At 38.7% G+C, this 127067-nt stretch overlaps 3 protein-coding genes across 3 annotated transcripts; 1 reads left to right on the top strand and 2 right to left on the bottom strand.

Moving 5' to 3' along the window:
• Positions 1 to 20459: 20459 nt before the first annotated feature.
• EXOC8 (exocyst complex component 8) lies at positions 20460 to 25316 on the bottom strand. The gene has a single exon (XM_004432371.3). The coding sequence runs from the start codon at positions 25166 to 25168 to the stop codon at positions 22991 to 22993; it is 2178 nt and encodes a 725-aa protein (XP_004432428.1). The 5' UTR covers positions 25169 to 25316; the 3' UTR covers positions 20460 to 22990.
• Positions 25317 to 25380: 64 nt separating this feature from the next.
• On the top strand, positions 25381 to 36661 carry SPRTN (SprT-like N-terminal domain). The gene is made up of 5 exons (XM_004432501.3): positions 25381 to 25992; positions 27051 to 27150; positions 30931 to 31059; positions 34303 to 34570; positions 35603 to 36661. The coding sequence occupies exons 1-5, from the start codon at positions 25772 to 25774 to the stop codon at positions 36349 to 36351; spliced, it is 1467 nt and encodes a 488-aa protein (XP_004432558.2). The 5' UTR covers positions 25381 to 25771; the 3' UTR covers positions 36352 to 36661.
• A 317-nt stretch (positions 36662 to 36978) lies between these two features.
• On the bottom strand, positions 36979 to 100968 carry EGLN1 (egl-9 family hypoxia inducible factor 1). The gene is made up of 5 exons (XM_004432502.3): positions 99679 to 100968; positions 54439 to 54558; positions 51234 to 51370; positions 48388 to 48455; positions 36979 to 47273 (listed from the first exon to the last, which is right to left on the bottom strand). Exons 1-5 carry the CDS (start codon positions 100591 to 100593, stop codon positions 47209 to 47211), a joined length of 1305 nt encoding a protein of 434 aa, XP_004432559.2. The 5' UTR covers positions 100594 to 100968; the 3' UTR covers positions 36979 to 47208.
• Positions 100969 to 127067: the final 26099 nt, after the last annotated feature.

The raw sequence follows: 127067 nt of genomic DNA, 5'->3' as shown, positions 1-127067 counted from the left end.
AGCCAGAGAGCATTCACGTGTGTTGAGACTGACTAAAATTTGAGGAGTCTCAATTGAACAGTGTTCTTGGCTGAGGATTTTATGGCATGCTAGCTAAACAAGGACACTGAGCTGCTGCCCTCCAGGGAAAGACAGGGTGTGAATCCAGAGCAATTGGGAGACTGGGACCCTGGCCAATTCTTGCTGAGTAGATGTGCCTTAGAAAGAATCCCCATATACCCAATTTGGTTATTTGTTTTTCTTTTCCATGGCACTCATGCTGTGCATATGAATGTTGAAGACTGAGTAAGGTGACTTTTATTTACTTTTAGACCTGTTTGTTATACATTTCAGGTTTGGGGACAAAGACTGGAGTTTTGGGTGCAAGTAGCTGTAGACTTGTCTCCTGGCCAGCTCTGACATTAGAGTCAGCCAAGTAAACAGATAGTGGAGGGGCAGGAAAGTGGAGTGCAGCCAAAATCAAAGGCGGCTTTGCAGCGGAGCCAGCTGTAAGAGATGGCATAGGGAGGGCTTTATCTCCTCTCAGTCTCTTCAAATGCTCCCAAGTCACCCACGTAAACTGAAGTCTTAGTCAAGGAATAGCATGCTTCCTACATTAATATAGTGTCAAAGCATGTACCTTGTACCCTGGCCCACACATGCTACTGCACACACCCATAGTTTTAAACCACACTGCTGTCCCTAAGCCCTTCCACTCTCTCCTATCTATCAATTCTGGAGCTGCCACTGCTTTGAAGTAAATAAAAAGAAAGGCCCATAGTATCTGGTTTTCCAAGACAGTCTCCTACCCAAACACAATATAATGTGGCAGCTAAAACTGCAGGGTCTGGAGACCGGCTGGGTTTGAAACTCTACCATATACTAGCCCTGTGTTCTTGTGTGATTTACTTAAACTCTCAAAGCCTCAGCTTCCTTATCCGTAAAATGGGCGTGATAATAATACCTACCTCTTGTGGTGGTTGTGAGAAATGTGAAGAAAGTGTTGGTTACATGTTTGAAATAGTCCTTGGCACTAAGTGTAACCTGTTATTACTACTAGTACTGACTGGTGGCTTCTCAGAGAAAACGAGATTGGACACTTTCAGAGTGGTTAGTATGGCCACAGGCACTTGCATCCCTGACCCGTAACCTTGAGAGCCTGCCTCAGCCCGCTGTTCAGCTCAGCAGCATCGTGCTGTGGTGCATTGCTCCGAGATCTCACTCACAGATACCTGCCATCTTCCAAGTTCAGTGGAGCCATGGTAGAAATCACAACTTTTCCCTACGTCCCTTCTTCCTCCCACCAGTGGAATGGAATCATTCAGTGTAGGGTAGAAAATAGATTTTGAAGTATGAATCTCCCATCGATAGGTTTTTCTATTCTCCCATCGTTTTTCTAGAGCCCCCCGCCCCGGGCTGTTTGCTGTCTAGGTTGCTACGTAGCTGTCCACCTGGGAGTTCCCTTCACCGTTATCTTGACAATTCCCTTCACTTTTCTGTGTGGATTCCCCTCTTTCTTGGATCCCACATTTTCCTTTTTGTTTGTTTATTCATTTTAGGGAAGCCCATCTCCAGGTATAGGAGGGATTAATATTTTAGACCTTGCATACTTAAAAATATTTTTCTGCTCTCATCTGATGGTTTAGCTGAGTATAGAATTCTAGGTTAGAAATAATTTTCCCTCAGAATTTTGAAAAGCATTTCTCCATTGTTTTGTAGTTTTTAAAGTTGTTCTTTTGAAGTTAAAGAACATTCTGATTGTGAACACAAACTATTTGCTCTCTCAGTTGTTAGACTCTCTTCTATAGTTTCTGAAATTTCAGGTGTGCTTTGTTGTCAGTGTTTTTGTGTGTGTGGCTTAAACAAATTTATTATCTTACAGTTTAGGAGGTCAGAAGTCTGACCACATTCCATGGCTCATGGCACCCTTCAAAGCCAGCAATCTTGGGCTAAGTCCTTCTCATGCTGCATCTTTCTGGTTCTCTCTTATGTCTCCCTCTTTCACTTTTATTTTTTTAAATTGAGGTATAATTGATATTATATTAGTTTCAGGTGTACAGTGTAATGATTTGATGATTAGATATATTGCAAAATGATCACCACAATAAATCCGGTAAATATCTGTCACCATACATAGTTTCAAAAAAAATTTTTTTTCTTGTGATGAAAACTTTCAAGATCCAATCTTTTAGCTACTTTCAAATATGCGACACAGTATTATTAACTATAGTCACCATGCTGTACATTACATCCCCATGACTTATTCATGTTAATAACCTGAAATGTGTACCTTTTGGCCACCTTCACCCATTTCACCCACCCCCCCAACCCTGCCTCAGGCAACCACCAATCTCTTCTCTATATCCATGAGCTCGGGTTTTTTTGTTTGTTTTTAGATTCCACATATAAGTGAGATCATATGGATTTTTTTTTTTTTTTGAGGAATAGTGGCCCTGTGCTAACATCTGTTGCCAATCTTCCTCTTTTTCTTCTTTTTCTTTTTTTTTTCCTCCCCCAAGCCCCAGTACATAGTTATATATATATCCTATTTGTAGGTGCTTCTAGTTCTTCTATGTGGGATGCCACCTCAGCATGGCTTGATGAGTGGTGAGTAGGTCCAAGCCCAGGATCCGAACTGGTGAACCCCGGGCCGCCGAAGTGGAATGTGCGAACTTAACTGCTACGCCACTGGGCCGGCCCTGGATTTGTCTTTTTTTGTCTGACTTAGTTCACTTAGCATAATGCCCTCAAGATCCATCCATGTTGTTGCACATGGCAAGATTTCCTTTTTTTTGTGGCTAAATAGTGTTCCATGTGTATATATACCACATCTTCTTTATCCATTCATCCATCAGTGGACACTTAGGTTGCTATTGTAAATAATGCTGCAATGAACATGGGGGTGCAGATGTCTTTTCGAGTTAGTGTTTCATTTCCTTCAGATACATACCCAGAAGTAGAATTGCTGGGTCATATGGTAGTTCTATTTTTAATTTTTTGAGGAACCTCCATACTGTTTTCCACAGTGGCTACACCAATTTACATTCCCACCAGCAGAGCACAAGGGTTCCCTTTTCTCAATATTCTCGCCAACACTTGGCTATATCTTGTCTTTTTGGCAATAGCCATTCTAATAGGTGTGAGTGATATCTCATTGTGGTGTTGATTTGCATTTCCCTGATGATTAGTGATGTTGAGCACCTTTTCATGTACCTGTTGGCCATCTTTGGATGTCTTTGGAAAAATATCTATTCAGATCCTCTGTCTGTTTTTTAACTGGATTTTTTTTTTGCTATTGAATGTATGAGTTTTTTATGTATTTTGGATATTAACCCCTTATCAGATATATGATTTAGCAAGCATTTTCTCCCATTCAGTAGGTTGCCTTTTCATTTTGTTGATGTATTGTCAGTGTTTTTAAATCCTTTATTCTGGGCCCTCGATGGATGTTTTCAATAGATATGTGATCTTCAGTGCTAAGTCTTGTATTATTTCTTTTATAATTGACTCCCTTCTGTTTTTTCCACTCTTTATTGCTTAAATTCATCCTATTTTATTTTAGGACCTCCTGGCTGATAATTTTCTAACACCCTGTTTTTGTTTCGTGGATGCAGTATCTTCTTGTCTCTCTGATCACGTTTATGGTTTTGTGGAAGTTTTCTTCATCTCTTGCAATTCTCTCTATTCTCTCCAAGTTTGTTTTGTGTTGTTTTTGCCTTTCATGTTTGCGATTTCCCCCAGATATCTAGAGACCTTTGGCTATCCATTCACATTTGGGGATGTGACACTACAAAGCTGACTGACAGCTCTCTATGCATGGGTGGAATTCCCACAGAGTGGGCTGCACAGGTAGGGTGCTGGCACAGGGACCTGGCAGTTTTGTGGGGAGATCCCAAACTTCAGTATATTTTTATTTTTTCTCTTTGGCCAGTCAGTTTCTCCAGAGAGGAATCTTTCAGTTTCCTACAAGTCGCTGCCAACATTTTGGGGCCTGAGGGTCTCATCCAGTGTATGGGCTTTCACAACACCCTGGACCCAACTGTGCTCACTGAATCTAAGACTGCAGCTACTTTAGTTTAACCTCTTCAGAAAGTAAGTCTCCAGTCTTCTGAGGGTGGGGGAGTAGCTACCTTGTGGGGCGAAGTGAGCAGGTTCTCTGGGGCTCTAGCCACTTCTCACACAGACTTCCAGCAGTCGTCCTCCTCACGCCCCTGCCTTCCTAGCACCTCCAGTTCCTGAGCCTCTTTAGGGTTCCATGGCACAAATGGTTTGGCTGCATCTCCTACAGGTTAAGGTTCCGATCTGCTAAGTTAGTTACCACTGATCTGTTGGCTTTCAGCTTACAAATATCAACCTGCAATGTGTTAGCCAGATTTCTCTTGATTGTCTACTTAAGAAAAAATGGTAACTTGAGGCATACATATCACCTCTTTGTGAAAGAATGGCCCTTCTGAATTTGTTTTTCACTATTATTGTGATTTTTAATAGGTACTTTGTGAAAACAGTTTGCTCCATGGGCGGAAAGGTTTCATCTGAATGTACCATCGCACACTTCACCAGAATGGTTGGAACCAGTCTAGAAGGCCACTGGGCCCCCATGAGTACCTGTTTATATTGATCTGCAAAGAGCTGTTGAACAGGCATATCCCTGAAACCAAACCTCACTTGCATGGGAGGTTCAGGGAGCTTGAATTAGCGTCTTCTGCATTGTTTGGAACAAAACCAGATGGAGAACAGCTCCTGGGAATCAGGAAATGAGAAACTTATTAAAGTTATTGACCATGGAATGGGAGGGAGTTGAGAGGAAAGGTTACAATTGTCTCAGGGCAAAAAAAAAAAAGGATTTGGGGTCTAGTAAAGTCTTTGCTGCTTCTATGTAGATGCTTAAGATTTGAAACCTATGCTTTCTTTGGAAACTGGACCATTAAGTACTGAGAACAAAAGGGAAACAATTCCACAAATAGCTAACATATAAAAATTAACTGTTTTTACAAAGTGTGATCCTGCCTCAGCTGTGTCAACTGGAAATGAAAAATGAGTTTTCTGACTGCTTCTGTTTGACAAAGCAAAGAGACAAAGCAATTTGTTCAGCTTCCTGTTCCCATGGGAAACTCTCATAGGTAGAATGATGTATCAGTTTCTTAAGGTGAGCGTGGAGGTCAAACCAGACCGTATCTGTATAATTGTAATTAGCAGGATTTTTTGCTTGTGTTAGTGGTTTACAAACCTTGCCTAAGAATCACCTGGAGAGCTGGTTTAACATGCAGATTCCCAGGTTGTCCCACCAGGATGGGTTTTCGAGGTCTAGGCACAGCGCCTAAATCTGACGGCTCTAAGGAGGCATCCGTCTCAGGGAAACCAGCCGAGGTTACCCAGACGGCTGGTTCTCGCGTTGTGATGAGCATCCCCACATGGGAGGGGCAGACTCATGGATGCCTTAGCCAAACCGGGGAGTTAGCACCCCTTCCCGCATGCACTTGGTGGCAGCAACAGACATGGGTTTCCTATTAGTAAACACGATATTCTAAAGCAGGAGCCCTTATTAATTCACTTTCACTGGCCAAAGCAGAATCAATGTCTACATTTTTCCAGTGGTATTGTTTTTTTTTATCCCTTTCCTTATCTGTTTTCTTGTATGATGTTTCTTTTGTGAGTTGAGACTAGACTCCTTCAGAAGTACATTAAAGAGTTTAAAATTAGAAAAACTCAATCCCATTTCAGGTCAGTAGTGCTGAAGCCTGTATTTTCCAGTTGCAGGTTTTCAGCTGACTGTACCAGTGCTACTTATGAAAAAACATTGGTGTATGCTCACGAGCAGCTTATTTTTTGTTTCTGCCTGTTTTGTGGGAACAGGACCAGTTTACACGGGACCAGTCAATGCCCAGGTCTCCTCTGTGCCTCAGGTAGGTGGGTGTTCTGGGCACCATGCAGGCTGCCATGGCCTGCCCCTCTGCTGAAGACAGTCCTCATAACAGCTGACATGTACTAAGCACCTACTGTGTTCCAGGCACCATTCTAAATTCTTTACATGTATTATCTCATTTAATCCTCAAGATAATCCTGTGGACAGTGTGCAAAGTACTACCATTCCATTGTATGGCTGACCAGACTGACTGAGGTTCAATTATTTACCCAAATTCACAGAGCTAGAAATTCAAGGAACAAGATGTCAAACTTAGGCACTTGACCACAGCTGTCCCTGAGAACTGGGTATGGGCAGAAGCAGTGATGGCCTAAGGGGCAAGGGGAGAGAGGCTCTAAGGAAAAAGGAAGAAAAGAACTATTCCCTGGAGCAAAAAGGACCGCATGTTCCCCTGCAGTCTCCTGGGCCTCGAGGAAGGGCAGGTAAGGCTGTGGCGGGGGTAGGTGACAGCTGAGTCCTCCGGCCTTTCTTCTGCCAGGACTAGGGGAGAGGGGTTGGGAAAGAGCAGCTAGGGGAGGGGTCATGCAGGGCCACAATTCTGATTCCTGTCCCCTGCTGCGCGGTATCCGGAAGGCATGTAGGGATATGAGGGTGTGCTCTGGGGCGGAACTGCCGGGGCGCATCCTGCCTTTGCCCCTTCCTACCGTGTGACCATGGCTGAGCTCTGCATTCTCTGCTGCTCATCTGTAAAGGGAGCCTGACAGCGGAAGCAGCTGAGCTTGGGCTCTGGTTTAGAAAACTGAGGCCTAAGTCACCACTTAGGAGCTGTGCGACCTTGGACAAATTCCTATCCACCAGTGCCTCGGTTTCCCCATCTGTTGAGTATCTATTTCATTACGTGTGATGTAGTTTAAATGCAATAACCCAAAGGAAGCATACAATAAAGGGCAGAAATCGGGGCTAGCCCAGTGGCAAAGTGGTTAGGTTCGTGCGCTCCACTTCGGCAGCCCGGGGTTTGCAGATTCCCAGGTTCAGATCCCAGGCGCAGACCTACACGCCGTTCACCAAGCCATGCTGTGGTGGCCCCTATTTCTGGGCCTCCTATATCAAAGATGATAGCTCAGGGACAATCTTCCTCACCAAAAAAAAAGGAGGGCAGAAACGTTGCAAGCAAATAATGACACAGACTTCATTGCTGGTCATTGTCTGTTCTTACACATCTGGGCTCCTATGGAGGCTGGCTCTGCTTGAGTGCCCTACCTTTACGTTAGCTTGACCTGTAGAGCGGGCCCTTCTGGGCTAGCAGTGCATTTCACAGGGAAGCAGTTACAATGTGTTTCCTATTTTTTAGGAAACTACTAGAATCTCTGCTGACTCATGCAATCCTTAGCTCCAGAGAAGGGAATGATACTCTTTAAGTGTAAATTTTGTGAATTAAAATGGAAGGTAATGTTCTGCTCAAAAAAATGGAAGCTTAGTTTAACCCAGCGTACTATTTGTCATTTGTAACAGCCTCTGAACGGAAGAGCTTAATGTCAAGGGAGGAGGGTGGGGAGTCCAGGGGCCTCGGCCGTGTGAGGCCTCTCTGGGTTGGCTATGTCCCTCACAGAGGTAAAACTCATGACTGACTTGTTCTATTTGACTAATGCTTATGGGGCACTCAGCATGTGCCAGGCACTCTTCTAAGTGCTTTACAAATATTAGCTCAGGTACTCCTCAAACAACTGTGAGGCAGATACCAGTAGGATTATCCTCCTTTTATCAACAAGGAAAGTGAACTGCATGGAAGTTCAGTGACACGATGAAGTAAATTGTTTTCCATTTTCTGTTTCCATTTCACAAATGATTTTTGTGAAAGGATCACGGGCTAATAAGACTTTCAAGTCCAATTCTTGTTTCTTTAAAAAAAAAAAACCAGGGGCCGGCCCTGTGGCTTAGCAGTTAAGTGCCCGCGCTCCGCTACTGGCGGCCCGGGTTCAGATCCCGGGCACGCACCGACGCAACGCTTCTCCGGCCATGCTGAGGCCACGTCCCACATACAGCAACTAGAAGGATGTGCAGCTAGGACATAAACTATCTACTGGGCCTTTGGGGAAAAAAAGGAGGAGGATTGGCAGTGGATGTTCCTCACAAAAAATAAAAAGTGAAAAAATAAAAAATAAATAAATAACAAAAATCCCAGGCCAGAGGGCTAATGGCTAGAGTTACCAGAGCCCAGGCAAAGGCCCGGAGCTGCTTAGGGCAGGACTTCCGGCCAGCAGAAGTCCATGGGGACCCATGCCATGGGTCCATGGGGGGTGGGGGGGTTACTCAAGCTGCCCTGGGACACCGCTAGGGACAGAATAGCCTTGGAGTGGGGACTGATGTTCCCACGGTGAGGGGTGAGGCCGCTGGGGCTTCAAGCTGAGACGGCAGCTTTATTACTATTACTGGGACCCACCATCTCCTTTCTCTCTTTCTGTCTTCTCATTCTCTCTCTCTTTCTTTAAAATCATCATCCTGCTGAGGCCCAGTATATATACCTATTACATATGTGGATGGATGATATTTCTTGATGTTTTTGTTATTTTTCTCCTTATGTTTTTCCTTTTCCTTTTTCGCAGTTCAAACAAATAGTTAAGCTTCGTTTTCCTTGTCTTGGGAGAAGTTAGCAGCAGGGTGGAAAGCAAAACATTGCCAGCAAAATGTTTCCCTCTTAGCCTTTTGTTTTCAATGATTTAAACCCAGGGCAGAAAATAGGATTTGCAGGCAGAAGCCCAGTGCTGTGAAAGCACAGGAGGGAGAGAGGCCTCCCCCTCCTTATAAAGAAAGCAGTTCTTCAGGGCTGGAGGAGAAGAGAGGGAGGGGTTTTGTCCTGCAAGCTGTCTCCCAGGCCACACTCTGAGAAGACGGCAAGACCCTGCAGAGGCGCAATCTCGAAAAAGGTCCCTGAGTTGCAAACGTAGCACAGAAGCCCCAGGGATGCTGAGTCTGAAGGAGCCACTGGGACGGGCGGGCAAAAGGGACATCTCCGCGGTAACCCATGTGGCCCTATGACAGATGACCCGCAAGAGCCATCCCCATGCCTCCATGCCTCACAAGACACAGTGTTAACACAGCCTACTGGGTATGTGTTGGGGGCAGCATCCCCAACAAGGAGAGGGGTTAGGGTTAGAGTTTATGATGATAATGAACCAGGCCCTGCTCCCTCCTTAGCTTTGGAGTTCATTGACAGAGAGACACAAGAGTCAGATAGACAGAGATACAAATGGTTTTATTCCTGATAAAACTGGATTCCACACTGTGCCTAGCCAGAGGCAGGGCTGTTTCTTCTTTGCCATGCCAATCCTAGACCTTCAGCAGGAGCAGAGAAAAGCCCTTATATCCTGTAGGTGGCTAGCCTGGAATGGGATTATTTTTAATTTTTTTAGCATAAGTATATGGGATGCTTATATTTGTCCCAAGTATTGCAATATTTGGGACATATTTATACTAAAAATATTCATTGTTTTTCTGAAATTCAAATTTAACTGCACCCTGTATTTTATCTCGTAAGCCTGGCTGTCACAGCCAGAGTGTGCATTGCTTGGGGAGGCAGGGGGAGAGGGGAGGTGGTGGAGGACTCAGGACATGCCCTGGAGGGCAAGCTGGGAATCCGGAAATCAACAGCGGAGGTGCTGGGTGAGTGAGGGTGAAGGTGGCAGGTGGGGCGGTGTAGGGGGGGTGGTGGGTGTGTGACTGGCATGGAGAACACAGACGCTGTAGTGAGCGTGAGGTGCACTTTCATAGTAACAAGTCAAACTGGGCTGGGCAAGCCAGGAGGCAGGACCAGAACGGAAGTCTAGGGCCAGGTAATCAGATGTGAGCAAAATCAGAAGGAACAATCAGAGGGCATGTGTTACAGACTAGATGAATTCTGGGAAGATGTGGCTCCCACGCACTCCCCCCTTGATTGCTCCCAGCGTGGTCCTCCCTGCTCTGCCCAGCTCTGAATGCATCTGGCACTTCCAGGCCTCCGTGCTTCTCAGAGAAGGCCCTTTCCTCCTCTTTGCCCAGGCAAACTCTCTTTTCACCCTTCCAAAATCTGTTTTTTTCCTCTGGAACCTTCCCCCTAACTCTTCAGTTATCAATTAACTTCTTCTGGGATCCATATTATTTTAAATATCTGTGGCATGTCATTGCAATCATTTATTTACATTTATGTCCGCTCTCCCCATTCAACTGTGAGTCCTTTCAGGAGATAAAAGCTGTTTATGAAGCAATTAGATCCCATCTCCTACTCCTCAAAGCCAGGGCTGCCTGTGTCCCTCCCCAGTGAGGGAGACTTTTTCCTCTGATGAGAGTAAAACAGAACTTCTCTGGGCCAGAGGACTCCAGGCACAGTTGGGAGAAAGCGGTACATGAGAACACGGATGAGCTATTCATCTCGGCCTTCTTTCCTCAGCTCCCAGAGCTCTGTCGGCTACACCTTATTCCTCAAGGCAAGAGACTGGAAGAGTCTGTAGGCATTCTGACAGGCCAAAGGGGTGCCAAGAGAAGTGCTGACACCAGGATTCCCAGATAGTCTCACACTGATGCCCAGAGCTGACAAAACCCCATCCACATGCTCAGAGCTTCTTGTCAGCTCTAGATTTCCCAACTTATAAATAGGAGCAGGCAACTAAGTATTATCTCTATCATAAAAGACCGAGATGAAAAAAAGCAGAAAAATGTGACCAGGAGGAACAAAGCTTAGAAAGAAAACTTCAACATGACGACAACAAGAAAACCAGATCTTCTTAATATCCTCAGTGAGGTCAAAGATGCTGTATAAAAGGGGACAGGCAGACACAAAAAGAGCTCTTGGAAATTAACAATATGAAAACAGATATGAAATGAAAAACTCTAAATAGAAGATTGGAAGATAAAGTTGAAGAAATCCTCCCAAATTAGAGCAAAAGAAAAAATAAAGATGAAAATAAGAAAACATGTTCTTTTCTTCTGAGGTTCTAATCACATGTATACTGCAGCTTTTTAATGTATTCTGTATGTCTTTTATGCCATTTTTAAAAGTTGCTCTGTGTTTCAGTCTGGATATTTTCTTCTAACCTCTCTTAAGTCACTGATGCTTTCTTCAGCTGGGTCTGGTTTACGCTTAAACCAATCTATTGAGTGCCCCATTTTAGTTGTTGGATTTTACATCTTTAGGCTCTCCATTTCGTTATTTTGTTTGTTGGTGTTTTAGTTTCCAGTTCTCTGAGAAACTCTCAATTTTATCATTTATTCCTGTGAACATATTAAAGTTCAATCTAAAACTCAATCTGCAGCCTCCCGCACCTCCCCAGAGGTTGGGGGTGGGGCGTGGGGCTGAAAGTTCCAGTCCTCTGATCACATGGCTGGTTTTTCTGGTGACCAGTCCCCCTCCTGGAGCTATCTAGGGTCCTCACCAGGAGTCACCTCATTAGCATAACAAAGACACTCCTATCACTTAGGAAATTCCAAGAGTTTTGAAGCTTTGTACCAGGAACCAGGGAGAACACCAGATATATATTTTTATTATACCACAGCCTTTAAGTATATTCTTTGCATATATATTTTGTAAAGTAGTTCTAATTGTTCTCAAGGAAGGATTAGTCAGAAATACCTAGTCCACTATAACTGGAAGCAAACTTTTCTTGATAGTCAAAAAATAATATTTAATGAAAAAAAAACAGCAAGAGGGATGAGAGAATAAGGGCACAGAAGACTGGAATAATAAAAAGTGACTAACACAGTAGGTCAAAAGAAGAGAAAGCATGAAGAGAAAAATGATTCTTTAAAAGGGGAAAATGACAATGGCAGGAGAGTATATTTGAGGCAAAGATAAAACTTTCAACATTTTTTCAGTTCTGCACCTTGCAAACTTCACTTTCCTCTTTGATGAGGACTCTTTGATGTCTCATCTCCCTTTTCATTCCCTAGATCAGCACCGTCCAGTAGAATTTTCTGTAAAGATGGAAATGTTCTATATCTGCATAGTCCAATATGGTATCCACTAGCCATCTGTGGCTATTTCGGACTTGCAATATGGCTGGTGTAACTGAGGAACCGAATTTTTTATTTTAATTGAGAATTAATTTAAATGTAAACAGCCACATGTGGCTGAATGACTGCCATATTGGACAGTCCAACCTTAGATGTTTCATTTCTTGGAGAAAGAGTAGAATCACCACCCGAGCCAAAGTTCCCCTAGCATCCTTCCCAGTGGAACCCAGCATAGCGGGGGCTGGAACTCCAGACGTGCAGGAGTGTGGCTAGTCTCTCCGAGGAGCTCAACCTAAGTAACCAAGCCTCCAAGCTCCAGGCAACGGGGTCTGTGTCTAAGTGTTACCACTCTCAATTATCTATGAAAACATGATTTTCTTTTTCCAAAAAAAGCTGTGGTAAGAGAAAGTACTAGAACAGTGCTATACAGAAGAGAGTTAATACCATCACAACATAGAGAAATGAAAATGTTCTATATCTTGATTGGGGTGTTATTACGTGAGCAGATCCATTTTTCAAAATTTTAGAGCTCAGATTTATGCATTTCAATGTATATAAAGTTTGTCTACAGCTGTAAACTGTAGCTTTTTAATTTTATTTTTGTGAGGAAGATCAGCCCTGAGCTAACATCCATGCTAATCCTCCTCTTTTTGCTGAAGAAAACTGCCCCTGAGCTAACATCCGTGCCCATCTTCCTCCACTTTATATGGGACGCGGCCACAGCATGGCTTGACAAGCAGTGCCTCGGTGTGCACGCCCGGGATCCGAACTGGGGCCGCCAGCAGCGGAGCGCGCGCACTTAACCACTATGCCATGGGGCTGGCCTCTATGGCTGTAAACTATAAACAAATAAAAATAAAAATAACCCAGTGGGCAGAAGGTGGGGTGGGAGTTGTTGGGTATAGTTAAAGCAATATAGTAACCACAGAATGTTGACAATTGTTGGAGCTGGCTAATGAATATACAGGATTCATCATATTATTCTGTTACTCTGTATGTGTTGAAAATTTCAAAATAAAAAGCCTTAAAAAATAAATTTCCTGGGCCGGCCCAGTGGCGTAGTGGTTAAGTTCATGTGCTCCACTCCAGCGGCCCGGGAATCATGGATTTGGATCCCAGGCGCAGACCTACACACTGCTCATCAAGGCAGGCTGTGGCGGCGTCCCACATAGAAAATAGAGGAAGATCGGCACAGATGTTAGCTCAGGAACAATCTTCCTCAATCAGAATGAGGAAAGATTGGCAACAGATGTTAGCTCAGGGCCAATCTTCCCACACACAAAAGTAAATAAATAAATTTCCTTAGACTTTACACGTATATTTAGAAAGTGGATCTTATTTTTAAGATCACACACTTTTTTTTTCTTATTTAATGGGTTGGAAAGGTGATATGTCCAAATATTAAGGAAAAATATAAAAATCTATAGTGTATTTTCATCCCTGTCCCCATCTACTCAGTTCTACCTGTTCATACCCCTTCAGAATTTCTATGCAAATATAATACACAATTGCATTTTCTCCTTTTTTTACTCCCAAAGTAGCATACTATTATTCTGCACTTTGCTTTATATTTAACAACATATTTTAGACATCTTTCTACATCAGCACATACAGAGGGCATTCATTTTTTTGTGTGTGTGTGAGGAAGACTGGCCCTGGGCTAACATCTGTGCCCATCTTCCTCTACTTTATATGGGACGCCACCACAGCATGGCTTGACAAGCGGTGCATCAGTGTGCACCTGAGTGAGATCCGAACCTGCAGACCCCGGGCCACCAAAGCAGAATGCATACACTTAACCGCTGCGCCACTGGGCCAGCTCCCAGAGGGCATTCATTTTTAGGCTGCATAGTATTACACTGTATGCATGCACTGAAGTTTAGTAAATCAGTCTCCCATTGTTATGCCTTTGGGTAGTTTCCAATCTTTTGCTATTACAAAAAAATGCTGCAATAAAAACTTGTTCCAATAGTTCTGTTTTTTTCTCTTTCTCTTCTCCTTCTGGTATTCCCGTTACGAGTATGTTATACTTTTTGTAGTCATCCCACAGTCCTTGGATATTCTGTTCCGTTTGTTTTTCAGTCTTTGTTCTCTTTGCTTTTCAGTTTTCAAGGATTCTATTGATACATCCTCTAGCTCGGAGATTCTTTCCTCAGCCAGGTCCAGTCTTCTAAGAAGCCCATCAAAGGCATTCTTCATGTCTATTTTAGTGTTTTTTATCTGTAGTATTTCTTTTGGGTTCTTTCTTAGGATTTCCATCTCTCTCCTTACCTCACCCATCTGTTCTTTCATGCTGTCTACTTTATCCATTAGAGCCCTTAGTATATTAATCATGGTGGTTTTAAATTCCTGGTCTGATAATTCCAAAAGCCCTGCCACGTCCGGTTCTGATGCTTGCTGTGTTTTTGCCTTTTGGTATGCCTTGTCATTTTTTCTTGATAGCAGGACATGATATACTGGGTAAAAGGAACACGACGCTGTAAACAGGCCTTTAGCAATGTCATGACGAGGTGTAGGGGAGGGGAAGCATCCTATAGTTAGGTCTCAGTCTTTTAGGGAGCCTGTGCCTCTGGACTGTGAACTTCCCAAGCGCTTCTCAGCATTTCTTCCCCTCTTAGGTGGGACAGAATAGCTAGAGCTGGCTGTAGTTGGATATTTCCCTTCTCCTGGTCAGTTAGGCTCTGATAATACCCTAGTAGGTTAGGCTCTGGTTAACTAGTTTCCTCCGAGGGCAGGTCTTGTTAAGAACAGAGTGCTCTATGGTATTTTAGAATGGGTCCCCCATCTCCCCCAGGGATTTTCCTCTGATATTTACTGGGAGAACCTGGTAGGAGGTACATTTCACAATATTGGGGGGGCCCATATGATTGGGTCCCCCTGGAGATTTTAACTCTCACAGTTGTCCACATGGAGCCTCCAGCAATTTGTCAATTATAGGTCAGCTTTCCCTACGTTGGAGTCTCCGCTCCTGTATTTGCCTGCCTGTCTCTCCAATCTTGGGAGCGGTGGTTTGCCCTGTGTCCTCTCTCTTTTATGGATCCAAAAAGAGTTGTTGATTTTTCAGTCTGTTCAGCTTTTTACTTCTTAGGACAGAGTGGCAACTTCCAAGCTTACATGCAGAACTGGAAACTGGAAGTGTTCCTAAAAACTTGTTCATCAATCACATATGTTTGTTTAATGGGTAAATTTCAGGAAAGTAAGCAAATATATTCACAGGATAAATCCCCAGAAGTGGATTGCTGGGTCAAAGGGTTTGTATAATTTTGTAATTTTAATAAATATTGCCAAATTGCCAGTGAACCAGTTTGCAGTAATTCCCACCAGCAATGTATAAGACCACACACACACAAATATTTTAAGGACACTTATGAATTCTGGCTTGGCTTATATAACTTTGTTTAGTGTGTTTACTAGGTATAATAAATCTGAAAGTCATTCAACTTATCAGGCAAAACTAATCAAGCCTGACACGAAAAAACAAGCTCTTTTCCTGCAACTTTCCTATTTAAATAACACCTACCCAGCTGTTTAGGAGCTTCACCCACCTATTGCAGGGAGCTAAGTTATACCTATCTTATGCTAATGAAGTTTCTGCAAGTTTAAGATTGGCAATATTAAAACCAGCAATATTGCTGGTTACTCAGAATGCAGTGATGTACAAAGTGGTGTTAATAGAAATAATCTGGTTTTAACTATCTCATTAACTCAAACCTGCTACTTTATTTTTTTAAAGGAAATTATATCTTCTGATATAACATAGTACCTTTAATTTTAACAGAATACCTGAAATTAGGGATGGATAAGTCTTTGAAATAAAGAGCAATCTGTACCAGTGAGATGTTAACATCAGGCATAATCCAATGACATAGCTCAGTGACTTAGAATGCTAGCCTTAGAGAAAGACTGAGTTCAAATCCTGCCTGGGCCACTTAGAGAACTCTTGGTAGGCTAAATTGCAAATTATTTAACTTCACAAGACCTCAATCCCTTCATAGACTGATGTGAAGAGTAAGTAAAATAACCTGATAAAGGTGCTTACCACACTGCTTGGAACGTGGTGATCATTGATAAATTGTCCCCCAAAGGAAAGTTCACACATTGCTTGTCATACTTGAGATTTTTTCATGAGAAATATTCTGATTTTTATTGGGATGCATGTCAAGAAAATTTTGTCTTCGGAAAATTTCTTGGAAATAACCAATTTGAAATGATTCTGTGTGTAAGTAACGGTATGGGTAAAGACAGAGTGAAAAGAACGTGGGCTTTGGTGTTGAACAGACCTGGTCTTGAATACTGCCTCTGACACTCAGCAGGAAGACACCTGGGCCAAGTAGCAATCTCTCAGAGTCTCCTTCCTTAGCTTTACAATGAGTATAACAATGCCTATTTTCCAGGGTTCCAGAGGATCAAATGAGATAATGCATGTAAAGGACGGTGCAAACCAGACACCCCATAAATGGGAACTGTCGTTAGTTATTAAAGTAATCATTCAATAGGATTCATTTAATAAGCATTTATGAATTGTCTGTGTTATGACCAACACTGCTCTAGGGAAGCTGGTGGGAAAAAATGAAATGCAAATATTCTGTGTCTGTTAATAAAACATACATATGTTTCTAAACATATACAGAATATATTTAACATACGTATATCTTACATAACCCATACAACTCTGATGAAGTTTGAAATGGGGATGAGATTCAGTGGAATGCCTCCTTATCTCTTTTTGTAAGAGCTCTAACTGTCCTATAAGCTTAGAGTGGCCAATTTCATTCTCATTGTTCAGGAATCAAAAGAAATGGGGATGTGTCTTATCATTTCACCACCATTATTATCATGCTCCACACACTCACCTCATGACTGACATAAGCATGACAAAGACACACACAACCAGAGACCAATATCGCTAATGTTTATCAGTGCAAAAGTTCTAATGAAATATTCATTAGAATCAGGCAGTATATTCAAAGAATTATATATTACAACCAAATAGAATGAATTCATAGAGTGTAAGTGTGGTTCAGTGTTTGGAAATCTATTTTAAAAACTTACCAAATTAATATGACAAAGGAGAAAAATCATGATTAGCTCAATAGATGCTGAGATTCATTTGATAACTCAACATGCATTCCTGATCCAAAAAAATAAAAACCATAACTCTTAGTTAACTGGAATAGAGACTCACTTCCTTAATGTACTGACCAAAAGCCAACATCAAGCTTCAAGTAAAAAAATAGGAAAAACATTCCTACTAGATACATATCTAGTATAATTCCTAATTCCTTGATATTATTATCAAGCAAAAAAAATATGATTTCACATAGTTTTGGATGTTCAACTTAATACAGAATATTAAGAGAACACGAGAATGGGGCCAGCCCAGTGGCGCAAGCGGTTAAGTGTGCGCGCTCCGTGGCGGTGGCCAGGGGTTCGCCAGGTCGGATCCTGGGCGCGCACCAACGTACTGCTTGTCCAGCCATGCTGTGGTGGCGTCCCATATAAAGTGGAGGAAGATGGGCACGGATATTAGCTCAGGGCCAGTCTTCCTCAGAAAAAAGAGGAGGATTGGCATCAGATGTTAGCTCAGGGCTGATCTTCCTCACACACAAAAAAAAAGAGAGAACATGAGATGTATAAAAATTGAAAAGAGGCAAAATGATTTTTATTTGCAGGTGATGTGATTACATACTTGAAAACTCCCAAAGAAACAACCAGAAAACTATTAAAATTCATAAAATAATTTAACAAGGCACTGATTACAATATCTGTAATTAAAAATCAGTACATTCCCTCCATACAAACAAGCAGAAAGGTAAAGACTTCACTCACAACAGCATTAACAGATGAAATACCTAGGAATAAACTCACCAAGAAATGGGCAAGATCTACCTGAAGAAAATTTTAAAATGCTACTGAAATACAAAAGAAACACTTGCATAAATGAATAGAAAGATTCAAAATTATAAAGATGTAATTCTCCCTAAATTAATCTATACTCAATATGATTTCAATCAAAATGCCAACTCTTTTGGGGGATGGTACAGAACGTCATAAAATTATTCAAAATGCAACTTGAATAATAAATATGTGAGAATACTTAGGAAAAACCTGAAACAGCAGAAGAATGAGACTAGTCCTACCAGTTATTAAATTATAAATCTGTTAATTAAAACAGCTTGATAATGGCACAGAAATAGAAATATCAGTGAAATAGAATATAGAAAAATGTACCCAGATACACATCTAGTATAAATGTAATATATTAAAATGGCATTTCAAGCCAGTGGGGAAAAAGAAGGATGATCCCAAATTGTTGCAACAACTTGCTAATTATTTGCGGGAAAATGGGATTCTTACATCATTCTTTACAATGAATTATAGATGGAGCAGAAATTCAAATATTAAAATATAATAAATTACTAGAAGAAAAACATTTGAATGTTTTTAGAATCTGAAAGTAGTTAAGGCCTTTCTAAGCCTGATGTAAAATGTAGAAGTCACAAAGAAAAAACCCAGATAAATCTGGCTTCATAACAGATTAAAATTTACTGTACTACAAAAATAAACAAATGAATAAACAAATGACAAACTAGGAAAAACCTACAATACTTAGTACACATGAAGAATTAATTTCCTAAATAGACAATAAATTCCCACAAAATCCTAATAAAAAGAATCTACGAAACAAATAGCAAAGGACATAAGCAAGTAGCTTAATAAAAAAAGAAATATAAAGTTGCTCAAGTCTTCAAAAATTACAAACAAAACTAGATACTATTTTTTCACAGATAAGATTAGTAAAAATGAACAAATCTTACTACTAATAAGAATGATATTATTATTAAAAAGTGAATGAGTAAATGCTGATAAGCATCTGGGGAAACAGGTATTCTTCTATACTGCTGGGAGAATGTAAAATAGTGCAGCCTGCCTGAAGAGCAATTTGACAATGTTTACCTAAACTTAAAATGTACGGTTTGGCAAATCAATTTCTAGAAATACGTCCTATGGATATATTCACACATGTAAGCAAAGATCTATGTACAGAGAACTTTTTTCAGGATTTTTTGCAATCACAAAAATCTGAAGCCAACAAAGTAACTGGAAAATGCAAAATTGTGGTAAACCCATTCATTGCGATTGGATACTATTCAATCACAGAAAAAAAAAAAAAACAGGGAGGTACAGCTATAAGTATTGATGTAAGAAGAATCTTAAAAATACTGAATCTGGTTAAGTAAATAAAAGCAAGATGCTAAAGAGTATGTATGCATGATCTAATTTCTCGGAAAAAAATGTACAGGAAACTCTTACCAGTGTTACCTCCGGGGAGTGGGGTCACTGGGGCCCGGGGTGAGATAACTTTTTTACTTCATATCCGTCTGCGTGGATTGAAGCTTTCTAAATAGGCATGAATTACTTACATAACTTTTCTTTCCTCTAATATTTGAAACACCTGCAGTGGCTCTGTGACAGCAGCGTTTACGTCACAAAACCATCCGCCCCACTGTCTGCCCTCCATTCGAGCAGGTCTCGCCATGTTCCGCCCGTACTCCGCTGTCTCTATCTTTGCTCCGGGCATGCTCTTACTTTTTCTTTGCACGTCTAAATCTTTTTTTTTTTTTTTTAAAGATTTTATTTATTTTATTTTTTCCCCCCAAAGCCCCAGTGGATAGTTGTATGTCGTAGCTGCACATCCTTCTAGTTGCTGTATGCGGGACTCGGCCTCAGGATGAACGGAGAAGCGGTGCCTCGATGCGCACCCGGGATCCGAACCCGGGCCACCAGCATCGCAGCGCGCGCACTTAACCACCAAGCCACAGGGCCGGCCCATGCACGTCTAAATCTTGTCCATTCTCCAAGGACCAGCTCGAAGGCCAACAATTCCATGAGGACTTTTCAAACTGCTCAAAACAACACTGCTCTTTTCCTTCTCAGTATTCCCACAGTACTTAAACTGCAGCACGCTGGGTTTTTTTTTTTTTTCTTTTTGCACCACACTATTTGCATTCAATTATTTAAATTAATTAATTTAATTTGCAACACTGTTTTGCATTTAACTTACTCTCTAATGTATTTCTTCCGATTTTTTATTCTCGATTTTTTCCAATTTTTTCAGCATCTTAGGAGAAAGCATGCTTAAATTTATTTTGTCCTCCTCACCCCACATTACAATGTGAGGCATAGCATTCAATAAAAATACTTTTAAATCAATTATATGTGACAGTTCCTTCACTATCTACATATTATTTTAAAAAAACAGATCCTTGTCATTTATAATCCTAGTTCCTAAGTCATATGGTCTACATTATATTTTCTTCATTTTGGGATGTGCAGATGGTATAAAATCCACTTTTTAGAGTAAATTCACATTTTGTATATCTGAAATTTCCCATTCAAGGAAGTCCTAAAAAAATTGAGATCTGATTTATTCACAATTCTGATAGCAAGCAGAACACTTATTTAAATTAGCTAACAGCTTCCTACCTATCATCCCCATATAGAAAAACAAAACAAAAAAACAACATAAGCTCTTAAAAACAACATTTCAGTAGCATGAGCATAAGAATATTAAATCCTGATTAAAGAAGAGAAATAGATATAACATTGTAATATCAATCAATTTTATCCAGTGTAAGAAAAATTTTAAGCTTTATTTTGATAAAACATTTCAGATTCCCTCATATCACAGCATATCAATAGCAAAATGTACATATACTGATTTTATTCTACATGTCAAGGCCCAAATTCCCAATCCTAGGTAAGCCAGTCGCAAAATACAAGTGCTGATAATTTAACAACAGGTAGCATTTTAAACAAAAATAAGTAAGTTTTCAGCACTAAAGTGAAATGAGGCTTTAATCAAAAAGAGACTTAATTCCACAGGGTATCGTTTTTCAACAGTAATTATTTCAATCAAGTCTATGATTCCACACTCAAGTGACAGTGTTACATTTGAAGCAAACAAGAAAGGGCAATCAAGCCTTAAGTGGTATATTACAGTATGTACTATATTTTTGGACAATCTAACTGCATTCTATTCCTAGGACTTGTTCAGGAGTCTAATGAAACAAGAATTAGAGAGAAGAGCTCTGACTCCACTTTGAGGAACAAAATGTCATTGCTCTGTCCTGGTGCAAAGGTACATTATGACATAGGTGGTCTTTAATCAACTCCCCACAATAATTGATTCACCAAAAGCTACTTCCTTCAGCTATAACTTTGACTGAGGAACACACAAATTCTAACAGAAGAAAATTCTGTACTTCCAGTTTTAAAAAGCTGATATATCTGAGCATACACATTTAAGTTTTTACAACTTCATGCCTTCAGAGAAGTTCTGATTTCAGAAGTATCATTTCATGGACCCAGCATCAAATATTTACACAATACATGTTTCATACAATATAGTTTTAGAAACTGTAAGTAGCACAAAGTAATCACAAAATTTTGATCATATTCAAGTTTCCAGTGATCTTAAAAGAGACAAACTATAACTGTTTTTGGTCAGCTGAAATATCCAGTTATATGGTTATTATCTAGAAAATCCTAAAGTTATATGAAAAAATTAGTCAAAGAAAATCTGTAACTTTGATCATTTCCAACCTTGTAAATATGCATAGGTAAAAATAAAATAAAAGGGCTCATCTGGCATCTGAATCATTAACTGAAAGAGCTCTACAACCCTCCCTAAGCCACTATTTGGAAGCTATTTTAGGTTTTACATAATTTCCACAGTCTTAATACCACTATCTTTATTCAGATAAAAGAAATGACCTTTTGAAGTCATCAGCATCAGAAATGGCACTTATGGACAGGAATGACAACTAGAAGCTAGGGGAGAAATGGATCTTAGCACAATTTCTCTCCAAGCATGAGAAATGTTATAATCAAGTACAATAGAAGCAATAGGTTAGAAACCTTGGGAAGCTCAAATTTCTTTAGTTATTTTTGTTTTACTAAACAATCTGAAGTAAGCATTATATTCACTTTAAAAACAAAACAAGGAAAATAAAAACTAAAGAAAAACACAGCATGGAGCATTTCAGTGGGAGTCACCAAATCGCTTGGGCACTATGTCTCACCTTTCTGTTCTCCACTCGGTTACAAAAAACCAAAAACAAACCTCCAAAGCAGTCATCCGGAGAACACTGTGGGGTTTGCATAGGATTTTTTCTAATTTCCCATCCACCCAGACCCTGAAATTTAAATAAATGTTTCAATGAAAACTTGGCCCGATTGGCATGGAGTCTGAGCCTCTCTGTAACCTAGGCTGACAGTGGGGGAGGACGGCTAAAAACCACCAGCTGCTGTCAGGTTCTTCAATGTGTCCTGTTTTTTATTATTTTTATTTTTTTAATATGAAAAGACAACAGCTTCAGCTGGAAATTCAAACAATTCAGGAATATGCTGAAAAAAATATTTATCATAGTCCTTAAGATTTTCAAGTAAATGCTCCCAAATCAAATATTATAAAGCTGCTAATTAGCAGCTGAAAATCATTAGCCATTCAAATTACATTAGAAATGTTTGCTGCACTGTTTTTATGAAAGCTTCCTCTTGTATTCTATAAGGATCAGAGTGTTTGAGTCCACACTAGCTACTCTCAAGAAGGAATTCTGTTGACTGAAATTTACCCTAAAACCAATTTTCTCAACTCCTTCCTTGTCCCCAAATTGTTCAATCACATTTTAAGGTGAAGTATGTTAAGCATTTTAAGGAAGTATACAAAGCAGGGTGTTTTATACGGCATTGTATCCTTTAAGGAACCTAGCATTTTAGTGAACTAGGAAACTTTTCACAACATACTTAAACTCTATGTATTTATAGATATTATTTCTCTGCTGCATAATATATACTGTGAGAAAGTGTGTTTTGACTCAAAGGATAAGCTGAAATGCTGTAATGTGATAATATATTCATTAGAGAATGAGCATGATTTAAAAGGAAAGCATATTATATATTTTACTAATTCCAATGTTATTGTTATTTAGGGTTAATTTAACATCTTTTTCTTTCTCCTTTTGATTTTGCATTTCTAACTGAGAGGGCATCTTTTATTTTTAAGCTGTGTTTGAGACTATAAAGAATATGCTAATACAACTTAATATAAATATAAATAATATATAAGCAACATATACGTATACATATAAACAGACCCAAGCATCAGACCACTGACGTTGTACTTTCAGGATTCACACGAATAAGTCTAGATGCATTCCTCAGGTCCTGGAGTTGCTTGGCGGGTTTCCCCACACCTTCTTCAAACCTCTTCTCCACCACAGGGAGGACTGTTTCATATAGGAAGGATGCATTCTGTCTGATAAAGGCCTTCTTCTCTGGATCCTGCTCACACCGAAGACTATAATCCACATGCTGAACAGCAACCAAAATGATTTCCACCAGGCTCTCCAAAAGTACCATGTGCAGCTCTGGGAAATACAGCTTCAGTGCTTCTTCCAAGAAGCCCATGGTCTGCTTGGTAAAGGCCACCACTGTGTAACTGAGGTTCACCCAGCAGTCATCCCCTGTGTACTGCTCGAAGTTACTCACCCCACAACTCTTCATCTCCTCTTTGAGTTTACCCAGGGCCTCTGGAGTCATCAAGTTCATCCTCCTCCACATCTCCTCCGAGTTGCGATGTTTAGTGGCTTCAATTATGATCTCTTTGTAACTGTGCAAGGCACCTTGGATGTCTTTCACCAGAAGGGCGTGGATGATGAAGGTGAGGTCTAGTCCGATGTCACCCAGTTGCTGACAATGCTCCTTTGCCACTTTTACACACTCGGCTGCTGTAGAGAGGCTCTCCTTACTGTCAAACACCTGCTTGCTAAAAGCATCCACAAACATGCCCATGGCTGATCTCGCCCAGACCACAAAGGCAGAGTAGCAGCCACTGTCAGTGCCTGAAAAATCTGTCTCAAATTCCCTTGCAGTCTCAAGAAGGCTGGTAAAGAAAACATGGCATAGCTTATGAATGTACAGTAAAGTGGCACCTTCAATGCGAAGCTGACGGATGGCAGTGTGCACAGCTGCTGCCCTGTTTCTCAAGAAGAGCTCACAAGCCTTCGTGCACTGGCCAAGCCGGATTAGTTGAGAAACTGCCCGGCGAGTAGCCTTGGGACCACCTCTCAGGGAACGATCTGGGGAGAGTTCAAAAACCAACACCTCAGTGAGCTGTCGGACACGCTCATCCACTTTGGCCCTTAGTTCTTTTACAGGAGGTGGACTGGGCTTATCTTCCAGGTAATGGTTCAATTTATCCAGCAGGTCAACGGCCCCTTCAAAGTCCCTCTGGGCAATACAAACATCCAGGTCTTCAGGCAACTCCTGGATCCATTCCATTGAGAGGTCCACCTTCTCTTCCTCTACCTCAGGAATAGCTGGTTCGTCGTCGTCTTCATCCTCAAATGGGTTACTGGCCTTGGAAGTCACTTGGGGTGGCCCTCGAGGGGCCGCTGCCTCCTCCTGCTCCCTTCGTCTCTTTTCACCGAGGGCCCTCTTCGTTTCCTCCAGCACTTCCAGCCACTCTCGTTTAATTTTAGCATTTTCTGCCTGAAAAATACGGCTCTCGGGAAACATCAGCAGCTTGAACATGTCCTTCATGGGCGGGTTGTCCTTGACATTGACCACAGCCAAACCATCTAGAGGATAGAGAGCGTCGTAGCGATACATCCCCCGCCGCTGTGGCAGCCAGGTGGCCACCAGCAAACAGTCGTTCATGAGAAAGCCGTGCACCCGCTGCACTTGGGCCATGTGGTCCGCGTCGTATTCCACCAAGTCCCCGTTGTACACCAGGTACTGTCCCGGCGTCTCTAGCAGGTGCCTACAGCCTTCCACCTTCTCCAGCAGAGTGGTGAGAGTGCGCTGCTTTCCTTCCTCGCCCGACCCGGAGCTGTCGCGGGAGGCGCCCCCGGGGGTGGGAAAGAAGCTAGCCTGGCCGCGGAAGTGGTCTCGGCCGGCCGGGCCGCCCCCTGCCTCCTCCCCTCCGGAGGCCGCGGCGGCCCCAGCGGCGGCGGCAGCTGGCAGCAGGGTGAGCGGGATGCTCTCCAGGCTGCTCTTCTGCTCCGTCAGCAGGTGGCTGAGCTGATACATCTCGCTCTCCAGGTAGGAGATCTCGCGGGCCGTCTCGATGAACTGCCGGTAGTTCTGGTAGACGTTGCGCTTCAGGTTCTGCGCCGTCTCCTCCGCCAGAGCCTGGATGCGCTGCCGGTGCTCCTGCAGGTCCCGGTCCCCGTCCGACTGCTGCGAGAGCTGCTTCACGTACAGCCGCGCCTCAAAGCCCCCCGACTCCAGCTGTCGCCGCAGGCGGCTCGCCCCACTGTCCGACATCGCCATCGCCATTTCCGTCCGGGCCCCACGCAGTCACTGTCACTATCGCTGCTGCCGGTGCCGCCGCTGTCGAGACCCACCCAAACCCCGCCGAGCTCCAGGGCTGAGGAACAGATGGGAGACAGACAAATACGCCTGCGCTCGAGTCTGAGCTTTAGACACTGCGCCTGCGCGAGGGGCCGAGCGCAGACAATGCGTCTGCGCAGGAACGCCAGCGGCCTAGAGCGCGTGCGCCGGGGGAGTATTGCGGAAGTGAGTAGAGGGAAAGGCAAAGAGACGTAGGTAGTGCGCATGGGCCGAGCGTGGCGTTGGTGTTTGAAGTTACCGGCGAAGCGTAAAGGCGATAACCAGCTTAGTGAAACCTTCCTCTCGCCCAAGCCCTGGGAATCCAAGTTTCGAGCCCACTAGGAGGTGTCACGCTGACTTCTTTTTTTTAAGCCCCAGAATCCTGGTGTCGGCGTTGGGGGCAAGCTGAGTTCTCGTTCTCGCGCCAGTTTTCCTGAGTTCTCGCGACATCGGCGGGCTGACCCGAGAGCCGGTATCTCCCAGGAGCTCCACCCGGCCCTTGGGTTTCTGAGCCTAACGCCGGCGGACCTCGCTGGGATCCTGGCAGCGATGGATGAGGACCTGGTTTTGGCACTACGGCTTCAGGAGGAGTGGAACTTGGAGGTCTCGGAGTGCGATCAAGCCCAGGAGCCCTTGTCGCTGGTGGACGCGTCCTGGGAGTTGGTGGACCCCACCCCGGATTTGCAGGCCCTGTTTGTGCAGTTCAACGACCGGTTCTTCTGGGGCCAGCTGGAGGCCGTCGAGGTGAAGTGGAGCATGCGAATGACCCTGTGAGTCCCGAGCCCGTTGGGGAAAAGAGGCGGCTGGCCGCCCTTCCTCAGCCCCTGGCCTTGGGCTTCTCTTCTTCTCCGCCCCGACGGCCCAGGGGCCGTTAAACGAGGGCGTCTGGTTTTGGACCAGGCACCTCCTCTCCGTGTATTTCTCCCTTTCCTACCCTATCTCTCTTTCCCGCCCAGACAACTTTAAGAAAGCTGTGTGGCCCACCTCGCTACGGTTTGACTTATAGGGGACACAATGAGAGAAGAGGATGTTTCTTTGAATCTCACCTCACTTGAAAATAAATTAACACATTTCTGATTTGATTTACTGTAGTGTTTTAGGAGCCAGGAAGGAGAAGCAACCAGAGTCTGGAATGCTGAGGACGCAGTGAAACCTCCAGAGGCGTGTTGTCCTCTTTTATGCTCATTAGGATCGCACCGCTTAGTAGTGAGCTCGTGTGTTAGAGTGGGCAAGGGCTTGACGTTTCCGTATTTCTGGACCCAAGGGGTCTTCAGGGATGCCTCTAAAAGGATTCCTTTCCTACACGCTAAATTTGAGAACTCTCGATTTGAAATAATCGAGTCCTGTACAGGAACGGAGTTAACAAGTTTAAGATGCGGTTATATATTACCGTGCTTGTTTTTGAAGTGATACAAAACAACCTAAAATAAGACAGATTAAGATATCATATAAAATTGTGTTTAAAGTGCACGTTTTCTTCACATAGGCTTGTATTATAATTTTGAGATGTGCTAATGGAGATCTGGCTGTTACCGCCACAAACTGATTATAGTTTGTAGGGAGGAGACTGGGAGCAGCAGAATAGGATTATCTTCTTTGAGCTGTTGCAGCCTGGTTAGGGTAAGGGAAGCCACTGCTGTTCACATATGTCCATAACTGGGGTGAAATGCAAATATCTCCCAGGGAAGAGGTGTACTTTTAAGAAAGCCATCTGCCGTAGAGTTCTCGGTGTGAACTGCCCAAGAATGTATATGGGTTTGCTCTTTCCTCTCTATTTCCCTTTTGTATGTATTTGGTAAATCATGCTTTTGTGGTGGTTGTTTTCCAGGTGTGCTGGGATATGCAGCTATGAAGGGAGGGGTGGAATGTGTTCCATCCGTCTCAGTGAACCCCTTTTAAAGTTGAGACCAAGGAAGGATCTTGTAGAGGTATTCTTTGCATAAACTTGATTCTTAATTCAGTAACTTAGAAATGCTTATTATTGATTTAGACTCCTGTGAATTAACCTGTACGTGTCAAAAAAGGAAACTAGTTTTCCCTCATTGCAAACTTTGTGGGGCAGATAATAATGATTACCTTCTATTTTTATAGTGCTTCAAAGTTAAAGGCTTTCACGTATATTATCTAAATTGATCTTTACAACAACCCTGTTTATGTTCATTGTGTGTTATCCTCATTTTTATAAAAGGAAATTAAGATTCAGAGAGGTTAAGTAACTGGTTTAAGTTACATATTTAGAAGCAGAGAAAAACTTAGGATTCAGATCTTCCTATTAAGACACAAATTTTGACACTCTCCTCTATTCAACCACCATGGTCCTGCCCTCCCAGGACATCTAGCCCAGCTGGCAGAACAAACCAGCGTGAGGGCACACTTCCTATCTGGAGCTAGTGGTCACTCCTGCTAGCAAAATGGAACAGTGGGAACTCTTAGATTATGGTTAGTTGAGTCTAACAGATGCCTGAAATTCTCCAGGATGCACCCAGTGTGACTTGTCTTGCCCCAGTTATATCACTTTGTATGCACAAAAGAGCATAGGGTGGTAGACGTTGGATGGGAAATATGTTAAAACATGCTTGGAAATATGAGGGATGCTGTTTTTAAGGATAATAAAAGGTAATGAGTTTCACAGCAGTATGAATGTACTTAACATTATTGAACTGTACACTTAAAAATAGTTAAGATGTAAATTTTATGTAATGTGTTTTTTACCACAATTTTTAAAAAAGTAAATAGCTAATAAATGTAAAATAGTACAACAGAAATACTTGATTAATAAAAAAGAAAAGAGGAATAAAGGAACAAAGCCTGGATAAAGAGAAAGGTAGGCATAAGCACAATATCAATAATTATATTAAATGTAAATGGACTAAACACTCCAGTTAAAGACATGAAATGACACACTAGATTAAAAGAGACATACTTAAAATAGACACACATATGTTAAGTGTAAAAGGATGGAAAAAAGTAAATAGAAAGTTGTTGTGGCTATATTAGTATTAGACTAAAGATTTTAAAGGAAAAAGTTTTACTTGGAAAAAAGGGGGATATTTTATAGTGATAAAATATTCTATTAAATAAAAACATAACAAGCCTAAAAGTAATTACATAGCTTTAAGCAAACGAAGCATAAATTAGCAGAAGCAAAAAGAGAAATAATCCACAATCAGAGTTGCGGATGTTATAAGTCTCTTGGTAACTCAATGAATAAGCAGAAAAAATAGTAGACGTAAAACAAAAAAAATCGAACAACATGATTAACCAAATCAACCTGACAAGGAGCCCTAATTGGAATGATAGTTGCTTAATGAATATTTATTGCATAAATGATTAAAGAAACATATGAACAAATTTTGTTTAAAAGATAATGGGTGAGAAGAGAATGGGAAATGTGTGGTAATGGTATCAGCTGAGCATTTGCTGTGGGTGGAAAGTTACAGTATCAAATCAGGGGTAAGAAGGACACAGGAGGAACAGTGGGACCCTGGTCTGTATTTAAAGTAGCTACCTAAATTATAATGAATAGGTTCAGAGAAGGAAAGAACTCTATCTGGTTGAGGAGGTCAAGAAAAGCTTTATACATGCAGAGTTTATTACTACTACTGTCACCACTCCTACCACTCACTCACTATTGAGCACCTGTTGTGTGCCAGACTTTGGACTAGATTAACTAGTGTTAATATAGTTAATCTAGAGTATGCTTTACCACAACCCTGCAAGATTAGGATATCCCCATTTTAGGGATGAGGAACAAGTTGTAACTTGTGCAAGGCCTCAGGCACAATAAATAACAGATCCTTGGTTTAGACTCTAGTTTCCCTGGCTCTAAAGCTCTTGTCCTGTCCCCTATACCACTTGGCCTCATCACTACTGCCTTGTAACTATCACCATTGCTAATTAAAACATGGAGGTGAGCTTTATAGGACAGATTGGATTCTGACGAGTAGAGATAGTAGGGGAGACTACTCTTGGCAGAAGGAATGGGAATGCTATGAAAAAAAGTGAGGCCATTAAACTTGTGGCATATTGAGAATCAGAAATAGTTGCTTTTGGCCAGATACAGAACAGTGGTGGGAAATAAAGGTGTTTTGGGACTGTGTTATGTAGAGCCTTGAATCTAGCCTAAATGTGGAAAATAGTAGATACAGTATATAAAAATAGAAATGATCAGTATGGTGCCATGTATCATTTTCAAGATGTGTTTAAATTGAACCAAAAATCAGAAACCTAAATTTGTTTCTCTTTTAGAAAAATAGTTATTTATAATTATTTTAGAATGTTGAGAAGTGTTTGAAGTATAGAATGGCCTTTGAATTTGAGCCTCAGTAGAGTGGCATTTACTTGAAAAAATAAAGTTCATTTTCAGAGATAGAGTTGATAATTTTAAAAGGGATGTTTTCATAATGACCAAGTTAAAATGTCTGATTCTCCCATTTTTCTGTTCAGCATAATTTTATAAGACTAAAATTCATTAATGCCAGGTCTAGTTCTTCTGATGGAAACTCTTTTTTAAAAAAATATGGAGGATTATTAAAAAGGTATGCTTTTGAAGACCTTTATGATTTTTGCTTTTTTTAAAAAAACGTATTTTTTAGAACAAATTATGAAACAGCAGCCTTAAATGCTTTTGTTAATTTTGCACCTAAACTTCTGCATCCTTGGTGTGGAATGAGCAGTAGGTTTTATTGTCTGTTTTAAAATTTTATATAATTAAAAATCCCAAAACTAGAAAACTATACACAGAGAAATCTTGTTTTACCCCATCCTTCTCTATTTTGAACTCCCTACCCACTATTAAGATACTGTTGTTATTAGTTTCTTTTTTCTTTCATTGTTCTCTTTCACAAATATTTATGTCCACTCTTATTCCCCCTCCCCACCACATATAACATACTTCTTACGCAAAATACTGTGTACACTCTTCTGTACTTTGCCTTTTTCGTTAAAACAATACACTCTGTAGCTTTTTCCAGATCATTTCGCATTGTAAGCATTGTAAACAATGCCACCATGAAAGTGCCTTGTACATATGACCTTTCATATTAGTCTAGGTATTGCTGGGTCAAAGGATAAATGCATTTGTAATTTTGTTAGATGTTACCAAATTTTCCTCCTGAGGGGTTGTACCATTTTGCATTCCTACCAGTGATATATGGGAATGTTTATTTTCCCTTAGCTCTACTAATGGTGTCAAACTTTAGGATTTTACTGATCTTGATAAATAAGAAATGGTACACTAGTGTACTATTAATTTGCATTTTAAAATTGGCTTGTTGGTCATTTTCCCGTTGACTTTAGGAGCTCTTTATATTTTAGCAGTTAATAGCCTGTGAGATGAGTTGCGCATATATTTTTCTGAGTTTGTCTTTTCACTTTACTTATGATGTTTTTTTACTCATACAGAATTTTAAAGTTTTTATGTCATTGAATTCATTGATCTTTTCTTCTGGATTTTGTTTAATAGTTAAAAAGCCTTTCCTGGAACTAGGAGTTCTTAACCTGGGATCTACAGAGCTTCAGATATTATGTGCAAAGTTTTGTGAATGTGTGCTTATATAATTTTTCTACAAAGATGGTTCTTGACTTTTATCAGTTTCTGAAAGGAGCCTGTGATCACAGAAGGTTAAGACCCCCCGTGTAGAGTAAGAAAATGCATTTTTATTTTTCAAAAGCGCATACAAATTTAATTTGATTGTTTTCTGTTTCAGACCCTCTTGCATGAAATGATACATGCCTATTTATTTGTCACTAATAATGATAAAGACAGGGAAGGGCATGGTCCAGAGTTTTGTAAACATATGCATCGAATCAATCGCCTGACTGGGGCCAATATAACGGTATGTAAAGTCACATACATTTATGATATTTAGTAGTTAATTATTCTGTAATTCCTGGGATTTAATTTAAAATAGAAAACTGGGTAGAAATAAAACTGTCTTTGAGGATTTTCCACAGCAAGCAAGAGGCCTAGAGAAGCTGACTGGCTTGTCTACGACCACACAGTAGAATGGCAGCCAAGCCAGTGATGTCCCTGAGGCCTCTGACCACATCCAGGGCAACATTTTATGCATAGTTACTTCAGGCCTGTAATTCCTGGGCTGTTATAGTCACCTCTTAACTTTGTTTCCTTATTATAGTTGCCTCCTTCAGTCCATCCTATGCTCTGCTACCATTTCCTATGTCATTCCCTTCATCAGAAGTCTTCTTTCATATTCCTGCATAATATTGTAGGAGGTGGCAGAGCCTGGGGTCAGAAGAGCATGGAGAGTCAGACTGCGTGGGTTCAGATGCTGGCTCCACTGATTATTATCTGTGGGACCTGCTTAACTCTTCTATGCCTCAGTTTACTCACATGCAAAATGAACATAATAATAATACCTATCTATTGATTCCTTGTGAGGATTAAAGGCGAAAAAACATGCAAAACATTTTAGCACATTTTAAGCAGTAATTAAATATTGGTTTTTATTGATTCATTTTACCAAATAACCTTACTGTTCCTTTTTTCTTACCTCCCACAACTCCCTTGCTTATATCTTGTGTTTCTAACTTAACTTTTCACCTCCGTGCCTTTCTTCATATATACTGTCCCTAAAATATGCCATTTCCTCTGTTTTGTGTCAAAATGCTCTTCATCTTTCCTGTGGAATATAACCTCTCCTTTGAAGTTCCTTAGCAGATATTTAACCGTTTACAATATTTTATTCTACTTTCCTACCTCTGAACACAGGTGGCTCTTTAGTTATCTTTATATACATCTGTTTAAGATGTATAATGTAGTTGCCCCTACAAGGACTTAACAAATATTGAATTGAATTGAACCAAATAGAATATTAATTCCTACAGAGATTAAATTGTTTGGTATGTTTAGGTATTTCCTTCTTTAAAAGGCAATAAAGGCCAGTGTGATGGAAAATGAAAAGTGCTCACCTTCTGTATTATTTTCCAGCTCTCAGTTTTAATTTTCTAGAGAGCTCAGGTAAAAATTGGATGGAGTTACTTCAACATCAGGAAAGTGGCTTGCATTAAAAACAATCACATAAAATCCAGATTAGCAAAAGAGTTAGAGTTGCTAGTGTAAAGGCTTTTAGTTTCCTCATTAGAATTTACAATTTAAGCAAAGTCCTGGTATACTTTGTATTCTTCAGTTGGAAGAGGATATATTCTTTTATCTTAGATTTCTATGTGTTTTTATTTAGGAGAAGTTTTATGGAGTGGACACCCCTTGCTTTTACATTACATCCTGTTATGAACTCCATAGGGCATCCAGTTTCACCTTGCAGAACAATTTTATTTTAGGGACTACATTGTTAAAAGTCACATCCCCAGGCTGTGGAGTTAAACGAGTTGAAAGCAAAACAGATCCAATTCCCTGTCTTTTTTGCAATTGAATTATTAAGCAAGGAGTTCTTTTTTTTTTTTTTTTTTTTTTATAATTTTATTTATTTATTTTTCCCCCAAAGCCCCAGCAGACAGTTGTATGTCATAGTTGCACATCCTTCCAGTTGCCGTATGTGGGACGCAGCCTCAGCATGGCCGGAGAAGCGGTGTGTCGGTGCGCGCCCGGGATCCGAACCCCGGCCGCCAGCAGCGGAGCGCGCGCACTTAACCGCCCAGCCACGGGGCCGGCCCAGCAAGGAGTTCTTAACATGAGAGAGAAGGCTCTTACATATCTCTTTGACCCCTGACCGTTGTCCTCCAGTCTCTTCTGCACCTAATATAATGTGCGTCGCTGGCATGCTTGCCAAGTAATAGAAGTTTTTTGCTTGTCTTGAAGAGATAGTAAGTGTAAAACTGTTTATCTGTAGAGTTATAGAAAGCTTAGCATTCTTTCCCACAAGGGGAATTTATTAGAAAGTTAAATGTCTTTGGTTAAAAAAAAATCTCATATAAAGATGCTGCTTATCTTATACAAATAGTACTGTTCCATTGAGAAGACAGAAGGAAAAGGTACTCATAGTCATTTAGGAGTATCAGTTTTTAAATGGTACCCTGCCATCCTCAGTGCCATCAAGGTGGGAGAACTAATCTTCCTTCCACTCAGAACTCTTCTTTATCTGTCTTCTGCTTAGGTTCTAAATAAGATTTCATCTAGAGGATGAAAAAAAAGGATCTTGTTTATAAAAAGCACTTTTACAGAGAATTTTATTTGGCTCAATGAATGAAGCTTTTTATTTACTCAGTCAGCGAATTCTGAGCACCTTCACTGTACCAAGCCTTTATTAGCCACTAGGGATACAAAGATGAAAACATTCGAATCCTGGAGAGCATTTCACCTATAAGCAGATAGAATGATACCTCGTAAGGATTATCACAAAGACACGAGCAAAGAGCTGTGAGAATGTGGAGAGTGGGTTTAGCAGAGGCTGCATCAGGCAAGATGCTTATGTTGCTAAGACCCAGCATTTATAGGAAGTCGTCCTTCAGAACCCTTTGGTATTGTTACTGAGAGGGGAAAATTTCAATTTAGCAGTGGGAACAATTCTTATTTATTATGACATTATATAAAACCTTGTCTTTGTGGTTTCTAAAACTTTTAGCATTTATAGAGGCTTTTGTGTTCTTTTTTTCAGTTTTTTGTCTTCTAATTTCATATTTTTCTATCTTTACACAGTTTATGAAGTACTAAATTAACTGCTGCTGTTTCCCATTAAAATGTTTTTTTTTTTTTTTTTTTGTGGGGAAGATCGGCCCTGAGCTAACATCTGCCAATCCTCCTCTTTTTGCTGAGGAAGACTGGCTCTGGGCTAACATCCATGCCCATCTTCCTCCACTTTATATGGGACACTGCCACAGCATGGCCTGACAAGCGGTGCGATGGTGCGCGCCTACGATCCGAACCGGCGAATCCCGGGCCACTGCAGCGGAGCGCGCGCACTTAACCGCTTGTGCCACCGGGCCAGTCCCCTAAAATGAACTTTTGAACAGAAGCTCAATATAGTTTCTGTCTTTCCCAAAATATAACTTCAGAAAGCTCTGGAAAACTGTAAAGTTTTAAAAAAGAAAAAAAAGGCTACTGATAGATTTTCTTTAAATTGTTAACTTGCCTACTTAATGCCAAAAGCATTCTCTCACCCCAGGTGTACCATACTTTCCATGATGAGGTGGATGAGTACCGGCGACACTGGTGGCGCTGCAATGGGCCATGTCAATACAAAAAGCCCTACTATGGCTATGTCAAACGTGCTACCAACAGGGCACCCTCTGCTCATGACTATTGGTGGGCTGAGCACCAGAAAACCTGTGGAGGCACTTACATAAAAATCAAGGAACCAGAGAACTACTCAAAAAAAGGCAAAGGAAAGACAACACTAGGAAAGCAGCCTGTGTCAGCAGCAGAGAATAAAGGTAACTTTATGTACATTCTTCCAGCTTTTCCATGACTGTAGCTACAGTGTAAAGATAGTACTGTCCTTTAGAGAATACTATTATTATCAATGTTGTTATTATTAAGATAAACTTAAAGATTGTTTCTAGTGTAGAAGTTTTCAAATGTGGACTTAAGAAGAATCCCATTGTCTATGAAATGACAGTAGAAAAATATACTTTGCTCCATATAGATGTGAGTAAAAATAGAAATTGTTTCCACTGATAATATTTGAGGGTAAAGTCCCTTTCCCTATCTTGACTCACTGAGTCATTAGGAAACAGAAGGCAAAAAGATTGTCAAAATAAAAACAGTAATTCAAATAACAATGCCCGGAATCTAAGTCCTAACTACACCCCTTCCTATCAGTTGGATTCTATCCAAGTGACTTCTGTTGATGTATGTATTTTCATTGGGAGAAGAATGGGAAAAGGATATGACATGTATATGCTAGTACTTCATCTTCTAGATTTATTCCTTTCCTATGAAACTCAGAGTGACTGCCTTTTGAAGAGTAAGAAGGTTACTAAAGTTAATGCTTCTTCCCTTGAAAAATTGTTGATTTGATGTGATAAGACTCAGGAACATAAACTATATTTCCCAAATCTGAAATGTAAGTAAGTTGAGGAGCTATAGAAGAATCACGTGGAGAGATTATATCCTCATTTTTGTGAGTAGGTGGAAAGAAAATGCGGTAGCAGATGTTTCCCTTCTGGGACTAAACTTAAATTATACCAAACAATTTTCAAGGTAAAAGTTAACTTTGCTATTGGTCTTTGCATGATAGAACTCCTTATGTAAATATGAGAGGATGTTTGTCCTTTATGTTCTTTCAATATCAGAGCTCTCTGACTGTTAAAGATTGTCCTTCTCCCATTAATAGGTAATTATTACATGGATCTAAGTTAGAATAAAATAGTATTTCTTCATTTTGAAAAAACTATCCATTAGCTTAATATTTGTTACTGTATTAATTTTGAGTCAAGGAAAAATCTTATTTGCTTCTTTTGCAGATAAACCCAGCAGAGGTGAGACACAGCTGTTAATTCCTTTTAGTGGAAAAGGATATGTTCTAGGAGAAGCAAGCAATTCACCTTCATCTGGGAAATTTATCACTTCACATGCTACTAATAAAACACAAGATGTTTTAAGTCAAGACCATTCAGCAGATGCTCTAAGACCTAATTCTAATATTGAGGTGAAATTTGAACAGAATGGTTCAAGTAAAAAAACTTCTGTAGTCTCCCCTGTTCTTAATACCAGTCACCAAAATGTTTTAAGCAGCTACTTTCCTAGAGTAGCAGTTGCCAACCAAAAGGCTTTCAGAAGTGTGAATGAATCTCCAACGAAAAGCGTCACAGTTGGTGACATTGCTAAAAATTCAGTCTCTTCTAGTTCTCAAAGAAGGGTTACATCTTCTAAGATATCCCTAAGAAATTCTTTAAAAGCAATGGAGTCAACATCTGTGACTCCATCCCAGGATGCAAGTGGGCCTGAAGATAAATTCCCAAGTAAACGACCCAGGCTAGAAGACAAGACTGTTTTTGACAAGTTTTTTATTAAGAGCGAGCAAATACGGAGTGGTGGTAACCATCCAGAGCATAGTTCACATCCTACGATGGCAGCTCACAATTCCAGCAGTTCATCCAGTCAGAGCAAAACGGTTAATTGTCCTGTTTGTCACAATGAAGTTTTGGAGTCTGAAATTAATGAGCACTTGGACTGGTGCCTTGAAGGTGACAGCACCAAAGTCAAAAGCTGAAAAAAATCTTTGAAAAACGAATGGGTTTCACATACCACTCTATTACCTCACTAACATAGTGTCAGCCACTCAGGAAGTTCTGGTTAATAGTAAGATTTGTAGGTTATAATCTAGTTCATGCAACCAATACAAAATATTCTATTTTATAAATACACATATGAGATTGTAATTAAAAATATTTTATGTCTAAAGGTGCTATATTCACTCTTGCCTTGCATATATACTGTAGTCCAGAGTTTGTTCTGCATGTTTACATGTATAATTTTTAGATTTTGTTCCTTTTTGCTCATAAACGTATTTAAATTTGTTATTCTTTTTATTTGTATACTTTCCTCAAAATACTCAAGGAGGAATCCTGTCAGGTATTTGGTTAAATTGAATATTTCTTTATTAATATTAAAACTCATTTCCAGAACTGATGTTAATATTCATAGTGTCAGATATATTGACCAAAAACACAATCTAGAGTACAAAGTATATTAGTTGTTTTAGGGTACTCAGGGTTTTTGATTTTTTTTTTTCAAAATCTTAACAGGAAGTACATTTTCTATATTTTAAAGAATTTTATTTCTCCATTTCACTAAAAGGTTGCAGCAGATTTTAGGTTAAAGTAGATAAGGAGTATAGTAAGGTAAATTTCTTTTGGAATATTAGTAGTAACAAATAGCCATGTGTAGGCCAGAGATGAACTGTTTTCTCAAAATTTAGCAAAATGAGTGGTTAAAACTCGGTGCTAAATAACTGGTATATATAACATAACAAAGTTGCCTAATTTATGTAACAGTGGAACATTATCTGGAAACAGTATTATGGACTTTAAGCCAAAGTTGAAACAATTTTAATAAAAAATACCATTTGTGCATTTTAAAAAGTATATTTATTTTTAAAAATATTCTTTTCCATGTTATAGCAAAGGGACAAAGATACTTTTATCAATTTACTTTTTGTCTCATGGCTGTACCTCCAGCATGACGGCATATCCCCAAGACTTTAGTTCACAAGTTTTGTTTTTTCTTAACTTTGTTGCAGCATGACTTGTACATACATAAGGTGCACACATCTTAAGTGTGCAGCTGGGTGAAATTTTACATAGTGTTCTCTTGTGTGACTACTACCCAGATCAAGTTAGAGAACATTTCAGTTACCAGAGAAGGCCTCCTCCTGGGCCTCTTCCCAGTCAATACCTACAACCTCCAAAGCTAACCACTTGTTTTCATCTGTCACCACAAGTTAGTTTAGCTTGTGTTTGAACTTCATAAAGTAGTATCCTTGTTCTGTGTAACAGAAGTTCGTTCTTTCTCACTGCTCTGTTGTGTGAATATGCCAGAGTGTATTCATCCTTTCTAATATTAATGGACATTTGAATTATTTCCAATTTGGGGCTGGCTATTATAAATAATGCTGCTAGAACATTCTTACTCATTTCTGTTGGGCATATACCCAGGAGTGGAATTGCAGGGTCACAGGGCATATTTATGTTTAGCATTAGTAAATACTGCCAGTTTACACTCCTGCCAGCAGTGTATGAGTTTCAATTGTTCAACAGTCTTAACACTAATATCAGCCTTTTTCATTTTAGCCTGTCTGGTTGATTGTTCACAAGTTTTGATGTATTTTAGCCTGTCTGGTTGATTGTTCAAAGTTTTGATGGTTCTTAAAGCAATAAGTTAAAAAATAGTATTTAATAAATATAGATAAATAACTAAAATGTGTATTATGTTGAATATATGCCATTATAGTTGCATAGAGGATCATTTTGTCTAATTCAATTTAACAAATTATGTGCAGTTAAACATTTTTTGAGCCAAAACTGTACAAGGTTCTGGGGCTATGAAATAAGACAGTCCATATCCTCCAGGAGCTTTTCAGCGTAGTTGGGGAGTGAAACAAAAGCAGATTAATTTCAGTATAGTAAGTGCTATGATGGGTTTCTGCTAGGTGCTATGGAACTTAAGGACAATCAGCACAGCCCAGGGCTTCAGGGGATGTTCCCTGGAGGAGACGACATCCGAGTTGAGTCCCGTTAGCCTGGTAAAGAAGGATGGAAGGAACCTTGCAAAAAGATGGAACACAAGAAAAGCCATGGGAATAGACTTCGCACGTTCTACTGGGAGAACTACGCTGTTCCAAATGAATAGAGTAAAAAATTTTAATGTGAGGGGTAAAATGGCAGAAGGAGAGACTGCAGACAGAACAGATCTGGCTAAATAGAATTTTGAAGGCAGAGACCCCATCAATCATGTTCTCTACTTTATGTCTAGTTCGTAATGGTCCCTGATGATACACATCTGCTGATTCAGGTGAGGATGGTGCAGTGGGGACTGGAAGATGTAAGCCAGTTGAGAACATCAGAGAAGTGTTTTGACGGATTCTCTGTGGGTAACATAGATGGGAGGAAGAAGGGCAGTGGCAGGGATGGAGAGAGGATGGTTTGAGAAATATTTAGGTGGTAAAATCAAGAGTTGGTCAGTTTTAAGGAGAGCTAGAAATATGTTAGCAAGAAAATTGAAGTTAATTTTAAATTTGGAATTAAATAAGCCTTCACTTAAATCCGTGTTAGAAACTTTTGAGAAAACTTGTATCCTAAGGTTTTTGTTACTGCCAAATCTGAGTCATTTATACCAAAGAAATAGTTTTCTGTTCTGTTGGTTTAGGTTTTTCTCTTTTAAAGCAAATTTCCTACCCTGATAACAGAGCTGGTAATTCTGGGTCAACCTTTAAATGCTATTTCCCTTCATTTTGGGGAGCTGGCGTAGGGGGCAAGGGGAGCAGACTTTATAAAAACTTGGTGTTTTTTAAAGGTAAGGTTCTACATCATCTAGTAAAACTAACTTTAAATTAAGAAAGTTTTGTTTTGCTTTTGTAGACTGTAAATGTGTATCCCAACTGGAAATTCTAAGGTGGGTGGGAAAATTCGACAAAAAACTTCTCATACTGTCTCATTGTCCTAAAGCTCTGAGAGTGTATTTTTTTCAAAGTTTATAGGATTTTAGAGTGAATTAGAATGTCAAAGTGAAACAGCTGCTGTATCTTCCTGCAAACTTAGTACCTTGGCAGGATCCTGTGCCTGGGGCACATGCAGAATCTCATCTTACTGGGCTGCTCAGAGAACAAGGCTGAGCTCTTTTCTTTCTGTAGTTTGTTAACCCTTATTGAGGGGCAATGGTTTCCTGTTTTTCTTTGTCTGGATTTTTTTGTCCTTGAGGCTATTATTGCCTTTTTAGCAATTTGTTGTAGTTGTTGACTGGCAGCATATCCGCCAAATGAAGTGAAACTCTTAACATTACTATTATTATTACAGATTAAACTGCCTAAGGAGTTGCAATTTACAGAAAAGCATGCAATGTGGAGATTAACTCTGGCTTTCTATTTTTTCTAACATTCCACTGGAATGTTAGAAGTTATTTGATTACATACTTCATCATCACATATCTTTTGAAATGAAAAGTAAAAAAGTTGATCTTCTTAAGTGACTCTGGAACTATATCATTTTTAAAGTTTACAATGTTGTATATTGTAATACAGAAACAAGCTGCTTGCTGTTGCTTTCTTCAGTACTGGTGCTAAACCTACCAAAAGATTTACCCTCTTGTTTACTGAACACCAGGTGGTGCTCTTGGTTAAGTTCAATTTCTCTGAAAAACTCCAGGGCAAAGCAAAGCCAATGAACAAGAGAGAGACTTGCCAACAACTGGAACAATTGCCAGTTCTGATTCATAGAAAGGAAAGATAGGTTATGATCTTAAGTTCTGTGAGAGGGGACACAAGAGGCCAAGCACGTGTGCTTGTTCAAACAAACAAGGACACCTTAATCTCCCTAAACTTGTTCTCATTTCACCTTTCAGTCTCAACACTAACATAATACTCAAGTCTTCTGCAAGAAACCAGTACCCATATATGGCAAAACATGGTAATTCCCAACGGGAAGTCTTCTAGACAACGCAAGACGTATATACTTTTATACTATTTCTGAAATTATAGTACACTTCCTTTGAATATGTCTAACACTTTGCTCTATAGGGTCTAGATTAGTCTGAAAGCTTCCTAGGACATAAATAACGTCCTTTGCCCCTACATCAGAGGTCTAATAGAACAAATAAGAGCCTCTTAGATTCTCCATGTTAAGTGAATGAAATGGCTAAGCATTTCTCAAGTTCCATTGTTACGTTATTTTATTTTATTTTTTTTTGGCATTTCTCAAGTTTCACTGTTACTGCTTTTGCAAAAACACCTTACTGAACACTGACTCTTCTCCATACTTCTCTGAAGAATCAAAGTTTGTGTATTTTCAAGCTAGAATACTTTTAAGACCCAAATCATTCTAGGTTATAAGCATTCCTTGCAAACTACATATATGAAAATCTGCATCTACATGAAAGACACTGGGAGGGTATTTGTTTTTTTACAAAAGATTCCTCACAGGATTCTTTTCTGTATTTGTATACATTTAAAATAATTCAATAGGTAAATAAATATGTATGTGTATATATATATACATACATACACATATATAAATGGTTTCCAGTAACTCACGAAGATGCACCCACACTTACTTGTTCAGTTGCATTAACACCAGATATTCAGATAGCCACTTCCACAGGATCCACGAGGGGAGGGTGGAGTCTAGCTTCTTAACATGATGTCTGTGGGGGTCGTCCCTATTATGTATTTACAGATTGTTCATTCTCATTGCTGTATAGTATTTACTTGTATAAGCATACCACAGTGCATGTGTGTATGTGTGTGTATGCATTCTACTTTCTCTTTGTAACTATTTTGTTTTGTACTCTTGGCTGCTTTCCTACTTTTTTTAGGCCCTTCATTATATTTTCGGTTGAATCTATTCTTCCTTGGGCATGTTATAATTTAATCTTAATTTGAGGTAATTTTTTCTTTTTCAATTTTTTTGCTGAGTTACATCAACTCTTGTTTTACAGCTTCTTGATGGTTTTTTTTTTTTTTTGGTTCATTTCTGTTGAGATTTTGAATTTCTAATTTCAAGTGTTAATTTTTATTTCTACAAAGTCCTGTTTAAGGATATTTAATTCAGACTGGATATTGTTGCAGTTTTCTTCTGCCTTATGGTTGAGAGAATTTTCATCAGCTGTAGTTGATTCTCATTTTGTTTTCTTCTTATAGTAGTATTTATAGATGTTGTCTTCCTTTTCTGCTCATTTTGAAAGGTCTTATTTTCCTTGACTTGCAAAAACAGTTGGCTCTATGTAGGCAGGGACAAGGGGTTTGTGTGGCTTACCATGTTTCTGATTCAAGAGTGTTTTCTTCTGTCGGTACAGTAAAATGCAGTATTTCTCAGAAATGACACTTTTATGAAGTGGGACACTTTCTTTATGAGGTTGGTGTCTCTTCTGATTGTGTAATTTTTTTTTTCTATAAGACCCTTGCTTCCTTCTTTCACTTTACCATGAAGCCTCCAGGAGACATCTCCCCTTCTTCCAGAAATGGTACCTTGCCCAATGGCCACCTTCAATCTCATGAACTTTCAAACTTCCTCTTGGTGCCCCCACGGCCAGTGCTCTGATGCACTGCGGTCAGATCTATTAGTATTTCCATCGCGCATGGTGGGTCTGTTTTTTTCCCAGTGTACTGCACTGCTAGGGCTCATTGCCCTCATCCCTTTACCATAGTCTCTGCCTAACTCTGCTTTCCATAAGTTCTGACGCGGGCTCTAGTTTCATAAGTGCTGACTCTGGTTCTAGTTTCAGATGCTTATTTCTCTGCTTTCACAGAAGTTGAACTTTTTCTGTGACTCACAGTTATACTGCAGGTATATTATAGATGACTTTGTTTCTGTCTGTATGGTGCTGGGAAGATCATGAAAGAGATTCAGATTTAGGCAGCTGCCAATATTTCTTAGAAAACCAGGAGCCCAAGTACTTCCCCTTAGATATGAACATACAAACAAGAATTACCAGACATAGAATGTAAGGAAAACTCCTAACACGAAGGACAAAAATTAAAACAAGTAGAAAAAAAGGTTCAATACTGTATCCACTAAACAGAACAGATTGTTATATATTAAAAAAAAATTTAGCGAACAGAAGACACTCTTGAAAATTAAAAACCTGATAGCAGACACGAAACCCTCGCTGGGAGAAGTGGAAAACAGATGTCTTCCAAGTACAGGACAAGAAGAGACATAGTAACTAGAAGAAAGTAACAAGCTCAACCCAGTGGATGCACTGTCTTGACAACGGGAGTTCCAGAAAGAGCAGAGACAGAGAGGAGAAATAACGAATGTAACGGTTTAAGAAAACCAAGTGTAGGGCGTGCATTTACAGTTTGCATGCCTAGCATACTGGCTGAGAAGAGGCACACACTGAAGCACACTGTAAAGCTACAGAGCCCTGGGGACAAAGAATAATTCTATGAGCTTCCACAGAGAAAAAGAAGATTACATTCAAAGAATTAGGAATAGGAATGGCTTCACATTTCTCAGAATCCACAATGGAACCTAGAACCAGTGAGGCAATGCCTTAAAAATTCTTAAAGAAAATGATTTCCAAACTAGAATTCTGAACTCAGGCAAGTTACCAATTAAGTGTGAGGGTAAAACAAAGGCACTGGTCTCAGAAAATGTACCACCCACATACTCTTTCACAGGAAGTACTGAAGGACATGCTCCACCAGATTGAGGAAGTAAACCAAGAAAGAGGAAGATATATGATCCAGGAAACAGGAGATCCAACACAAAGAGTGGTGATGGGGTTCTCCAGAACAATGGGGAAGGGGAATCTAAGGAAGACAGCTGTGTCCCAGGCAGAAACCACTCCAGATTGCTGCAGGTTGGAAGCCACAGGGAAAAAAAAAAGAAAAATCAAGACATTAAGGAAAACAGTCAGTTGTGGAAGAAAAGCCATCATGGTTTATTCTGTGTCTCAGATTTGAATAGCACAAATAGTTTATTAACCTAAGTTACAAATAATTATATAAGATCAGGGGACATGGAAGTGTGCTTGTACATGTATGGTAGGGATGGTGAAGGAGGGCCGGAGAGAGACCTATATTCTTATCTTCCATGTGGGGAAGTTAGTAACTAAAGTCTTAACACTGAAAAATCAAGACGAAGTGATGTAATTACGTTATTTAGAACTAATCAGGCAAATACCCAAAGAATTACTTAAATGAGTCAAAATTTGTTCTTGGGGGAAGAACATAAGGAGCTATTTTTCCTTAACCCTTATAGAACACGTTGACTTAGCTACATGTGTGTGTATAACTTTGACTTTAAAAAAATTAAACAAGAAAAGGAAAGCCTGTGTTCAAGTCCTGGCTCTCGACCACGTACTAGCGATGCGACTGTGAACAACTCACATTTCTGATCCTGTTCTAATTATAAATGGAGATGAAGTTTGCTCTGCCTCCTTTGTATGTTTTGAGAAAAAAATGTATAAGTATTTTATAGAACACCATAGAAATATAGTAATTTTGGCAGAAAAAATCCTAATCTCAGTGAAAGGAAGACCTATCCAATAACTCCTTATCCAATAACCTATATGACACCTTGTTCAGAGTTCAAAAATTATCCATTCGATAAAGAGCTTTAGCTACCTGCAGCTGTTCAGGCTCTCCCTGTCTCATGAAGTGGTTTATATTTATGTGTTTTCTAAGTATACAATTCTTTCCAGCTCATGAGGCCATGCCCTTTATACCTATCATTGGTCCAATGGTATATCCTTAGGCATTGCCATATTTCAGGTGAAATTTACTTGCTGGAGACCATGAAAAGAATTTGCTCTTTTTACTACACTACCTAATTTAATTAGTCTTCATCTCTAACTCATCTGTCCTTTCCTTTAATCCACCCAGCTATATTTCAGTACAATTTCCAAATGCCCTAAGATAGGCTGGAAAATAACAAAAACACCAACTAAAAAAAATTTTAAATAAGAGATAAATGAACATGTATACTGATCACACATCATAAGAGCTCTTATATTTTAGTCTATGACCACACAAATTACACTTTCTTGTATACACACATAGGACACCTGTGACAATTAGAGATAAATGCCTAATGCCCCTTCCATTTTGCAGCAGAGGGGTGATACGGATACGTCCAACAGCACGAGTGTTAGAGTAATTTTTAAAATCCTATTAAAAGGGCAAGAAGCCAAATGTTGAGAATCCAAACACGGGCTCATGGATCCCATGGACAGTCCAGTTACCTCCAGGATGTTTCTCAAATTGTTGGACTCCTATGTTTACTGTTCTCTCTCTTTTTCTTGTTTCACTTATAAAAAGTAATACCAAACGTTCTGGACTAAGCCAGAGATGTGTAAGAGAAAAGCACATTATCTGATGGAAGGGCCCATTAAGAAAGTCAGTGTCTGATAAAGGATTAAAAAACAAAAAAAGACAGCTGGAAATAACAACCATAATTTTTTCAAGAACATTTATACATCCTTTTAATTAGATTAGCTTTACAAGCAAGTTGAGAGCTCTGTCATAATGAAACACTGCTTTTCAAATTACATGACTTTATAGTCTATCTGTATATGAATTCTGAAATTCTTTGCCTGCTGTTGATAAAAGTCTATGTTTTACAGCTGGTTAATGTGTTGAATAAAAACAGCGTTAGAAGCTTTACCTTTAACCAGGATTAAACACATATAGGCCACAAATAGTTTTAAATTCTGTTTTAAGTAGACTCCTGCTTGGTGACAAGTTAACGGTCCCACTAACATGAAAAGAACAGATTTTAAATGGATATTAAGGAAATGGCTATCCTGATTTCTTGATCCTTTCACAATAATCTCCAAGAAATTATATAAACTTTTCTAAAAAATACAAAATTTAAGACCTGTGTGGCAAGCACAACCCACAGACAATAGAATCTGACACTTTGCACAACTGCAGAGATACACATTTGAATGACACAGGGGCTCCCAGATAAAAAGCCTGTTGCTGTACACCTTGACAAACAAACCTCCCATCAACATAATGCAATTTCTACCAGACCTAAAAATGATAGCGCTTTTGAGTTATGGCCTAATGCAGCGCACTGCACCGCAGGCCAGATGGCAAAGACAACTTGCACTCCCAGGTCGGGCTGGCAGAGGCACTTACTGTAGAGATGTTCCATTGTAGTATCTGGAACAAGGAGAGGAAATGGAACAAAACTGAACATGGGCAAGGAAAAACAACAATAAACTATAATTTTCTCCTGGAAGTTCTCCTAAGTGAGATCACAATACTGAATATTTAATCCCACCCTAAGTCCACACTGTCAGTTTCACTAAACAATTTTTTTTTCATGTTTTACATGAACAATAGCAATCTTTTAATAAAAATTACTGAGCTTTCCATAGAAAAGGTCTCTAATGAATACAAACTATACAGATGCTAAAACTGTCATAAGTTGAAATATATAGAAATATTTCTGTACGCTCACATTATTTTGGCAAAGAAGATCAAGGACAGAGATAGAAAACTGAGGTGGGCAAGGTCTTACACCCATAATTCATGCAAAATATGGATACCACCCTTTGGGCTTTGCTAAAGAGCCTAGGAAATTGAAGTCTAAGACATCCATCCCAATTCATACATTAAATAATAGAAGTCTGGGAGGCCTTGTGTGATTTTGTAATATTCTCTCTTTTTCTGAAAAGTAAAAAAGAAAACTCATAAAACATAAAAATAAAATTATCTGGTTTATCGCTTCATTTTTTTTTTAAGCTAAACATACATCTTTCAGTACTGATAAAGAGGCCAGCATCACGTTTGGGGAACGCCTTGCAGTGGTCTGAGGAGTCACTAAGAGCAAGTTTGTAATAACATAGTTCAGTCTCGATGCACACAGTCTCCCCTTGATGCTATCCAACAAAAACAAGGTTCTGATCTGCAGATCAGATGGGTCATAGGAGTAGGAAGAAAACATAACAGCAAAATTGGAAGTACAAGCAACTTGACGGGAAGCAAAAGGAAAAGTCTTAGGAAAGAGGACATTATCTTCTACATCTATAGGATACACGTAAAAGCATAAGAAAGCCCTTTATCTTGGGAACTTGATGCTAAGGATAACCTCAAGTTTGTTTAGTGCCAGTCACTTTAGTTTTTAAAAAAATTTAACTTAAAAGATAAAACCTGCTTATTGTATTTTTTTCTTATAAAACATGAACTAAAAGTTATTGGTAGTAAATGGTGATGGTTTTACTGTTATGTTTCATTATTAACGATGTCAAAAAAATGACAGCAGCAATCTTTAAGAGTTCAAATTAGTTTAAGACAGGACTACAAAATCTGATTTTTCAGTTGGTAATTAAAGTGCTCCTTTTCTTATTTTTAAGTAAAAAAGAAAATTAATCATCAGTCACTGGCAACAATCATTTTAAGAGGTCTTTTAGAGCAAAATTTAATAGTACGAAGCAGTTTACAAAAATAGATTGATACTATCTTGGGGAATAATGCTGTAATTTTTTCTCAATTCAGTTTTGATAAATTGTACCTGATCATACAAAAATTACTTCAAATTCAAACTTGACTATATAAAAAAGGGAGAGATGAAATGAACTCAGTTAGATGACAGATCTGGCAAAATATAAGAATGAAGAAGTTCTACCTAGGGCACTTATTTCATGTCCAGATGTAAATACCATTTTCAGTTGATAGCTTATATTCTTCCCATAAGCAATCACAGGTTTGGAGTCAATCATGCAGTACAAAGCCACACAGTCAAAATCTTCTTTATGATGCAACACAAAAAAGTTGTTTCTGTTTCCTTATTAAAATGCCAACTGGTTGTCTATTTTTCTTTATCCCATTTATTCATATTCACAAGTTAACAAATAGCATCAATGATTATTGTAGTTGAAGTGGGCTATTGCTGGCTCAAAGGCTCTATAAGACGTCTTTAGTGATTGAATCAGAAGGTTTATTGAGTTCAACCCTCACACCTTTTTCACCTGCAAGGTAAAAAAGAAAAAATAAATTCATTCATTCATTCGTTCAGCACCAGAGAGCTTCTGTTACTGCTTCCCACTGAGTTCCTAACAGTATGCAGTGTTTCCACTATCTGAAAACTGTCACACTTGCACTTCCAAAAGCTACCCTCAACACTGCATTATGATGCATGCATTATTCTGAACTAGTAAACCATCACAGGGAAAAACAATTCTCTACACAGAGCTAATGATTTTGTCTCCTTTTTATTTTAAAAGCAATTTGAATTGCTATAAAATAGCAGTGTGTTCAGTGTCACTGAAAGCACGCACTAGGCTTCTGCCACAAATAATGACTTTAAAAATACACAGAAAATGCATGAACATCCAATTTTTATAGTTTTATAAAAGGTTGATATGGGATTATCAGTGGCTCATGAAAATACAGCTAGTTAATCAGTAATGTGAACACTGAGCAGACTTTTGGAGATATAAGGTAGGGTTAAAGAAAAGACAGGTAAGTGGTCCATCAGATGGAAAACTAAGACCCACTGCTCTAGGAGACAGTCCATAAGTGGCGGGCTGGCATATTGAAGGACCTTCAAATTTAGTAAAAGTGTGCTGACCTATGGACACCACAGGCAGATATGGACTCTACATGCCTGTCTCATTTACTGATTTTGGCATTTCAATTCATCTCTTTTGTATTAATTTTCTTCACGTCCACAATCAACGTGGAAGACCCGGAGTATTCTTTGGAACATGTATGTTTAAAAAGGAAAGGATATTAACTTCCTTCTAAGGGGAGAATGAGAGGAAGCCAGATGGCAGTTACCCAGACCTCAGCAGCCCGGGGTTGAAAAGGATAATCACATAAAAACTCAGCTTGTATTTGAATAATTTGTCTTAGGCTTCTTTGCCTCAAACTTTCCTAATGTTGGGACAATTTTGTTGGTTAAAGATAACAATGAAGATGACTTAAGAGAAGTCTTCTTTTAAATAAGGGAATTAAGGAATTTGACAAAAACAAGGAGCAAGTCTTGATGGCGTTAATAAAGGCTGCGTTTGCACTCCCGAAAAGCACTGCCCAACTGTGGGTGTTTGCCTTCCAGTACACCCTGCCCCAAATCATGTTTACCTGTTAGATATTTTACTTTAGCACGTGCTCTCTCATCTGCATCAAAATACCAAACCGTTATTGCGTACCTAAAAGAAAATTCAGAATAGGGTAAGAACGATTACACTGGGGGGAAAAAAAGTGGTATGCTGTTGCAATGGTCTATTAAAACTTGTAATGCCAAAATAATGCCTAAATTGGTATGATATCAGAGGATAAATGAGCACAGTAACAACTCACTTATCCACTAACGTCAGTGCTCAAGAGTATAGCAGAGAACCAGCAGAAGCTAAAATTGATGTTGCAAAGTTGATGAGTTTTCATGACTTTCTTAATACCTATTTAACCTACATGATTATCTGTTTTGCAAGCCCACAGCAGATCAGAAACAGACAATAAGAAGGTAAAAGAACGGCTGTTACAGAAAAAGCAGACCATCAATAGTGTAAGTTCTAAAAGAAGAGAAGAGAAACAGAAAAGAACCAAAGCCTGGGGCCCTTTAGTGAAAGGGAGGGCTAATAGTCTCAGCTTCTGAGGACATCACTATATTATAGCAAAGAATAATGATGGATGTTTACAATTTTATAATCTGGAATCATCAAGAAAGAGTTAAATTATGCTAAGAATTTTTATCAAAACAATTCTACTATGTTCTGACATTTGAAGTTTAGCTAAACTTCATTTTTCTGAAAACTTCCCTTATTTGGAATATCTCATTCCACAAATAAATGAGGAATCTCTGGTTTATTAAATACTACAAAGCACATAGTTACACCTTTTGGTACCAATAACGGGGAAAATGTACACAACACTATAGAAAGTGAAAGAATGCTACAAAAGATCTATTCCTTAGCGGAACATAACAATCAGTTCAAGTATCTTGCAGATTCTGGCCAGTGTTCACTGAAACAACACTGATCAAACAAAGAGCCAGTAAATGTGAGAGAACTAAACCACGTGACATATTCAAAGAGTCAAAGGCAGAGTAGAGTCAAAGTCTAGGAGTCTGAACAACTGGGGAAACTGAGGCCCACAGATCACTCAGCTGGTGAATGACAAAGCTGAGGTCCAAGTCTGGCCTCCTGACTTTCACACTCTGCTCTTTCCAAAGCTCCAGCACCTTTCTTACCAAGTAGCCTCTTTTGTTTTTCCAGGTGGCCTTGGTGATGGGAAAGGTGCACAGATAAATCATTTTATATCTCCTCTTTTGCACATGCCCCAAACTTCTAGTTACTTAGTAGTCCAAGATCTACTACCTGGATCAACTCCCCTCCATATCCTAAGTGCTTACCAGAAAACAACTGTAAATACTGTATGTCATTCTACTTTTCCTACTTTTTCTCCCATTTAAAGAATCCCTCTCCTCACATTAATCTCTGTACTGTAATTCGAACAGTCTTGCCCTTTTCTCCCAGGGCTTTACTAACACTATTGTCCTCCTTGCTTCTGTCATTCTAGGCTCAGCTGAGCTCTCTTCACTGTGACACCTGACCCATCTATTCCAATTTAATACCACTTTCTCGCTCCTCCGAACCCCTGTAGCACTTATCCTCCGTAATCGTTTGGCATTTATTTACTACCTAGAAATGTTTGCTATCTCTTCATTTAGAAAGGATACAACCAGACCATACTCAAGATTCCATAAAAAGGAAGGTCTATGAAGCAGCTTCTAGGTCAGAAAAAGTTCTAAAGAAGCAGTTGGGGTAGAGATAGCACTGGGATGCCTGCTGAAAGGAGAGATGGGGATTTGGGACGGATGTCACGTGATGTGACAGGAGCCCCCTGGTTTCCATTCATGGCTTCTTATGATCTCTATCCACAAACTGCTCGGCTTGCTCACTCACTATGTGAATTAGGGCTGAAGGCAACACAGCTCAGAAAGAAGCAAGAAAAAGGGAGAGGTGACAACAGAGTCTTTAGAATTTGAACCTCATCAAAGGCTGGCCCGTCTCTAACATCATTATTAAAAGCCAATCCTTCTCCCAGTGTATCTAAGGGTATGCCTCTTTTCACCAGATCTAAGCAACTGCAGGTCAGTAATTCACTATTAGAAGCTTTGAAGTCCTTTCTATAATAAAAAATAGGTATTTAAAAATAGTATTGCTCTACAAATATTTATTTTTATAACAATGTCTGTAACATCTTCCATTTTAATAGACATTTTAATTGAGTCATAGTAAATGGTAAAAAAATTGTTTTAAAGAATACCTTAAACATAATAGGTTTAGAATACAAAACTTTGTAGAAAAAGAGTACAATGAAGAAAATGTAAAGAAGAGTATAATGTAGAAAAAGAGAGTTAATAACCCTAGTAGAAGCTTCTATTAAAGCTAAAGGGTTATTTTTTCTAACATTAACTCCCACCCATGGCAACATTTTCTCTTCTTTTCTTTATTCTTTTTTCTCTTCATTTCTACTCTGTAGTTACCTCTTATTTTTCTACTCTGCATCATTTTTCTACAACATCCCTCTTTCCCCACTCCACCCCCCCACCTTTCAAAAAGCTGCTCTTTTCCTTCTCTATCTAATCTTTCTATCCCCCAAGTGAATACTCGCACAAAATCATGGACTAGATAGTAGCTCAGAGACGCACCAAACAAGGAGACAGGGCTAGAAATATGAGACGGTCTGTGCTTCCATTTCTTACTCCAAACAAGGAGTGGCTGTGCAAAGAAAGTCACATTTAGTACTAACTGTGAACCAATCTTATAAGATTATTCAAATTAAAATAGTTATGACTGAAGCATTATGATAAAGATAGCTGAAGAACAGGAAAGATACTCATTAGAAAACTTTCCAGTTTATTCTATCTGTCCCCTCCTATCCTATCATATTCTTTACCAATTTTTTCTTAAAAGGAATACTACCTTGTAGCATATGCTGGTTGTACTTCATGAGGGTTGCGACGGTCAGACCAGAAAAACAGCAGTCTATCAAATTTGGGTTCAATGTCAGCAAACTGGGCTTTGCCTTCTGGAAAAATTCGAAGTATACCTCCACTTACCTAGGAAAAGAGACAAATGTGTAAGTATGAGTAAACAAAAATGCTACAAAATTAAATTTAGGAGGGAAAAAGACCATTTCAGTGAATCAAAATTCTTAATTGGATTATTCATAAATATATCTCAATTAAAAAGGTATGAAAATGAGTTGAGATTCCAAGTACATATGCCGATACAAGGAAAAATTCATTTCTTGTTTGAGATTTTTGTAAATACTTGATGAAACGGATGAATGTTATCTGAATTCTTAAGTCTTAAAATGACATTTGAAAGTTTTAAAAACTAGTAAACATTTATTTATATATGCTAATGATTTGCTTAATCTACTCTTAAAATGTATCCATTTTAAATCATCTTGACTAAATTACTACAAATGGTTAAGTATACCAAACAAATAGTTTATCCTATTTTAAAGTTCAACTGATAATTAACAGGACAGTCAGAAATTTAATGCCTCTTATTTAAAGAATTCAGTATATCAGTAGAAAGTGTCAGCATTTATCATCATCATCATCATCATCATCATTGTGGTCATTATTAGAAACTGTAGCTCTCCCTTTCCAGACTGGGTCTGACACATTGATAACTACTTGCTTATAAAACTGGATTCCATCCAGAAAGGATTATTACTGTTTGCCCAAATATATTTCCTTCTCTATTTGGAATTTGGACTCACCTCTTCATTCCAATATTGATTGAGTGTCTATTGTTCTGGGACCTGTGGTGGGCCCTGGGCGCAGAGTACGGAATAATGCAGACAGAGGTTGTCCTGTGGTATTTATAATCTGGGAGGAATTAAAGTGAGGCAAAAACCTACCCAACTGAGTAGCTCTTTACCCTTGAAAAACTAATAAACTGCTAGGCAGGTAGACTGTTAAATTGAGGGAACTTTAATCCTTGATCAAGACATCACAGAGGTTGAGCCTATTCCTAGAATCTATAATTAGAGAAGCTGTTTATCAGGCTCATCCTCAAGTAAGTTAAATTCAAGCTACTTGGTATCTTTGCCCACCTTCCTCAGGTTCCAGTGTTGTTCAGAGTGATTCCCACAGCACTCACGCAAACATCTAAAGAACCTCTAAACTGTGACGGAGAACATGTCTTCTTTCCTTTCCTCCTGCCCCCTTCCCTTTGACTGGAGTCATTGGGAATATCACAGGTGATCTGCTGAGAATGTTTAAAAAAAGACAGATAGTTGAAGCTTCCAATCCTCCTCTGGGAAACCTTCCCTGACCTCTGATTTAGGGGGCCCTCCTGCATGCTCCCACAGCGATCTGTCCTGCACTTGGCCTATAACCCATTGTAACTGTTAATCTACTGATCTGCACCTTCCACTAGATCCTAAGCTTTCTGAGGGCTATTTCTATTTCTGCTCTGTCTCCAGCACCCAGAACAATGTCTAGCACACTGCACATATTCAGTGCAAGCTTACAACGGAGGTTTTCAAAAAGTTGTACATATAAAAATACTAAGGACTTTTTTCTGCTTATGTACTAATTTAAAAACTATATATTAATGACCTTGGCTACGTCATATCAAAATTAAAAGGAGATCAACTAGAAACAACCTAACAAAATACAGAAGCTAGGAGTTGATCAAACATATTTCTAGCTTTCTAGATATTCACAAAATCTGAAAAGAAAATAAATTTTTAAGTTTTAAGCAAAGTTAACCAATCTGTTTTGTGTGTTGGGCTCAAGATGAATTATCGAATTTATTTCTCTGTTTCAAACTTTGAAAGGGATAACAGAAAAACCATGCTTGTTGACATAATGCCTCAAAATCTACTTAACAGTAAAACCTCCCTCCATTTTGTACTTGGACTAAGACAGAGAGGAAACTCTTTAAATCACTAAATTTTAGGATATGCTTTCAGGAAAGAAGTAGGTTTCTGCAACTTGAAGACTTGGTGGTTCCCATCTGTGTATATGTGTGTGGGGGGGTGGGTTCAGGGGTGGGAGGTGTTTTAAAGGTTGATTTTTAAAAATTACCCTGGCTACACAGGTGTGTTCACTCTGTGAAAATCCACCAGGCTATACATTATGTTCACTTTTCTATTTTGAATATATTGCTTCAATAAAAGTAAATTAAAAAAATATTAGGGCCGGCCCCGCGGCTTAGCAGTTAAGTGCGCGCGCTCTGCTACTGGCGGCCCGGGTTCAGATCCCTGGTGCACACCGACGCACCGCTTCTCTGGCCATGCTGAGGCCATGTCCCACATACAGCAACTAGAAGGATGTGCAACTATGACATACAACTACCTACTAGGGCTTTGGGGAAGAAAAAAAGGAGGAGGATTGGCAATAGATGTTAGCTCAGAGCCGGTCTTCCTCAGCAAAAAGAGGAGGATTAGCATGGATGTTAGCTCAGGGCTGATCTCCCTCACCAATAAACAAATAAATAAATATTAAAAAAAAAAATCTACCAAAAATTAGTTTATACAACCTCCAATGTAATAATGCATGATATACTTCTAAAGTTTAACTCATTTAAGTGAAACTCAGGCTAATATTAGGGGAATATATATTTAAAACATGAGACATTAAATGTATTGTACATTCTAATTGGTTTTATAGGATTTGTCAGATTGATAAACTTTTGGTTTTTCTGTGATCAAGGAAAGAAGGAATCCTGCCTCCAATATTCATTCAACAACCCAATGCCAGATAACATCTCTACAACAATGCAAAGAATAAAATGTAGGAGTAAATAGGAAATAACCCATAATAATTATTTATACATCATCTCCCTCAAAAGCCATTAGAAAACAATCGTTCTCAGAAGTGTTTTTATAAAAACTATTAAAAAGAATATATTTTAATAAAAGATACTTTTGTAAAAGTTAAATTTTGGATGAATGCCTCAATAAGTGAAAATAAGGGAATCCATTTTTTGAGATATATTACTATCTATTTCATTTTACAAAGATCCACCCCTAATACCTGAGACTGAAACAAATCTAAGAGAAAAATTTTTAAGTGTTCATGTGTTAAAGACAGTCTCACCTGTGAGGAGTATGAATCTTAATACTTGTGAGAAAAAAAAACAAATGCTCATTTAAGTTGCATACCTTGGCATCCCAGTCCTTATTAAGATAATATATACATGTCACACATCTTCCATCTCCATTTGGATTATCAACATGGCGTACATAACCTGTTCCATTGCCTGGATAACAAGCAACCATAGCCTGTAATAATAATAATAATAATAATGATTTTAAAAGTCCATGTATGAATAAAAAGAGAAAACAGCTTATAAAAGAGATCTCTGATTTTTGGCCACTCTGACTTACACTTAAATTCTTCTAATAAAAATAATATTTTGTAGATAAGAAGAGGTAAAGATATTCTATGTTGATATTTATAAAGAATCCAAGGATAGACTGGTGAACAATCCAAGGCTTGGTGAATTCTGCTTCACAGTGATGGGAAGAGTCAACATAGAAGGATCAGAGCGCAACATTGCTACGAACACTTGGCTGTCACAAGCCAGTTGCCTGTGCTTAAAACTCCAAAGATTGGAAGGATTGCAGAACCCACTTTCATGATCTTTATTCATATTGATGATCAAGATAAAGTGAGTTTTTGTCCTGCTCCATGGGAGACTTCTATCCTCCCTGAGCTCATCACAGAACACCTACCTTACTGTCTGACAGCCAAACACCCCATCTGACACTGTCTCTGAATGGTACCAACTCAGAGAGGCCTAATTTAGAAGGTCAACTCCAAACATTAACTCACTGATTGTCAGCCACTTAAAAAAGGCTAAATGACAAATTAGCATGTGACTAACCCTTCTTCAAATCAGATAGAAAGTAATTTTTCCACTCAAATTATAGCAAGATGCAGTTCCTAAGACTGCTCGGTGTTAAGCATGAAGGTGGATGACAGGCCCAAAATAAAAAGCACCAAATAACTTACATGTTATTATGTACATGTAGTACATAATAATCCAGTGAAATTAGTATGGGCAATTAAAAAAAAAAATCTCAGGAATTATGAAGAAAACAAAAACAAAGATGTACAAAGCTACCAGTTATTTTTGAAATCCTTTATTTCTCCAATTTCTTCATGTATTAAAGCCAATGGCTCAGTATTAATGTCAACGAATTAGCATAAAGTTATCAAACAGTAATTAAATTACATCATTAAGATAAATGTCAAATGCTAAGTTTTAAAATTCATGTTCAATTAATTAGTGAATACTTAACTATGTTCCATTTCTGAGAGACTAGGAAGCATTTCAAACCTGAATGCTTAAAAAAAAAAATCACATTTTTGTGGACACCCTGAACCTACTACTCTTTATCTGAAGCAGAACTTTTGGTGAATATTACATATGTCTCTATTTCTCCTGATTCTAGACAGATTTAAATTCCTCCTCTTGGGACTTGAGGTTGGTAATAACAGGGAGAATGTCATGGGTTTAGTGGGTTTAATAATGCCTAATAAAAGATAAATCCAAACAATTTCCTTGTCATTAGCTGTTAAGGAAAGGCATATGTAGCCGACTTGGAACAGTAACTATAAGAAGGTTCTGGGCCGGCCCCGTGGCTTAGTGGTTAAGTGTGTGGGCTCCGCTACTGGTGGCCCGGGTTCGGATCCCAGGCGCGCACCGACGCACCGCTTCTCCGGCCATGCTGAGGCCCCGTCCCACATACAGCAACTAGAAGGATGTGCAACTATGATGTACACCTATCTACTGGCTTTGGGGAAAAAAAAGGAGGAGGATTGGCAATAGATGTTAGCTCAGAGCCGGTCTTCCTCAGCAAAAAGAGAAGGATTAGCATGGATGTTAGCTCAGGGCTGATCTTCCTCACAAAAAAAAAGAAGTTTCTAATTTAACAATGTGATTAATCCATTTAATTGAGACAATTATGGTGAATTACACAATACATTCTTATCCACAGAAAAGAATGGAAAAAACAAAACGCACATGAATTCTTTCCTAAAATGATCTCATCTCAAAAGAGTTCATTCAGCCTCTCCAACTAGCTGATAACTTCAGCATCTCTCATGCAAAGAATGAAGGGGCAAATTTTTCTTCGTTCATCCACCCCTTCCCATCCTTCCCATCCCACCCCATCCATCCATCCATTTGACATATACCAACTCTTAAGTACCTCCTATGTATAGGAAAGGCCCTGGGGCTAAGAAGATGAACAAAACAGACAAAGTTCCTTGCTTTCATTTATTATGGAACCTAGCGTAGTGGTGTAAATAACCAATAAACAAATAGATATATAATGTAATGTTAAGCAGTGATGAAATATCTTTGCACAAGATATGAAAAAAAAATTAAGTCAAAGGCTAGAGAAAATGACAGTATAATATTCTAGAACAGTGGTCAAGGAAGACCTCTCTGAGGAGCTGACATTTGAGCAGAGACTTAAATGAAGGGAGTGGCAAGCTGTGCAAATATCTGCTGGGTGAGCGTATCTGGCAGCGGAACAATGAAGGTAAAGGCAGCAATGGCTGGGAAGGGTGGAAAACAGCAGCAGGCCAGCTGGAATAGAATGAGCAAGGGCAACAATGATCAGAGAGGGTCCAGCAAGCCATGGTAAGGACTTGGGATATTGTTATAAAAGTGACACGAAGCCAATGGAGAATATATCTGATTAATGTTTTAAGAAGGTCAGTTTCAATTCTGTATGAACAAAAAATAATAATTTCAATAATCTCAGTATCACCTACTACCTAACATTTATTGGACGTTTACTATTTGCCAAGCACTATTCTAAGTAATTTATGTGTAATTACTCAACTGACACAACTGTATGAGGTAAAAAGTATCATTGTCATCCTCATCTAACTGTAAAGGAAACTGAGGCTCAGAAAGCTTACTTAATGTTCTCAAAGTCACACGACAGTGGAACCAGGTATGAATGCAGGCAATCTGGTTTCAGAATCCATGTAATTAACCACCATACTAAATTGCAGGGGAGGAAGAGTGAAAAAAAGAAGATGGCTAGTTGGCTATTGCAGTTTCTAGGAGGGAAACAAAAAAGAGGCTGACCAGGGTGGCAAAGTGGGATATATTTTAAAGGCAGAAAACCAACATGATTTGCTAATAGATTGAAGTGGAAAGTAAGAAGAGTCAGGATGATGCCAAGGTTTTCATCTTATGTAACTGAATGAACAGCGTTAACTATTTACTAAAATGGAAATACTAGATGAAAGAGCGGTTTTAATAACATGCATAGGGCACGAAAGGAGTTTCTCAACAATGGTCATGATGAGCCAGATATCCCAGAATAGAAAAAAAATCGAAGATACCAGGATTCTGCCTCAATATGGGATCTGCTGGTATTAGTCACTTCTAAACTGCTTTCTTTAGAGCCCTAGGATTACATGGAGGTACCTAGGGGTGGCGACTGGCAGAGAGTAAAATGAGAAGAGGTCAAACAAGCAGGTTTTGCCCCAGCCTTCAACTAGGGGCAGCATTTATCTGTTTCCTTTATTTGAATTCCAAGTGAGACTTTTTGAAAAAATAAAAGATGCAATAAAAGTTTTAAACAATTGTGTTATTAAATTTCACAATCCCTGATATAGCTCAATTACCTCCATCTGAATGTATTATTTGAGGTGGCCATTACCACTTCAGCCTTATCTAGTGTTCCCTAGGTCCCTTTAGCTCTGCTCTGGTGATAAGGACACTGCCAAATGAAGAGAAAGGAAGGAAGGAGAGGAGGATGAGTGCTAACAGGGCTTGCATCTAATCTGCCAACTCAGCTTGTCAATACTAGCTCTAGAAAAGGCAGCAGTACATTATTCTAACCGAAAAAGGATAAAATGAAAAACGTCAGTGTAACCCAGCAAACTAGAAAGCCTATCAATAATTACAGCTAAATGCTGGTGGCTATAAAACAAGAGCACTACATAAATGAGAAGGAAGCCAAGGCAATCCTGGTCTGGAAGGAGTAAGAGTCCCAGAGCACTGCCAAGCCCTGTCCCTACAGCTAGAGACTTTAAGAGGAGAAAGAAGAGCCTAAGCACACCCAGAAAAAACAGTCATGGAAAATCTGAGACCTGAAAGAGCCAAACTCCTAGAGATTCTAGGGAAAGAGAAATTTTTAGGAAACTTGCAAAGATTTGGAAAGGTCATGAATTCATTCAAATAACTGTGTGGCCTAATAATGATATGGTGAAACTACATTTAGTAATTCACACACGTACTGAGACTCCTCCCCATTTGGATTTGAGAAAACATAAAAAGGTATTTCTACAAGTCTCATGAAATCTGACAGCTCCTATGTTTAAAACCAGTATTCATATTTAAACAAAGTTATCTTTAGCCATGGTTCAGATTAACAAAATTTAAAGTTCCTTAAATGTAACATAGCTTTTCCAGCTTTGAAATAATATTCATACTCGATTTCTTAACTGGAAATTTTGTTTTCCTGGTGTATTTTATATACATTTGTGAAAAAAAGACTCTGATATTGCTGTTTTTGTTTTGTTTCTTGTTTTTAATATACAGAAGACTCTAACACTCTTTCTTATTCACCATACTTTTAGTAAATTCAGTTTATTTTCTCTTAATCTCTTGGTAAGGCAACTAATAACAACTCATTCTACACCTGATTTTACCTACCTGAGCACCTTATCAGTCTATAAGTCATTAGCAGCATTAAAAAATATTTATGGAATATCTACCATATCATACTACAAAAAGGCTCATTATGTTATCTGTCTGAAAGAACTTAACTGGAAAGAAAGAAAAAGCTGGGCATACACAAAACAAATGATAAACTGAGTCATGCAAATAATAAACAAAAAAAGAATTCTGAAACAAGGAACTATTCGTGTGGGATAAAATAATATGACGAGGCTTTGAGCTACACATAAAACCTAAGCTCATCTTTAAAGGACAGATGAGATTTGGAAAGGTGACAGGAAGAAAAGCAAACAGTATAAGCATAACAAATATAGGAAACAGTTAAGTGACAGTGAGGTATTTTATAATGGTCTGCTCTGTGACTTAACGACTTAAATAAATAAAGTTAATTTGGTAGGAATAAGATGAAATCTTGAAAATTAAGCAGAGGAAGTAGGAATTAAAAGGGAAGCAGCAGTGAACCACTGTGGTTCTTGGGCAGGTACGGCCACAATGAAAGCTTTTAAGGCAGCTTCCTTATTCTAGAATTTATATGAAAGATTATTATAAGATGAAGCACACTACTATGGTCTGAATGTTTGCGTCCTCTCTGCCCAAATGCATATGTTGAAATCCTAACCCCCAAAGATGATGGTATTAGGAGGCAGGGTCTTTGGGAGGTACTTGGGTCACGAGAATGGAGCCCTCATGAAACTGATTAGTGTCTTACAAAAGAGGTTCTGGAAGGATCTCTGCCCCTCCCCATGTGAGGACACAGCAAGAAGTCCTAGCTAAGCACCAGGAAAGGGGCCCTCACCAGAAGGCGACCAGCATGGTCGCCTTGATTTTCGACTTTTCAGCCTCCAGGACCGTGAGCAATAAATGTCTGTTGTTTATGAGCTACCCAGTCTGTGATATTTTCTTATAGCAGCCTGAACGGACTAAGACACACCTATAAAGGATAAAATTATTCCAAGAGATTTATGTTAGATATGCTGGTTTAAGGATAAGGAAATGCATTAAAGTCTATCAAGAAAAATTAAAAGCTCTCTATCTCTAGAAATCTGTTAGGGATTGCAGTGATACTCCCTGGTTGTCCTTCTGTCCTTCCTGAGTAGCAGGACTAGACATGATTATACACTCCTATAAAGTTTAGGGTGGAGGACAGCAGAAGTCTAGAAACTTGCCTGAAAAAGAAAAAATGCAAATTGCCCGCTGTATAATTCTGAGGTATGTTCCTAATCTGCCATCTCTTTGAGATACCAACTTTAAACATTTCAATTTCCCATTGGGAAAAGCCTATTTGAACATAAGCAAAACAATTAAAAACTATTTTTTCCTTTTTGATAAGAAAATATACATGATTGAGGACCTTCTTAAGATAAGAAACACCATACATTTGTTTTTTACTCTGAGAATAAAAGGAAGGAAGAGGTTTGTGATACCCCTTTGGAATCTGAAGACATTTATTTCTGGCACTGGAAGGCCTGTAATTCAATATGAAGTTGAACCAGGAAAGTTTTTTTTCCCTGAGGAAGATTAGCCCTGAGCAAACATCTGATGCCAATCCTCCTCTTTTTGCTGAGGAAGATTGGCCCTGGGCTAACATCTGTGCCCATCTTCCTCTACTTTATATGGGATGTGGCCACAGCATGGCTTGACAAGCAGTGCGTCGGTCGGCGCCGGGATCCAAACCCCCGAACCCCAGGCCGCGAAAGCAGAGCGTGCAAACCTAAAAGCTACACCATCGGGGCTGGCCCTTTTTTTTTTTTCCTTTTTGAACTAAATTATTTTAAAACATTTATTCAAAGCTAAGCTAAGAAAACTAAAATTTTATGGGCTGTCAAAGTACTATTTTTACCCAGCATAAGGGGAAGAAAAGGTTTACTATCTGAAAATTTATCCTATTAAATTACCTCAGGGTACCCAGCACTCTGCCCTTTGTAGATATTGATAGCTAACATTTAGTAAACGCTTACTACAAGTCAGGCATGGATTATCTCATTTAGTCTTCAGAACAAATTTATGAGGTAGGTACAATTAATCTCTCCATTTTAGAGATTAGAAAACTGAACTATAATGAGAATCAAAAACTTGCCAAAGGTCACAGAGACTCTAAGTGGCAGAGGTGGGATATGAACTGCAGGGGTCTAGAGGGAAAAGTAACTTCCTTCCGTATTCTTCCTCAATTCCTGGCTCCCGTAAGGTTTGTGTTTAGTGTGACTGAAGAGTTCAGATGAAATTGGTAAGATAGGCTCCTAAGTGACTCCCGCACCTGCTACAGTGACACACACGTGTGCATTATGCTTAATTCTCCCACATACAGATGGACTGCAGAAGATTTTCTCCAACTCTACAGTTAGATATTTTAAGTCTCTTCCCTACCCACTCCCAAAGCACACCCACCCACACTATTACTACCTCTGAGGTTTACACAAATCTAGCTCAAATACAGAGAAAAATAGGTCATCAAAAGAACTAGACTAAGAGCAAGTTGGTATTTACTATAATAATCATCTAATTTTTAAAACTGCAGATTTCAATTATACCTGCTTAGCTTAGGTAAACTTCATTTCCTAAAAGATACAATTAAAAACTTTATAAAAAGTTATGAATTTTGTTCATTGCATTAATTAGCATATTAAATGGGAGTAATGGGAAAGGGCAACCTACAAGCATTTAAAATTTTAAATCTCTTGACTTATTTGCTAAACTTTAAATGACATATCTCACCATGAACTCAGACTTTATGTTTTGGGAGGTAAATTTTTCAAATCTATGTTATGGCAAAAATGAAAACTAGCACTGAAAAAAAGGATAAAGCAATAAAAACCAGGGCAGTTTCTCTTGGTACAAGCATCTACTCCACACAGGGCAATAAAGACCATTTGGAAGATCAGTATCATATAAAAGTTACTCAACTAATTCTAAGTAGAAAGAGAAGAACGTAAAAGGAGGTACTGAGAGTATTATGACAGATCACGGCAGACTTTATGGAAGGAGTAGTATCTGAGTTCAGCTTAAAAGAAATATATAAGTTAGAAAAGAGGGCATTTCAAACAGAGTGAATTATATAAGGGAAGTTTTAAACATGAGAAAATACACAACATATTCAGTGACAGGGAATATTCAGATTTGCTAAAGCACAGAGTTCTTGAGAAGGGGGCAGAAAACCGAAAAGGTAAGCAAGACTGGACTGTGGACAAACTTGAATGCCTTCTTAGGGAGTATGACCTTTATTCTAAAGGTAGAGGGAAGCCATCGTTTTTGGACAGGGGAGCAACATGATCAGAACGGTGCTTCAGAAACATGACAAGCAGAATGTAAGATGGATTTAGCAAAGGGGACAGGAAAAAAAAACGACACTGAAAAGATGAGTCAGAACACAACTGCAACAGACAAAAGAAATGATTTCTGATATAGAGGAGCAGCTTTGGGAAGGGTGAGGGGAAGAGGGAGCAGGGGCAAAGTGGAACGGGGCAGGTAATGAATTTGAGAAAAGTGAAAGGACTTAATAAGTGCTTTCACAGACAGAGCAAGGGACGAGGTTGAATCAAAGACGGTTTAAGAGAGTTTGTGTCTGGTTGAGATTAACAGACCATTAACGGAAGTAGGGAAAATGGGTTTGGGAGAGATGAGTTCATTTTTTTGGACATACTGAGTTTGCCATGCTGGTAGGCCATCCAGGTGGAGATGTTCAAAAGGCAGCTGGAAATGCGAGCCTGGAACTCCAAAAAGAGGTCACGGCTGGAGATGTAGATTTAGGAGCCATCTTCATATAGGATAGCTGAAGCCATGTGGCTGCCAGAGATTGCCAAGGAAGGGAGTGTAGGGAGAAAAGAAGAGAACAAAGGACAGATTCTTATGGAATAAACTCATTTATAATAAGAACTCATTAAGCTTTGTTGCTCTCCTGATCACAGGATAATGGTTAAATAACTGCTCAGAAGTTGCCTAATTGTAAATAATTTTTGACTGATTTTTCTACTAATTGTTTTTTGACTAATTGTAAATGATGAACGCATATAATACAGGACTTTCAAGGGCATTTGTTAAAACGTTTTAAAAAACTTTTGCTATTATAAACAATATTGTGATCAACAACACAATGATGAAGTTTTGGAGCTCCATCATTGTAAACATCCTTGACACGTTTCTAAAATTAAATTCCTAGAAATGAAATTATAATTGCCAAATGTTCTCCAGAATGGTTACATAAGCTTACTCCCATCAGCTTTGTGCGAGTACAAATATCTTCCCACCCATTTGCCAACCCTGGCTACTTTTTATTTATTTATTTTTTTGGTGAGGAAGACTTGCCCTGAGCTAACATCTGTGCCAGTCTTCCTCTATTTTGTATGTGGGTCGCTGCCCAGCATGGCTGACAAGTGGTGTAGGTCCACGCCTGGGATCCGAACCCACGAACATGCGCCATCGAAGCGGAGTGTGCCAAACCTAACCACTATGCCACTGGGCCAGCCCTAACCTTGGCTATTTTATTCTTTTAATAACTGCTCAATTTGAGAGGTAAAAATTTATATTACTAATGTTTTAATTACATATCAATTTGTGAAAGTAAACATTTTTCATATTTTTATTGGCCATTTAATTCTTCTTTTGTTCATTGCTTCCTCACATCCTTTATTCACTTTCCTACTGAGTTGTTCATCCTTTCTCTATTGATTTTTAAGGGCTCTTTAGATGTTAACCTTCTGTCACATTGCATGACAACAACTTCATTTTTACTATGCTCCTACAGAATATTTTAATACAAGGTAGTTATTTGTGCAGGAAGGCAGAGTATAACCATATTAATTATTCATGTAAATTGAAGTTTTAAAAATTCCAAGAGACTCTTCTGACCATATTCATAGGAATGTGAAAAATGCAGGAAAAAAAGGAAAGATAATAAATAGCATTGCTCCAAATCACTCCCCAAATGGCCCAAGAATGATGGACTGTTTAACACGAGACACTGCTTTCCTTACTGGGCTCTCATTCTAGCCCAAGAGAAAAAACTTCAATATACATTGAAAAATCAACTTACTTAAGGGCAATGCTCCCAATAGACGGTGTAAATTGGATATATATAATAATGCTTTACTACTCTCCATTTCTCTTTTACCAAGGAATTGATAACATTATACTTTACAACTAGGAACCCATCTGGTGAAGCAGTTTATATTTGAGCTGTCTAGCTCTGCTGTCAGAACAGAGACCTATAATTTGTTAACCTAGACTACAATCTCATCAGCTGTATGCAGCTCTTCCTCAGGTTCCTAAGCAGGACTCTGTATTTGTGCCACTTACCCACAACACCCCAAACCGCAAACTTGAGGAGGAGGATCGAGCAACCTCTCTCCACAACGAGGCTGGGGATCCGAACAGGCCTCGGCTTGATCCCCACCCAGGCAGTTACGTGATTGCATTCCAGCCCATGCAAGGAGATGCCACTGGTAAGACACATACTCAGACAGCTATGGCAAACTTGTTATATTATTAATATAACTCCCTGGCAGAGTTTGCAATTTAGCATTAAAAGAAAAAAACAGAACAAACGAAACAAACAAAACACCCAGCTGCTTAACATTACACACATTTACTTCAGCACTTCTCAAGGCCCATTGAGCAGGCACTGCACTAGGCATGGGGTACAGAGATGAAAAGTTCAATACTTGTTTAATTCCAGAGTCTAGAAGAGAGGTGTGATTTAAACTGTTATTTAAATTATTTCAGCATAAAGAGTGTAATACATATTTGTTTCTTTTAATGGACTGGAGGGCATGGATAAGAGGTTCCTGATATTCATCCTGGAGCACTTAGTTAACATTTGCAAAACCACTACTGGATATACACAATCAATGGTTAATGTTGAAAGCTTCTAATCAAAAACCTCACTCCAGTGAGATCAAACCAGTATCCTTATCTCTCCTCAAATCCAAAGAGTTTGGTAATTAGTATAATAGATGTTAGAAATGCCTATAGTATTAGAAAAGAGTGGTGTTCAAGATATGTGGTTTGGCTACAGATATCATATAGGGACCACTGCTCTCCCATGACCACATACATACGAATCAAGTGAACCCAGTGGCCCATACTCTTTGGGACTGCACCCTAGGCCTTAGGATTCCTGCAGGTTCTGTGATTAGTTCTCTACAAGGGAATTCTGTTGTGTGATCTCAATTAGGTTAAACTGAATCCTAAAGCCAGATTAGCACTTCTGCCTGGAATAAACCTTTCATAAAAGGTGCTTGTCAGAGACTCTAAATGGATGAAGAGTAGGGACTTCATCCAGTTTAGAAAACAGTTTCTAAGATTATTTTTGTGCTTTCTTGCTAACAAATTTCTGTATGTGTGGCAGAACTCAGTCTGAGTTTTGCTTTCATAGTAACACGCCATTTAGAAGCTGGGTTTTGGTGGAGTAGATCTATAATGCTCACTTATTTGTAGCCTGCAAAAGTTTGAGCAATATCTCTCAAAAAGAACCTAATACCTAAACAACTGAATTGGCTCAGGTTGGGTCACACCAGGGAGACAGTGAGCAAAGGCATCCAGGACAGTGTAATAAACACAACACAGTCTTACACAAGGTACCCAGACAGCAAAGATGATTAATGCTCTCATGGGAATGGGGTGTCATAAAAGACTTGTGGCGAAAGTAACAAATGAGCAGAATTTTGAAGGATAAAAATAGAAGTTTTCCAAAGTAGGGGGAGATTCCAAGTAGAGGAAACAAAGTATTTGCAAAAAGCAAGAAAAAATATGGCACTCTGAGAGAAATGCAAACAGATAAACACTGTTGGAAGATGAAGTGCCTGGTGCAGAGCAGCAGGAGATGGGCAGGACAGACAGATAGGGGTGGGTCAGAAAGGCTCTTAGTGACTTGCTGAGGAGCTTTGTTTAACAAGCCAGTGTACTCCAATGTGTTCACTAAGAATCACCTGGTCTATTTCTTAAAATATAATAATTCCCAACCCTTCCACCTCAAAATCATGATTTAGTAGGTATGGGATGAGGCCTGGTATCTTGGAATTTTAAACAAGCACTCCATAGTGGATTCCAATCAGCAAAGGGCTAAATTCTGAATAACAGTAGCAAAATAATCATATTTCAATTTTACAAACATCACTCAGGCTACTTGTAGAGGATGGAATGGATGACAGGGGACAAGAGGTCACTGACACAGATGAGAGAGGAGAGCCCCAACGAAGGGGAGAGGGACTGGAGAGGACAGGACAGCTAAAGCAAAATGAAGAATGTGAAACAGACAGGATTTGGTGGTGGTGAGAGAGAAGGAAGAACTCACTAAAAAAATAACCTCAAAAATATCCACTACTTGTTCATTTATTCAACAAATATTTTCTGAGAACCTACTATACGTCAGGCATTGTTCTAGATCTTGGGAAAAACAATAATGAACACAACAGACAAAAAAAGTAGCTGCCTTCAGGGAACATATATTCTAGTAGAAGGAGAGAGGACAAACAAAATAATTAAGCCAACATAGATTATAATATATAGTATGTTAGAAGATAAATATTGTGAAAAAAAGAACAAACCAGGAATGAGGAATCCAATGCTAGGGTGTAATTATTAATAGGGTGATCGGTAGACCTCCCTGAGAAGTTGACATATGAGCAAATTTGAAAGAGATGAGGAAATGAATGTTCCAAGCACAGTGTGCCTGGCATGTCTGAGGAAAAGGAGGGTCAGTGTGGCTGTAGAGGAGAGAGTAAAGCAGGGGACAGTGGAAGATACGATCAGAGAGGTAAAGGGTTGGGGAACAGATCACAGATGGCTTCAGAGACTACTGTAAAGACATGTAAGAGGGGAAGTCACTGGAGGATTTTGAGTAGTCTGGCTGCATGTAGAGCAAGGGTTGGCAAACTACAGCTCACTGCCTGCTTTTGTAAGTAAAGTTTTATTGGAATACTCACTTGTTTACATATTGTCTCTGGCTGTTTTCTTGCTACAACAGCAGACGTGAGTAGCTATGACAGAGAATATGTGGTCCACAAAGCCTAAAATTTTTACCCCCTGGCCCTTTGCAGAAAAAGGTTGCCGACTCTTTTTTTGAGTGTGTGAGGAAGATCAGCCCTGAGCTAACATCCGTGCCCATCTTCCTCTACTTTATATGAGACGCTGACACAGCATGGCTTGACAAGCGGTGCATCGGTGCGTGCCTGGGATCCGAACCTGCAAACCCTGGGCCGCTGAAGCGGAGCGCACACACTTAACCGCTATGCCACTGGGCCAGCCCCGGTTGTCGACTCTTGATGTGGAAAATAGATTGAAGGCTGGCAAGAGTGGAAGGCAGAAGACTAGTCAGCTAAAGTTACTGCAATAAATCAGGTGAGGTACGATGACTGCTTGGACCACGGTGGTAAGAAGTGGTTGGATACTTATTCTATTTTGAAGACAGAATAAGCAGGATTTCCAGAAGGATTGGTATGGGGTATGAGAGAGAGGATGACTCTGAGGTTTTGGCTTGAGAAGCTGGAAAAATTTAATTACCATAAACAAATGAAAACAACAGGTGTCACAGCCCAAGTGAGATGGGGGGGATGTGAGAGACCAGGAATTTAGTTCTGAACATGTTCAGTTAGGGTAGTGTAAGGCACAGCGCTAGGAAGATAGTTCCTGCTCTTAAAGAACTTATATTCCAGTGGAACAGACAGGAAAACTAATCATTTCAAAAATTAAAATGACCAGACTAGGCACTGAGTATTATTCCATCGGGGGGAAGCTGGGGTCAGGGAGAGCTTCCTAAAAAATCAGTCTTGAAGGAAGAATACAAATTAGCCAGACAAAGGGGGAGAAGGGGAATGTTCCATGAAGAGAAAAAGTCACAAATGAAGACAAGAAACAGCATGGTGTGTGCGCACAGGCACGTGCTGTATATAAACTACAAGCAAGGGGGAGTCCAAAGTGTGAGGCAAGGGGTCTGACAGATGAGGCTGGACATATCCTTGAGGGTTAGCATTCCTTGATAATTAATTTGGATTTTATCTTGTGGATAATGGAAAGCCACTAAAGAGTTTTGAGCAAGTTTTGAGCAAGTAAGTGACACAATCAGCTTTGTAAGTTTTCATTCACTTAAGTAGGTGATTGACTGGCACCATGTTTGAAGTACAGCTATAAAGCAATGAGTCTGCTATTCTTACTGGAGCTGGTAAACAGCTAGCTATTTCCTCTTTTGGGTTACTCTATAAAGGAATAAAAGTTTGTTTTTGCATTTAACTTAATTTTCTTGATGCAGAATCAATGCAAAAATAACAAAAGGCTGATTTTTTAAAAATTCTCAAAATGAATGAGCCCAAATATAGTACTTAAAAGTTTAAACTTAGCCCTAGCCTTAATGCTTGAGAGATATTCAGTAATCACTAAAATGCTTATTTCAATTTAAGACTTAACAGACAGGGCCAGCCCCATGGCTTGGCAGTTAAGTGCCCACGCCCCGCTACTGGTGGCCCGGGGTTCGGATCCCGGGTGCGCACCGACACGCCGCTTCTCCGGCCATGCTGAGGCCACGTTCCACGTACAGCAACTAGAAGGATGTGCAACTATGACATACAACTATCTACTGGGGCTTTGGGGGAAAAAAAAAGGAGGAGGATTGGCAATGGATGTTAGCTCAGAGCCGGTCTTCCTCAGCAAAAAGAGGAGGATTGGCATGGATGTTAGCTCAGGGCTGATCTTCCTCACCAAAAAAAAAAAAAAAAAAAAAAGACTTAATAGAGTTAGCACTCCTTCTTGGTTGATAAGACTGGTCATAAAAACATATAAATCAGACCCTTAAAAAAATCATAACACCAACAATGAGCTGATTTTTGTTCACTAATAATAACACAACTCCCTTTGTAGGCAGATAACCAAACACTTCTGACAAGTTTTTGTGGCGTGACTGACAGAAATTCAAGTCACAGCCTTTCTGAGAGTACAACTTCATTTATATAGAACTCTAGTTTACAGAGCTTGCATGGAGCACATCCCATCTCAGTCCTGCAACAGATGAGTTATGCAGGGACGTGACTATCTCCATTTTACAAATTAATCTATCTGGGCTGTGTGTGTGTGTGTGTGTGTGTGTGTCAGATCAGCCCTGAGCTAACATCTGTTGCCAATCCTCCTCTTTTTGCTGAGCAAGATTGGCCCTGGGCTAACAAATGTGCCCATCTTCCTCTGCTTTATATGTGGGATGCCTGCCACAGCATGGCTTGGTTAAGTGGTGCGTAGGTCCATGCCTGGGATCCAAACCTGCGAACCCCGGGCCACAAAAGCCGAGTGTGTGAACTTAACCGCTACACCACTGGGCCAGCCCCCTATCTGGGCTTTGTTTTAAGTGCTGAAGTGTTTAACTTGCCTAGTGGTTTAACGACCACTGCTTGAGAGTGTAATTAATGTAAGGACCAGATCTGATCTTGGAAAATAATCATGGCGCTGTTTCAAAGAACATTAACGTCTATTCTACTTTATCACTTTGAATGAGTTTAATGTTCTTTGCTTTGCACATCATTCTTAATTATTTATAAATTGTCATACCTAGACACCCTTGTAACATTGATTTTCTGGGTTTCCCCAATCCGATTTTGGACTCCTACAGAGCACGAACCAAGTCTTATTAATCTGTGCCAAACACAGGCACTTTGAATAAATTAATTAATGATTAAGAGGGGGAGGGAATGGGAGAATAATGTAAACAACTTTAATACAATTTAAAATAGAAGTTGAGTTCTAGTGTCTTATGCTAAACATTGACAGAAATATTGTTAGGTCATGAGAAATACATCTAAAGTTCAACAAGTTTCCAACTTGCACAGGATGACAAAAATAACATACACACCCTATACATATAAAAAGTAAAGAGGCAGTGGCTGGCCCAGTGGTGTAGTGGTTAAGTTCGCGCGCTCCACTTCAGTGGCCCAGGGTTCACAGGTTCAGATCCCGGGTAGGGACCTACGCACCACTCATCAAGCCATGCCGTGGCAGCATCCCATATACAAATAGAGGAAGATGGGCACAGATGTTAGCCCAGGGACAATCTTCCTCAGCAAAAAGAGGAAGACTGGCAAGGGATGTTAGCTCAGAGCCAATCTTCCTCACACACACACACAAAAGTAAAGAGGCAGAGTTACTAAATTATACCCACAGACTGGTTTTTCAGTACCACATAATTTTATTTTGGCTCTAGGCACAGCTTATTTTTAAGAACGTTCAAGTATACCTAGTGAGTGGTTTAGAAAAACGGTCTAAATGGAATGTAAGATTTCCATAACAACTATTACAAAAAGTCAAGTTCTCTAAACCTTTATACGTACTGACTTGCAAGTATATCGCCAGTAACTACCAACATCCAGTATTTCTCTCAAACCCGTGTTCCTACTACCCACCAGAATAAGCATCTATACCACTCGCTGTTTCTCCCCTAGTCTTCAGAGCCTCCTGTTTCTTTAATCCACAGTTCTCTACTGGCCCAGGCTTAATCTTGACATCATTATGTTTACTGAAGCTTGTTAATAACTGATCTACCCTGCTCATCTGATCAATATCATTACATGTAAACCTACTGTAGGTAGAATTTTAGAGAATGTTATTCAATATTATGTCTAAATGTGCTGTTGATAAAAGAGGAAGTTTTGTTTTGGTTCCAGAGGGTGATGGGGCCCAGTGACTAACCAAAGTGATTGACGGGTCATAAGAGAAATATTGAGGACCACTGCTGTAAGAATATGATTAATTTGAAGAGAACGTTACAGGAAGTCTTAGAACATCAAAGGTGAGGCTCTACTTCTGTATATAATTTGAGAGAATTTTAAGTAAATTAATTATAAGAAAGGAAGCAACCAGATACATTTTAAAGAATCCTGAAAAAAACCTCACATAAATGGTTGACAAGATGGTGAAATGTGAGATGGACAAACTAATAGTTTGCTTCTCTATGAATCCCATATCTAGGCCTCTGTCAGCCTGGAAGGAAATTCTACTCTGTCTTTAGCCTCTCACTAATCTACATTTTCATCAGTGATTTTGAATCACAGAAATAAATGTAACGTCTCTGAATAGGAAAAGTTTAGATAAATATATGTAACAGGAAAATGTATAGCTCATACAAAACTAAGAAAGGCAGCCAATATCACAAATAAAAGAAAGATTCAGTGTGATGTGAACTGAAACCAACATAATGAATTCTAATATGACTAAAAGTAAATACTACTTTTAAAATGACAAAAACCAACCATACCATACAAAAGTAGTAAACAACCACCACCACCATTTATTGAGGTATTATTACTATGCGCCAGTCACTGTGCTAAGAACTTTATATTCATTCTTTCATTTAATCCTCACAACCCATGGGAGGCAAGTATTATTCTCATCTTGCAGAGTAAAAGATAAAATGGGGGTGATGGTTTGGCAGAATAGATATCTTAAAAAAAAAAAAAAAGACCTAGGAGTTTTGGTTGACCACAAACTTAAACCCAGCCACTGTGCTGCTAAGAAACTACAGCAACATTAAGCTGCATTAAACAGTTCTACTAGATTCTGCACTACTCAGGCCATATCTGAAGCCTGTATCCATTTCTGGGGATACACTACAGGAAGGATACTGACAAACTGGAGTAAGTATTAAAAAAGAAAATGAAGGCCAAAATGGTGAAGGCAAAGTCCAGTAAGGAACAGTGGCAGGAAGTGAGTAGGTTTAGCCTGGAGAAGACATGTTCCCGGTAGACTGTAATCTCTAGAGTACAGGGACAGAGTCAGATAAAAATAGCACCATATCTTATGTAGTGCTTTCCAGTTTGCAAAATGGCTTTTACCTTCCCAAGACCACATGAAATAAAAGAAGAACACAGAGATTAAGAACAGTGGGCTCTGAAGCCAAATTGTCTGCACTCTGAAGCCAAATGGCCTGCACTCGAATCCCAACTCTGCCCCTTACTAGCTGGGTCACTTTGGGCAAGTTATTTAACTCTTCTGTGCCTGATTTCTCTTGTCCATAAAGTGAAAATAACAATAGTATACCACCTGCATGGCTAATAAACCAGTACGTAAAAAGTGCTTAAAATACTGCCTGGTGCACAGATAATGTTAATGTTAGTTATGACCAATAGGGGCAGTGGAGAAGTCCCAAGCCTTCAGAGCTGTTTCCTCATTTGAAAAATTAAGATTATCACTATCTACTTCATAGGGATGTGAGTTAAACAAGACTGTAAATCTTAATTCCTTTCTTCTTTCATAAACACCCTCATTATAATCTCTAAGAGAGCCTACTATGTGCCAGGCACCATGCTAAATTTAATCTTTATTATCTCATTTAATCCTCACAACAACTGTATAAAAAGCCTACTACTATTATCCTCATTTTACAGACAAAGAAACGGAGGCTTGGAATGGCTAACTGACCTGAGGCTGCAGAGATAATCGGTCAGCTAGATCGTGAACCCAGGGTTGTTGGACTCTATAACCAAACTTTTTTTTTTTGCTGAGGAAGATTCACTTTGAGCTAACATCTGTTGCCAGTCTTTCTCTTTTTTTTTCGCTTGAGGAAGATTAGCCCTGAGCTAACATCTTGTGCTAATCCTCCTCTATTTTTCGTATGTGGGTTGCAGGCACAGCATGGCTGACAAGTGGTGTAGGTCTGCACCTGGGGTTCCAAACCCATGAACCTGGGCTGCCGAAGTGGAGCATGCCAAACTCAACCACTATACCACGGGGCCAGCCCCTTCTATAGCCCAATTTTGATCCTCCACACTATATGGCTTTTCATGAACATTCCCTCATTTATACATCTTGGCAGCTAACAACGTGCCTAGTAAAATACCTCATATGTATAAGATATTCAATAAATGTTTCTTTAATCAAACAAATGAATGCTAGCTGTCTTCAATTTGGTACAACTGTGTTGAGGAAAGAAGAGTGTAATGTAGCAGATGCAGAAATGCCTCTGTCCCTGCTCAGTCTGCAACTAAGTGGTGGGAGATCTTGGATCACATCATCTAGACCAGCTTGCTTTATCTCTAAAACAAGGAACTTGGACTATACAATCTGCCAGTCTAGCTTAAAGAATATATGCTCCATCTGACAGCACTTCTGATACAGCAAAGATTTAAAACAAAAACTCTAGAATTTTAAAACTGGAAGACATCATAAAAGTGTAGCCCAAACTCTTTATTTAGAGATGAGAATTCCAAAGGACAAAAATCTGGGTCTCCCGATTTCTGATCTTGCATTGCTTCCTTTATGACGACACAAAACAGACATTTCAAACAGGATTAAAAGAAATATAACTGGCATCACAAAGCCCAAAATAACGGATGCCAAAATTAAACAGTACTTGGTAACTTTTATTACTCTAAAACTCTAACTTCATTAGTCACTACAAAAGACCAGGTTTTACTGCTTAAAATAAGCATCTCAAATAAGAACACATTGGGATATTATCTTTTCATCTTGTGAATTCTAATAAATAGTAATAACAAAGAATAAACCCAATTCTAATAAATAAACAGGATAACCTAAGAAAGAATACATTATTCTGATAATAAAAGACTTGAGGTAGCACTATTAGCTTTTTTTTTTTTGAAAAAAAGGGCATTTATAGAAATATGCATAACATTTTGAAACTATTGTTACAAAGGCTAAACCAAGATTAACAAAAAATTTTTCATAATCTCTAGAGACAAACTAAAATGCAACAATTCAACTAAAATTTTACGTATTCTAGGATGGTATAAAAAGTCTTAGAAAAAAAGAAAGAGTTCTAGGGCTAAATATAAAAAGCCACTTATGAGATTAAAATATAAAGCACAAAATGTTTTAAAAGAGAAAAAAATAAAAATTGAATTAAAAAAAAACCAAGCAATTTTCACTATACAATATCACTTAAGGTAAATGTTATTTAAGTCATATTAACAATTATTTATTGAGCATATTACATAGAAGAAATGGTGGCCTAGGTCTGTCTGAATCACTGTGACTTTAACCATTGTAACTCTATAACTATAACACATAACAAAATGTGAAAACTACAATGAGAAAGCTACAAATAAAATGTTATAGTGGTATAGAGGAGGTAAAGCAACATATAGAACAATGGTATATCAAGGTTTGGAGCTGGCCAGCCTGGATTCAAATCTCAGCTCCACTACTTACTAGCTATATGTACGGATGACAAAAATATATACCTCAAAGGGCCACTGTGAAGATTAAAAATAGAATGCAAATATAGGACTAGCATTGCACCTGGTACCCAGTAAGCATCCAATAACTTGTTAGCTATTATGTTAGCTATCATCCTTATTGGTATACTCCTCACACAGTCACAGGAGGCTTTTATCCCTGCCATGTGTGGACATCAGCTTTTGTTTGCCCAGCATCCATTTCCCCTATCCTTGTTCCAGCAGCCTCACTTCCTTGGGCAACCCTGCTCTGTCGTCCTCAGTCCCTATGTTTGGGTGAGGTTCACGCTCTGCCCTCCAGGGTGAGCATGTGGCTCAAGCCCGGCCAGAGATTGGGTCAGAAATGGGCACATGGCCCAAGCCAATCAGAGCCAATCGGACTCAACCCTAGGATTTTTGTCAGAGTCTTCGGTAAAGAGAAGCTCTCTTTCTATGTATATTTCCAGGATATAAGGCTGAAACTACTGGGGCCATCTTGCTGTCACATGAGGAGAGCTTACAAGAGAATAACCAATATAGAAAAGAAGAGCTGAGAGATCAAGTTTTGGTGATATTGTTTGAGCCCTTGGTTCCAACTGTGCCAGAAGGTTGACCACTAGACCTACAGTCATAGGGACCAATAAACTCCTTTTTTGGTTTGCTTAAGCCCATTTGAAGGATTTTTCACTTGGTTTTTGTCATTTGCATCTGAGAAGAGATAACATACCTGGTAACAATCACCTCCCAGAAGCTGGTGACCCAGGATGTAGTAGAGCTTAGTAGTGAAGGGCATGGATTTGGAATCAGAAAGATATGGTTTCTAATCCTGACTCTACCACTTACTAGCTGCATGACCAGGGGCAATTTGTTTAAACCTACTTCCTCATCTGTAAAACAGTGTGACACCTGCCTCAAAGGGTTGATGGGAGGATGAATGTGATAATGCATATAAACTGTTCAGTCTTCTGCCTAACAATGTAAACACTCAATTAGTAGAAGCTATTATTATACCGACTCCCAAATCAATCTTCATACGTGACCTCTCTTGAGTTCCATGTCTATATTTCCAGTGGTTTAGCAATTTCCACCTAGATAGTCCGCTATGCAACCTCAAATTCAACATTTCTAAATCTCATCTTATCCTGCCTCCACACTTTTCCATCATAACCTCGGCCCCTTCAAAAAAGTCCTTGCTGGATATCAATTCCTCATTAATAAGAGTGTGTTCTGCGTAGTCTCTAATACGAGAATCCTAGGAGTCATTCTAGATTGAAGCTTCTTCCCTGTTAGCCAATCAATCTTTAATCCTGCTAAATCTCTGCAGCATGACAGGGAAGAACTTTCCTCTTTCTGGTGTGTTAAAGAACAGGCGCAAGTCTCCTACTCCAGGATGTGTGACCTTTCCATTGGCTTTCAAGAAGACCTCCCATCCTTCTACCCTGCTTTTTCCTCATCTCATTCTCTTTGTGGCTTCATTTCTTTCCATATCCAGGATAGATCTTTTGCTACCCCTCTTATTTTTTCCTTGACCTCACCCTGCAAACTAACAAATTTAGACTAAACCAGTCTTTGTAGCTCCTACAACCAAGCTACTCGGCAGCACTGGAAAAAGTTACAATCATGCAGACAGACACCACTAAAATTTGTCTCTGACCTCAGCTGGATCTTCAGAATTTCAGCAATTTCTGTACTGCGTCAAATTTGTTTGCATTCCTCAAAATGGTTATTTCAAACCTCCAACACCCAACTCTCTCAGCCACTACTTCAGCCCCAACTTTTTAACTCACCAGATGGGGATGTTTCCTATTTATCTGAGGTAATTAAGGCAACCAGGTGGAAAATTCCTCAACTTCTTCCTCCCAGATTTCTAAACATATCTACATCTATAAGCCCCATCACCTCATTTCCCTGAGTCAGAATGGCTGGCGTGTACAAGATATACAATACAGTGATCGAATAAATAAAAGAGGCGTTCTTTCTCCTGTAGAGCTAATCCCACCTCCTTTAGTGCTTCTGAAATTGTAACATGCATACAGATCACCTGGAGATCTTATTAAAAATCCATATTCTGATTCAGGAAGTCTGGAGTGGGGCATCAGATTCTGTATTTCTTCCAACAAACCAATGCTGCTGGTTTAGGGCAACACTTAGAAAAGCAGGGTCTAGATTCCATCCCTCTCACCTCCTCAGAGACCATTTACTCTAAGTCAACACCTCTATCTCCAACATCTGCTTCTCTATCAGCTGCCCCTTCCCCCAGCATATCTCCAACATCTGCTTCTCTATCAGCTGCCCCTTCCCCCAGCATATAACATATCTGTTTCTTCTATTTTAAAATAAACTCTCCTTTGTTCCTCTTTTAGCTACCATCCAATCTTTTTACCTCCTTGGCTCCATAGGCAAGTTTCTATGAAGAGCAGTTTATATCAATGTTTCCCCAACTTTCTTGGTTCACAAAATCCTTAGTGTTTCAGTAATTTTTTCATGGCACTCCTAGGCCGAAAGAAATATCTAATAGTTCTCTTTATTAAGTAGTACTGGCCAAACCACTTAGCATGTATTTAAGTCCTAACAATTTAACACCTGTTGGGCACTAAAACCTTGGAATCAGATTGGACACGACAGCCTCATTTCCTGCTCCACACTGATTTTCAGGTAGTACTTACGTACTTTTTTATCAGAGCAGGCACTGAAAACCCAGCTTCACAAAGGCATGACATCACTGAAAGGAATATAGCAATCCAGTGCTGTGGTGTCCAGGAGATGCTGCTGTATTTCCCCTGAAATTTAAAAATATTCCATGGCACCCTTGTGAGTTTGCTACAGTGCCCTAGAGTGCCTCGATGCGCAATTTGAGAACTGCAGGTCTAGACAGTCCTCAGAATAGCAGCTTTCTCATTGCTTGGGAGGTTGTTGGAAATGCAGAATTTCGGGATCCATTCCAGATTCACTGATTCAGAATCTCTAACAAGATCTCCAAGTGACTCACAGACACCATTGAAGTTTGAGAAGCACTGGTCTAGAGTCCTTGCCTATACCTTCTCACTACCATTCATACTCAGCTCACTGCTTTCTGACTTTCTCTCTCATAACTCCAATGAAATTACCCTGGGCAAAGTCCCAAATTATGCCCTCCCCCTTTTTCAATAAGAGCAATACATGTCTTTCAGTTCCAATCCTAATTAACCCTCGCTGCGGTGTTTGATACTATTGATCTTCTTGCACCTCTATTCTTCCTTGGTTTCTAAAACACCACTGTCGTCTGGTTTTCTTCCTTTTCTTTCAATATACCCCCACGCCCCTTTTCCACCAATGAAGAGTTTTATTTCCCCCAAGGCTTCTGTAATTACCACTACTCTTGCTAGGCAAAACTCTTCCCTCAGGGGACTGCATTCGATCCTGTGGCTTGAGCTACTATCTACATGCTGACCAGCAGCGTTGAGATGGCTCTCTGGAGCCTCAGACCTATAAAACCAAATGCCACTCATATGTACAATACAGGTATATTAAACTCAACAATTCCAAAACAACTTCTGTGCCTGTCTTCCCTGGCCTTCAAGTTGTTCTTCTTCATATATTCTTTCCCTTACCAAATGGCATCCTTGTTCAACCAATTTCCCTAGAGAAACTTAGAAATCATCCTTGACTCATCCTTCTCCATTTCCCTGCCCTATACAATGAATCAAATCAAATATCCTTGCCATGTCTCCAATCTGTCTGAATCTCTCCATCTCCATTACTTCTATCTTAAAAGAGGTCCTTCTCTTTTGCTTGGATTCCTCTAACAGCCTCCTAACTCATCTCCGTGCCTCCAGGATTGCCATGCCCTGCTACAAACCATTCCTCACACTCCACCCAAGTTGGCTTTCTAAAATTAAAATCTGACATCAGTGCCGTTCTCTAAATCATTCAATGGCTCCTAATCCCTAGCAGTGCTTTTCAAAGTTTCCCAACAAAGGGCAAAAGAGTTGCAGATAGCGATCTAAGGAGCTCACTACAAATAAGACTTTTCTCGCAAGGCTGAGTTTTATCTTAAATAGTCATTTCAATTTTTACATTCTATTCCATGGGTAGCCACTTAAGTTATTAAAAGAATGTTTTAAATTACTTACCAATTAAACTACTTTTTCCATATGACAACTGAGTAAAATTGACACTCAAGGAAGACACACTGGTTACCTGTGGCTTCAAATATCCCTTGGCACAATGCCACTAGGCCAAGGGTCAGCAAACTACATCTGGCAGACCAAATCTGGCCCACCACCTGTTTTTGTAAATAAAATTTTACTGCAACACAGCCAAATTCAATCAATATGTATTGTCTATGGCTCTTTTCAAATTACAATGGCAGAGTTGAGTAGCTGCAACAGAGACCATGTAGCCCACAAAGCCTAAAATATTTACTATCTGGCCCTTTGGGGAAAAGTCTACTGACCCCTGCATTAGACCATGAAGACTGTTAAGGCTAAGACTGTGTTTTACTTGTCTTTAAGATCCCAGGACAGGACTAGAGAAAGTACTCAAAAATATTTAACCTAAAGAATTAGAATGTAGCTAGGAAGATCTCCAAGGGCTCCTAAGGGACACGTTCACAAAGTTGATACAGAATGCTCCCAAGCCCCAAGGAAGATACACAGGGGCTAAATAGAGATGTTCCTTCATCACTCAGTGAAGTCTGAAAGGCTGAAATGAGATATGTAAAACAAACTACTACTATACAGAGGTCAAAACAGGTTCTGAAGAAACTGATAAGCCCATCAGACCTAAAGCTGCCTTCCAGAAGAACTTCCGTATAGCACTGTATCACTAACACACGCATCAGGTAGCATCTAAGAAAGAGTTAGGAACTACCATTCAGAGCAATTGCTATGAGAATTAATATTTCTGGAACTCTTGTAATTGCATCATATTTTTTCTTCTCCAAATGATGAGAAGCAAAACACTTAAAATGGAAATATTTTAGATAACAGTAGGTAAGTGGGGAGCTAGGAAGACTATCCTACCTTGCAGTCAATATTAAAAAAGATAATTATTTCAAGAAATACTATATGGAGTGGTAATTTGGAAAGAAAATTAAAAAGAATATACAGAGTGCTTACTCTAAGACCTTAATCAACAAAAGAACCATGAGATGCCCTAATAAAGCATGGCATGTCCTAGGAACAAGAGACAGTTACATTTGCTAAAATAAAGAATGCATGATGAGGAGGAGACAGAAATAAAGCTAAATTGAGGCCACATAACAGCAGATCTCAAATGCTACGCTAAGGAATTCAGACTTGATTTTTCAAGCTATAGAATGCCTGAAGTCACGCAAGCAAGCACTGATAACAATCTGAGCTTTCATTTTGGACAGGAGTCAGCAAACTACGGCCTGTGGGCCAAATCTAGCCCACAACCTGTTTTTGTAAATAAAGTTTTATTGGAATACAGCCACATTCATTCATTTACATACTGTCTATGGCTGCTTTCCGTTGCAACAGCAGAGTTGAGTAGATGCAACAAACACTACGGCCCACAAAGCCTAAAATATTTACTACTTATTTAGCCCTTTGGGAAAAAACTGATGACCCTTCACTTTAGGAAGATGAATTTGATAAGAGAAGGACAAGGAATAATGAAGGCAGGGAGATGTCATTCATGGCTACAGGGAAAAAACATACAAAAAACAGTAATGAGGGTCTCAACCACAGTAGTGAGAACTGAAAGCCAAAGACAGGTGTTTGGGCCTCAGTATAGGTTAGAATGAAACCTACACTTTGAGAGGAACCAGAGACAGACCGAAACAAGGGCACGAATCAATTCAATGCTAAGGTACCGTGACTGGAAGGATGTCGAGAACATGAATAAAAAAATGGAACACACAATAAACAGCAAGTTTCAGAAGGAAAATGATAGAGGATTCATTTGATATCAGATATGAAAACTCTAAAATACCAATAAGACACACAGAAAGTACACCTGAATAGTGCGAGAAGAAAATCCAAATAGAGAAACAGAATTAAGAATCAACAGTTCAGTAATGGTATCTGAAGATACAAAACTGGATGAGATCAAGTGTATGAGACAAGTTAGACATGACAGCAGGAGCAGCAGATCCCATTTACTCAGCAACTACAGTGTGTCAGACCCTATACTGGGCACTTTATGTTATCCAATTCTCTCAACAATCCTGCGAAAAAGGAACTACCCACCCCTAGTTTACAGATCAGAAACCTGAGCTTGAAACGGATTCAGGTTAAATTCCGAGGTCATACAGCTAATATGCGGCACAGGTAGACCTGAAACCCAGGCCTACTTGATACCAAAGCCAGTGGCCGTTCCCTGTAAGAATGCTGACACCAAATCAGAGGGAAATATCTACATTTAGTGAGAAGACAGGAAGCCAGTACAGAAGGAACGGTTCAAGAGATTACAGAGAGTCAGGGCAGTGCAGTATCTTGTCGGCCAACGGAGGAGAAAAGGAGAGGGGAGAATAACAACAGGTGGTAATTCTGATAGTTAACTAGTGCCAAGTACAATGTTTTATATACATTAGCTCATTTAGTCCTCCCCACAATCATGACACAAGTACTTTAGTTATCCCATGAAACAAATGTGAAAACAAGGTAGAAAACTTGCATCACACAACTAGCCAATGGCAGAGCAAGGTTTTGAATCCAGGCAGCCTGACTCCAAATCCTACACTCTTAACCAATACACCATACTACCTCCAGGTCAAGTGCTACGGAGTGGCTAAGGAGAAAAAAGGCAGGAGGCAAAAAAGGACAGATCCTCTTACAAGAGGGGAAGGGGTGGGCCCGCTGGCATAGTGGTTAAGCGCCTGCTCCGCTTTGGCAGCCCCGGGTTCGCATGTTCAGATCCCGGGCGGGCGCGGACCGACACACCACTTGTCAAGCCATGCTGTGGCGGTGTCCCACACAAAGTAGAGGAATGTTAGCCACATGTTAACACAGATGTTAGCCCAGGCCCAATCTTCCTCAGCAAAAAGAGGATTGGCAACAGATGTTAGCTCAGGGCTAATCTTCCTCACACACAGACACACACACACACAAACAAAAAAACAGAACTTTCAAAAGATTGGTTTCAGAACAGCATTTGAAGGCCCACGCCATATTATAAGGAGGCTAAGGAATAAATAAGTGATGACCAAGTAAAGGCAGATGGTATCACCTACTTATAGAAGCCTTTGGACAGAAGGTGAGAGAATATTAATTTATGGGATTAATACAACCAAGAAAATGTAAACCAGTTGTTTTAGTTAATAAAAGATCTTTTTTCTTTGTCAACTTATGGATTGTAAGAGGTGTTTAGAATAGTTATTCAATAAATGTCCTTTGGGTATCTGAGATATCAGACATAACATTTTTTATATCCCTTATCGATTAAAGAGTATGCCCTATACCCATTTTCTCAGACCCAAATGTGAACTGGAATCTCTGTGAAGCTTTAAGAAATTATCTGGCCTTCCACCTGGATTGAAAATCTCTGATTCAGAAGATCTATATTGGGCCCCTGACATTAATGTGATTCTGATGCAAAGCTTACATACTTAAAGGAATCATGACACCCTCTGCATATACTGCCTATTTGAAAACAGTATCTTTTTTTTTTTTTTTTTTTTTGGGATGAAGATCCACCCTGAGCTAATATCCATGCCAATCTTCTTCTTTTTGCTGAGGAAGACTGTCCCTGAGCCAAGATCTATTACCAATCCTCTTTTTTTTTTCCCTTTTTCTCTCCAAAGCCCCAATAGACAGTTGTATGTCATAGTTGCACATCCTTCTAGTTGCTGTATGTGGGACGCCACCTCAGCATGGCCAGACAAGCGGTGCGTCAGTGTGCTCCTGGGATCCGAACCTGGGCCACCAGTAGCACAGTGTGCGCACTTAACCGCTAAGCCATGGGGCTGGCCCCTGAAAACAGTATCTTAATGAGTGTTTAAGGTTAATATGAACTTTACTACTTAACCTATACCTTTTATGATTTACATGAAAAAACTAACCTGCTCAAAGAATTGTATATTTGTATACTATCAAAAGAATGTTCCAGGGCCGGCCCCGTGGCTTGGCGGTTAAGTGCACGCGCTCCGCTGCTGGCGGCCCGGGTTCGGATCCCGGGCGCGCACTGGCGCACCGCTTCTCCGGCCATGCTGAGGCCGCGTCCCACATACAGCAACTAGAAGGATGTGCAGCTATGACATACAACTATCTACTGGGGCTTTGGGGGAAAAAATAAATAAATAGATAAAATTTAAAAAAAAAAAAAAAAAAAGAATGTTCCTTTAAGTGAATGGCTGGTATTTTTCTTGAGTATAAATAAGTTTATGTTGAAATTAAACAACATTCCAATGGTGCATTTCTGAAATTATTTCAGTAAGGAAAGTGAAAGACTCATTTGATAAATATTTGGCTTATCTCCAACTTTTTAAAATTAAGAAATTTCTGTAATGCATACAGCAAGATCAAGTAGGAGACCTCAAAATAAATACAGCATTCCCCAAAACATGCATAAGTAGAAACATACTTCACTCGTCTTAGCTAGGAGGTCAAACTCTAGAATCAGACTATCCTGGTTTGTGCCCTGACTCTGTCTGTAACTTCCTAGTTGTGTGATTTGGAACAAGTTTCTAAAAAAAAAAAAAAAAAAAAAAAATCTGTGCCTCAGATTCCTCAACTGTAAAATGAGGAAAAGAATAGTACCTACACCTCATATGGTTATTGTGAGAATTAAATGAGATAATCTGGTTAGAAAGAGTACTTATAATAGTTCTTGGTACATAATAAGCATTCAGTAAATGTTGGCAATATAAGTATATAAAAATCTTCTCTAACCCAGAATTCTACTTCTAGAAATTTTTCTTATAAAAACCTCGTAAAAATGCACAAAGATATACCTTCAAGACTATCCAATGCAGAATTATTTGTCATACATAAAATTAGAAATAACCCAAACTTCCACCACAAGGAGCTAGTTACATAATTTATGGTACAATCTTTCATTTAGCACCAATGTTTCTGAGATGCACCTATGTTGTTGCATAAAAGAGTAGTTCATTTCATTTTATTGCTGAATAGTATCCCATTGTATGATATACCACATTTTATCTAATCACCAAATGATGGACACTTGGGTTGTCTCCTATTTTTGACAATAATGAATAATAATACTCAAGTCTTTGTGTGGACATGTTTTTATTTCTCTTGGTAGATACTTAGAAGTGGAATGGCTGGGTCATATGATGAGTTTATATTTCTTTGAAAAATGGCTGACCTGTTTTCCAAAGTGGCTATACCATTTTGCATTCCTGCAAGTAATCAATGTATCAATGTACGAGGATTCCTATTGCTCCACATCCTTGTCAAAACTTGGTATTGTCGATATTTAAATTTCAGCAATTTTAGTGTATGTATAGGGGTATCTCACTGTGCTTTTAATTTTCATTTCCCTAATAACCAATGATGTTGACAATCTTTTCAAGTAGTCATTCATCTATCTTCTTTTGTGAAATATCTGTTCAAATTTTTTGCCTATTTTTCTGTTGAGTTATTTCTCTTAAAGTTATAAGAAATCTTGATGTACGTTCCAGATATAAGTCTTCTGTCAGATATATGTTTTCTAAATATTTTCTTCCAAAAGGGTTTATCTTTTTTTTAATGGTGTTTTTCAATAAGCAAAAGGCTTTAATGTTGACAAGTCCAATTAGTCAATTTTTTCCTTTTATGTTTCATGTTTTTTTTTGGTGTGTCTTAAGAAACGTTTGCCTATCTCAAGGTCACAAAGATTTTCTCTTAAGTTTTCTTTTAAAAATTTTATGGTTTTAGGTCTTACATTTAGGTCAATGATCCATTCTGAATTAATTTTTGTGTATGGAGTGAGGTAAGGGTCATGTTTATTTTTTCCATATATTCATATATTCCAATACTATTTATTAAAAAAAAAACTATCCTGTATTGAATTAACTTAGTATCTTTATAAAAAACAAACAAAAAAATCAATTGATGTTTTGAATGTGGGTCTATTTCTGGACTCTTATCTCTATGTCTATATCTATTTCTTCTTTGACTCATAGGTTATTTAGGAATGTGTTGTTTAAATTCCACATATATGAGATTTTCAATATTTCTTTCTATTATTTATTTCTAATTTAATTCCACTTTGGTCTGAGAATATACTCTGAATGATTTCAATCCTTTCAAGTTTATTGAGACTTGTTTTATGGCTCAACATAGGGTCTATTCTGGTGAATGTCCCATGTGTGCTTGCAAAGAATATGTTTTATTCTGTTATTTCAAGGAGTGTTCAACAGACGTCAATTAGGTCAAGTTGGTTGACAGTGTTCAAGTCTTTAGACCCTTGTTAATTTTATGTCTACTTGATTCTAACAATTACTAGAACCAAGTATTTAAGCTATATTAAATTATTCAAAGTATTGTACAATTCAAAGCAATTACTCTTCTATAATATCTAGATAGCATATATTTCTATAACAAAAATACAGATATGGACACACGTAGTTTAACTTCACTTTCCCTTCAATTCCTTATTTTCAAATAAGCTATATTTTCTTTGTAAATGACTAAAATAACTTTATCCAGTGTCAACATAAAAAAGTTACTTCCTATAATACATACATAGAGTAGTTCACATCTTAATGGTTTCATGTTTCAACTGTTAAAAATGTTAAGACCAATCAATTTGAGGAAAAAATGTGGAACCTACAAGCAATTTCTTAAATCAAGGGCAGCATGGTCTTCTTAAAATGCATTTTTCACTATAAGCACAATTATTACATGAGTCAAATTCAATGGCACAGACACCAAAGTAATTTTATGAATTGATAATAGCCACAAGATGACATTATTAAGGGTAAAGAAGCCATAAAGCATGACTTAAAAACAACTAATCCCCAAATTTCCCCCATTATTTTAGAGAAGGAAGATTTAACTTTTAGCATTCTGTTTTAAAAACTTCCTACTAAGTTATAGACTATATGGTAAATATAAGAAATACTAAGTAATATCAACAAATTACAAAACAACCTAATTTATATCAATAAAAACTATAAAATAAGTATAAATTCACTTATGTGAGATTTGATCCAATCATTGTACAGGCACTAGCTTATTTGTATGCATGACTAGCTTTTAAAATTAATTAATATTCAAGGATTTCAATTTTTAAAATGCATCTTAAATAATTAAATTAATTATTATAAATAAAATATTTAGCGCCATTTGACTTCATTCTGCCAAGGGGGAGGGCACGGAGAGAGAGAGAGAAAGATCCTTTGATCAAAGTGTCCCTCAGTGTGAGTTATTTCATTACCCATCATGTAACACAACTATCTGAAATTTAGTTCAAGATGCCCTTATCCACTGACCAGTTTCTTTTTTCACAGTGCCAAGGCTATGTGCCAACTGCCTAAGCAACAAGTTTCACTTTAATTGCAATAAACAAACTAACAAAAAAGAAATCAGAATAGACTTGACAGCACTAACAACAAACACGTATCAAATTTTTCTCTATAGTAAATGTGTTCTGTTTAAGAAATTCCTTCTTAAATCATGGTAATAAAGACTTTTTTTGCCAAAAAAAAAAATAATAATAAGGTTCTGATATCCCATTAAAAGCAAGTCAAGAATTCTGAATCTAAAACTGAACTTTAACTTGTGATGTTAATGTTAACCAACACGGTGAACAAGAGCAAAGGTTTAGAATTAAGGGCAGCCAAGGCCAAGTCCTAATAATTTGAAAAGGCACTGCTGAGAGCTAAAAATATAATCACTTTTTTAAAAAGCTTCTTATAATAATCAATTACCCAACCTTTCTTCTGTTAACTAGGTCAACATTATTCCCATTTCACAGATGAAGAGACTGGGAGAAGTGCAAAGTGACTTGCTCAGTGCTGAGAGAGCCAGACGACAAGAATTCACAGCAGTTCTAGCAGGTCCTATTCCTCCCTTCTGTCAACAACCACCTTTTCTCCCCCACTGTTCTCCCTTTCCCTAGACCATTCTAAGATAAAGAAACACCTGCAAGAATCTTTACAGTCAGTATACGTTAGAGAAAAACCTTACAGTTTTTATGCAACGTCAAAGCACAGTTCCTGAAAACTAGCAATGTGAACATTGTTCTTACATATTTTAAAGATACTTTCTACCAAATCTATCAAAAGATGCTTCAGATCTAACAATTATAGGAATTATTTTTAATATAAACAAAATCAACCAATATGAATTCTAGTTTCATTTTTGTTAGTTAAGAGTACCCCACCACCACCACCACTCAGCCTTGGTGCACTATTATTACTAACGTTTTTATTTTTAAAAAATTCAGATTATTCTTACTGAAATGCCAGTTACAAGCAAAAACAAAAACAAAAGCAAAACACACATGAACATATGCAACGGGAGCAGGAAACAGGACAGTGTAAAGAGGAAGAGAGAAAAGAGAAAGAATCACAACCCACTGTTAATCATTAGTGACAAAGGCTCTCAATCTTGTAGGGTAAAATTGCACATTTAGAATTCTCAAGCAAAGATTAACCTAGCAGGTGTTCTTGGAGAGGTATGCCCTCCAGGGACAACACTCTCACTAAGGTCATGGTTTCCATCCTGGTCATAGCAGTTAACTTCACATTGTTTCACAGCCAGACCGGACAAGGCAAACATCTTCTAGAAGTCTGTACATATACCACTAGTTTAAGTTATAATGTATATCCCTTTATCTGGGTCTCTATAACTTAAATTGACTACTATTGTCAGGGAAGGGGGGACTCAAAGCATAGTTCTATAGACGTGGGGCAAGAACAGCAACTGAATAAACACAGAAACCTCACTCTACCATAATCAGACATGAAATGCTTAAAAACGTTTTTTGTTTTGTTTTGTTCTTTAGAATTCTTCTTATACCAGGAGTTCCTAATGTAGGGTATGCATGGGTTTTATTATAAGCAAAACTTAGCATGTATGCTCATTTTTAGGGTGAGAAGGGGTATAGCTTCCATTAGATTCCTAAAGAGGTCCAGAAGCAAAACAAAGTTATGAACCACTAACTTATATAATTACCTTAAAAAAACTTTGTAAGCTGTTGGGGAGGGGTGCTATTTTATTATCATACATGATTTTTAGCCAAAATTTTCTTTATCCAAGAAATTTGATTCTAAAATACGTGACTTGTAATCACCGAAAACTGCAACCATTCTTTGCACATAAATTATCTCTGGTAAATATTTAATCTCAGGCTACTTTCCTTATCAACTAAAAACTGTACTCAGAGAATGAAAACACATTTTAAATATCAAAATTAAGCAAAATTGGGAAGTGAATTCTTTTTAAGTATAAAAATGCCTGAATGCATTTCAAGACCAAACTCAAAAGACTTTACACGGTCCAGTTTCTATCATCTGCACTACCAGTGCCTTCTTTTAACACAGTTAAATCAACTGGTTCCCCCAAGCTCGTTAAATGCTTGAATCTAGAAATGTGGTTAACGCCAGAGTTTTCTAATCATAAAGAAACTTCTCATCTTGTTTAACCTATGCCCTCTTTTGTTAAATATAACTCTTAAACATCCTTTAACATTATTTGAAATTTTGAATAAATTACAGTTTTAAAATCAAATCAAAACTATGATAATTTTAGAAGTTTAAAATTTTGCTCTTGAAAAGTTTTACTTAGACATCAATCATGTGGTATCAATGCTGAGCTCTGTGTCACCTTGCTAGCCACAAGCTTCTCTCCTCTAGGTCATGCAGACGAGTATATAAGAGGTCACTTTCAACATCATGTGTATTATGTTGCTTTGTTTTGAAGTGACACATGTTCCCTGGGGATTCTCATGCCATTGGTGGGGGTGAGGGAGGTAAGATATGCAGGCCCTCTCCTCTTGAGATTCATGGTTGTGCAGGATTCTACCACAATCTGTAACCTGATCAACTGACTTTGGGCCCGGGCAATGGCGTAAAACTTCATTTCACCTTCAGAACAGAACTTTCTCCCAGTTAAAAATAGTTTAGGCCATGTTGGCCTGGGTTATTTTTATCTGGAAAACAGGGACTAGAAACAGCACAGTAAGCACAGAAAGGAGAGTTGACCACAATAGGATGAAAACTCTCATAGACTTTCTAAAAGTCTTACTGTAGTTTTAGAAACTGGACGGAAAGAAGGGGAAGCAGAGGTGAGGTACAGGTCAGGTCAGGGCAATTTACTAAGTGTTAATATATGAATAATAAATAACAACCTCACAAGGTGCTTTGCAAAAGACAGAACAGTATAAAACAGCTTCCCTGCCCTTATAATTTCTGGAGAAGATACTTCAGGAATTAAAAAGGTATATAAAGTTTCTGAGAAAAGAGAGACCAATGAAGCTTCAGAGTTCAGGGAGATCTTTGGGAATGAGACTTAAGCCAGACTCTAAAGGATGTATGATTTGAATTCCTGGGGCAGGGGTGCGGGAGTCGTAAACCAATCAAAGAATTCACTGATGTGTTAGGAGAAGTGAGAAGGGGAGCAATAAGGAGGAAAACAGTCCAGCTGAAATAGTGCTTGTATTTCAAAGAGAAGTAGCAAATAAGAGTGGATAGATGGTGTGGGCCTAAGCAGGTGGCAAGCATTAAATGCATAAGAATCAAATTATATCCTCTGAGCAAATCTCAGAAGATTTTTGAGTAAGATTTTTATAAGTGTTGGTAAATTTATATAAGATGGATATAGGTGGTACACAGAGAAGAATGAATTAAACAAAAAAAACAATATTGTGTAACAAACAATCCAGGTATGAAGTGATTAAAATCTCAGTTAGGATAGTGCAGTGGAAATTCAAATATAACACTTACTGAATGCCTGATGCAAGAAGCTGAGTATACCAACACAAATAAGACAGGGGTCCTGTCCTCAAGTGCCTCACAATTAATAGAGGAAACTCACCATTGTGGAAGGTGTTCTATCAGAGATAAGTGCCATAGCAACAGACAGCACAGAGTTGTAATTCTGCTTAGAGGGACTGGGGCAAGAAGCAAGTTAGATAAACCTCCCTACCACCTTTCCACATGAAAAGAGCCAGGGAAATGCACACAGGTAGAAAATGAACACAGGTTCAGGGAACCTGTAAGTAGGCTCTAGTGGCTGGAGTAAAAAGTACATGACAGAAAATAAAATATTCTTTAAAAAAAGTTTGTATAGCATACCAAGACTTTGGGGGAAACAAATATTTTCAAGCAGGAGAATGATATAATCTGTGTTTTGGAAAGATAATACCAGGGCAATGGATAGAATGGACTGGAAAGATCAAAAGGAAAAAAAATTAGGCTTTTATAATAATCTCAGACAGAGAATGAAGACAGGTTTCAACAGCAAGGTGTAAATGGGAATAAGGAATGAGAGACAGATGGGAAATAATTTTTTTTTGCACATAGCTTGATTGATTGATAGATTGACTGATTGATTTTTGTGAGGAAGACTGGCTCTGAGCTAACATCCATTGCCAATCCTCCTCTTTTTGCTGAGGAAGATTAGCCCTGAGCTAACATCTGTACCCATCTTCCTCTATTTTGTATGTGGGATGCCACCACGGCATGGCTCGATGAGTGGTACGTCGGTCCGTGCCTGGGATCCAACCTGTGAACGCTGGCCACTACGCCACCTGGCTGGCCCCCGGAAATAATTTTTAAATGAGTAAAATTTACCTACTGATAATGGAAAGTATGTTCCTCTAAAACATCATGCTCTTTTCAGACTTGGAGACTTTCAATGGACGTACTCCACTGAGATGGACTCATCCATGGGAAGTCTCAGTCTAAGTAACTGCTTCTTCAAGGAAACCTTTCCCGGCATGCAAACCAAGTTAGATCTCCTCTGATGTGCTCCCACAGGATCCTGTACATCTCATAAACATCCATCACACATGGAATTGCAGGTTCAATGTTGTCTTCCCCTCAGACAATAAAACTCCAGAAGAGCAGAGAGAATTCAACTTGGGCATTGTGGTACAATCAGTGCCTAGCACTGATTCTGGCATATATTAGGCACTCTGTAAATAGTTGTTGAAAAAATAAATGGAGTTCACAGATAGGATCAATTTTAAACCTATTTCTCCCATCTCTCCACCAGACAGTCCCACCAGCCCTCACCCCCTCCAAGAGGAAACTTCAGTCTTAACCATGCTGAGTATGCAGTACTTTCAGAACATTCAGGAAGAGCTGTCCATTAGTCCTCTACAGACACCAGGGTTTTTAACAAATTCTAATAGCTGAAGTCATGGTTGCTCCTCTCCTCCTCTTGCTAATTCTGTAATTATTATATTATAGCTAATATTAAATGAGCACTGATTATATGCTGAGCATTTCTCATGTATTATCTCATCTACCTTCAAACAAACCTTATTGAATTAGGTATTATTATTAACTCCTATTACACTGATGAGGAAGCTGATACTTTGTTAGAAAATTTGCCTAAAATCAGAGAGCAATTAAGTATCAAAACAAAGGTTTGAACACAGGCAAACTAACTTAAGAACTTGTGCTTCCATAAGTACATGAGATCACTCAGGAAGAAAAAAGCACAGACTAGAGCAAAAAGAGATGACAAACCACAGACCGTTAACAACAGTAAAATTTAAGGGGCAGACACTGCAAAGGAAGAAGCAACTTAAGAAATGGTATTCACACCCCTGTGTAATTCCCTCACCTTGAGTGTGGAATGAATCTAGTGACTTGCTTCTAACCAAAAGAATGCAGTACAGATGATGGCATGTCACTTCTGTGGTTAGGTTATAAAAGACTGGGACTTCAGTCTTGCTAGCAGACTCTTGACTGTCTTCTTGGCTTGCATACTTGGATGAAGCAAGCTGCCGTGCTGGAGAGGCCCACATGGCAAGGAACTGAGGTCCTCAGTCTAACAACCCATGAGAAACTGAATGCTGCCAATGGCCACTGAGTGCACCTGGAAGCAGATCCTTCCTCATTCAGTCCTTCGGAGGAGACCACAGACCCTGGCCAACATCTTGACTGCAGCCTTGTGAAAGAGTACAGTAGAGGATGCAGCTAGGCTGTGCCCAAATTCCTCATCTACAGAACTGTGAGATAATAAATGTGTATTGTTTTAAGCCACTGAGTCTGGGGTAATTTGTTATGTACTAATAGGTAACTATCAGAAGCTGAGAAGAAAAATCTAAAAATATAGATGTTTCAAGTTCTCCCTACAAGTATCTTCTGATAGTGATCAGCAGAAAGCTAAGAATTGAGCTTCAAGAAAAAACCACAGTTAGAAGATGAGAAAAGAAGGAAAACTGAAAAATATAATGAGGAAAACTAATTGAAAGGCTCAGACTCAGGTTAGCAAATGAGTGGTCAAAGATTTTAGAGGTGGGGTACTTAACAGTGCTATTGAAGTAGCAAGCAAACCAGGTTTAAGGGGGAAAAAGGGCAAAATTTTTTAATTAAAAAATAATTTTCAAGACACTATTTCAGAGGAATAGTGCTAACAGTCAGTGGAAGACATACTAGACGGTAAAAAATAACTAGACACAGAATAGAGGATAATTATAAGATGAACCTATAGAATCAGAACTTCTAGTTATCATTTATAGATGAGAGTTGCGTACCAATGTTAATGAGAAAAAATTCAGATGCATAATCAATCTTTTAATACTCCAAACTCCTGATTAGACCTGATCAATTAACTGGTTAGATTTGATGTTTCCAATCTAGGTTTTATTATATAAAAATAAGTCTTAAATTGAAGTTGCTTGAATTAAGTTGCAATTATAGGTTCCTGGATTCCATAGCTCATGTTTGACCTTTCCAGTTTTAATTTTTTAAAACCATTTCATACATGCTAACCTAACATTTACCCATACTTTTGTGACCCTCCTTTACCCTAGAGTCAAAAGCAAGACTTGTTATGCTTAAAAGCCCTGGATACTATATTCCAATTTTAACACTATCAGTTCCCATTTGGTAGCTGGTACTTTTATTTCTAATTCCCGTGTCAGGCTCCACATCACGGGGATGAGGGCTCATATTTCTCTGATATCTTTTCAGACCATCAAATATAGTCCCGAAGCCATTATAAACTTCCCCCTTCTTGACTTACTAGTTTAGGAAGCTATCACACAGTCGTTTGTATCTATACGTCAATGGAATTATTTTTGATATTTTATGGTCATTCTACCTCTTCTCAATTTTCTATAGCAGCTTTATTTTCAACAGCATGTTTAAATAAAGATGTTTTATTTCTCACTTTATTTTGACATTTAATCTAAATCTATGCTTGCCTCTCATGTTGAACCATTCAATTTTTTCCAATGTTTCCCTAAATTTCAGAATCTGTGTAATACTTTTTTGGATTTGTATGGATTTGTATCTACAAGCCATCTTGAGTAGTTCATGCAAGAAAGCACAGACATACTTGTTGATAGCACGAGAAGTGCTGCAAGATTTCCTGCAGTAATTCCTGTAGGCAGCCCCAGTGGTAGAGCTGACGAGAGCATACCGTGCAAAGCAGCCATAAAGCCTTTGGAGAAGAAAGGATGGGGCTGTAAGGTCAATAGCAGTAGCGGCAGACAGAGCCAATCTGAAGGAATATGGAAAAGTAGAGCATATCACTTTTTTCTTCCAGCTTTGGGTGTGATATACGTGTCAATAATCTGCTATAAATGGACACTGAAAAAGTGGGACAAGAGAAGACAAGCAGAAGATTTAGGGCAAGATAAAATAATAATTATTTCCTTCCAATTGCTCAAGCCAAAAACTTTGGAATCTCTCTTTCTCTCATATTTCACATCTAATCCATCAGCAAATCTCATTGACCCTACTTTCAAAATATATCCAAAATCCAACCAATTCTCCCCACATCTGCAGTTACTACTCAATTTAAGCCACCATCATCTAGAGCCTAGACTATTGCAAGAATTTCCTAACTGGTGTTCCTGCTTCCATTCTTGCTCTCCTCCAATCTACTCCCACGGTAGATCAATCAACAGCCACCGAGATCTTTTAAAACTCTCCAGTGGCCTCCCATATCACCCAGGATAAAACCCAGAGTTCTTGCCATGGCTTACAAGACAAAACCCCACATGACACGGTCTCATTGCCTATCCCACTACTTCACTGATCACATCTCCTATCATGCTCTCTCACTCATTCCACTATAACCACGATGCCTCCTCCTTGCTGTTTCCTAAACACACAAAGCATATTCCATGTCAGGGCCACTGTATTTGCTATTTCATACCTTTACTTGGAATGCTCTTCTTCCATGTATCCACATAACCCAGTCCCTCATTTCATTCAAGTCTCTATTTAAATATCATCTTATTATTTTATCAGTCCTATCTAAAAGAGTACCCCTGCTCACTCTGTCCTTTCCTTGTTTCTTTTTTGTCTTAATATTTACCAGCTAACGTTGTGTATTTACTATCTGTTTATTGACCGTCTCTCCCTACCCCTTACCTACCTCAAATAGAATTTAAACTCCATGAGAATGGAGGCTTTTTTGGTTTTTGTTGTTCAGGTATTCCTAGCTCCTAAAACAGTACCTGTACATAGAAAGTACTCAACTTCATATCTGCTGAATGAATGAATGAATGAAAGAAAAGATTACTGAAACAGGACTCAGAGATAACAATAAGGAGGAGCCAAGAGTACATGTATTTTGCTTTGGTAAAGAAATGGGATTTCGTACACTGAATAAGGAAAACGAGAATTCCAAACTCATGAAAATTTTATGGTGATTTAGATAAGCAAACAGGATACAAATACTATCTGAGCACTTTAGAAATAAAACTATAATTTGGTTCTAGAAAAATGTGATAATGAAGCGCAAAACATTCCAACAAAGGTGGCAGAACAGTTCACAGGCTGGGCTAGGAAATACAGGTGTGAAATAAACTACTGTAAGGGAAGATTTTGGTTAACCATCTATTAGTTTTTTGTTCGTTTCTTTTATTTTGTTTTCTAGAACAGAAAGGTTTTAGCTGGACTGAGTCAAAGATAGGTTCTGAATATGGCTCAATAAATGATCTGTATGCCATCCTGTAGTCACAAATAATGTTTCAAGTGCAGAACCAAGGGCATAGTGGAAAAGGAGGTAGAACACAAGCACAGTAATAAAATGCATCTATGAACACTGTCCAAGAATGTGCTCAAATGAAAGCGAGACTGAAACTTCTGGTGTCACTTTAAAAGCCTAACGCAAAAAATTAAATAAAAACAACTAAGCTGATAACATCAATCCAAAGGCATACCAGAAAGGCACAGGCTTCAGAAAACATGGGAGAAGAAGAACAAAGATAGATTTCAAGGCTGATTGGGAAAAAAACAGGAAAGGAAAACAGAGAATGAACATATGAATTAGAAACACAGAGCAGAAAGATAGTTCCAACTAAGGAAACAAGAGACGGTAGGCCTGCTTTAGGGAAGATGCCTTCAATGTCAGAGGAAAGAAAAGGAGGTGAATAAAGAACATTGAGGGAAATTAGGGAGGAATTATCTAAAGGAGGAAAATTTAAACCAGAATGTCAGATGAGCCAAAGTGTAGAATGACAGGAGCAAAAGGGAGAAGGAAAAGGAAGTCATAAATGTTCAAGCAACTCTCAAAAATGGCATAAAATGTACTAAAATTAGTTAAGCAGGAGCACGTAATTTTTACGAGAGGCAGCATAAAGTTGCAGATATAAGAATGAACTGAATCAAGCATCAGTCAGTTTTGTCACTAACCAGCTCTATGACCTTGAGCAAGTCACTTAACCTCTCTGGGACTTATTTCCTCTGTTTAAAAAAAAATGTGTGTGGGAGGGAGCGGGGTGCGTGGTTAGGTCGAAAATGGGTGATCACTCTATGTCTTTTTTCCTCCAGCTTACAAGAGGGGGAAAGACAGCAAAAGCACAGAACTCTTAAAGAAAGAATCAGAAAATAAAAAATTTTTAAAATGAGAAGGATAATAGTTAACTACAGTTTTGCACAGGCTTTACAATTTAAAAAGCGCTTTTACATACATAATTATATGTACTCCTCACAGCGAGCCTGAAAGGCAGACAAGGCAGGTATCCTTTCACATCATTTTACAGAGTAACTGAGGCTCAGAAAGATTAAGCAACTGGCTCAAGGACACAGAAACAGTGGCAGATCCAAAATCCAACCCAGACCTAACAGCAGCACAAAGTCCACTACTATCCTTCTAAGTTTAGATGCCCTCCTCCTGTGTGACTAAGGTTTTGCAGGGTATTTTTGTGGCTTATTCAGTAGTAAATAAGTTAAGAGTTATAAACATGCAAAAAAAACCTCTTGTAACTTAGAGTAAAATTCCTTTAGAATTAGAAGAGTTATCTTATATGTAAACTACACGTAAACTAATTCACTATACAAAACGTTTTCCTACAAAGTTGAACTTGATTTAGTTACAACCTATTAAGACTACTCTTTCAGGGGGTGGCCCCGTGTCTTAGCCGTTAAGGGCGGTGCGTCGGTTAAGGGCGTGCACCGACGCACCGCTTCTCCGGCCATGCTGAGGCCGCGTCCCACATACGGCAACTAGAAGGATGTGCAACTATGATGTACAACTATCTACTGGGGCTTTGGGGGTGGGGGGGAAGGAGGAGGATTGGCAATAGATGTTAGCTCAGAGCCAGTCTTCCTCAGCAAAAAGAGGAGGATTAGCATAGATGTTAGCTCAGGGCTGATCTTCCTCACCAAAAAAAAAAAAAGTCCACATTTATCTCTTTTAAATTTTAAAGCACTATGCAAAACAGTTATTACTGCAGTTGCAATATTGTCAGCCTTTCTGCATACAGAATACCTGACCTTTGATCTTGAATTCTGATATAGCTATTAAAACACTAAACAAGCTGCCTCAATTTGTACGCCCTAGATGCCAAGAGTATAGAGAAAGTGGCAGAAGTGGATCGAGAAGGAAGCTTTGTTTGGTTCTGTTTGTAACATCTAACAGGACTGTCACCACATATCTATGGTAGTGATAATACAACAACAGGATTTTCCTCATCCTATTCTTTGCTCTAAAAGCCATAATCAGCCAGAGCTGACTAATTAACTGCAGTACTAGGGAAAAATCTTAGGAATATAATCTGCTGCTTACTGGTCTCAACCTATTTTATCACTCCTTTTCTTTACGTACATTTTAACTGAACAGAGTAAGTTTTGGATAAAATTGCAAAAATATGTATATGATTCTAGCATTTTTATTTTAACAGGCAAATTTTTTCCTTCCGAGTGGCTAAGAAACTCCGGCTGAACAGTTCCACCTTTTCCAGTGATCCTTACTCCTCTGCATTCCTCTTCTTCCTCTACCCCCCAGTAAAGGCACCTATGATCTATCATAGCCCACACAACACTACTCTTCACAAATCAACAGATCATGATTCCTTCCTACTGGAGATCACTGCAAGTCTTCTTGATGGAAGAAAGGGTGTGAGGAAGAATAAAGGATCAAAGGGCAGTTTAAGGGCAAACGCGGGGAAAATCCCAAAAGAGGGACCAGAGAAAGTGGAAACTGGAGCTCAGTTACATCAGTGGCTACAATCATGTTCCTGTTTTTCTCCTGTATTACAACCTTCCCTGTAGTTCCTCTTTTAAAGCAGTTGGATAAACTGTGGCCAGATAAGCATGTCTGAAGTAGAAACCTGGGGGAAATCAAAGCCTACACTGAATGAGCCACAGCCAATTATCCATCATCTGATTATCAGGCACTGACATACACCAAGACCCACAGAATAATGTAAATGAAAAAGAACATCAGAATCTTGATCAGAAAATCTAACTTTAAGACCTGGTATGCTGCATGATTTCCAACAAGTGAACTAACTTTCCTGAGGCTCACCACTCTAATCTATAAACAGGGATAATATACCAACAATCTACTATTTTACAGAGTTGCTGTGAAAATCTGAGACAAATACTACACATTTGAGGCAAGCAACTTTTTAAATCACTATAATGTTGTAAAGGATAATAAAATTCTTAATTGAAGACCCTCTCTGCAGTCACATACCCATATTCTGCCTCTCTTAAGAGTTATACTGAAAGGAGCATAATTCAGGTGGATAATGATGAAGTGGCTTTTCAGCAACCATCTGAAATAAGCATTATATAGTCACCTAATAAAAAGTTTATATAGCCCAACCATAAAGTACAATTATTCACATACAAGGCTAATGCTATTCACTATGAACAAAATATGTATATCAGATTTTAGTCCCAGTAGTATGTTAAGTAATCTACATCTTCTCTTCTAATATCCTACCTATATGCAGCGTAGTAGAAAAAGTATGGAGCTCGATATCTGAATGACCTAAGATTGAATCCCAGCTAGGTTATCATAAGCGGTAGGCCTTGGCCAAGTCTGAGCTGAAATATCCTCAAATGTAAATTAGGAATAATACTAACTACTTCATATGATTAAGATTATTGTGATTATGTCTGTATTGAGCCTAATCTGGTGCCTAGTACACTGTGGTTGCTCAATATATGGTGGCTGGTAATTTGACTGCCTTCCCATTCCTTCAAAGCAAGCATCTTTGGTTTTTTGGGACTACTTAAACTACGTGATCAAACATGATTACCAAAAACTCTCTCAGCCAAGAAGTACAATGCAAGAGATTCCCTAAGATCATTCATAGGCCCTGAAATTAATGTCCCTAAAATTAATGTAAGCACAAGATCAAATCTACAGAGATTAAAATCCATCCTTCCCTTCAGCTAGTCCCATCACATGATGATATGTGTCGTCAAGTCAATTAAAACCTCAACTACTGTTCCCTTCAGTCACTGGGACTCCTGAGGAAGGAGGTGGCTATTTTCTAACTGCCTCCCCATGAGAAGCAACTGCTCTAAGAGCTAGGCTGGCTGCTGTCCCTTCCCTGAGAAGAACAGATGAAAACAGGAAGATAGGAGAGAAGACGATTTAGCTTAACTTGGAAAGCTAAATTAACTAAGGAAAGCAGATCAAGGAAGATTTAGGATGTTATCTTCTTCATGACTTTACCTTAAGCTTATGCCCCAACTACATGCTTTGGGCTGTTTTCATAGGGCTATTTTAATATTCCCTCAAGCTATCTCCTTTTCTCCTCTAGAGTTCATGACTATACTCAGATTTGATCCATGACAAAGTGTTTTTAAAAAATATAAATGAAAATCTCATTAAATACCGAGGTTGAGATTTAATCAGGCCCCCTTTTTTTCTTCCAGCTTATATTAACCAACAGTTCATTTTTTTGAGACGACATGATATTAAGACATGCCTTCATCCAGCAATGAAGCAGCAATACATAAATCAGACTTCACCTTATGCTTTCCCCCACAAAACTGTCATGTTTAGAACTCTCCTCATTGCCTATGCTCAGCCTTTCGGGCAGCCTGAGAGTCATACATAATGACTGTTAAAATAGATGGTCTGAGACACACAAAAGAACTACCAGGAAGAGTCAACGTGTATACACAAACATGCAGGTGTGATGATCTCCTAAGACAAGCTCTCAAAACTCAAAATCAGAGATTGATGATGGTGGAAGGTGGAGCAGGGTGGCCCGGGTGGAGCTGGATACAAAGAAAAGATTAAGATCTGGGAAGCAAAATGAAAAAGAACTGTAAGAGAGTGGTAAGGAGGAAAGAGTCTACTGTTTACCATACTGAGGAGGGAAGAGGGATTACACTAGGTAGGAACCGAAGAATCTACTAGGGAAAACTACAACAGTAAAGCAAAAACAAAGAGATTTCACCAAACTGAGACATTAGAATGAGCTCTCCCTCCTGTTCCAATTCCATGTGGGTTTTTTTCCCCAGGAAGCTGCAAAACAGTCTTTTTTCAAGAGGAATTATATTAACAAAGCAAATAAAGGAAATCTATGCTAAAAATGTAACCTACCTACACTGAGAGGTCTGAAAACGGAAATACTTCTTTCCCCGTTTTGTAGTGGGTTTCAAAACAGCAGGGACAGGGAGAGGGATAAGAGCTATAAGAGGGGGAGGGGAGCAGCCAAGCTCTTCCTGAGTATGAGGAGTTTCTGACTAAACGCTTATTTTCAATTTACCTTTTTGTGGTCAGCTGGCAGATTCCTAACTAAACACAGCATTCCACTCTGTAAATCAGAATCTGCTGAGGGGTTCCAACTCCAGAGTATTTAGAGTGTGTGCAAACACAAGGCAGATGCAGAACCAGCACTTGCTTGGGTAGTACTCTAATACCCCCCATTGGGCGGCTAGAACTCCAGTGAGGTTCGAATTGACTAAGTGCAACGAAAGGGAGAAAATAGCAAAGTTAAAGGGCGAGACTAAATTACCTAGAAAACCATGCAATTAGACGAAGACGTTTGTAGATGGGCAGTAGAAGAAAAACAGTGGACACAGAAAAAGGGACTAGCTGGATAAACACCACTTTATCTACGGATTATACCCGTTTTCTTTATGGGGGTGCTACACAAGAAGGAAATCACTTTTATAAAGAAAAACCATGTCCTTCACCCCAAGCGGCTCATGTCGCGGGCAGGGGGCTGCCCGCCGAACAAGGGATGTCCAGCGCAAACCCTTAGCACACACTTACTTTCGTCCGGCCATTGATTTTGTAGTTGCCCAGCTTCCCGTTACAGTGGCGGATCAGGTCGTCCATGCTGCTCATGAGCAGCCCAATGGTTTCGCAGCCGGGCTCCTTGCCCTCGATCCAGGTGATCTTATCGCCTCGGATGTCCTTGGACGAGTCGCTCTTCTGGCTGACCAGCTGCCCGTCCGTGAACTTGCCAGTATCGTGCAGGGCGCGCACCTCGTCGCCGATCTGCTGCCCGGTCTCCTTGCCCAGGAAGTCGTCCACCACGCAGATGCCGTGCTTGTTCATGCACGGCACGATGTACTCCAACGCCAGCTTCAGCGCCGGCAGCGGCTTCGTCTGCCCGTTGGGCCGCAGGCCGCCGCCGTGGCTCAGCCCCTCGCCCGGCGTGTTGCTCGGCGGGTACAGGTTCGCTTTCTCCTGGTACGGCGGCTCCTCCTTCCCGGGCTCCGCCTCGGCCGCCGCCGGGCCCTGACCGCCGGGAGCCGCGCGAGGCGGGGACGCGGCCGCCGCGGGGTCGGGCGCGGGCTTGGCCTTTGCCTTGGTCGCGCCTCCGGCGGCCGGCGGGCCCGCAACCTCGGCGGTGGCGGCGGCGGCGCTGTCCCGGCGCGGCGCTGCCTTCCTGGCCTCCCTGGCCCCGGCCCCGCCGGCCCTGGGCGGAGGCGCGGCAGCCGTGGGCGCGGGGCCGGGGTGCCGGTGCTGGCCCGCTCCGGGGGCGCCGGGGGCGCCCTCGCCGCTCTGGCACACGAGCTTGTGCTTCTTCCAGTCCTGGCGCTGGTGCTCCTTGCTGCAGTAGAAGGAGCTGCGGCAGCGGCTGCAGCGCAGCAGGTTCTCCATCTTCCCGCACAGCTCGCAGTACTGCCGGTCTCGCTCGCTCGGACTCGGCCCGCCGGGCCCGCCGCTGTCATTGGCCATGGCGGCGGCGGCGGCTGAGCAGGAGGGGTGGCGGCCTGACGGCCTCGCCCGGGGCCGGGGAGCGGGCGGAGCGGCAGGGGTCGTCACTGCGCCATGCACACGCCGACCCTCGCCTCAGGGAGGCCGGAGCCCCGCGCCCTCGGCCCGGCCGCTTCCTCGTCCTCCGGGTCCGGCCGCGCAGCGCCGGCGGCCGCCTCAGCGCCTCATCGCCGCCAGGAGCTGGGGGAGCGCAGCCTGCGCGGCGGATGGCGACCTCGGCTCAGGCACGCGGGCCCGGGCGTGCGAGACCTGCAGCCTCGGCTGTCGCCGCCGCCTCAGCGTCCCGGGCGGCGCGGCCCGGCCTGTGGAGGAGCGTAGGGCGTGCGGGCGCCACTCGCTCTGCGCGCTCTGCACGTACACCACGGCCCCGCCGCGACCCGGGCGGGCGGTGCGCGAGGGCGGAGGGGGCGGAGGGAGGGCCGAGGGGAGGGCCGAGGGGGCGGCAGCGGCGCACTGTCGCTTGGGCACGGGCGGCGCCGGGGCCGCCTCCGCACGCCCGTGCTCGGCGAGGCTGGGCCTCGGAGCCGGGTCCCCGGCGCCCGCCCCCTCAGCCGACGCCGCCCGGGGCGGGCCTGGGACGCGGAGAGGCCGGCGCGCTGCCACCGGCCGCCGCGGCCTGCGCGGGGACGCCGAGAGGCAGGCCCGCGAGCAACGGAAGGGCGGGGGCTGCTCAGCCGCAGCCAAGCTCTGCGGTGCCTACACCTGCTGGGGAGAGCGAGATCCTCGCGAAGCGGGAGCTCGTAATATGGCTGCTATCCGTTTAGGACTGACTGGGTGTGTTCTAGACGCGCTCTAGACTAGGTTGCAAGGTGGCTGTTGCAATCCTCGTTTTGCATCGGAGGAAACGGAAATTCAGAGAAATAAAGTAACTTGCCAAAGGTCACGCAGAACTGGGACTGAATCCAGGACTCAGACTGTCAGATTCCAAGGCTGCTTTTTCCATTACACCAATACAGCCTCTATTTCAAGAAGGCCTGAAATGGTTAAAAACAAAAATAAGTATTGTTTCGGTGTTAGTCCCAGCCCCTGTGCCTTGTTTGAGCCAAATTTAAAGGTAGTGAAATTTGATGTATTTTTACCATTTTTAAATCCTGTGAAATCTTGCCGAGGTTAAAACCTCGTGAAGAAATTTTTGGCTACCAAGTTAAATAAAGTAATCAATGCTCATTCCAATATCCACATTCAGACACTTTAAATTCAAACTGATGGAACTATTCCTGAGAGTTGGATTTTGGTGGTAAATGAGTATTAGTACATAAACGACTTTTTTTTTTTTTTTTTTTTTTTTTTTTTAAAGATTTTATTTATTTTTATTTTTTCCCCCCAAAGCCCCAGTAGATAGCCGTATGTCATAGCTGCACATCCTTCCAGTTGCTGTATGTGGGACTCGGCCCCAGGATGGACGGAGAAGTGGTGCCTCGATGCGCACCCGGGATCCGAACCCGGGCCACCAGCATTGCAGCGCGCGCACTTAACCACCAAGCCACAGGGCCGGCCCATAAACGACTTTTTAAATTAAAAAAAACATTAATAAAACTTGTGCTATACTGATGAATACAGTTCTTTGTTTTATAGAACATAAAAACCTTACCAGAGATAAGCCAAAGGTGTTTCTTTCCGCCCGTCATTTATTTTAGAATAAAAAGTACTATGATTTAGATTTTCACGGTCTTCACTGAACACCTGCTAACGTGGGAAATGCTGTGCCAGGCTTGTGTATCATCGGAATAGACTTCAACTAACTTGAGCAGTCATTGAGATGATAGCCTTCCAGGTTAACAGCACAAGAGCTGAAATGTGTACGTCAAAGGCTGAAGAATGAAAGGAATTATTATAAACCACTTTGTAGAATATTAAAAAAAAAAAAAAACTAGCCTGAATCCAAAAATATAAAAGCTCACCATCAATATGCAGAACTTAAAACTGTCATTAAATTCTGCTATATAAATAAACAGTATCCTGGGGATCCAATCTGGTGAAAGATAACAGTAATTCCAATTAGGTTAGCTTTTGGAAGACTGAGATAAGTATTATACCCACAGCTTCAAATTCTAAACCCAACTAAAAAACCAACTTTCTGTAAAGAATCAAGACCTGGATATATCTCAGATGTGTATCCAACTTTCCCAGACCTTTGTTAAATACACTAAAATGTCCTTGTTTCAGATATTACTAATTAGGCTGTTCAATAAATGTATTAGGAACATGCTACCTGCCAGACTGTCTTTGGCACACAAATGAAGTAGTTATACTAAATACACTCAGGAGGTGTGTAGTCCAGTGCTGAGGGCAGGCATGTAAACAAATAATGACAACCTAGAGTTCCGTGTAAGTGCCCTAAGAAAGAGATGGATAGGATGGGATTGGACCAAAGAAAAAGGAATTGCTAGCTCTGCCCTTTGAATTAATCAGGTTCCAAGTAAATTTATTTAGAAATTTTTTTAAATGACTTAAGAAAGAAAACTTTTAAAACATTTTGTTGTACCTAAATTATGTAAAGTATAATTTCAATACAAGTAAAATCTAATACTTCTTAGGCCTCCTTTTGCTATAGTAGTTATAAATGATTCTTAACTGTCCTCATGGGCAGGAACTTTACTAGCGAACACTCATTTCACAAACACTTGATTCTTCTAAATTTAGTTATTTGTAGGTATTAAAGGTCCAACAATATCTTTAAAAATTACTATTTAGGTCTATGGCATGCAAACAATTGTATTTACATCTCTATATGCTCTTTTCGTATATTTTCACTGATATCTACTTAAAAGAATAGATGTCCATATCAAAACCTTATTAGCTTTCATTTTGTTCCAATTAAGTATACAAAATCACAAACTGAACATGTGTATCTTGAAAATACTTAAATCAGTCAAATATGACCCTTTCAAAGTTTTCATGAATAGAACAGTCAAAAATAAAATATTGTTTCAGATACTTGCAAAGATCCATGATTTCAGAATTTTCACTTATTTGGGCTTAATAATCTGTGAACTAATTTCAAATTAGTGAGATTTCACCAAACCATTTGCTGGCAACTTGATGGCTAATGACAAGTTCAACAAGATTTTGGAACTCCAGCAGTATAGCAGTCATCACTTATTCAAATGCTGTAGAGAAGATTCACACTGTCACGCAGGAATTTATCTTATAAACACTTCTATGGTGCTTACTGTTATGTGCCAATCTCTGTTCTAATCATTTTACAAATATTAACTCATTTAATCCTTGTAACACCTTGAAGTGGGTACTATTATTATGCCCATTTACCGAAGATGAAACAAGAGTAAGACAATGAAGTGTCCCTCCCAGTTCTTAAGATTATACAGTTAGTAGCATTAGGTGTGTTACCTAATAGTACTCTGGGGAGAAAAAGGCTTGTGTCTCCCAAAGCCAGGAATTACAATTTTTTTCCACAGATTTTTCTAATCAAGATCAACTGTTCTAGAAACTGAAGGATGAATTAAAGTAAAAGTGCCATCATCTCCATATCACACCAACTTGGACCAAAACTAATTGACCACCTATTTGGCTTCCCTTTGCTCTTCTGGCAACGTTTACTTAAACTATAAAGCAGTAACCACTGTGAACTGACAAGAGACTTACTCAAAGATAGAGGCAAAGCTGAGATTAAATGCAAAGGACAGAGTTAAATGAGGAAATGAATTTAGAAGGGACTGTGTTGACTCTTGAGGAAAGCTCAGTGAACAGGATTTACCTTTAAGGGACTAACCCTATTTCTCCTTTAAAAATATGTTAAAAATTCACAAACAGTATCTTTTCTGCCCAGGAAATCAAACATCTGATTGTTAGCTAATGACCTCTTGTTTCCCCATCTGTGACAATCTTATTTTAATACATTACAAAGAACAGAAAAATCACAAGTATAACATAGGCATCCCACCAAGATAAACAGGAAGACGATCTTTGAGTTCTGGGAAAAGCAACTAAAAATCTGAGCCATTTTCTAACTATAGTATTGGGACACACAAAGTAGGTGTCGCTGGGAAACAGCACCTGCTCTTCTCTGTACTGGGGGTTCTGCCAGATGCACACATGAGCTGTGTGCTTCCCCACGTACCAGCTTTACTGTTTACTAAGATTGTTTCCTTATGAAAATAAAATATTTAGACTTTCTATACATTCAAGAAAATTTATCTGTCACTCAAGATTATCAGCTTATGATTTAAAACTTACCTAATCCAGTTAAAAATTGATCATCTCAAGAAATATAACATAAAACTTTACAACCATTTCTCATTATGGTGAATTTTTTTATTACTCACAAACATAGGATACTATATATTATGTGTTAATGTAATTACTCTATGAGGTTTTTTTTCCACTAACAAGCATTACCTTAACGTTGAACCAATTTTTAGTGTAGTCACAATCAGTAAACTTATACCAATCCAGTTGGAGACAGCTAAATAATATTTTCTATAACTTTTTTTTGTGAAAAAATGTAAACATACAAAAATAGAGATGAGTATAATCAACCTCAACCCTGATGTGTTCAATAATTATCAACTTCAGCAATTATCAACATTTTTACACTCTTGTCCCCTCCCATTTTGCTTTTTCTAAATTTGTTTTGTATTGTTATAATTGACATATAACATTAGTTTTAGATGTACAGCATAATTTGATATATGTATATTTTGTGAAATGACTATCTCAATAAGTTTAGTTAACAAACGTCACCTCACAGTTACAGTTTTTTTTTCTTATGATAATTTTTTTTGGGGGGAGGAAGATCAGCCCTGAGCTAATATCCATGCCAATCCTCCTCTTTTTGCTGAGGAAGACTGGCCCTGAGCTAACATCTGTGCCTTTCTCTGCTTTATATGGGGTTCTGCCACAGCACGGCCTGACAAGCGGTACATCGGTGCGCACCTGGGATCCGAACCCGGGCCGCCAGCAGCCGACTGCACAACTTAACCACTACACCATGGTGCCAGCCCCTCCTCATGCTAACTTTTAAGATCTACTCTCTTAGCAACTTTCTGATATATAATACAGTATTGTTAACTATAGTCACCATTGCTATACATTAGATCCCCCAAAATTATTTATGTATAACTGAAAGTTTGTACGTTTTGACCACCACCCATAATGCCCACCACCCTCCAATCCCCGCCTCTGGCCACCAGCAATCTGTTTTCCATATCTGTGTGTTCAGTTTTTGTTTTGTTTTGTTTTTTAGATTCCACATATAAGTGAGATCACACAGTATTTGTCTTTCTCTGTCTGACTTATTTCGCTAAGCATTAATGCCGCTGAGGTTCATCCATGTTGTCATGAAAGACAAGATTTCCTTCTTTCTTATGGCTGAATAATATTCCATTGTGTATATATACCACATCTTCTTTATCCATTCTTCCATCATAGGCACCTAGGTTGCTTCTGTGTTTTGGCTACTGTAAGTAATGCTGCAATGAATGTGGAGGTACGAATATCTTTTCCCGTTAGTGTTTTTATTTTCTTCAGATAAGTACCCAGAAGTGGAATTGCTGGATCGTATGCTAGTTCTATTTTTAATTTTTTGAGGAACCTCCATACTGTTTTCCATAGTGGCTGTTCCAACTTAACATTCCCACCAACAGAGCACAAATGTTCCCTTTTCTCCACATCCTTGCCAACAATTGTTATTTGTTGTCTTTTTGATAATAGCCATTCTGACAGGTGTGAGGTGATATCTCGTGACTTTGATTCGCATTTCCCTGATGATTAGTGATGTTGAGCATCTTTTCATGTACCTGTTGATCATCTGTATGTCTTTGAAAAAATGTCTATTCAGATCTCTGCCCTTTTTTTTTTTTTTTGTGAGGAGATCAGCCCTGTGCTAACAACTGCCAATCTCCTCTTTTATTGCTGAGGAAGACCGGCCCTGGGCTAACATCCGTGCCCATCTTCCTCCACTTTATATGGGATGCCGCCACAGCATGGCTCGCCAAGCAGTGCGTCAGGTGTGCGCTTGGGATCCGAACTGGCGAACCCCGGGCCGCCGCAGCAGAGCGCATGCACTTAACTGCTTGCGCCACCGGGCCAACTCCTCTGCCCATTTTTAATTGGATTGTTTGTTCTTTTTCTATTGCGCTGTATGAGTTCTTTATATATGTGGGATGTTAAGGCCTTATCAGATATATGATTTGCAAATATTTTCTCCCATTCCACAGATTGCCTTTTCATTTTGTTGCTGGTTTCTTTTGCTGTGCAGAAGCTTTTTGGTTTGATGTAGTCCAACTTGTTTATTTTTACTGTTGTTGTCTTTGCTTTTGGTGTCAAATCCAAAAAGTCATTGCCAAGACCCATGCCAAAGAACTTATTCCCTATGTTTTCTTCCAGGAGTTTTCTGTTTTCAGGTCTTACATTCAAGTCTTTAGTTCATTCTGAGCTGATTTTTGTGTATGGTGTAAGAGAGTGGTCCAGTTTCATTCTTTTGCATGTGGCTGTCTAGTTTTCCCACCACTGTTCATTGAAGAGACTATCCTTTCCCCCTTGTATATTCTTGGCTCTTTTGTCATAAATTAATTGACCACATATGTGTGGGTTTATTTCTCGGCTCTCCATTCTGTTCCATTGATCTATGTGTCTGTTTTCAATGCCAATACCATACTGGTTTTTTTTTTAAATCTTTTATACACATTTTCTCCAGTCCTATATCTTTGTCAGGAGACATTCTTATTTAAATTTGCGGGACAATCCTATCCCACATTAAATAGGAAGTCCAATCCCCTCCCCATGGTTCTGCAAATCACTGAGTGAGGGGATGAAGATGGGGGTGGGGGAGGCACAGTTTTCATTCCTGTGGCCATTCCTGACTGAAATTCTGCTCCCATTAAATTAAGGATCTCACTCTTTTACCTGTTCTCTTCCTTCTGCTCCAAAAAGAACCCAGACTTGAAACTCAGCTGTTTTAAAAAATAATTCTCTCCCATCAAAAAAAAAATCTAGTCACTCAAAGCATTTGGTAACATAGCAGGCTTTATTGCTATTTTGGGGAAAGGAAAGGGTTTTACTTTGCTCTGCTTCTTCTGTCCCCCCTCACGAGTCTCTTGACATTGCCCTGGCTACTCCATTTTTGGGGGCCCTTCACACTAAACCTCTCCAGGAAACTAAGTTTTTCTCACTCATTATAGACAACAATATAGCTTGACCCCTGGGCTCTGGGTTGGCCTTCTGATATCCAAATGCTCACTAATGTTATCTCTAAGACCATATACTCAGAGGCTTTCTTTTGAGTACCCCACTTTGGCCTAATTTGAAATTTCAGACATGCCTATTTACTAGTGCCTGAATGTGGAAGGAAGTGAGATGTGATTTATATTTGTACTGATATGGTTTATTTATACATCTTTTCTCCACCTTCAAAAGGCAAAAGTAGTCACAGTCTAAGTTTTAAATAAGAATATTTTCATCTATTACATTCATTCTTATTAATATTTAGTCATTATTTTATTTAAAAAAATTTTTTTTCTCACCCAACTCATTCTTTTTTTTAAACTGCTCTACATCATAATCATACCAGTTTTCCCACAGCGGACTCATCTCTTCTCTGCCAATTTAACTCCTCCCCATTCTACAAAGATCATCTGAAGTCCCATTACTCTCACAAAGTGTTTGTATACAAAAGCACATGTAAATAAACACCCAGCTAATCTTAATGTAGATTTTTACAGTTCACAAAGGACTTTCACATACAAATTCTCATTTGATGCTTTTGAAAGACTGTGGAGTAGATATTGTTAGGACTTTCATTTTCCATATAAGAAAATTCAGTCTTTGTGCTGAACTGTATGTCCTATCCCAAGGACATACAGATAAACTGACTACAGTTTTGCATTTTAGGGAAAGTATTTTTTTCTTTTTACCTTTTGACTCTCTTCACCCAAGGGTTTTTTGATAACTATAGCTTTGTAATATAGTTTGAAACCAGGAAGTGTGATATCTCCAGTTTTGTACTTCTTCCTCGGGATTGCTTTGGCTATTTGGGGTCTTTTGTGGTTCTGTACAAATTTTAGGATTGTTTTTTCTATTTCTGTGATAAATTCCATTGGAATTTTGATAGCGATTACATTGAATCTATAGATTGCTTTGGGTAGTATGAACAATTTAACAATTTTAATTCTTCCAATCGGTGAGCATGGAATATCTTTCTATTTGTGTCTTCTTCAATCTCTTTCATCAATGTCTTATGGTTTTCAGTGTACAGGTCTTTCACCTCCTTGGTTAAATTTATTCCTAGGTATTTTATTCTTTTTGATGCAATTGTAAATGGGATTGTTTTCTTAATTTCTCTTTCTGATAGTTTGTTATTAGAGTATAGAAACACAACTGATATTTGTGTATTGATTTTGTATCCCACAACTTTACTGAATTCATGTATTAGTTCTAACAGTTTTTTTGGTGGAGTCTTCAGGGGTTTCTATATATATAATATCATGTTATTTGCAAATAGAGACGGTTTTACTTCTTCCTTTGCTATTTGGATTCTTTTTATTTATTTTTTTCTTGCCTAATTGCTCTGGCTAGGACTTCCAATACTACGTTGAGTAGAAGTGGTGAGAGTGGCCATCCTTGTCTTATTCCTCATTTTAGGGGAAAAGCTTTCAGCTTTTCACCATTTAGTATGATGTTAGCTGTGCACTTGTCATCTATGACCTTTATTATGTTGAGGTACATTCTCTCTATACCCACTTTGTTGAGCATTTTTATCATGAAAGGATGTTGTATTTTGTCAAATGCTGGTTTTGTTTTGTTTTGTTTTTTTGTGAGGAAGATCAGCCCTGAGCTAACATCCATGCCATTCCTCCTCCTTTTGCTGAGGAAGACTGGCTCTGAGCTAACATCTATTGCCAATCCTCCTCCTTTTTTTCCCTTTTTCTCCCCAAAGCCCCAGTAGATAGTTGTATGTCATAGTTGCACATCCTTCTAGTTGCTGTATGTGGGACACCGCCTCAGCATGGCCAGACAGGCAGTGTGTCGGTGCGTGCTCGGGATCCAAACCCAGTTCGCCAGTAGCAGAGCATGTGCACCCAACCGCCAAGCCACGGGGCCGGCCCCATCAAATGCTTTTTCTGCATCTATTGAGATGATCATATGATTTTTACCGTTAACTTTTTAGTGTGGTGTAACACATTTATTGATGTGCAGATATTGAATCATCCTTGCATCCCTGGAATAAATCCCACTTGATCATGGTGTATGATCCTTTTAATGTACTGTTGAATTCAGTTTGCTAATATTTTGTTGAGGATTTTTGCATCTATGTTTATCAGGGACATTGGCCTATAATTTTCTTTTCTTGTGGCATCCTTGTCTGCTTTCGGTATTAGGGTAGTGCTGGCCTATTGAGTTTGGGAGTGTTCCCTCCTCTTCTATTTTTTGGAATAGTGAGAAGGATTGGTATTAATTCTTCTTTGAATATTTGGTAGAATTCACCAGTGAAGCCATGTAGTTCTAGACTTTTATTTGTTAGGAGGTCTTTGATTACTGATTCAATCTCCTTACTAGTTATTGGTCTGTTAAGATTTTCCATTTCTTCATGATTCAGTCTTGGTAGGTTGTATGTTTCTAGGAATTTGTCCTTTTCTTCTAGGTTGTCCAATTTGTTGGCTTATAATTCATAGCAGTTTCCAATTTTGTCCTCTTTTTGGCTGAAGTGTTATAAAGCATATCCTAACTTCAATATGCATGTCCAATAAGAACTTGAAATAAAATCATATCCACCATGCCATTATGACACCCACCGAAATTAAGAAAATCTCCTCAGTACTATCCATCATCCAGCAAGTATTAAATTTTTTGATTGTCTCACAAATTCTCTTTACAATTGCTTTATTCTAGTTAAGATCTAAAGAAGGTTCATACATTGCACTTGATTGTCATATTTCTTGAGGCTCTTTTATTCAGTTTTCCTAGTACCCTACTCTTTTTTCATACCATTGATTTACTGGAGAAACTGTCATTTGTACTGTAGAATGCTCCATATTCTGGATTTAGCTGATTTCTTCCTTGTGATATTTCTCTGTACTGTAGTTGGGTAGTTATATCTAGAATTTTCATTAGATTCAGGTTCTATATTTTAGGTAAGAATACTTCATAGTGTTTGCTGTGTATTTCCTATTCCCTCACATCTTGAGGCACATAATTTTTCATGATGAAATATTGCTCATGGGTTCCAGTGGTGTAAGCTTGTTTCCTACATTATAAAGTTTTTCATCAACCTTTCACTAGATTGTTTTAGCAATTGATGATTGTGACTAAATCTAATATTTTATTAGCGGTTGCACAATAATGAATTTCTAATTCCTTTTGAATTTACTAGCTGGAATTCTACCATAGCAAACTTTTTCCATCAACTGTTTGGTTACTCTGAAATACAATTTGTAGATGAAAGATGGCATTGATGCTTTTTTCTTTTTATTTATCAATTTTCAGAATAATGACTTGGTGCCCTAGCAACTTCCAGTTGTGACCAATGAGGTCTTGTAAAAAATTATTGTGAATGCATGGATTTTCGTATATTTGAATTGTTTTAATTATTCTTTTTGATGATCAAATTGTTCCGCTTTTGGCCAATGAGAAATTATTCAAGTTGGTGTGTTCACATTAATCTTTGATAATTTTCTTGCTTTCTGGCACAAGATGGCCCAGACTCATCTTGCACATTTCCTGCCCCTGACCTGGAATCAGTCCTTTCTCCAAAGAGCCTTTGTTCCTTTTAGTAGAAAATGGTAGTTAGAAACCACCAGCAAGAGTACTCATTGCCACTGGGTTGTTATTGCTTCTAGGTCTTTCCAATGAACAGAGCTAGGAAATAGGTAATTTTTTCAAGAGAAAAAATCTTGAATCCATACAACATTCCAATTCAAATTTAAGATTACAGGGCTTTAACTTAATTTCTTTGACTTTTTTTTTCTGTGTGTGAGGAAGATCAGCCCTGAGTTAACATCCGTGCTAATCCTCCTCTTTTTGCTGAGGAAGACCGGCTCTGAGCTAACATCTATTGCCAATCCTCCTCCTTTTTTCTCCCTAAAGCCCCAGTAGATAGTTGTATGTCATAGTTGCACATCTTTCTAGTTGCTGTACGTGGGACGCGGTCTCAGCATGGCCGGAGAAGCGGTGCGTCGGTGCGCACCCAGGATCCGAACCTGGGCTGCCAGTAGCGGAGCACGAGCACTTAACCGCTAAGCCACAGGGCCGGCCCTCTTTGATTTTATATTTGTGTCTTTTTTCTCTTAAACTAAATATTTTTTTTTCCTAATAACATTTACATAACTACTTAGCTGCTTTATCCCAATTAAGAGTTTATTGCATTATTTTTGTCTATGTAATATATCCCATTAGGAATAGACAATCAAAATATTGTGTTTTAAAGTCATCTGATCTAATTCTTTTCTCTATGCAGCTGTGCCATCAACTTGAGATGTTAGTTTAAAGTCTGTTTTCAATTTTTAGGGGACTGATTTTCTTTTCCTTTTGGGGATAGTTGTATTTTAATTATGTGGTATATAGGATATAGCCAGGTATTGTTCTAAATTCTCTACATGTATCATCTAACTTAACCTTCAAAACAAACCTATGCTGTGGGTATTTCCACCCCTGTTTTACATTCAGGGAGAGTGAGGTACTAAGATGGTCTGTAGTTCCCAAGATCACAAGTGTTGGGACAGGAATTTAAACTGAGAGATCTGATTTATAATCCCATGGCAAAATATGATAAATTCCAAAAGACAGATAAAGGCAAACGAATAGGGGGATTCAAAGAAGGGAAAATTGTGTTCAATAAAGGGACTAGAAAGAGGGACTTATGAAAGAAGAGGATTTTGAAATGGTCACATAAACTTCCTCAAATTCCCTGTTTTCATTATATTATTCAAGGTCCTGTAACAAGCAAAAAATTGGAAACATTTACAATGATGTACAGGGGAATCGTATGCAGCCATTTACAGTTATATTGTAGCAAATGACATGTGGCGTCTTAGCATTCAAATGGAGTAGGTCATGTCCAATTTGAGTTAGTCAGGAAATTTATTTTTTGCTTTGCTTCTACCTCAGTCAATTTAAACCAGAAGATTTGAAATAGACCCTAGGATAAAGAAATCAATTGTTCCAGGATTCACTGACCAGAATCCCAAGAATTTGGAATTCTAGAGGAAAAGACTAAGGTTAGGTGATGATAGTCACTAGACCCCAAATTCTATAGAAGCATTTGATAATCATCAAAAGTGGCAAGGTATGGTTTTTGCATGCAGTCATGAATAGACTATTTTTTTTTTTTGAGGAAGATTGGCCCTGAGCTAACATCTGTTGCCGATCTTCCTCCTTTTTTCCATTTTTTCTCCCCAAAGCCCCAGTAGATAGTTGTATGTCATAGCTGTACATCCTTCTAGTTGCTCTATGTGGGACGCTGCCTCAGCATGGCTTGATAAGCTGTGCGTAGGTCCACGCCCAGGATCCGTTCGCCAAAGCAGAGCACACGAACTTAACCGCTACATGTACACCAGGCCAGCCCTGAATAGACTACTTTTTAACTTTTTTATTTTGAAATAGTTTCAAACTTCCAGAAAATTTTCAAGAATAATAAAGAGCACTTCTCTAATACCCTTTACCTAAGTTCATCGATTTAAACTTGTTTTATCATTCCCTCTACATATCTATATCTATATCTTATCTACCTACATATTATCATTTATTTTTTCTGAACCATTTGAGAGTAGGTTCTATGCATCATGCCCTTTTACCCCTTAATACTTAGTAGCTATTTTCAAGGATATTCTCTTATATAACCACAGTAAAGTTATGGAAATCAGGAATTTTAATATTGGTATAATACTTTTATCAGATCAAAAGTCCATTTTCCAATTTTTCCAGTTGTCACTATAATGTCATTTTTAAAAATTACTGTAGTAAGAACACTTAACATAAGATCTACCCCCTTAACAATTTTTAAGTGCACAATAAAGTATAATTAACTATAGTCTGATCTCTAGAACTTGTTCATCTTGTATAACTGAAACCTCATATACATTGAGCAAGAATTCCCCATTTCCGCCTCTGCCCCAGCCCCTGGCAACCACCATTCAACTCTCTGTTGTGTGAGTTTGACTATTTTAGATACCCCATGTAAGTGGAATCATGAAGTATTTGTCCTTCTAACTGGCTTATTTCATCCATGGTCATCTATGTTGTCCCATATGGCAAGATTTCTTTCTTTTTCTTTTTTTTTTTTTAAACTTTTAATATAACATAGATTTATTATATAATTTCCTTTTCTTAAAGAAACCATTTTATTGACATATGATTAACTCATAGAAAGCTGTACATGTTTAATATATACAACTGGATGAGTTTGAATATAAGTATACATCCATGAAACCATCACCATAGTCTATGCCATAAAAACATCCATCATCTGCAAAAGTTTCCTCCTGCTGTAATTATTTATTATTATTATTTTTTGTGATAAGAACACTTCAGATCTACCGTCTTAGCAAATTTTTAAGTATACCATACAGTATTGTTAACTACAGCCACTATGCTGTACAGTAGATCTCTAGGTCCTATTCATTTTCTATAACTGAAACTTTGTGCCCTTTGACAAATAACGCCCCCTTTTCCCCTCCCCCGAACCCCTGGCAACCACCATTATACTCTCTGCTTCTATGAGTTTGACTATTTTAGATTCTTCATACAAGTGGTATGATGTAGTATTTGTCCTTCTCTGTCTGACTTATTTCTGTTGGCATAATGTCCTCCAGGTTCATCCATGTTGTTGCAAATGGCAGGATTTCCTTCTTTTTTAAGGCTAAATAATATTCCATTATATGCTTATATCACATTTTCTTTATTCATTCATCTGTCAATAGATATTTATTTCCATATCTTGGCTATTGTGAATAATGCTGCAATGAACATGGGAGTGTAGATATCTCTTCCAGATCCTGATTTCAAGTCTTTTAGATATATACCCAAAAGTGGGATTGCTGGATCTATTTTTAATTTTTTGAGGAACCTCCATAATGTTTTCTATAGTGGTAGAACCATTTTACATTCCCACCAACAGTGTACAAGGGTTCTAATTTCTCCACATCCTTGACAACACTTGTAACTTTTTTTTAATGCTAGCCATCCTAACAGATGTGAGTTGACATCTCATTGCAGTTTTGATTTGCTTTTCCATGTTGATTAGTAATGTTGAGCACCTTTTCATGTATTTGTTGGCTATTTGTATGTCTTCTTTGGAGAAATGTCTATTCAAGTACTTTGCCCAATTTTTAATTGGGTCATGTGGTTTTTTGCTATTGAGTTGTAGGAGTTCCTTATATATTATGGATATTAACACCTTATCAGATACATAGTTTGCAAATATTTTCTTCCATTTCATAGGTTGCCTTTTCACTCTGTGGATTGTTTCCTTTACTGGGCAGAAGCTTTTTGGTTTGATGTAGCCCCACTTGTCTATTTTTGCTTTTGATCCTTGTGCTTTACCTGTCATAGCCAAGAAATCATTGTCTAGACCAAAGTCGTGACTTCTACTATGTTTTCTTCTAGGAGTTTTATAGTTTCAGGTCTTATGTTTAAATCTTTAATCCATTTTGGTTGATTTTTGGTTGGTGTATAGTATAAGGGTCCAATTTCATTCTTTTGCATGTAGATATACAGTTTTCCAAGTGCCATTTATTGAAGAGACTATTCTTTCCCCGTTGTGTATTCTTAACACCTATGGAATAGAACTAGAAGTCAATAACAGAAGGAAAACTGGAAAATTCACAAACACATGGAAATTAAACAACACAATCCCAAATAACCAATGGATCAAAGAAGAAATCAAAAAGGAAATTAGGAAATATCTGGAGACAAACAAAACAAAAACATAATATACCAAAACTTATGGGATGCAGCAAAAGCAGTACTAAAAGGGAAGTTTATAGTGATAAACACCCACATTAAAAAAGAAGAAAGATTGCAAATAAACAACCTAACTTTACATCTCAAGGAATTAGAAAAAGAAGAACAAACTAAGCCCAAATTTAGCAGAAGGAAGGAAATAAGAAAGATTAGAGCAGAAATAAAACAAAATAGAGAATAGAAAATCAAAAGAAAAAATCAAGGAAACGAAAATCTGGTTATTTGAAAAGATAAACAAAATTGATAAACACTTAGCTAAATTAAGAAAAAAAGAGAGGACTCAAATAAAATAGAAATGAAAGAGGAGACATTACTACTGATACTTCAGAAATACAAAGGATCATAAGAGACTGCTATGAACAGTTATGCCCCAACAAATTGGATAACCTAGAAGAAACGGATAAATTCCTAGGAACATACAACCTATCAAGACTGAATCATGAAAAAATAGAAAATCTGAACAAACCAATAATGAATACAGAGATTGAATCAGTAATCAAAAACTTCCCAACAAAGAAGAGCCCAGGACCAGATGGCTTCATTGGTGAATTCTACCAAACACTTAAAGAAGAATTAATGCCAATTCCTCTTAAGCTCTTCCAAAAAATTGAAGAAGAGGGAATATGTCTAAACCCATTTTATGAGGCTAGCATTACCCTGATACCAAAGCTCAACTAAGACATCACAAGAAAAGAAAACTATAGGCCAATATCCTTGATGAACATAAATGCAAAATCCTTTAAAAAATACTAGCAAACCGAATTCAACAGCAATATAATGTCTTTATAGTATTTTCCTCCCCCCGAGTACAGGATCCAGCTCAGGATCAAATACTACACTTAGTTGTCATACTCTTCAGTCTCTTTTAATATAGAACAATTCCTCAACTTTCTTTGTCTTTCAGGACACATTTTTGAAGACTATATGTCAGTTATTTTATAGAATTTTACAGTTATTTTCTTCAGTTTAGATTTGTCTTCCTCATGATTAGATTCAGATTCAGGTTATACATTCTCTGGCAGAAATACTAAGTAAGTAATGTCGTGTTCTTTGCATATCACTTTTGGAGGCACATCACGTCCATCTGCTCTTGGTTGATAATATTACCTTTGATCACCTGGTCAAGGTATTGTCTTGTTTCTCCACTGTATAGTTACTATTTTTCTCTGTGCAACTAATAAGCAATCTGTGGGAAGACACTTTAAGACCTCACCAAAGAAGATATAACATTTCTTGACAATTCTTGCCCAAACCAAAATAGTTGGGCACGATTCTCTCCACACTTATTAGTGAGCATTTTACTGTAAGGAAGAGCCTTTCTTTCTCATTTATTTATTTAATCATCAGTAAGACTCATGGATCCTATTTAACTCAATGGATTATAACCCATTGCCATCCATATTTATTTTGGTGCTTAAATTGTCCCAGACTTGGATAGTAGGACCCCCTTCAAGCTGACTTCTGTGTCTGTTCCCCATGCTTTATATATATTTTTTTTGTTTGAGCACTTTATACTTTCTGGCACAACAAGATGTTCCACGTTCACCCTGAACCTTCCCTGCCTCAACCCTGGGATTAGTCATTTCTTTAAGGAGCCCTGCATCCTTTTAGTGGGTAATAGTATACGGAAACCGTGATCTGGATGCTAAGTGTGCTTATTGCAACTAGGAGATCATTGCTTCTAGGCCCTTTCAGCTGACTGTGCTAGGAAATCATGAATTCATACTGATATCTATTCTGTATCTGTATCTTCCTTCTCCTACACTGTGAACTATGGCTACTGACATCAACACATTTACTAATTTGCTACAATACATGTAAATAATTTCATAATTAGCATACACATACTGCTACTACTACTACTAAAACAAAAACAGAGGAAAACATTAAGAAGTGTTCGAGATTTGTTTGAAGTTCTTTTTCTCCTAGATTGAGGATATATAATTCAAGTCCTATGTTCAAAAGTAATTGATTTAGTTTTATTTTTTATTCCTTCCCATGCAGTTGTGTTATGAATTTGCAATTCAGCTAGGTTTGTTTTAGTTTGCATTCAGTGATAGTGTTTTCACCCTTCCTTGTTGATTTAACTTTTTAAATATGTAAAACATTAACATACTTTAAAGGGAAACCATTAGAAAGTTACATTCAGAGAAGTGTTGTCTATCCTTCCTTATTCCTTTCATCCATCCATCCACTTCACCTCCCTGTCCTCTGTTGGTCACTAGTTTTATTATTTTCTGGTTTGTCTATCATGTATTTTTTTATTGAAGTATAATTGACATATAACATTGTGTTACTTTGTGGTATATAATGTGCTGGTTTGATATATTTATATACTGCAATATGATTACTACACTAGCATTAGCTAACATCTTTATCACATCACATAATTATCATTTCTTTTTTGTGTTGAGAACAACTAAAATCTAATCTCTTAGCAACTTTGAAGTTTATAATACAGTATCGTTGACTATAATCACTGTGTTGTGCATTAGATCTCCAGAACTTATATGCTAGTTGCAAGTTTGTACCCATAAAGATCTCCCCCATTTCCCCACCCCTCAGCCCCTGGTAACCACCATTCTACTCTGTTTTTACAAATTTACCATTTTGGACTTATAAGTGAGATCATATAGTGTTTGTCTTTGTCTGTCTGACTTATCTTACTTAGCATAATGCCCTCAGGTTTCATCCATGTTGTTGCAAATGGCAGGATTCCCTTCTTTCTCATGGCTTAATAATATTCTGTTGTATATGTGTACCTCATCTTCTTTATCCATTTATCTGTTGACACACACTTAGGTTGTTTCTATACTTTGCCTATGGGGAATAATGCTGCAGTGAACATGGGTGTGCAGATATCTCTTCAAGATACTGATTTCAGGTCTGTCGGTTATATACCCAGGAGTGGGATTGCTGGATCATAAGATAGTTCAATTTTAAATTTTTTGAGGAATCATCATACTGTTTTCCATAGTGGATGTACCAATTTACATTCCAATCAATAGTACATAAGTGTTCCCTTTTCTCTACTCCCTTGCCAACATTTGTTATTTCTTGTCTTTTTGATAAAAGCCATCCTAACAGGTGTGAGGTAATATCTCATTGTGGTTTTGATTTGCATTTCCCTGATAATTAGTGATGTTGAGTGTCTTTTCACATGACTATTGGCCATTTGTATGTCTTTTTTGGAAAAATGCCTATTCAGGTCCTTTGTCCATTTTTTAATTGGATTATTTGCTTCTTTGATAATGAGTTGTATAAGTTCTTTATGTATTTTGGATATTAGTCCCTTATCATAAATATGGTTTGCAAATATTTTCTCCCATTCTGTAGGTAGCCTTTTCAACTTATTGTTTCCTTTGCTGTGCTTCTACTAGAAAGCTTCTGCTCTTGAGTTTAATGTAGACTTATTTATTTTAGTTTTTGTTGCCTGTGCTTTTGGTGACTTATCCAAGAAATCATTGCCTGGACCCACATCAAAGATCTTTTCCCCTATGTTTTCTTCTAGTAATTTCATGGTTTCAGGTCTTACATTTAAATCTTTGATCCATTTCAAGTTAATTTTTGTGAGTAGTTAAAGATAGAGGTCCAGTTTCATTCTTTTGCATGTGGATATCCAGTTTTCACAACATCATTTATTGAAGAGAGTGCACGTTCCCCATTATCTGTTCTTGGCGGCCTTGTCAAAAATTAGTTGACCATAGATGTTCTCGGCTCTCTATTCTGTTCCACTGATCTATGTGCTTGTTTGTATGCCAGGACTTTACTGTTTTGATTACTATAGCTTGTAATATAGCTTCAAATCAGATATTGTGATGCCTCCAGCTTTGTCCTTTTTTGTCAAGATTTCTTTGGCTATATGGGGTCCTTTGTGATTCTATATGGAAAGTTATGATTGTTTTTCTGTTTTCGTGAAAAATGCCACTGGAATTTTGATCGAGATCTATATCAAATCTACACCATATCTGTAGATTGATTTGGGTAATATGGACATTTTTGCCATATTAATTCTTGCAAGAACACACTATGTCTTTCCATTTATATATGTCTTCTTCAATCTCTTTCATCAATGTCTTATAGTTTTCAGTGTACAGGTCTTTCACTTCCTTGGTTAAATTTATTCCTAAGTATTTTATTGTTTTCCATGCTATTATAAATGGGACTGCTTTCTTAATTTCTCTTTCAGAGAGTTTGTTGTTAGTGTGTAGAAGTGAAACTGATTTCTGTATGTTGATTTTGTGTCCTGCAACTTTACTGAATTCATTTATTAGTTCTAACAGTTTCTGATGGAATCTTTAGGGTTTTCTATAACTATCTATCTATCTATCTACCTATCTATCTATCTATCTATCTATCATCATGTCATCTGTGAACAGAGATAATTTTACTTCTTTTTTTCTAATATGGATGCTTTTTATTTCTTTTTCTTGTCTAATTGCTCTAGCAAGGACTTCCAGTACTATGTTGAATAGAATGGTGAGAGTGGGCATCCCCATCTTCTTCCTGATCTTAGATGAAAAGATTTTAACTTTTCACCATTGAGTATGATTTTAGCTGTGGGTTTGTCGTATTGGCCTTTATTATACTGAGGAACATTCCATCTATACCCAATTTGTTGAGTGTTTTTATCATGAAATGATGTTGTATTTTGTCAAATGCTTTCTCTGCATCTATTGAGATGATCATATAATTTTTGTCTCTCATTCTATTAATGTGGTGTATCACATTTATTGATCTGCATGTATTGAAGCATCCTTGCATTCCAGGGATAAATCCCACTTGCTCATGGTGAATGATCCTTTTAACTTGCTATTGAATTCAATTTGCTAATAATTTGTTGAGGATTTTTGCGTCTATATTCTGCAAGGATATTGGTCTGCAATTTTCTTTTATCCTAGTGTCTTCATCTGGCTTTGGTATCAGGGTAATGCTGGCCTCATAAAATGAATTTGGGAGTGTTCCCTCCTCTTCTAATTTTTGGAATAGTGAGAAAGATTGGCATTAATTCTTCTTTAAATGTTTGGTGGAATTCACCTGTGACACTATCTGGTCCTGTGCTTTTCTTTCTTGGGAGGTTTTTGATTACTGATTCAATCTCCATACCCCTTATTTGTCTCTTTAGATTTTCTATTTCTTCAAGATTCAGTCTTTGTGTGATTCTAGGAATTTATTCATTTCTTATAGGTTATACACTTTGTCGGCATATAATTTTTCATAGTAATCTCTCATAATCCTTTGTATTTCCGTGGTATCAGTTATAATGTCTCCCCTATTTTTTTTTTTGATCAAGATTAGCCCTGAGCTAACGTCTGTTTCCAATCCTCCTCTTTTTTTGCTGAGGAAGATTGGCTCTGGGTTAGCATCCATGCCCATCTTCCTCTACTTTATATGGGACACCATCACAGCATGGCTTGACAAGCTGTGTGTACGTCCATGTCTGGGAGCCAAACAGGTGAACCCCAGGCTGCTGAAGCGGAGCACCCAAACTTAACTGCTACACCACTGGGCCAGCCCCATCCCCCCTAATTTTGAATAAAATAAGCAGATTTGTGTATGTTTTCTTATTTCCTCTTCTCTTATACAAAAGGTAGCATATTAAACGCACTGTTTTGCACTTTACTTATTTTACTAATATATCCTGGAAACAACTGCACATCTTTTCCTAGAGATCTTCCTCATTTTTTATTACAACTGCATGGGTTGTAATAAATCATGTGAACCATGTGATGTCAATATACCAAAGTTTATTCAACCAGCCTCCTATGTTTGAATATTTAAGTAGTTTCCTAATATTAATAATTTGTATTTTCTCTCTTTTTTTCCTGATCCATCTAGCTAAAGATTTGTCAGTTTTGTTGATCTTAAAAAAACAATTTTGGTTTCATCTATTTTCTTTATTGTTAGTCTGTTTTCCATTTTATTGATTTTTGGTATTATCTGAATAATTTCCTTTTCCAGTTCACTGTGGATTTAATTTGCTGTCTTCTTCTGGTTTGTTACGGTGGAAACTTGGTCAATGATTTTGAACTTCCTTCTTTTCAAATATGAGCACTTAAAGGCATAAACTCCTCTCTAAACATTACATTAGCTTCAATCCACATATGTTGATATGTTCTATTTTCATTTTCATTCCATAAAATATGTTTTGAGTTAATATGCCTGTGATTCCTTTTTTGATTGATGGCTTATTTAGAAATGTGTTATTTAATTTTCAAATATTTGGAATTTCCAGATTTCTTTCTGCCATTGATTTCTAATTTAATTCCATATTGGTCAGAGAACACATTCTATATGATTTCAATCCTCTTTCAACTTACTAAAACTTATTTTATGACCCAGCATATGGTCTATTCTGGTGAAGGATCCATGTGTGCTTGAAAAGAATGTATTTTCTGCTGAGTGGAGTGTTCTATAGATGTCAGTTATGTCAAGTTGGTTGTTAGTTTTCAGACCTTCTATGTTCTTACTTATATTCTGTGTACTATCAGTTGTTGAGAAAGGAGTGCTGAAATCTCTAGCCATAGTTATGGATTTTTCGTATTCTCTCTGTTCTGAGGGTTTTTGCTTTTTCTATGTTGATGCTGTGTTGTTAGATACAGACATAATTGAAATTGTTATGTCTTCTAACTGAATTGATCTTTTCATCTTTAGGAAATACCCCTCTTTATTCTTGTTAATTTTACCTATCCCAAAGTTTACTTTGATATTAATATAGCCACTTGAACTATCTTACAATTAGTGTTTGCATGGTACATCATTTTCATCCTTTTACTTATTTCTCTGTATTTCAAGCATATTTCTTGGAGATAGTACATAACTGGATCTTGCTTTTATATCCAATCTTAGAATCTGTGTCATTTAATTGAAATGTATAGACTAGGGGCTCAGCAAACATTTTCTGTAAAGAGCCAGATAGTAAACTGGTCTCTGTCACAACTACTCAACTCTGCTATTATAGTGTGAGAACAGCTACAGAAAATGCATCAACATATGTGCGTGGCCCATTTATTCACAAAAACAGGAGGTTCCTTCCGCTTCAGCTTGTTCTGCTTCCCTTCCTGCTGCGTCTCCTCTTGCTCCTTCTCCTCCTCCTCCTCCTTCTTTTCTTCTTCTCTTCCTCTGCCCCTTCACTTCCTCTTTCTCTTTGGTGTTCTTCTTTGGTAGAGTGGTGTTTTCCTGGTACAAATTTCCTTAAATTTTCCAAAAAGTCTTCTTTAGTACAAGTCCGGCAGGCAAAAAAAAAAAAAATTCTCTCTGCATTTGTTTATCTGGAAAGTATTTATTTTGGAAAACACTTTTGCTGGATATAGAGTTCTAGGTTGAGAATTTTTCTTCTAGCAAAATAAAAATATCATTCCATTGTCTTCTGGGTCCATTGTTTCTGATAATAGCCTTTGGTAATTCTTACCTTTGGCCCACTACTGTATTTTGTTTTCCAAATACTTTAAAAAGTTTCTCTTTATCACTAGTTTTCAGCAGTTTGCTGATGACATAACTTGGTGTTGTTTTCTTTTTTTAAATTCTGATTAAAGTTCATTGAGCTTTTTGGATGTGTAGGTTTATAGTTTTCACCAAATTAGAAAACATTTAGGCTATTATTTCTTCAAATATTTTTCTGCCTCCACTTTTCTGAGATTCAAATTTCACATATTAGACAACTTTATATTGTCCTATAGATCACTGTAGTGAGGTTCTTTCTTTTTCCAGTCTTTTTTTCCCCCTCTGTGCTTCCATTTGAAACTATTTCTATTGCACTTCTTTAGGTATATAATCTATTCTTTTGTAATGTCTAATCTGATAATCCCATCCAGTGAAATTTTTTTATTTCAGGTATTGTCTTTTTCAGCACTGGAATTTCCATTTGGCTTTTTCTTTCTGTACCTTCCATTTCTGACCTCATTTTGTCCACATTTTCCTTTACATCTTGAGCATATTTATAAAAGTTGTGTTAAAGGATTTATCTGCTAATTCCATACTATTTCTGGGTCTGTTGCAATTAGGCCAATTTTTTTTATTGGATTACATTTTCTTTGCATGTTTGGTAATTTTTAATTGGATTTTGAACATTGTGAATGTTTCATTGTTGAGTGCTAGATTTTGTTTTCTTTCCCTAGGGAAAGTTGGATTTATTCTGGCATGAAATTTTATATTTATTGAAGCTTTTTAAAAGTCTTGTATGTTGCTCTTGAGAAGTTTGAGTCCAGCCTAATTTTCTTATCTTTATAAGTAATTTTATCTCTATACCTTGAGGCTCTGAGGCCTTTTCATTTGCCTTTAGAGTCTAGTGATTTTTTTTAAGATATGTCTCAGAGTTCATCAAAACAGGTAATTTTTCCCACATATGCGGTAGGCCCTTGCGATATTTATATTTAAGTTTTCTCACTTCCGGAAAGTTTTTTTTCTTTTTTTTTTTTAATTTTAAACACCTGTTTTATTCCATTTTTTCACTTCTCTTCTTCAGATATTCCAATTATGTGTATGTTGATTTTTTGTGTGTCTCTTCCATTCCTGTCACATTCTCTCTGATTCTTTTCTTTATCTTAGTTTCATTCTCTTGTTTTACTCACTTTCTTCGATGTTTCTTATTAGATTTTTATTTGAATTCCTTCTTCTTTGGGTATCTTGTAGTTTATCCTTCATTTTTCAGACACATGTCCTTTTCTTCAATTTCTTTCCTGAGTTTGATCAATTCTTGTTGCATTTCTTCCTTTTTTTTTGTTTTTTGGTTCATATCTCTTCTTAGTCTTTGAATTTAAGTGGCTTTAAAAAATTATCTTTACATGCTTGTTTGAGAATATATAATTCAGTGTAGAGTTTTGTGTTAGAGTGTACTACTTTGCTTGGTTTTGGGGGGAGAATTTTCATCAGCTAAAAGTATGATTTTTTTTGTATTTGTGTTCTTATACTTACTTTGTATGGAGTTGGTTTAATTTTTTGCTATTCCTAGGCGTTTTGTGCACAATATGAATACCCAATTCAGCTAGAATATGGAAGTACAGTTTTTTTAAATAAATGAGTTTTTGGTAGTGTGGGAGGGTGGAAGTGTTGGTGTGTCCTATTTTTCAGGATCCTTACCTTAACTTTCTTCTTTTCCTTCACTGTGGTGTCTCCAAGGGGCATCACCCTTTCTCTATTCAGAAGACATGCTGCTTTTGAGGCTGCTACCTCCGGTCCCAGGTACCCTCAAGCCTCTTCCATGTGGTTAGTACTTTGAACAATCACCTCCCAGACCTGAGTTTTAACACATAAGTGTTAAATCACTGGGGCCATTTTTGCCTATGTTTTGTTTAAGTCCTTTGCTCCCATCTTTTCTTTTAAATGGAGTTAAGACACGTGTCCCCTACTCATCACCCACAGGCTTGTGGGAGCAGGAGTTCAGTTGTAATTTGGTGGGTTCTTTTTTCTACTTACAGGTAGTTTGAAGTTTGAGTTGTTCCCTGTCTCCTGCTAATGCTGAAGGCTGGGTAATGTATGGTTTTATTTGCATTTTTTATTGATTTTCTGGATTTTGGGGAGGCTGTATAGACAGATTCTGAATCAGACATCTGACATTATGTTCCAACCTGGAAGCTGTATTTGGGATCACCTCTCTAGTACTAAAATACGGTGATTTGTAAGCATATGGTCCAGAGAAGCTTCAGAGCAGGAATCAACATTGAAGTAAGTAACAGGGATCAGCAAACGTTTTCAGTAAAGGCTAGGATATTAAATAGTTAATGCTTTTTGAGCCATACTATTTCTGTGGGGTAGCAGCTCTGTTGTTGTAGCACAAAAATAGCCAAAGACAAGTAACCAAATGAGTGTGGCTGTGAACTTATAGACTCTACAACAAAAACAAACAGCGGGTCAGATTTGGCCCACAGGCCATAGTTTGTCAACCCCGGGCATATATCAACCCCTAGGAAATGGCTTCAAAGCAGATAAAACAAATTACAAATATTATGACAGATGGATTTGCAGAAAACTCAGAGACTCTAATAGTAAAACAGTAATTTAATTTCTTTGGAATTTCTCATTAAATATAAAAATATCAGCTTGTATCCTCCATTAAAAAAGCAAAAGGATAGAGATCTATCTTAAAATTTTGAGATGTAACAAGTGTGACCATAGAAGATATTTAATGATGGGAAAATGTTCACAATGTATTGTTGTATAATAACACATTTCAGCATTCAGTTAATACTTGTTGAATGAGTAAGTCTTAAAAGTTCATTACAAAACAGTATTACAGTGTGATCTTGAAGAGGCTGAAGGGGTGTTTACCAGAATGTTAACAGTGATTATCTTTAAACAGTATGGTCATGTACAGTTTTTGTTTCTTTCTTTAATCTTTTCTTATTCTGCAATTATTGTACAATAAATGTGTAGAACATTTGTTAAATACATTTGTTTAACATGTAAATACATGTTAAATACATTTTGTAATACAAATGCATTTGTATTACCAAATAATAATAGAATTATTTGTTTGTAGTAAAATAATATTGTTAAAATAATAAAGGAATTAAAAGACTCAAAAACAAAAGATGTTTTAGTAGGCGGTCAGAGAAGAAAATTGACAAAATTACTGGACGCAATATGATCCACTGGAGAGAGGATACATTTTGGTGAAAGAACTGAGTTCTAATTCAAACTCCCTTAATATTTATGTGATATTTGAAAGTGAGACAACTTCCTGAGTCTCAGTTTACCCATCTGTAAAGAGGAAATAATATTACTTGCCTCGATCTTGTGGTAAGAGTTAAAAGAGATAATTTACAGGGGCTGGCCCCATGGCCTGGTGGTTACATTTGGCATGCTCCGCTTCGGCAGCCTGGGTTCAGTTCTTGGGTGCTGACCTACACCACTCATCGACGGCCATGATATGATGGTGACCCACATACGAAGTAGAGGAAGATTGGCACAGATGTTAGCTCAGGGTGAATCTTCCTCAGCAAAAAAAAAAAAAAGAGAGAGAGATAATTTACGAAACTAACTCAAAGTACTCTGTAAAGCACATTTACATTCCACTAGCTTTCTAAACTAATTCCTTAGAACCACTTTCAAAAATTTGTTTTGAGCTGAATTTTTGACCCATTTTGCCTTTTCTTCTATAATCATGTGAAAAGTCTTTCTCTAAATCTTTTTATTCCATGAATGCTTATATAATATCTCAAGGTTATACACTGAAAGAATACAACATGAAATCCAGCACCCTTCTAGAAACTACTCCCCATGCACTTGCTATAATCACCATTACCATTTTATGCACACATATAGAAGGATATAGTTTTGAATATTTGAATTTTTTCCCACACAAATGGTATTGTACTCTATATATTGATCTGCAAATTGCTTTTGACTAGACCTTTCCTCTTCTCTCTTGCTGGCGAAACTGTTAGGACCTTGCAAATCATCAGGTCCTTGCAAAGCCATCTGGCACAACTTCTTTTCTCTTGCTCAAATTTTGCTAATATATGGCATTCCCACAAGCTGTAAGAAGGCATCTTTTGCAGACAATGGCCTCTACAAATATA

The sequence above is a fragment of the Ceratotherium simum genome, chromosome 6 (assembly GCF_057802395.1).
Source record: "Ceratotherium simum simum isolate JZ-2026a chromosome 6, ASM5780239v1, whole genome shotgun sequence".
Classification (NCBI taxonomy): Eukaryota; Metazoa; Chordata; class Mammalia; order Perissodactyla; family Rhinocerotidae; genus Ceratotherium; species Ceratotherium simum.
This window is presented reverse-complemented; position numbering and strand designations above follow the sequence as displayed.

Coding starts and splice junctions, on each gene's coding strand:
- EXOC8 (XM_004432371.3), bottom strand. CDS start 25,168: ATGGCGATGGCGATGTCGGACAGTGGGGCGAGCCGCCTGCGGCGACAG.
- SPRTN (XM_004432501.3), top strand. CDS start 25,772: ATGGATGAGGACCTGGTTTTGGCACTACGGCTTCAGGAGGAGTGGAAC. Junction 27,151..30,930: donor CAAGGAAGGATCTTGTAGAG/GTATTCTTTGCA, acceptor TTTCTGTTTCAG/ACCCTCTTGCATGAAATGAT. Junction 31,060..34,302: donor TGACTGGGGCCAATATAACG/GTATGTAAAGTC, acceptor CTCTCACCCCAG/GTGTACCATACTTTCCATGA.
- EGLN1 (XM_004432502.3), bottom strand. CDS start 100,593: ATGGCCAATGACAGCGGCGGGCCCGGCGGGCCGAGTCCGAGCGAGCGA. Junction 48,456..51,233: donor CAACCAGCATATGCTACAAG/GTAGTATTCCTT, acceptor ATTTTCTTTTAG/GTACGCAATAACGGTTTGGT. Junction 47,274..48,387: donor TAAAGTAAAATATCTAACAG/GTAAACATGATT, acceptor TTTACCTTGCAG/GTGAAAAAGGTGTGAGGGTT.